Here is a 122,605-nt window from a genome sequence, read left to right on the forward strand (position 1 = left end):
ATCCTTACACTTCACATATTTAACATTTAATCCTCCTATTCTTAATTCTAGAGATTCAATCTCTATAGTTTTGATTTTATAATTGAAATCTAATTGACAACGTCATCAAAAGAATTCCATTAAATTATATTTTATAGACCTCGTATATTCAACACACACATCGAGAGTCAAAATAAGTAAATAAAAATATTAAATTTGGGTTTGTAAGTTTCTGATCATATATATTCTTTTTAGTACAATTCGTCTTTTTTTTACACAATACCTAAAACTACCTACCCATAATCTCTTCTCAACCCAAAAATAGGAGGATAATTCATTTTAACGCACTCAAACTCACGTCCTCTTGCGTTGACAACAATACTCATGCTTGGCTCTTTAATGATATTTTTAAGTAGCCAGAAGGTTTTTCACTCTCTAATTTAACGATTGATTTAATTTTTTTTTTAAAGTATTTTTCCTGTCCGTTCAAATTAACTTCAGAATTAAAAGTAAAATGACTTGAAAACTACATAGACCGAAAACATAATTAGACCTTAAAAATGTATAAATTATGAAGTCATTTTCCATACCCATAAATATACAGAAGAGGTAGGAAATGTCGAAAAGCGATCTTGTCTTCTCACTGATCTTTATCATTATCTTATCTTGTCCTTTGAAATTAATAAAATAACTCTTATCAAAAATAAAAATAAAAATGTGTACCCGAAATTGGTAGAAACAAGGAGCCAAGAATATTCTCATCCAGACAGAAAATTATCCACTGGTTATGACAAAATCAAAGCGTAAAACACAACAATAACAAGGTTATTACAGTAAAAAAGAAACATGTTTTCCTTTTAATTATTACAAAGGCGAGGGTCTGAATTAAATTGCATAGTTTTATAATAATAAATATATAAATTTGTTTGTATATTTAATATTTTTAAAATTAAATTAAATTTTATCGATATCAAAATATAATTTTATTATTGTTAATTTAAAATTTTATAAATTATAAAAAATTTAAATACAAAGTTTTCTCCTATCAAATTTCTAACTTCACCACTTATATAGAAAAATTAAGTCATCCTTTTTTACCAGCGGGACACCAATATGACAGCCAAGGACCTTGGCTTCATTGTTTTGGTAAATTTTGCATTTAATCCTCTAAAAATGACAGGTTGTAAATTAGTTAAATGGTAAAATTTATATTTTAACCTTCAGTAATTTTATAATTCTATCTTAGGTGTAAAATGGAAACAAATCAACAATCTTGATTTTTGTATAAGAGTGAAAACATGGATTAATGCCATGAAATGTGGTTTAATCATTATTGCTTCTACTCGTGTCTCGAATGCCAATCTTATAAAAAAGATTTTATTTACGATTTGGTCCTTAAACTATATTCATTTTCTTAATTTGATACTTAAATTATCTTTTTAGTTCAAAGATTTTAGCGCAATTAGAAAACCTTTGTCCAATAAAATTATGCCACGTGTCTTAATTTTTCATGTCACTAAATTAGTGTGTAAATAGTTATAATTAAATAAAAATGTATTATTATAAATTCTTTTTTGTTAAAGTTGTCCTCTTCTTTCACACTGCTTCATCTCTTCTCCAAAAATTAGGGTTTTTAACCCAGTTCTGAAATTTCAAATCGATCTTGGGTTTAAAGTTTAAACTACAAACTTTATTAACGAAATACATTTCATATCCGTCTCTTGTATTTAACAAGCTTTGACTTCAAACAAATTTCAGTGAAGAAGAATTTGCTTTGAAAAAAAAAACTTTCTTCTTTTTATTTTTGGGTTTTGAAATTTGTGAATTTTAAACTGTAAAAGAAAAGCATAATGGGTGTTCTGGATCGGCGTCAGGCAAAGGAGATGTGAGACTATTTTACTTTGTTTTCTTTTGGTTTTTCTTGTTTGGTTCCTGAGAAAATTGCTGGGAAAGTTGGAAGCAGAAGGAAGCAGAACCATATGAAATCTAATGAAAATTCATTATTTAAGAAAATGAATTAAATAATATGGTTTTCATTTAATTATAAAAAATGTTTTTTTTCTTTTCACGCAAATGACATGGAAAAATTAAAACGAAATGGTATGATTTTATTTGTTTTATTTAACGCTATTAAAAATTTGGAAAGAAAAATTATGGTACAGAGAAAATTTTAAGTACGGAAAATAAAACATGATTTATAGATCAAATCGTGAAAAAGCTTATAAAGATTTATGAAGTGCTTCTAAATTATTTAAGGGTAAAAGTATAATGGAGATTCATATATTATGAGATAGATTATATTTGGTCTCTTTTATTAAAAAAAAGTAAATTACTCTTTGTGTGTAGGTAAAAGAACAAATTAGTCATTTGCTGTAAAAAATTTAGCTCATTTCTACTGTTAAAAACTGACGAAATGTGGCATGCTACTTACACATTATGCTGATGTACAAGGAACAAGGACCAATCTTAAAAGTAGAAATTGATGAAATTTTTAACAAAATAATCAGTTTGCTCTTTGATCTAATGTGCATGGATTAATTTGCCCATTTTTAGTAGAGAAGTAAAATACAATTTGACTCCTAATACAAAGATCTCCATGGCATTTTTCCCTATTTAAATTATACTTTTTTTTTAAGTTGGTACTTAAATAAAAATTATCATAAGTGGTATCTAAGTTATACTCCGTTATCTAAATTACTTCAATTGTTAAAAAATCTCTTAATCAATCGTAAAACTTTTAAATTAAAACTTTACAATTTTTTACACTCCTTGTGATTCTTCATCCTCTTTTAATGCACTTTTTAATTGTTAGATAAATTTTCTTTGCAATACTCTTCCTATTTTATTTCTATTTAGCTTCTTCCTAGTATCTGAGTTTCATTTGTTTCATCGTAGAAGTTCAATCAATATTAACTATTTATGTAATATTTTTTAAAAATAATATAGGAGTTTTCAATATAAAAAAAAGGAATCAAAATGGAACCAAAGTTGCCGAAATCTGGGTTTTACTGTTGAAATTTTGGTTTGGATAAATTTTTAACAAATTTTAAATTTTCCGTGGCCCAAATTTTTTGCATGAAAAATAAAAGAGATGAATATTTTTATTTTTTATTTTTAAAATGTCACGTGTTGGTTGGATCATGAGAAAAAGTAGAGTTGAGCACTGTATATATTTTGGTTAAACATAATGCTAGACCAGAATCCCATCAACACGTCATGTCACATAAATTTTATTTAAATTGAATTATTTTTATAAGCAGAACATGAAAAGTAAAAAGACACAAAAGAATATAATATAATAAAATAATTAAAAGAATTAATATGTGCATTAAACTTCTTATTATTAATAAGTAAAATGTATCAATTTATATAATGCATTATTAAACTCGAATACATCAATATATGCATAAAATAAATAATTATACGGTGTTTATATCAGAGGTAAATCTAAGGGGTTGGCAGGGGCCCGACCTTCTTAAAATGTAAAATTACTATTTATGCTCTTAATTTTTTTAAAATTTCAAATTAGTAAAGGTAAAATTTCACTTTGGCCCTCCCTAAAATTATAAAAATTTGATTTAATCCTTTAAAAATTATAAAGATATAGACTATAAAAATTAAAATTTCATTTGCCTTTAAAAATTGTTCTAGCTTTGCCTCTGGTTTATATTGTATTAAAAAATTTTCCTTATTTTTATCATTTGCAAATGATGTAATTAACCTCAACAATATCAAATTTCCATTGCTTAATATAATGGTAAATATTAAAATAAGGGTAAACTATCAAAATAGTCACTTTTATTTATCTCATGTTACATTTTAGTCATTTATGTTTGAAATGTTACGTTTTAGTCACTTATGTTATCACGTTGTAACATTTTAGTCATTGAGCCATTAATTGCCATTAATGGTGTAATGGTAGTGATGTGGCACATTAAATCATCATTTCAAACAAAAATTTTAGATTAATTTATACAATCGATCATCATATTTTTGTTTTAAGCAATTTAATTTTTTCTTTTATGTTCTTTTAACTTTCCTTTTTTTTCTTTATTTTCTATTCTCTTTTCTTCTCCTCTGTTTTCCTCCCTTCTCCATTTATTTTAACATAAATTTTCTATGTTTTCCATTTGTTAAAACTAATTGCTATACTTTTTTGAACAATTTAATTTTTTTTGAGCAAGCGAGCTTGTGAACTAGTTTTAACAAATAGAAAATATAGAAAACTACATTAAAAGAAATGAAGAAAGGAGGAAAACAGAGGGAGAAGCAGAAAAGAATGAAAAATAAAGAAAAAATAGTTAAAATAACATAAAAGAAAAAAAAATTAAATTACTTAAAATGAAAAAATATAGGGACAAATTATAGAATTTAACCTAAAATTTTCGTTTCAAATGATGATTTAGCGTGCCACGTCAGTTTACCGCTACACCGTTAAAGGCAATTAATGGCTAAGTGACTAAAATGTTACAACACCATAACGTAAGTGACTAAAACGTAACATTTCAAACATAAGTGACTAAAATATAACCTAAGTCAAACAAAAGTAACTATTTTAATAGTTTGCCCTAAAAATAATAATTCAAAAATATCAGTATCTACCTTTTTTTAGAAAAACACTATTCTATCCCATCCTATCAAGGGTGATGGGTCCTGATTCTCAAAAATTAAAAATTATATTTTTATCTTTAAAATATATAAAATTTTAAATTAATTCTTTAAAAATTATAAAATATTAGTTAATGTAATGATAAAATTACATTTAAAATTTATAACTTAAATTTTTTGACTTCATCCTTGCACCCTTCTCCACCTCCACCATTTAAAAAAAACTCTTTATTTAAATCGAATTAATTCAAAATTCATGGAGTTTTGTCATCCTAAACTCACTTTGTATACTTGTTTATATCATGTATAGTTTTCATACCATTCTACAAGACTATCAAGATGAATAAATAGAATTTTATTTTTTTATTTTTTTATTTTGTTGTGAAAAATTAAGATGTTAAAAGTCAAATCTCTCCCAGCTTATAGACATTAAAGTATGCTAAAGGCTTAGTCGCATAAAAAGTTTCTAACCTTTTCCACAAGGCGAATGAGGTATTCTTCATCAATACCTCTTGCAATACTCTATTAGCGAGGCATAACTGGATCGCAGATAGGGCCTCTTCATCAAGCTCTTCTCATTTTGACTGATCTAGATTCTCGAGCTTTTTCCCGATAATGACCTTTTTCAGGCCAGTCTGAATAGGAATTGCCATCATCTGAACTTACCACAAATTGAAATTTGTGATACCACCGAATTTCTCAATGTCAAACCTTGTTGTTTCCATCTCTGAATGGGATGATATGCGAAAATTAAACTAGCTTTGATATCACTTGTTGAGGATCGACCCGATTAAGCAACGAATAGTAAAAATAGTGGAAGAAATTGAAAATTTGAACACACAAATTTAACGTGAAAAAATCCCTCCAAAGAGGATAGAAAACTACGAGCAAAGATAAATTTACTATAATGGAAAAAGAACGAAAAATACAAAGATGGAGATAAAAACTAAACCCCAAAACCCCCAAAAAACCCCTCAAAATATAAACACAAAATTCTTCAAAAGTGTTATGAGTTCTAATCTCTAAGGAGTGTATTTTCTAAGGTTGTAAAAGAGCCTATTTATAGGCTAAATTTGTAGGTCAAATAAATTATGTTAAGAAATGTTAAATATATTATATTAATAAATATTAAATCTTCTAGAAAGAAAATATATTTTGTTTAACTTAACTTGCAAGCAATCTCTTAGAATTTGGGTCACACAACTCTAACAATAACTATTTATATACTTAATATTTTAACGATCCAACCGCTATATTTCATGGTCTATTTATGTAGATTATGCACGTCAAATTTAATGTAAAGTTAAAACTTATAACTATTTGTTTTATGTAAAAAAACTCATTGTTGAATATATATTAATATATAGAGTATTCAATATGATAGAGATATTTGATCAGTTCTAAAATTTATATGTATGACAAATACAATTATATTGATAAATTCAATTAGTTTATACGTTATGTAAGTGGAGCCCTCCTATGGACTTATACATAATTATTTATTACACCAAGTAATTTTTTTCTCAAATATGAAACTTTCATGTTTAGATAGATATAATAGAGATATTTGACCAGTTCAAAAATTTATATACATGACAAATACAATTTTACTAATAAATTCAATTAGTTTTTACATTATGTAAGTGGGCCCCTCTAATGGACTTATACATAATTATTTATTACCCCTTGTATTTTTTTTCTCAAATATGAAACTTTCACATCCCAACTACTAGTATTGAAGTATTTCAATTAGTATTTGCCCCGGGGGTTCACAGAGTGGAAACGCCTCAGATGGTGGAGAGAGTACGTACCTGAATGGTGTGCAAATAATTAATCGAGGAAGATATGCACAATGTGGATTGAACCACCAACCAAGGCATAACTAGCCTTTTCAAGGAAACATGGTACCACTTGGGTAGCTCATGATTAATTATTTGCAAACCAGAAAAACTCACCTCACCCCCACGATTTTTGGTCATCAAAGACCCAAAAACTTCCGACGAACTAGATTGAGTTTGAGAAGAAGACATCACAAACAACAAAGCAAAAACAATAAAGGAAAGACTCTTACCTTGAGAATAAACTTGAGAGAACAATAAAAGAAATTATGTGAAACCAAGAGGACTTTAGCAAAAGAATAGTGAAAGCAAAGCAGCAAAATAACAACACAAGAAATAAACATATGAAGAATAAGAGAAGGGTTTTTATGGACACTACACCAAAATAGGTCTTTAGCGGCGCTTTTTATTGCCACTAAAGCTGTTTGCGGCGCTTGTGGAAGCACCGCAAAAAAGGCCACTAGCGAAAACGTCGCTAACGTTTGCAGCATTTACAAACAAAAACGCCGCTAAAGATCATGTTCTTTAGCAGCGTTTTTTCCTAAGCGCCGCTAAAGATAATGTTCTTTAACAGCGTTTTTTTCTAAGCGCCGCTAAAGAACGCCGCTAAAGAACATGATCTTTAGCGGCGTTTTCTACAAAGCGCCGCTAAAGGACATGATCTTTAGTGGCGTTAGTGAATATGCGTCGCTAAAGAACATGTTCTTTAACGGCGCTTTGTAGAAAACACTGCTAAAGATCATGTTTTTTAGCGCGCTTTTTTTTACAAACGCCGCTAAAGAACATATTCTTTAGCGGCGTTTTTGTACAAAAACGCCACTATTTTTGGGATTTTTTTATATTAAATTTTTCATTTTTTCAGCCCTCTTGTAGCAACAAATCAAAAGCAACCAGATCTAAACCAGCCAAAAGCAATAAATTTATATATTATTTCAAATTAAACGAATAAAATAATATTAATATCAATAAATAAAAGTGAATTCATATTATTTTTCCAAAAATGTTAAATGTTAAAATGATAAAAATATTTATGCAATACACTATGACGGCGGAAGTTGCGACTGAAACATCTTCATCATACTTTGAAGCTGCTGCTGGAGTTCGTCGTACTTTCTGCTCTGCTCTACTTCTATCGATGCAGCATCAGCTTTAAGTTGTAGCTGGAGTTCTTCATATTTCTTTTGAACCTCTGCTTCTCTCGCTGCAGCCTCCGCTTCCCTCGCTGCCACCTCTGCTTTAAGTTGTAGCTAGAGTTCTTCATATTTCCTTTGAACCTCAACTGTGGTCGCTTGCATCTGAGCCATCTGGTCTTTTAACCTCTAAACTCCAGCTTGAGCCTGACTCCCCGAAGCCATGTATTGCTGCGAGCTGGATCCAAAATATTGGGTTAAGCTAACAAAAGATCCTTGAAATCGAACTCGACCATACTTTTCAGGACCCAAAACTTCAGTAATAACCCGGTTATCAATGTCTTCAGGATGAACAGAACTATCACTAGAAGCAATCGCTTCGTACTCCGCCTTTTATCCTTTAGTTTTTCCTAATAAATAAATCACATAGTTAAGAACGCAATATATATTAAAAAACATATGCAACATAACAATAGTCGCATTACAAGCAATGAATTAAACCATTAGAAAATAAACACTATAAATAACTAAAACAAGTCAAATCATATTAAGTAAACGTACTATTATTTCACCGGCTTCAGGAGTCATGGGAGATCCATCTTTCTTCCTATGTGTAATTTCAAAAAGTTGAAGGCATCCAACTTTTTGACCGGATGACAGTTCCTACAATATAGTAGTAAAAATATTATTTAATGGAAAGTTATACATATTTGACAATATTAAAAAATTAAAAATACCTCCGCCTCAGCTACACATGCAAAACTTCTCGACCCGGCTGTGTGAGTGAATTTTGTTTCTGCCTGCTGCTTTTTCCAACTTGTTCACGATCCTACGTTATGAAATTTTTAGTACGTAAATAGTAAATACTATAAACCAAAATAATTACAATAGTTTGGAAGTACGTTATACCTCGCCTTTTTTCGAATGCCAAAATCTAACCGCATCTTCTTATTGGTACCTCAAAATACTCGGCGGGACATTTTGCAATTTCTCATCGAGGGTTGTTTTTGTCTTATAATAAATTTTCTTCAAAGTACTTTTATTGTCTCTCCATCTTTTTTCCCAATGCTTTCTTTACATAAGCATCTGAGACCTCTAAAGCAAACCTCGCCTACAAAAAACACAAGTTAATAAAGTAAATATAAATGAAACTATTTCCCAAGCATTACAGATGACATTAACATTTTGTTACCTTAATATTATCGAGGGCTTGGTTTTTGTTGCTATCGGGCATTTGATGCCACTCGTAGTTGATAGGCAACATATTCGCATTTCGTGCTAAAATGCCCATGTATCCTGCTAAAAGTCGAGCTTCTAATCCAACAGGCTGACCAAAACTATTTCGTCCAACTTTGACACGCTCGACTGGATCTAACTCGTATAACTCTCTAAGTAGCGTACGTCCTCGACCTCTGCGCGTCCCACCATTTTCAGCTACAAATGGTATATTATAATATAAGAATTTGAAAAATGAATCAATTATAAGTCAACACACATGTAAATTAAATGTAAAATTACTTTGAACTTCTGTAGGATCCTCAGGTGTAATCAGAACATTCGAAGATCCAATTACTGTCTGTTGTTCAGTACTATTTGTTTCTGTCGAGTTTGGATCATTTTAAACAATGCTTCCCCTTAGAATTTTTCTTCTAGGCATTTTATCTGCAATACACATAAAATAGTTGAAAACTTAATAACTAATTACAACAATAACAGCACATATAAAATAGTTGAAATATATAATAAGACCAAGATTTAAATTATGATATTACATATAATTAAACAATCGTAAAATCTTACTACATCATTATTCGTAAATATCTTCATCCGTATCCTGACGAACCCATTGAAATTGTGCACTAGTACTAGGGATATTATCATTTAAGTTTTGTTCTGGAAAGGGCAAAGTTTCTGATCTGTCGTCGATGTTATCTCTACTTCCACTGCCCATGTCAAACAAGTCTCTAGGGATGTTACGGAGTACAACGTACCAACCCTCATTAGTTGGATCTTTTGAGTAAAAAACTTGTTTGACTTGAGATGAGAATACATACGGCTCATCTATCAGTTGTTGTCCTGTGTGAATTAATCGGTCAAAGTTCACCATTGTAAAACCAAATTGATCTTGCTTAATTCCACGAGCAGTATTAACATCGGCCCAATCACCTCGAAATAAGACAACTTTCCATTTGCCGTAGTAATCCAACTCAATTATGTCAGTAAGAAGTCTGAAATATTCCACATTTCCCTCGACAGGATTATTGTCCCTAGCACTAGCATAACTTGTAATTGCAGAATTAACAACTATTCCACAATTTTGCATTCTCCTCAACCTCTCGCGATATTTTGTATGAAATCTGAATCCGTTGATGAGGAACGCACTATATCTTTTAACCACTCGATTTGGACCTTGGGAGAGCCATTTAACTTCGTCGTTTACGTTATTTAAGTTATGTAAGTTATTTAATTTATGTAAGTTATGTAAGTTATTTAATTTATGTAAGCTATTTAGAAAAAATTATGTAAGTTATGTACTAAGTTATGTATTATGTAAATAATGTAAGTTAGGAAGGTTATGTATTATATAAGTTATTTAAGTTATGTAAGTTATGCAAGTTAGGAAGGTTATGTATTATGTAAGTTATTTAAGTTATGTAAGTTATTTAAGTTATTTAATTTATGTAAGTTATGTAAGTTATTTAATTTATGTAAGCTATTTAGAAAAAATTATGTAAGTTATGTACTAAGTTATGTATTATGTAAGTTATGTAATTTATATAAGTTATGCAAGTTTATATATAAGTTTATATATTGTATGTTATTTAAGTTATGTATTATGTAAGTTTATATATAAGTTATGATATGATTGATAAATTTTAGTTATGTAAGTTATGCTATGATTTATAAATTTTGAAAAAATATAGATTTTAAAATATATATTAAAATGTATATAAATATTTATAAGTTATGTAAGTTATATAATTTAAAACTTGTTTACTAATAAATTTGAAATATAGGTTATATATCCAATTTACATTTATTCGATAAATTATAAAAATTATTATTAATAAAATTGGAATATAGGTTATATGTCCATATTAATATATGTTATATATTAAAAAGATTTTGTCTTATAATATATGAGTAATATTTGTGTCCCAAATTGATTGCGTTTTTTGCTGCAAAAACAGATGAGAAGGTACAATCTAATTAGCTGCAAAAACCAATTAAAATCCTTTATATCCTAAATCCAAAACCATTTAAATTACAAAACCTAAATTATGTTTTGTAAACTTATGCATTATTTAATCATTTGAAATATATAATTACAACGAACCCAAATCAAATATGAACCTGAAACAAATTTACATGAACTAAAAACTTTAAATCAATTCAGTTCACAATTGCAATTATATTTGATTTCAATTTGGATCTTTACAAACCATGAGAATACTGTATAATATTTGCAATTATATTCCATAACAGAAATTAATTCAAACACTTAGTAGAAAGATGGAGCAAAAAATATCTTGAAGACCAGAACAATAACCAGAAATAAATACAATAAGCAGCAACATTAACCACAACGTGCAGCAAAAAAAGAACTTGCAACAACATTAACCCTTAACATTAACCAGCAACATTAAGTAGAACTTCCAGCAAAAAAGAACTTGCAGCAACATTAACCAAATACCAAATTAAAACAGTCCTAACTACAAATATACCAATTATAAAAACAGTCCAAAATCACATGTAAATTTATAAAACGATAATACAAATAAAATAAAGGATAAACTAACCTTCTGGTTATCTACCATTTCTATGTATTGCTTCAAACCAGTGAGAGGTACCAAATTTGCAGACTAGATTGCCAAAACTAAATTGCTGCAACCAAAGGAAAGAAAAAATTAACTAAGAAAAAACTAAACTTGTTCAACTTCATAAAATAATTACAAATTTACATGAACTTAAGTGAATAATCAACTGTCAAATTATCTAAATCAAAATATTATAATAGCGTATTTTATATATAAAATTTTCTTAAATTTAGTACTGATTAAACCTAAATAGAAAGAAAAAACATACGTCCTGACTCCTTCAAACAAAAACAATTAGAAATACAAAACAAGGTTTAGAATATGCTGCGAAATCGTTTTTAATTTCGAAATTAACTTTAACCACAAACAAATTAAAAATATATATACATACAAAAATTACTTAGGCATTCGAAAGCATACAATTTATTGTCAAAATGTATGATAGTTACTGCTTAAAACCCTAAACAAAATAAATTGGTAAAGCTAGAATTAAGAGAGCCGAATTTCATACCTTTACGAAGACGGAGAGAAAGTAAATCGGGCCGGATGTGATTCCACGATACTAAAAAATGATACTGTTTTATGTGTTCGGCAACCCTAAATCCATGGATGAAATGGAATGTTAACGATATTGAACCCTAAACACGAAAAAAAGAGGGAAATCAAATCGGTTCGTGCTTACCCCAAAAACTATTCCACTGTTCGTCTTCCTCTAAATGCTGTGAAGAATTGAACGCACTCTATCGAAGAAATGAAGAACCGAATAAACTAAATGACTCCGTCAATGTCTGGAATTAGGGGAGTGGAGGAGATTTCGAAAGGAAATTAGGGATTTGGAAGGGAAGGGAAGGAAGGCGAGTTTAGGTCGGATGCGGGTTTTAGGGTTCGAAAAGGAAAAATATGTGGCCAAGCGAGCAGCGATGTTACGAATAATGAGCTGTTCCTCAAACGAAATGGCGACGTTCTGAACATTTTGTAATACACATTTGTGGCGTTTTCATACTAAACGCCGCTAAAGCTTATAGTTTGCGGCGTTTTAAATAAACACGCCACTAAAGAGTTCAAATCATTTAAGAAAATGACGCCATTTTTGTACACATAAACATTTATGGATTTGCAGCGTTTCTATAAAAAAACGCCATGATTGAATACCTTTTGTGGCGTTTTCCAAAAAAACGCCACTAAAATTCAAATTCATGTAACGAAACGGCGACGTTCTGAACATTTTGTAATACACATTTGTGGCGTTTTCGTACTAAACGCCGCTAAAGCTTACAGTTTGCGTCGTTTTAAATAAAAACGCCACTAAAGAGTTCAAATCATTTAAGAAAACGATGCCGTTTTCGTACACACAAACATTTATGGATTTGCGGTGTTTCTATAAAAACGCCACTATTGCATACCTTCTGTGGCGTTTTTCATAAAAACGCCACTAAAATTCAAATTCCTGTGGCCAAACGGCGCCATTTTACATAATTTTAAACACATTTTTGCGGCGTTTCTGGCCCAAACGCCACTACTATAAATAATTTCCAAATATTTAATAATTTAAAAAAATTAAAATATCATACAACAATATGACAATATTATTTTTAATTCTATTAAATGGGAAATTTGATTTTTAGTGATGGTATTTTTATTAAAATTTAAGGTAGGAACTTAATCCATAGATAGTGTTTGTATTTTTCTAAAACATCAATTTAAAAATTTAAATTCGGTGAAGTCAAGTTGTAATTTTCAAAAATACTAAATAACCTAAACCCTAAACCACAACCCCTATCCTGAAAACCATCAACCGTAAACTCTATTCCTTAGACATTAAACCCTAAACCCTTAACCCTTAACACTAAACCATTAACCCTAAATTGACCTAGACCTTCTTATCCCTTCAACCCTAAATCTTAAACCTATAAATCATAAACCATGACCCTTAACCCCTAACACCTACACCCTAAGCCTCAACCTCAAATGATAAACCACAAACCATAATACATAACCCTTAACCATATCCCCTAAACCTTCAATCATAAAACATTAACTATAAACCCCTAAACCCCTAACCCTTAACCCTAAACACTTAAACCTTAGACCCTAACCATTGCACCATAATCCCTAAACCCTTAACTCAGCCATATTCCTTAAACCTTGAATCATAGAACATATATAAACCCTAAATCCTAAACCCTAAATCATAAAACATATATAAACTATAAACCTTAAACCTTAAACCTCAACCCTTAAACAATAAACAATAAACCGTAAGGCCTAAATCCATAATCCCTAAACCGCCAATGCGTTGAAAGCTCAACAAAAAAAATATTGTTTTGCTTAATAATTTGCGGCGCTTTCCTAAAAGCGCCACAAAGTCTCTAAACCTCCACAAGAAAACGACGCCGTTTGCTTAAATCTTTTTGCTTTTAAAGTTGCGCCGCTAATGTACTTAAACCTAAACAACAAAACGATGCCGTTTTGATAAAAATTGTTGAACATTACGGCGTTTTTAGCTAAGCGCCACTAATATCTCTAAAATCTGAAAAAGAAACGTTGTCGTTTGCCTGAAACTATTACCGCTAATGCTTGACATTTGTGGCGTTTTTAGCAAATCGCCACTAATGTTCCTAAGCACAACAGAAAACGACGGCGTATGCTTAAAACTTATTGCGGCGCTTAATGAGAAGCGCCGCTAATGATTGACTTCAGCGGCGATTTCTTTAAAGCGCCACTATAGTGTCTAAAACTCAACAAGAAAATGACGTCGTTTGGTAAAATCTTTATGGCGTTCCAGGAAAGCGCCGCCACTATTGTCCCTAAGACGGCGTATGCTTGAAACATTTTCTGGCGCTTCCTATTTTGCGCCGCTAATGATTGGCTTCAGCGGCGCTTCATTTAAAACGCCGTTATTTGTGTCTAAAATTTAACAAGAAAACGACGTCGTTCGATGAAAAACTTTGTGACGCTTTTCGAAAACGCCACTAATGTCATCAAACGTAAATCAATACAGCATCGTCTGTTAATCAGTTTTGCGGCGCTTTTGTACAAGCGCCGCTAATGTTACACTTTTACGGTGTTTTGTTTAAAGTGCCACTAATGTCTTTGAATCTGACCCTGAAAACGACACCGTTTACCTAACTCGTTTGCGGCGCTTTTGGGGAATCGCCGCTGTTGCTTATAATTGCTGGCGTTTTTTAACACTCGTCACTATTGCTCGGTTTTTTGTGGCGTTTTGTGTTAAAACGCCGCTATAGACGCCGCTAAAGGCCTCTTTTGGTGTAGTGGGACCTCCTCACTCAAATGATGCGTTTCAGTGAAATAAATTATTTAGACTGACTAATGATAATATAAATGTTAAGGTATCGAATTATGTAAGAAATTAAAAAATAAAGATTAAATCTCAAATTTGACTGTAATATAAAGACTAAAATTGAAATTTGACCATTTTTATAAGGAGATAAAGGGATTAGATTTGAAATTTAACCTTTTATGCTAATAATGTAAAAAAAAAAAGCAAGCGAAACTTGAGAGCTTTCTTTTATATAATCTAAAAAGATAAAGTGATTTAGTTATGAAATTCAACCTTTATGTTAATGATGTAAATAATAATAATAATAATAATAATAATAATAATAATAATAATAATAATAATAATAATAATAATAATAATAAAGAAGTCATGTGCATTTGCCTTACACAATTTAAACATTGAGGTACCAAATTATGTTAAAAGTTAAAATATAAATATAAACAGCAAATTTGAGTATAATATAAGGATTGAAATTGTAATTTAACCCTTTTATATAGTGTAGAAAGATAAAGAGATTAAATTTGAACTTTATGTTAATAGTAAAAGAAAAAAAGCCATAGACACTTGAGGCCTTCCTTTTATATAATCTAAAAGAAAGAGGATTAAATTTGAAATTTAACCTTTTATGTCAATAATGTGAAAAAGAAAAGAAAAGAAAAGCCATGGACACTTTCATAAAGGAACTAAGTCCTAAGGCTTTCATATTGATAGTTTTTGGTAGTATATATAAATTTTAATTACATAACTAAATAATTAAAATACATAAAAAATAAGTAAAAATTAAATTTGAAAACCATCCAAACTATTTTACCTGTGTCATTCTTCAAATTTCAATCCTTATGGTAAAAATTGTAACTCAATTATAATAATTATTTAAACACATGACTTACGTATAATTATAAATAATTACACTCAAAATAAATTACATAATAATTTATAATAATAATAATATTTTTTATGATTTTTTTGTGAAAAAGAAAGTACAAATTATATCAATTCAATTGCCTAAAAGCACCACTCATTTTATCTTGTTACAAGACTTCAAGGATTTCAGTCGGGGCCACATCAAAGATTAGTAAGATCGACTTCAAAATCAGGCTAAGTTTGACTAACCGATCTGCAACAATATTATGTTCTTTAGACACGTATCTAATTTACCATTGCACTTCAATTCTCATTATTCGACGAAACCTTCTAAGTAAAGTAATACCTAAATCTTCCAATCCAATATCAGTTAATTTTTTATGATTTTCTTTACATGCTTCTTGAAAACAAAATGCGTCTACTATTGCATCTATTTATGGTTATGAATATTAGTTTTAATTAATATAAACTTGTGTTTACTCTCTACTTTGCTTTCACTCAAATCTCAGGGGAAAGGAAAAATTCTTTGGACTAGGGTTCAGAAAATGAAAGAAATAAAGGAGTAAAAGCTTGTGACTTTTTTTTAAGTAAAAAGCTTGTGACTTTTAGTTTTGTTTGAGATAGAAATCAGTTGGACAAATTGGAACTTCATTTTAAAAAATTAGGTTAAGAATGTCCTTTTTCACATGGTAAAAGTATTATAGAGGTGTTTATATTTTATTTCTTTTACTCAAAAAGATGAAAAACAAAATCAGATTAAAGAGCAAATTGGTCCTTTCTGTTAAAAATTTCATCCATTTGTATCATTAAAAATTGGCATGATTGACGAAAGAACGAGATAGTGACATGTGACGTGCCACATGTACCTCATGTTGTGTACTAAGACCAATTTTTAACAGAAAAAATGGATAAATTTTTTAATAGAATGACCAATTTACTCTTTCATCTAACGTATAGGGACTAACTTCCCCAGTTTTTTAATAGAGGGGTAAAAAACAATCTTACTCTTAATACAGGGGCCTCCATGATAGTTTTCCTTTTTCACATTCAAGCCATAAACATCAGAAATTTCCAAAACAATCAATTGATGGATGTTTGAAATATATTCAATATAAAATAACCAAGGTTGAGAGGTTTATAAATGGATGTTTCATTTACGAACCCATCGTATTCGGTTCTTTCATGCAACTATTCTTAAGAAGTGAATATTCAGTAGGTATGAAGTTGATTCAGTGTTCGAAAAAATTAATGCAGTAACAAAGACTTCTAGTTTCATTAGTGGTTGTTTCCGACATTGCAGGAACTAAGGCAACCAAACTTGAAACTACAAATTTGTAGTACTCCATTTTCCGACAGATGATTTAATTTTTGTTTTAAAAGGCTTTAAATACATTATAAATAACAACGAAACAAAGGGTTTGCACCACTTAATCTTCCATTGTTAAAAAAAAAGAAGAAAGATAGCTTCTTCATTTGCAGCAATGGCGGCTTTCGCCATTGTTATGATGGTGTGCTTAGTTCTCATCCATGGTGGCCAATGCAAGGGTCTTTTTAATGCAGCAGAGGCTTTACATAAAGCTAAAGATGCTGAAAATGGTGATGTCGGTCCAGATGTTAAAGCTTTCAATGTGTTGGATTATGGTGCAAAGCCTGATGGAAAGACAGATACTTCAATCGTATGGCTTAGTTTATACATACATACATATAAACATTATGGGGTTCTTTTTTCTTTTTTGCATTGAAAGCTTGCTTGATTTTCTGCAGAATTTTAGAAGGACTTTCGAAGCTGCTTGTAATTTCCATGGAGATGCAATGATGGTAATCCCTGAAGGCGAGTTCTTAATGGGACCTGTTTTATTTTCAGGTCCATGTTCCAATCCATCTTTGCTGATTATTCAAGTTAATGGAATTGTTAAAGCTCAATCTAATATGGCGTATTATCGAGGTGGTGGAGACGATACGGATTGGATTACATTTCAGGCCATTGATGGTTTAATTGTGTCCGGACGTGGTACTTTCCATGGCCAAGGTTCCCAGGTTTGGGGTTTCAATGACTGTGCCAGGAAGTCGAACTGCGTCCGCTTGCCCGCCGTAAGCTTCGAATCACCTCTCGAAAAAAAAACACTTCGGGGTTTTCTTTTTGGGACGTGCTTCGATGAGATTTGTTGACTTAAGTACCGAAGCATGTCCCCAAGACAAAACCCGAAATCGTTGAGCTTATGGTTGAGGTTGAATTTTGTTGTGTATGATTGTAGACATTGAAGTTCATCAAGGTAACCGATGCGATCATCCGTGGGATAAAATCCATTGACCCCAAAGGGTTCCACATCATGATCAGCATGAGTCGGAATTTTAGGATTTTCAGCGTTGATTTGCAAGCCCCCGGTGATAGTCCCAACACCGACGGTATTCACATGAGCAAATCGGACCTCGTTAAAATATCGAAAACTGTCATCGCTACGGGTGATGATTGTGTCTCGATGATCCATGGATCTACCAACATTAGCATCAAGAAAGTCATTTGCGGCCCTGGTCATGGTTTCAGGTATCTAGTTCCTCATTCCGATTTTCGAATTATATCAAATGAACCGAATCACGAATTGTGTTGAACCTGTCCGTGTACCAGATAACATTGCCATGGACATTCCATATATACTGTCATCATATTGTTAAATCAAGTAGTTCTTGGAAATTTATGCATGTATATGTTTGATAACAGCATCGGTAGCCTTGGCCACTACGACGATGAGGCAGATGTTAGCGGGATCATCGTGAAAAATTGCTCATTAAGAGAAACGGACAACGGTGTTAGAATCAAAACATACAAAACTGACTCCCCAAGTAAAGCTTCGGGCATAATTTTTCAAGATCTGATCATGACTCGAGTTCGGAACCCCATCATCATAGATCAAGAATACGGAAACACGAAATACAGTCAGGTTAACTGTCATAATGTGATGTTACGATTGCTATTTTACAATTTCAGCTCTCTGTGTAAACTTTTAGACAATGATAAAATTAAAGTTGTGTTCTTTCTATTGTTTCATGAAGCCATCGAAAGTCCGAATCAGCGACGTTCACTATATAAACATCCGAGGAACTTCAGCTAGCAAAGTTGCAGTTGATCTACTTTGCAGCGCGTCGAATCCTTGCCAAGGCATTCACTTAGACAACGTCAACTTGCAATATGCCGGTCCTCCAAATGACGACATGCCCTTCAGTTCCAATTGTCGGAACGCCAGGGTCGCTTACCACGGCTTCCAAAGCCCTCCGCCTTGCCGTTAGGCGGTTGACGGTAATTCATAACGAGATTCTCACTGTCCGTGTCGACGAATTCATGGAAATATGGAGAATATTTGTAAAAAAAAAAAAGTAGTAGTGGATTTAGCTAGGTGTACTATAATACCATATTTGATGTCCTATATTTGATGTCAAGAACATCGATTTGATCCATTTTGTAATTCCCAAATTTACTGTATATTAATTCATAATAGAAGACATGACTTTCATCAACAACTGTTTCTTGTGAAAATTGGAAAACTTGTTCAATTTATAGCAGATTTTTGAATTCAACTCGAGATTTGAGAATAAGTGTAGAATACAAATATTTTTAATTTGGAATGAATTAAATTTCTTTAAAGGTGTATCATTATACTTTTCAATGTGTACATCTTTCGTCAATTTTACCTTTATATATATATTTTTTAAAGTTAAATTTGACCCTTAATCTTTCAAAAAGAGTCAAATTATTTTTTTAATAAAAATGTTTACTAAAATATTACTTTTTTTACAATGTTGGCGTGGCTACCCTTGTGGCACTCTACGTGTATTTCATGATAATATATCACTGTTTATCTTATATGTTAAGTCAACAAATAATTACAAAATTATAAAACATTCAAAAATTGGTATATCATGTATTCATACATATGAAATATGCATATGGTTCGGAAAATAAGATTTCACATAATATTGGTATTTGATACATGAATGATAAATGAAATGGTTGAAACTTGTTACATTGATTATATTTTTTTTCATGTTAATGCTTTTGTTTATATTGATTTGAATCATGGAAGTATTGTCGAAACCTTTTTTTTTTTAAAACAAAAATTTTAGTTGTCGACTTTAAAAAACAAAAACTGGAGTCGCCACCGATCCTTTATTAAGGTGTGATCGGCTCACCTTAAAATGATTTTTGTCTACGAAATTTGGAAAATGAGTCTGGGAGTCAGTTACGCACGAGGAAGGATTAGCACCCTCGTAACACCCAAAATCGGTACCAAATTGATTCTTTAATGTCTTGGTGTCAAAAATTTGAAAAGATTTTAAAAGGAAACTTTTTATCTCATGAATGAATCAAAATAATAAAACATTCTTATTTCAAAGAAATAAAACACCACACCCAGTGAGTTAGGGCACAATATTTTTAAATCTTCAAAATACCCTAATATTGCCTTTTGCTTTTGAAAATTCTTATTTCGAGAACTCAAAATACCAGGACCAGTAAGTTAGGACCCAACATTTTTGAATCCCCGAGAATAAGTTTTATTTGAAATCTGTGAATTTATTGCAAAACAAATACTGGGCTCTCTAAATTCATAAAAAAATAATCGCAATCCAGTAAGTTAGGATACGATTATTTTCTCGAGAATCATGAATGCCAAATATTTTGGAAATTTATAAAATATGATGATTTTAATGCTTAGACGAGACCAAAATATATATTTTTAAAAGGTGTGTTAAAGAGTTAATGTACAATTATGAAACAAATACCTCACTTTAAATTAAATATATATATGCGTTTCAAAATATAAGTATAATATATAAATAAATTTTGAAAACATGTATATGCATATATTAAAACGGGTATACAAGTATATAAAAAGAATGAAGTATATAAAACAAAACTTATAGTAATTTCTGAAGGAAAAAAAATATATGTATATATGTATATATGTATATGAAGATTGTGAAAATAAAATAAAAATATAAAAATATGTATATGTGTATATATTTACAAAAAAATGTATAGGCATATATGTATTGGTAAAACATGAAAATATGTATATGTAAATTAAAATACTTATATATATGTATGATATGTACAAAAAAAATGGAACAGAATAGTAAAAAATATTTATAAAATGTATATATATATATTATAAAAAACATGCAAGTATACTAGATAAAAAAACATGTATATATATGTATTAAATAAAAGAACGACGCATGTATGAATAAATAATAATAATAATAATAATAATAATAATAATAATAATAATAATAATAATAATAATAATTGAACTTAAAAAGAAAAAATGGGTAAATTCGAAGCAAATTTAAAGACAGGACCACATTGAATGCGCGCGCAACAGTGGAGGACCAAAAGGGAAATTATTCCCGTCTTACTACATGCCGCGCACCACTGGATTAAATTGAGACAAAAAAACAAAATGTGTGGCTAAATTAAAGAGAAAAAAAAGATTTGATTGAAGCGCGTCGCAAAAAGGAAGGACTAAATGCGCAAATTTCCCGTTCAAGGCCAAAACGCGCGGATCCTCCCCTCCGGGTCGGGTCACCGCGCAGGTCATGGCCACCTAAACGGTGCCGTTTTGCTAATACAATTTAAAACAGTTTTTTTAAAAAAAAATTTCATTTGCAGCATAAAGGAAAGAAAAAAAAAACAAAAAGAGAGCAAAAGCTCTGCTAGGGTTTTCAACCCGTTCTCCGCGCCGCCGTTCAACCGCGCGTCGGGGATCCTATCACGACGGAGGTGGCGCCGATTCGACAACTCCGGCGAAAGAGGTAAGCTTCCCTTCTCTTTTTTTATTTTAAACGAAATAAAAAATAAAAGGAAAAAACAAAAATAAGAAAAAAGAATAATTGTGAATGACGAACACCGATTAAATAAAACGAAAAAAACCTTTGTTAAAAAATCGAATATGTATTTTTCAATCTTCTCCTCGGATCCCCCTCTTTACAGATTACAAATGGCTTTTTATAGCCCGAAAAAGAAAAAGAAAATAATGAAATAATGTTATTTCTTGTTGTTTTTTTCTTTTGGACTCCTTGAGTCCGCGTTTGCAGGCGTTCGTGGAGCAAACGGCACGTGTGGAGAGGTCGGCCCCGAGACGTGCGGCGCCTGAAGAGTCTGTTGGAGGCGGGGGCTGCTGCTAGGGCTTCCCAACCCTTCCCTTTTTGATAACACTCTAGAATAACGTATTTTTATGTATAAATTATGTATTTATTCTGAGTATGATCCTGCTAATTTGAGCTATTTATGATCTTTTATCTCATAGGGACTAAATTTGAGGCAAAAGTGAAATTAAGGGCCAAAAGCGTGAATTTAGAGATAAAATGAGCCAATGTGCGACACAAGGAAAAGTTGGTGCCAAAAGTGCAAGCATGGAGGACACAAGGGTTGAAATGCAAAAAGAAGAGATTTTATTTTATTAAACTCTATTTTAATTATATTAGGATAATTAATATTGAGATAATTATTAAGGATTATTTTTAGGATTTTATTTTATCTTTATTTATCTTCAATTAAATGTATTTATCTTTTAGGAATTTAAGTAGAATTAGAATATCTCCCCTAGCACTATAAATAGGGGGTGAAGTGACTCAAAAGGGGAGCCCATCTTTTTCTTTTTCTGTAAACACTGTCTCCCCAAAAGTCTAGGCTTTTGTTCTTTTCATATTTTCTTTCAATAAAATCTTTATTTTTATTTTATTTATTTTCTTTTCTACCACAACCATGAGCCACTAAATCCATCTAGCCGAAGGTTGTCAAAAATCCCCAAAAAGGTTCTTGAGGCTTAGAATCCGTACTTAGCCTTCTCGCTGAGTATTCATCGTTTCTCACTTTTCTGGGTGGCGCTTCCGTCCAAGTCCCTTAAAGTAAGTTTTCAACATATGCAAAGGCGGCGCTTTGTATGTTTTGGGAAGGTTACCTGGTCGGTTCGTTAGATTCTGCGTCGAGGTTGGCGAGCCCAAGAGACAAAATGGCGTGGGATTCGCCATTGAGAAGCGTTGATCTAGCATAAGCCGATCCTGAAGCGATTGTTAGCTAGAGTCGAGTTCCACCAAATCGTAGTCTAAATCATTGGAGCTGGTGGTCGTAGGCGTCCTCTTCCACTATAACTGGCTTATTTGGTTTGGGAAGGATCATCTAAAAGCCGAGGATTGAACCCAAGGTGGAACGAGACAACTGGAGGCTGGAATTTCCCATAAGAATTTTCTTTCTCTTAACTTTATTTTTAATTTCTCGAATTTTCAATTCAATATTCTTAATTCTGTTTTTATTTTATTTTTCGTTTCTAGATCCAACAATTTAATTCTGCTATTGTTTTTATTTTTTCGAGAACGAGTTGTCTTGGGCAAGACTACGCACCGGGATATCACGGAACAAGATATTTTGCAAGTCCAGTCCCTGAGGATTTGACCCTACTTCCCTTTTACTATTCTTTTCATTATTTATTAGGGATAGGATATTTTTGGTGCTTCCAACGACCGCATCAAATTTTGGCGCCGTTGCCGGGGACTGGCAACGTACTAATCTTGTTTTTTGTTTCTTATGACCAGATCTGCTCCAGGTACTCTTGCGTTCGATTCAGAAATTGAGAAGACTGCTAGAGCCAATCGCAAGGAGACAAAGTTACGAAAAAAGCAGTCAGCGGTGGTTGGAACTCAAAGTAATCCACTGCCAGAAATTGAAGTCGACGACGAAGCTAAGTCTAGGGTTAACGAAAATCCTACTCGAACACTTGAAAGCGAAAAAGTAGAAGTCGACTCACCAGAAGAAGTGCTTAACACTAGGGTTAACGAAAACCCAAATTTAGTACACGAACTAATGGCTCAAACAATTCGGCAACTGGCCGAAGCTCCAACAGAACAACCGCCATTATGCATCGCGTATCCTACTATGGATACTGATTTTGAATTGAAGTCAGGTTTAATCCAGTTATTGCCAACTTTTCGTAGGTTACAAAATGAAAATCCCCACAAGCATCTGAAAGAATTTCATATGGTTTGTCTTAGCATGAAACCTCAGGGGGTAACTGAGGATCAAATTAAATTGCGTGCTTTCCCTTTCTCCCTAACAGATTCCGCTAAAGAATAGTTATTTTATTTACCCCCTGGATCTATTACAACTTGGGCTGATCTATCTCGTTTGTTTCTGAATAGGTTTTTTCCAGCGTCTCGAGCAGCTGAGCTAAGAAGAGAGATCGTTGGAATAAGGCAAAAAGAAGCTGAGTCCCTTTACGATTATTGGGAGCGATTTAAGAAGTTGTGTGCAAGCTGCCCACAACATGGTATAACAGAGCAATCTCTCCTCCAATACTTTTACGAAGGTTTGAAGCCCATGGAGATGAATATGGTAGACGCTGCTAGTGGAGGAGCATTGGTCAACATGACTCCCCAACAAGCGAGAGACTTGATCTCCACGATGGCTGCAAATTCTCAGCAAATCCGAGCCAATACTGAACCCCCTAGAAGGGTTCATCAGCTAAGTAATTCAACCTTAGAGGATAAAGTTGATAGACTTACTAATATGATGAATTCTCTTATTGCAGAAAAAGCGAAGACAGCTCGATTATGCGGAATATGTGCTACACCGATCACACAAGCGATGCATGTCCCGGTTGTATGATGATACCATGGCCCATCTGGATCTTTGTTGGAAATTTCACAGGCCACCACAAAGGCGATCGACCCTACGCTAATACCTACAACCCGGGTGGAGGACCATCCTAACTTAAGTTATGGGGCCAACCTACGAAATAACCAGCCATACCAAAATCGATTTCCGCAACAGCCGCAAGGTTCAGGTAATTTTCTAGAAACCATGGTCAATAAGTTAGCAGCTAATGTTCTTGATTTTCAGCAGCAAAATCTTAATTTCCAAAAGGAGATGAAGGATTTTCAACAGAAAACCGAGGCGTCTATCAGAGAGTTGACCACATCGATCGAGAAATTAAACTCTCAAGGGAAGCTACCGTCACAAACAGAACCAAACCCTAGACAAAATGCAAATGCAGTGACGTTACGAAGCGAAAAGGTACTGGAATCGATTCCTGACAGGAATCTTGCCCAAGAAATTGCCCAGGAAAAACCCAAGAAAGACGAACAGGTCCGACCGAAGCCTCCATTGCCTAAAATTCAACCTCCATTTCCTGAACGATTCAACCAGTGTCGAAGAGGTAAAGAGGACAAGGAAATCCTTGAAACATTTAGGAATGTCGAGATCAATATTCCGCTGTTGGACGCCATCAAGCAAATACCACGGTATGCTAAATTTCTTAAAGAGCTTTGCACCAACAAGCGAAAATTAACAGGTAATGAAAGGGTGAATGTTGGTGAGAATGTATCCGCAGTGTTACAACGAAAAATGCCGGCAAAATGCAAGGATAGGGGCATGTTTGCAATACCATGCAAAATAGGCCATCTAGGAACTAAGAAGGCTATGTGTGATCTAGGGGCTTCTATAAATGTAATGCCATATTCTATTTATGAATCACTTAACGCGGGTTTTTTGACAAAAGCAGTGTTATCATTCAATTGGCGGACAGTGCATTGTGCATCCGGAAGAGTCCTTGAGGATGTTACGGTAAAAGTTAACGAGCTTATTTTCCTGCAGATTTTATGTGATCAAAATGGAGGAGGATAGCACTCGGATCTTGAGATCTCTATTTGGTCGACCGTTCCTTAAATGCAGCTAGTACTAAAATTGATGTTCAAGTGGAACTCTCACGATGGAGTTTGATGGGAGATCGTAAAGTTTAATGTCTCGACGCCATTAGCCATCCAAGCGAAATCTTGGCGTAAATCGTATCGATATAATTGACTCTTTGGTGGAAGAAAATTTTCAGTCAATTTATGGAGATAATTACGAACTTGATGAAATTGAATTTGTTAATGAGTTATTATCTCCAAATACTAAAGCTGTTACCTTACATTGTCAGGAACGAGTTGGAGTTAGAACCCACGGAAAGGCAAGGAAATTAAACATTCAAGAGTTAAAAGAAATTGCAATGATGCCTACGAGAATGCTCGCATTTATAAAGACAAGACAAAGTTGTTTCACGATAAGAGAATAGCTCAGAAGCATTTTTCGGTAGGACAAAAAGTTTTACTTTATAACTCCGTGTTAAAGTTATTCTCGAGTAAGCTTCGATCACGATGGCAAGGACATTTTATTGTTACTAAAGTGTTCACACATGGAGCGATTGAAATAGAGTGAAGAATCTGGAAAGCGGTTCGTAGTCAATGGCCGTGGTTGAAGCCATTTTATGAGAATTTTCAAGCCCCACGGTTAAGAAAATCTATTTGGAACCACCATAGAACCAATAACGGCGTCGAGCTAACGACGTTAAACAAGCGCTTGTTGGGAGGCAACCCAATTTTTATTATTATTATTATTATTATTATTATTATTATTATTATTATTATTTTTCTTTACTTTATTTATTACTTTATTTTATTATTTATTACCTATTTGGATATTAATCAATTTTTCTTATTTTGCTTAGAAAAAAAATGAAGCAAACCGTTAAGCAACACTTAAAGCGCATTAAGGCCTGACTTGAAACCTTTGGCCAGCAACTGACCAAGCTCATTGCCATCATTTGTGATCACATGGGAGTTTTCTAAACTTTTCTACCTATTTATTTCTTTTCGTCCACATTGAGGACAATGTGCTTTCGATGGGGGAGGTACTCTTCGTTATTACTATCATTTTCTGCTTTGTGATTTTGGTTATTGTTCTTTGTTCTTTGTGATTATTTTTGGTGGTGTTTACGCTTGAGGCTTTATTTTGTCCATATTTTTTTTTGGAATCTCCGCCTCTTTTCATGCCCAAGATTTTTACCAAGAATTGCCTCTTGTTTGATCTACAAGCATGATTATTGTTTTACGAGAAAATTACGAATTTTTCATAATTGATGCCATCTCCTTTGTTTTATTTTTATTAGAGTAAAAATAATTGTGATTCATAAAGTTAACTTTATCTTGCTTTTCGTAAAATTGATCAAGTTTAAATACAAAGTGGACACTTAATATGTTTGCATGCTAAAATATGTTGATGACTATTAAGGTAATTACAAAAACTTATTTTTGACACTTGATTATTATTATTTTTTCTCTAAAGTCCTCAAAAAAAAAGTTATTATTAATGTCATTTAATGTTTCCGTGGTTATGAGTGCAGCTTAAAAACGTGACTGACTGAGTAACCGAGGTAGGTTGCTTGGGTTGTCATCATATTTCGCGTCAAAATGTTGTGTGACGTGTTAGATAAAACTCCGCTAACCGGAATTAATTTTTAAGAACATGTTGAAATTTGAAATAACTAGGGAGGGTGCTTGGTGTCATCTTTCTTAGCGTCAAAAGGTTTGATGTGTTCTTAAGAAAAATTATAATAAATTAGGAGTTTTTCAATGAATAAAGGGGTGGGGTGCTTGGCTGTTATCTCTCTTCGCGTCAAAAGGTTCAGTATATTCCTAAAGCATAACAAAAAACAAAAAAAAACAAAAAAAAAAAAAAAAATAATTTGGGGACTAAAGGAGGAAACAAATAGGGTGTCTTCGTAGGTTTGGTAATTTACCTAATTTTCATTAAATAATTCAAGTTGATTCTAATTTTTGCGTGTATTAATTAGAAATCTTTTTCATTTTACTTAAAGCAAGCTTAGGGTTCTCTTTATTTTCATATGCATTTTGGTGATTTTATAAAACTTTGGAGTTGTATTTCTTTTATGGCGAGAATCTAACTTTCACAGTGAGATAGGAACCATACTTGAGGGCAAGCATGGGCAAAGTAGGGGATTTGATAACACTCTAGAATAACGTATTTTATGTATTAATTATGTATTTATTTCGAGTATGATCCTGCTAATTTGAGCTATTTATGATCTTTTATCTCATAGGGACTAAATTTGAGGCAAAAGTGAAATTAAGGGCCAAAAGCGTGAATTTAGAGATAAAATGGGCCAATGTGCGACACAAGGAAAAATTGGTGCCAAAAGTGCAAGCATGGAGGACACAAGGGTTGAAATGCAAAAAGAAGAGATTTTATTTTATTAAACTCTATTTTAATTATATTAGGATAATTAATATTGAGATAATTATTAAGGATTATTTTTAGGATTTTATTTTATCTTTATTTATCTTCAATTAAATGTATTTATCTTTTAGAAATTTAAGTAGAATTAGAATATCTCCCCTAGCACTATAAATAGGGGGTGAAGTGACTCAAAAGGGGAGCCCATCTTTTTCTTTTTCTGTAAACATTGTCTCCCCAAAAGTCTAGGCTTTTGTTCTTTTCATATTTTCTTTCAATAAAATCTTTATTTTTATTTTATTTATTTTCTTTTCTACCACAACCATGAGCCACTAAATCCATCTAGCCGAAGGTTGTCAAAAATCCCCAAAAAGGTTCTTGAGGCTTAGAATCCGTACTTAGCCTTCTCGCTGAGTATTCATCGTTTCTCACTTTTCTGAGGTGGCGCTTCGTCCAAGTCCCTTAAAGTAAGCTTTTCAACATATGCAAAGGCGGCGCTTTGTATGTTTTGGGAAGGTTGCACAGTCGATTCGTTAGCTTACTGCGTCAGAGGTTGGCGAGCCCAAGAGACAAAATGGCGTGGGATTCGCCATTGAGAAGCGTTGATCTAGCATAAGCCGATCCCACAGAAGCGATTGTTAGCTAGAGTCAGGTTCCACCAAATCGTAGTCTAAATCATTGGAGCTGGTGGTCGTAGGCGTCCTCTTCCACTATAACTGGCTTATTTGGTTTGGGAAGGATCATCTAAAAGCCGAGGATTGAACCCAAGGCGAAACGAGTCAACTGGAGGCTGGAATTTCCCATAAGAATTTTCTTTCTCTTAACTTTATTTTTAATTTCTCGAATTTTCAATTCAATATTCTTAATTCTGTTTTTATTTTATTTTTCGTTTCTAGATCCAACAATTTAATTCTGCTATTGTTTTTATTTTTTTCAGGAACGCAGGTTGTCTTGGGCAAGACTCTTTTGGGATATCACGGAACAAGATATTTTGCAAGTCCAGATCCACGAGGATTTGACCCTACTTCCCTTTTACTATTCTTTTCATTATTTATTAGGGATAGGATATTTTTGGTGCTTCCAACGACCGCATCAAATTTTGGCGCCGTTTGATGTGTTCTTAAGAAAAATTATAATAAATTAGGAGTTTCTTGAAATGAAATGTAAGGGGTGGGGTGCTTGGTCGTTATCTCTCTTAGCGTCAAAAGGTTCAAGATATTCCTAAAGCATAACAAAAAAAAAAAAAAAAAAAAAAAAAAAAATAATTTGGGGACTAAAGGAGGAAACAAATAGGGTGTCTTGGTAGGTTTGGTAATTTACCTAATTTTCATTAAATAATTCAAGTTGATTCTAATTTTTGCGTGTATTAATTGGAAATCTTTTCTGCTTTTACTTAAAGCAAGCTTAGGGTTCTCTTTATTATTCATATGCATTTTGGTGATTTTATAAAACTTTGGAGTTGTATTTCTTTTATGGCGAATCTAACTTTCACAAGAGATAGGAACCATACTTGAGGGCAAGCATGGGCTAAGTAGGGGATTTGATAACACTCTAGAATAACGTATTTTATGTATTAATTATGTATTTATTCGAGTATGATCCTGCTAATTTGAGCTATTTATGATCTTTTATCTCATAGGGACTAAATTTGAGGCAAAAGTGAAATTAAGGGCCAAAAGCGTGAATTTAGAGATAAAATGGGCCAATGTGCGACACAAGGAAAAGTTGGTGCCAAAAGTGCAAGCATGGAGGACACAAGGGTTGAAATGCAAAAAGAAGAGATTTTATTTTATTAAACTCTATTTTAATTATATTAGGATAATTAATATTGAGATAATTATTAAGGATTATTTTTAGGATTTTATTTTATATTTATTTATCTTCAATTAAATGTATTTATCTTTTAGGAATTTAAGTAGAATTAGAATATCTCCCCTAGCACTATAAATAGGGGGTGAAGTGACTCAAAAGGGGAGCCCATCTTTTTCTTTTCTGTAAACACTGTCTCCCCAAAAGTCTAGGCTTTTGTTCTTTTCATATTTTCTTTCAATAAAATCTTTATTTTATTTTATTTATTTTCTTTTTACCACAACCATAAGCCACTAAATCCATCTAGCGAAGGTTGTCAAAATCCCCAAAAGGTTCTTGAGGCTTAGAATCAGTACTTAGCCTTCTCATTGAGTATTCATCGTTTCTCACTTTACTGGTGGCGCTTCCGTCCAAGTCCCTTAAGTAAGTTTTCAACATATGCAAAGGCGGGCGCTTTGTATGTTTTAGGAAGGTTGCCAGTCGGTTCGTTAGATTCTGCGTCGAGGTTGGCGAGCCCAAGAGACAAAATGGCGTGGGATTCGCCATTGAGAAGCGTTGATCTAGCATAAGCCGATCCACGAAGCGATTGTTAGCTAGAGTCGAGTTCCACCAAATCGTAGTCTAAATCATTGGAGCTGGTGGTCGTGGCGTCCTCTTCCACTATAAGCGGCTTATTTGGTTTGGGAAGGATCATCTAAAAGCCGAGGATTGAACCCAAGGCGGAACGAGACAACTGGAGGCTGGAATTTCCCATACAAATTTTCTTTCTCTTAACTTTATTTTTAATTTCTCGAATTTTCAATTCAATATTCTTAATTCTGTTTTTATTTTATTTTTCGTTTCTAGATCCAACAATTTAATTCTGCTATTGTTTTTATTTTTTTCAGGAACGCAGGTTGTCTTGGGCAAGACTCTGCCTGGGATATCACGGAACAAGATATTTTGCAAGTCCAGTCCCTGAGGATTTGACCCTACTTCCCTTTTACTATTCTTTTCATTATTTATTAGGGATAGGATATTTTTGGTGCTTCCAACGACCGCATCACTTTTCCATTAGTTTTGGGTCTGGGTTAGGAATTAGCTATTGGGCCCGTTTATTGGGCCTGCTGTTGTATTTATATTTGTTATTGGTAGGGCCGGGCATAAATTGGGCCCTACAGCTGCCCCTGTTTTCTCGTTGTCGTGTAACGGGAACAGAGCAAAGACTACAAGGCCCATTTGTGCCCGGTCTTACTAAGCCTCAACTTCTTCGGTGCTTTTCTTCTTCAAGTAGCCTCGTTCCTTCTTACTGCATCTTTAGAGGTATAGGAACTGATGCTTCGATCTACTCCATTGCAATGTAGGGGAGATAGGATTCATATGTTCTAGCTTCTCGAAAGAACAAAATTTGCTATCTTTAATCTGCTCCACTGCAACTTCAGGGAGATAAGACTTATAGCTTCAACTTGTTCTGGTACAAATTCAAGGAGATAGGATTAGTTTGTTCTGTCTGCTCCACTGTAACTTCAGGGAGATAAGACTAGATGCGATCTGCCCTCTGCAACTTCAGAGAGATAAGATCTGTGGTTTCAATCTGTTCTACTGCAACTTCAGGGAGATAGGATTATTGGCTTTAACCTGCTCCACTGCAACTTCAGGGAGATAAGATTTGCCATCTTCAGTCTGCCCCACTTCAACTTTGATCTACTTCGCTGCCTAGGGAGATAAGATCTGTAATCTTCAATCTATTCCACTGTTGCCCAGGGAGATAGAATTACTGGCTTCAATGTACTCCACTGTAACCTCAGGGAGGTAAAATCGCCATCTTGATCTACTCCACTCATCTCAGGAGATAAGATCTGTAATCTTCAATCTATTCCACTGCTGCCCAGGTAGATAGAATTACTGGCTTCAATGTACTCCACTGTAACCTCAGGGAGGTAAAATCCGCCATCCTTGACCCGCTCCACTACTGCTTAGGGAGATAAGATCTGTAATCTTCGATCTACTTCACGCCAATCCATGAAGACAAGATCTGCTTTCTTCGATCTACTTCGCCACCAGTATGGGAAGACAAGATCTGCTATCTTCGATCTACTTCACGCCAATACATGAAGACAAGATCTGTTTTCTTAGATCTACTTCATGCCAATACATGAAGACAAGATCTGCTTTCTTCGATCTACTTCGCCACCAGTATAGGAAGACAAGATCTGCTATCTTCGATCTACTTCACGCAAATACATAAAGACAAGATCTGCTTTCTTCGATCTACTTCACGCCAATACATGAAGACAAGATCTGCTTTCTTTTTAACCTGCTCCACTATTACTCAGGGAAATAAGACTTATGATTTCACCGATCTGCTCTCTGTGGAACATGACCTGTATGATTCATTTTATGAACCTAATTATGCCTAGTGATTAGGATGTCATGATCAAAATGAATCAAATGCCCCTAACTAGACATGTATGAATGACATTTGAATGAATGCAGAATGTTATTTTTTCGAGAATGATCCCGCTTAGGTTGTCATTATTCGAAGTTTATTAAGGCTTTAACACTGACGTGCTGCAACGCATTCTTGCTTGACCGGCTTTTCTTCAATCCTCTCCTATCGTAATTCAAGGATACAGGATTTAAATCTTTCCGGTCTCTTACATCATTCCCAAGGTGTCGTACCAAAGGCTCATGCGTAAATGAAGGCTCTCTTCTCCGAGGCAACCTCTTCCTATTGCCTGGTGATTATTGCTTGCTTGTTTATTTAAGCTTTGTCATCAACATGACCTTCTTGTCCCTTTGTTCAATCAATGTTTTTGACAACAAAATCTAAAGAGAAAGACCAAATTTAGACACTTCTTCTCAAATTTCCAACCTTTGAATTTGGTGTGTTCTAAACAATATTCCTGTTTCAGGTTCCTATATTATTTAGAAACTTTTCAGAGTAATATGCAAAACTTCTTTTGTAAAAGTTTTATTAGTCCATTCATCATTATTCTAATGCAACATGCTTGCAAGAGATCATAAAAATGGGTAGAAATAGAATTGATTTAAAGCATGGCTCTGAAATGAATAGATTATCAAAGATAATAAAGAAATTGATTTAGGAATGCGTATCTTGGCAATGAATGAAGTGTTCCAAGAATAACCAAAAATGGTATAAGGAGTAGGTGCCCCAAATATCACAGCTTGAACTTCTCTGTATCGACTTTTTGAAGACCATTCTGAGTTTAACATGTGTTTAGGAGATCTATAGTACTTTGTCGATGCCCCAAGATGTCGCCTACCCTTTCCTGTTGATTCAGGTATAGCAAGGCCATTGTATGCCCCACTCTGAACGGTTTTTGAGCTGCTCCGATTACCTCTTGCCCCTTTTTGATCAATATTTGAGCCGCCCTTTTCGGGTTTTCAACTCAAATCCCCTTTGGTCTAAAGCGCCCTTTGCGGGTTTTCACCTTGGCCTCTCATTTTCTTTTCTTTTTCCATTTTTCATTTCTCATTTTCATTTTTTCATTTTTTCATTTCATTATTTTTACGACTCAAAGTGTCCCTTTGCGGGTTTTCTACCTCAGTCATCTCCTTCTTTAAGCGGAGTATTTCCTGACTGAATCTGAGTTTACAGGACTTATCATCCATCTTGCTCAAAATCAAAGCTCCTTTGGAAAAGACTATAACCTAAAGTTCTTCCCAATTTGGCATCCGTTATATTTTTTTGTAGAGTGAGGATCTTCTTCAGCATTAGGTCGCCATCGTGGAATTCTCTGGGACAAACCTTTTACTATAGGCTCGCATCATTTATTTCTTGGTACATTTGACCCTGATGACTAGTTTCTAGCCTTTTTCTTCAACTAGGTTCAACTAGTCATATCGGGATTGGATCTTCATCCTACTTTAGCTCAGCCAAAACTCGAAGAGAAAGAATTTTAACTTTAATAAAAAATGTGATAAACTGGAAAGAGTGGCATTGCCCTGGTAGAGTTTTCATTGCTCCATTCATGATATTCACCTTGAACATACCGCAAATTTCTGATATCGTGCTGTTGTTCAGATTGCAATGACAGCGCTTAAACCGGGCACATCCTGGTATGACTATGCGAAGGCATCTTTGAATGCTTGAAGTAACTCAACAACGTCTTGCTTTACTTTTTTGGTCATGCATGTTCCCTCAAGGTCACAGTCTCTATTGTCTCATTTGTTTCTCTTATTGCATTACCATCCTCAACAAGTCAGGAGATAAGCTACAATTTATGACATCTTCAAAGTCATGAGATCTCTCTAAACACATGTCTCACTCAAAAGGCGATTTTGAGTTTGTAGCAGCGTCACTCATGTCATTGACATTTGGGGACCCATAGTGGGTACCAAAGAATATACAAAAGAATGTATGAATAACATGAATAAATGAATGAATGGTTTGGCAGAAAAAATCCAAAAGAATGAAAAAACGTAAAGAATGAAAGAACATTCGCTCAAAGATGATTGCAATAATGTATTTTATTAAAATAATAATGTTCAGATGTGAGCCTATTTCACAAAGAAATTCTTATTGCTTCTAGGCTAAGCAACAAGTCTGTTCTGAATATTACTCTAACAGACTCTAAATACTCCAGGGGTTTCCTCTGTAGTTCCATTATTTAGAACGCCTTTAAGGCGAATATCTAACCAGGACCCTTTTAGTTGTGTCTGCACATATGGTGTCGATGTGAAAATCTCGCCACTTCTCTATACATTGCATTCCCTCCATTATTAATCATGATTGGGTAGCGGATTTCCTACACTAGATGAGTCACCAAACTTAACAATACCCATATTGATAAGTCTTTCAACTTGCTTTCTGAAGGCAGTGTAATTCTCAATCGAGTGTCCCGTAACCCCAGCATGGTAGTCACATTGCACGTTCGCATCATACCACTTAGGATACGGAGGTTGTGGAGGTTTTAAGTAATGAGGAGCAACAACATGCGCATCGAACAAGCTTTGATACAGCTCCTTATATGACATCAGAATTAGTGTGAACTGGAGCTTCTCGGTACTTGGTTTCATTTTAAATTCTTGTCTTAATGAACCTTGTTGGTTAGTAGCCACCTTTCTTGGCTGACTCACAGTAACTGGTTTAGAGTAACCCATGTTGTTCACCTTATTTTCTCTTTTCCTTGAGATTGACCTCTTGTTACTCTTCTCTGCATTAATTTTCCCACTCCTTATGACGCTTTCAATCATTTCACTATTCATGACTATGTCAGAAAAGCTTTTTGTGGCACTTCCTAATATATGCGTGATGAACGAGGCTTTCAATGTATTTATAAAAAGCATCGTCATTTCTTTCTCTAAGAGCGGTGGTTGAACTTGGACGGCGACTTCCTTCCATCTTTGTGCGTACTGTCTAAAGCTTTCGCTAAACCCGTCTCCATGTTTTAAGGGTAATTCTATCAGAGTCATGTACGTCACATGACTATCTTTGTTTCATGAATGCTTGTGCCAAGTCCTCCATGAACCAATCGTAGTGCAGCTCGGTGGACTGTACCACTTAGATGCTGCCCCTGCTAGGCTATCTTGGAAACAGTGTATTAATAGCTGGTCATTGTTAACGTATCCAGCCATTCGCCTGTAAAACATGGTGATATGAGCCTCTAGGCAAGTCGTCCCATTGTACTTCTCGAATTTCAGCATCTTAAACTTATGAGAGAGTACCAAATCAGGAACTAAGCTCAGCTCTTTAGCGTCAATCCCACGACAGCTTTCAGTGACTTCCATCGCCTTGAATTTCTCCTCGAGCCATTTGCACATTTCCTCTAGCTGCTTTGGTAACTCCTCCTTTATTTTTTCCTTTTTAGCCACTTCATCGAAGTCAGGAATGGCAGAATTAACAGGGTAGTTTTCGGGGTTAGAGCCCAATCTAGCTTGAAAGTTCGAAGCACTAGCCTGGGACTGCTGAGGCCTGATTGTGACAGTGGGTTTGTGCGGATATTCAGCTTGAGTTCGAACATGTGGAGGAGTAAAGTCTGGAGGATAGAGTGGTTCATCGACATCAGCCATATGACCCATTTCCCTTATCACCTCCTCCAGTCAACAGTTTGGTTAGCTTCGCCATCATATCTTCTTGGGATTCTCGCATCTTCTCAGACATATCATGTTGCATCTTATCTAACCGCTCCTGCACCTGTAGCTGAAGTCGGTCTTGCATCTCCTTCGACCTTTGTTGAATTTTTCCAATCTCGATCCATGTCCTTAATCTTTGCTCGAATCTTTATGCGGTGTTTGGTTGGTTGGTTGGTTTCGAGTTAAGCGAGCAATGATTTTAGTTAATTAGGATCATTTAATAATCTTTGATGCATATGATGTAAAGTAATGCAAATGCATGAAATGAAATGCGAAAAGAGACGTTGATTCATGTTTAATTTTTTACTAGAAAACTTTACTAGAAAACAAATCTCTTTACATAAAGCGGACATATATATACGGTTTTACCTTCATACTCCAAGTAAAGACATCGACCCTTCAGATATTAAGATACATCTCATGAATTTGATCTCTTTTTTGTTTGATCTAGGTCATAAATCCTTGCTCATTCACGTTCATTAGCTTCTTTATGAGATTGGGACCTTTGATGACTTTTGAATAAACTTTGACAATTTGGATCCTCAGGTCATGCAGCAAAGTCGTATACTCCTCTTGTTAGGCTTTTCGTGCCATGTTTTCTTTGGACCACCGTATTATCTTCCACCTTATCAAGAAACCCGTATTCCATAACAAGCTTTCTAATCTAGTAATCGAACTCAAATCAACATCTCTTTTCTAAGATGAAAATGCAATGCAGTCATGATGTCATGTAATCAAAACAAAATAAACCCAAGTCAGTATCATACCAAAAAGATATAATCCAATACAAACATGAAATAGCAAGAACATTTATTCAGGAATCCACTAGGGTTTGGTATAGCTCTACCTAGGGCAAGTTCCTAAAGCTCACTATATAAGGCTTAGTTTCTAGAGTAAGGGTACCCGAACCAGCAAATTCCTTGATCTTTACCTATTATAGGCTCATGTGGATCGAGTTCAGTTCAGGGGGATATATTTCCCTATGGCTGCACGGAGATGAAAATCTCACGAAGACATAGGTACGGATGTATCCCGGAAGCGATCCACTACCCTGCACGGAGGGGAAAACCTCACGAAGGACTAGTTTCTCGCTCCCACTTAAAGGGGTAAAACGGACCATGCAAGGCAAAATGCAAATACAGATTAATCGGCTTGGTCCAATCATGCAAACATATCATGATAAAAAAATCAATGAATGCGAAGGGAAATCATGATTTTAAAACAAAACTTGATTTTTCGATCACAAGACAAAAATAATCAATTTATGGCTAGACTCTCTAAGGTCCCCAGTGGAGTCGCCAAACTGTCGAAACCTTTTTTTTTGAAAACAAAAATTTTAGTTGTCGACTTTAAAAAACAAAAACTGGAGTCGCCACCGATCCTTTATTAAGGTGTGATCGGCTCACCTTAAAATGATTTTGGTCTACGAAATTTGAGAAAATGAGTCCGGGAGTTAGTTACGCATGAGGAAGGATTAGCACCCTCGTAACGCCCAAAATCGATACCAAATTGATTCTTTAATGTCTTGGTGTCGAAAATTTGAAAAGATTTTAAAAGGAAACTTTTTATCTCATGAATGAATCAAAATAATAAGACATTCTTATTTCAAAGAAATAAAACACCACACCTAGTGAGTTAGGGTACAATATTTTTAAATCTTCAAAATACCCGAATATTGCCTTTTGCTTTTGAAAATTCTTATTTCGAGAACTCAAAATACCAGGACCAGTAAGTTAGGACCCAGCATTTTTGAATCCCCGAGAATAAGCTTTATTTGAAATTTGTGAATTTATTGCAAAACAAATATTGGGCTCTCTAAATTCATAAAAAAATAATCGCAATCCAGTAAGTTAGGATACGATTATTTTCTCGAGAATCATGAATGCCAAATATTTTGGAAATTTATAAAATATGATGATTTTAATGCTTAGACGAGACCAAAATATATATTTTTAAAAGGTGTGTTAAAGAGTTAATGTACAATTATGAAACAAATACCTCACTTTAAATTAAATATATATATATAGATGCGTTTCAAAATATAAGTATAATATATAAATAAATTTTGAAAACATGTATATGCATATATTAAAAGCAGGTATACAAGTATATAAAAAGAATGAAGTATATAAAACAAAACTTATATTAATTTACGAAGGAAAAAAAATCAGTATGTATATATGTATATGAAGATTGTGAAAATAAAATAAAATATAAAAATATGTTTATGTGTATATATTTACAAAAAATGTATAGGCATATATGTATTGGTAAAACATGAAAATATGTATATGTAAATTAAAATACTTATATATATGTATGATATGTACATAAAAAAATGGAACAGAATAGTAAAAAATATTTATAAAAATGTATATATATATATTATAAAAAACATGCAAGTATACTAGATAAAAAAACATGTATATATATGTATTAAATAAAAGAACGACGCATGTATGAATAAATAATAATAATAATAATAATAATAATAATAATAATAATAATAATAATAATAATAATAGTAGTAGTATAACATATTTATAATAAAAAAATTGAACTTAAAAAGAAAAAATGGGTAAATTCGAAGCAAATTTAAAGACAGGACCACATTGAATGCGCGCGCAACAGTGGAGGACCAAAAGGGAATTATTCCCGTCTTACTACATGCCGCGCACCACTGTATTAAATTGAGACAAAAAAAACAAAATTTGTGGCTAAATTAAAGGAAAAAAAAGATTTGATTGAAGCGAGTCGCAAAAAGGAAGGACTAAATCATAAATTTCCGTTCAAGGCGAGCAGCGGATCCTCCCCTCCGGGTCGGGTCACCTGGCTGGTCATGGCCACCTAAGCAACATTGTTTTGCTAATACAATTTAAAACAGTTTTTTAAAAAATTTCATTTGCAGCATAAAGGAAAGAAAAAAAACAAAAAGAGAGCAAAAGCTCTGCTAGGGTTTTCAACCCGTTCTTCGCGCCGCCGTTCAACCGCGCGCCGGGGCTCCGATCACGACGGAGGTGGCGCCGATTCGACGACTCTGGCGAAGAGGTAAGCTTCCTTCTCTTTTATATTTTAAAAGAAATAAAAATAAAAGGAAAAAACAAAATAAGAAAAAGAATAATTGTGAATAGCGAACACCGATTAAATAAAGCGGAAAAAACCTTTGTTAAAAATCGAATCTGTATTTTTCAATCTTCTCCTCGGATCCCCTCTTTCTGATTACAAATGGCTTTTATAGCGAAAAAGAAAAAATAATGAAATAATGTTATTTCTTGTTGTTTTTTTCTTTCGGACTCTTTGAGTCCGCGTTTGCAGGCGTTCGTGGAGCAAACGGCGCGTGTGGAGAGGTCGGCCCCTAGACGTGCGGCGCTTGGAGAGTCTGTTGGAGGCGGGGGCTGCTGCTAGGGCTTCCCAACCCTTCCCTTTTCCATTAGTTTCGGGCCTGGGTTAGGAATTAGCTATTGGGCCCGTTTATTGGGCCTGCTGTTGTATTTATATTTGTTATTGGTAGGGCCGGGCATAAATTGGGCCCTACAAGTATCATTAAGATTTATCGCTCAACATACAGTTTATTTATTCCCTGCGTAGGTATTAGTAGATCTTGAAGACTCGAGGAGTGATTCAGCATTCAAACCGCAACTCTGATTCAACAATGCTTGTATAGCTCTTTCTATTTTTATATATGATATGTACTTAAGATTGAGTCGGTTTATAGTGTGAATGATCGTTTTGGAACTTTGGATTGGTAAATGTCACTTTGAATTCAAACATATGAATCATTTAAGTAATAATGTAAAGGTATACAATTTAAATTGAGGAATTATGCAAATGGACATTTGAATTGATTTGGTTTGAATTGTGTAAGGTATATATATATATGATGTTAAATGGTTAAATTAGGCCAATGAATATGTATGTATATATGTTGAAATGTGGTATTACTTAAAAGCATATGTGTTTAATTGTGCCTAAACGTTATTTCGTATGTTTGATGATCATAGGTATTGGTTTGGTTGGCAATTAGGTTAATATATAATTACTTTTTTGGAAATTGTAGGTGATGTCATGACCTTAAACCCCTAATGTCGCAAAAACATTCAAATTTTGGACAGCCATTCTATATTAACCTAATTGCCAACCAACCCCATAAACCCTTATTAGTGAAAAGTGAAACCCATCCGAGATAAAATTAGAAACTAGAGAGAAAATGAGAGTTAAGGCCCATTGGAACCTAGCTCTCAGTTGAAACCCAAAGGCAGAGAGAAGCGAGAGCCTATAGGAGGGGCACGCCGTGCCAATTCCTGGAGAAACAGACCAGCAAAAGGGAGAAAAGAAGAAACACTTAGAGATTTCAACTTAAAAACTCGAAAGCGCAGTTGAAAATCTTAAAACAAAAAATGGATAAACGTCGACAATGACCACAAGTCACTACAACTTCGAGGAGAGTTCTACCACACTAGGAGAGAACGACTAAATCCAAACAGCTAAAATTAAATTCTAAGTTAAAAATACTTTTTTTAAAAAAATAAAACAATAAAACCTTAAGCTAGGATTACAACAATACTAATCGCCATCAAACAAATACTAATCGCCATCAAACAATGTATATGTAGAACAATGGATATCATCATTTAATAAATTCTTCACATTCCCTGATGATTCCTCATGATTAATTAAGTGATCCATTTCATCTCGGACCTCTTTCGTGATATAATCTGCCACTTTATTACTCTTTCTCAATATCTATCGGAATTTCACTTCCTTATAAGTTAAAAATACTCTTATAACAATATAAGTTAAGTTGATTTATTAAGTAAATGACTTTTTAATCCTTTTTCAATTGAGAAGATATCTAAATTAACTCGTGACAATGTATTTATCTAAAGGATTGCGGATTTTTGGGCTAAATTTAGGCCCATGCAAGCATTGGGCAGAAACAAAATTAAGCCCAGTTACAAACAGGCTGGGCCACCCTTTCCCTTTCAATTATTTTTCAAGATCCACAACAAAAACCCTAACCCTAACAAAAGAATTTTCTTTAGGGTTATAAAGGCCGCCTCCGCCTTCTTCTTTGCAAAAACACTAGAGTTTTCTACTCACACGGACGGGAGGGAGACGAGAAAAGGAAGACAACGATGGTGTCTCTGAAGTTACAGAAGCGGCTCGCCGCTAGCGTCCTGAAGTGTGGCCGTGGCAAGGTTTGGCTTGATCCTAATGAAATCAATGAAATCTCCATGGCCAACTCCAGTAAGTTGTTCCCCACTCTCTACTTGTTCAATTCATTTCTATCTGTAATCCAATATGCTGTAGTGTATATATGTGTATCCTTGCTGTTATATTTTTTTTCTTTGATTGTGTAGGGCTTTTTTGGGTCCTTCGAAAAATGATAGATTTAGATCTGAATTTCTACTTATGCCTAGTTAAAATGCTTTAGAAGTGTTATTTCTTGAAAACTAGTTCGTAAAATGAAAAAAAAAGAACTAGCTCTGTAACACTTTTTTTGGCCTAAGAACGATCGTTTTTGTTCTAATGTATTTTAAACTGAACCGGAACATAATTTTTGGCGGTTCGCCTTGTGTGGTTACGATACCTGTTTGTGAAGCTGCTTTCGGTATTTGTTTCAGTATGTTGAAGATTTTGATCACTGAATGCAGGGCAGAATGTTAGGAAACTTGTTAAGGATGGTTTTATCATCCGGAAGCCTACCAAGATTCACTCCCGATCTCGTGCACGCAGAATGAAAGAGGCCAAGAGAAAGGGTCGTCATTCTGGCTATGGTATGATTAATCCATTATTTGGTGGCCTATATTTTATTGTGTTTGATTGATGGTTGGGTTCTTTTGTTCCTCAAAGTTCATTGTAACCAAGACATGATCCTGATCAAATAATTTCAGGTAAGAGGAAGGGTACCAGGGAGGCAAGATTGCCTACAAAGATCCTTTGGATGAGGAGAATGCGAGTACTAAGGCGTTTGCTTCGTAAGTACAGGGAATCCAAGAAGATTGACAAGCACATGTACCATGACATGTACATGAAGGTGAAGGGTAATGTATTTAAGAACAAGCGTGTCTTGATGGAAAGCATCCACAAGTCCAAGGCTGAGAAGGCAAGAGAGAAGACACTCTCAGATCAGTTTGAGGCCAAGCGAGCTAAGAACAAGGCGAGCAGGGAGAGAAAGATGGCCAGAAGGGAAGAACGCCTTGCACAGGTAATTTAAACATCTGTCTTGATTCCCATATTGATTCTGTGATGAGTAAATCAATCATGGGTTCTGAATAGAATCGATGTCAAACCAAAATTGTATTTAGAAGAAAGCTAGAAGTGTATTGCTTTTACTCAGTTACTTTGATGTCACTTAACTGCTTCACCCATGCGGCTTGTGTGCACTTGTGTCTGATACATTCTAGCATGATCTTACAATCTACAGAAAAACGTTAAATATTGAGCAGCGCATACACCCATATTTAAAAAGTCACTTCCGAGTTTGGGTAACATAACATTTACATACTAAGCTATATTTTGATGTCTAGAAGATTGGCATGCCCTTTTATGGATTTTGATTTGGATGATGCTTCTAGTTGGGTTATTTTGCGACTGAATGTTGGTTTTCTTTATCATTTCAGGGACCTGGTGTGAAAGCAGCACCTGCAGCTGCACCGCAACAGGCCGAGTAAGATGCACGACAATGATGCTGTATTATTATTTTTTCTTTTATTTCAGCAGCTCTAATTTGGATCACTTTTGGCATATGCAGGGGAGTTAAGAAGTCAAAGAAGTGAATGAAGTAATGTTTTGTTTTTCTCTGTATGAGTTTGAATGCAAAACTCGGTTTTCATTTTGTGTTTTAGATCTTCAGTTTTATATAATTATAGAATTTTGATGAAACCACTGAGCTGTTATAAGAAATGGAAGATGTTTGTGGTATTGTTTATTAGTATAATGTACTATTATGTTGAATGTGCTATGAAATATTTCTGATCTTAAACTTTTGTTTACTATAATCTCATTCTCATGTTCTAAAAATCTAATTAGTTTAATTTAAGTTATAAAATATAAGATTCTCATATGGTTATGCTTTTCTTTTTGGGTCATTGTTTTTGACTTTATAATATTTAGCAAGATTTCATGTTTTTCAATTTTTTAGAATAATATCATAATGTGTGATATGAACACGTTGCTTGCTGTTAACTTTTCTTTTATTGAACAATAGATTTGTTAATTTATTAATTTTATCAACTGAACTTGGCTTTAAAGGAGATAATTTTGCCTCACAAATGAAAATTTGAGCAATCCTTTTATCTTTATGACACCAATGGCAGCACAAGAAAATGGAGAAAATGATGATGAGTTTGTAGAATGTTTTAGTACTTAACAAAAGAAAAAGTGTAGGTTTTAGTTATAGATGTGGGTATTAAACAAAATAAAAAGTGTAGGTTTAAGTGTATTTAAATATTAATTCTAAATATGTTTTATTTATTTTCGTATTAAAATAAAAAGTCACATGAGTGTAAAAAAAAAATCAAATTTACCAAATTACTTGTAGTTTCGAAGTTAGATGACACTGATATTAATTAATATAAAACGTTAATATTATCTATACCAAAAATATCTTAGTTCCACATTGTTTTCAATTTAATCATTTCTAATTTTTTATATATTTTTCATATTTTAAAATTTGTGTTAAACATATTAATTAAATAATTTAATTTTTTAAAAATTAATAGTTATTGTTTGACTTTAAAAAAATATCAAATTAAAGTAAAGTATAATATTTTTCTTTTGAATAATCTCATAATTATAAGTTTTAATTATATCTCTGTTTTTATATGATATCTAAAACTACATAATTCCTTCTCCATCCGTAAATTAAAGGGTAATGCGTTTTAGCACACTCAAACTTACTTTTTTGCATTGACAACAATATCTATACAAATTAAGTTAAGACTCAATCTACTAAATAAAATATAATAATTAAATTCACAATTTTTAAATATTTTGATATCAAATAATCTTAAAATTTATTATCAATTAAAATTAAACCTTTAAACAATCAGCAAATAAACAGGCAGCAAAGCTCTACCAACTATGTTTACTCTTGTTTCGAATCTAATCAACAATTATTAGACTAAAAACTAAATTTAAGTGATTAAATAAGCTAGCCAGTCTTCCCTCAAAACAAGGGTTGAATATAACCAACCAGTAAATTTACTAATACTTATAAAAGTAAATAAAAATTAATTATTTTAAATTTTTTTTAGATATAGCTAAATTCATGTCATTTTATTAAAAAAAATACTTCTCTGAATAAATTTTAATGAAATTTTAAAAAAATTGAAATTAAAAAAAAAATTCATGCCTTCAGGTTCGTACCAACCAGAACACAATCATTGGTTTCCAGATTTGACGTCGTTTTCGTATTATGGGTTAATTATACCGAAGTTCTCAAACTATCACTTAAACTTTAAATTGGCCCCTAAATTTCAAAATATTCTAATTGAATTGTCAAAGTATCTATATTATACAATTAGGCCCTTTTGCCAACCTAATATGTTTGTAATTGATACACACATATTTACATTTTGGTCCATATGTTTTAATTATATTTTATGTCAAATTTGAGTTGGTATTTAATGGTTAAACTAATGTATAAGCCAAAGAAAGGACTAGATTGGAACAATTTGATATTTTAAGAACTTAATTAAATTATTTTCAAATTTAGGGATGAATTTAAAATTTAAGTGATAGTTTGAACACATTTAGTGTAATTTACACTTATTTTATTTGTTTATTTATATTCCAAAGAGAAAATACGAAAAGAGGAAAAAAAAAAAAAAAAAAAGGCATTCAAAAGGCAAGCTAAAGCTGAGCGAAGCTATTTCTATCTGTGGATCAGCAAACATTTTCTCATATTCGATTTTTCAATTTATCAAATCAAATCCAAATTCCAAAAGGAAAAAGTAAAACAATAAGAAAGAAATTATCGGATCTTTAATTAACCGATAAAAAAAATCAATGGCGTCGGATCAAGGTGGTTCACAGTACTACCAGGTGCAATCGGAGCCGTTAACGCCGTCGATGATGTCATCATTCTTCTCGTTCGCTCCAGGTGTTGCTCCTGAGTCAACTCGCATTTTCGACGAGTTACCTAAAGCGACCATCGTATCCGTGTCTAGACCCGACGCTGGCGATATCAGTCCCATGCTTTTATCTTACACCATCGAATTTCGATACAAACATGCAAGTCTTCGATCAAATCCTTTTTGAATAGTTTAAAATAAGTGTAGATTCGAAATGCATCTTTCGATCTAAACTTTTTATATTTTTATTTATTTTATTTCTTGCTTCGGTTGTTCAGTTTAAGTGGCGGTTATTGAAGAATGCTTCACACGTTTTTTACTTACACTTCGCTTTGAAGAAACGGCTGTTTATCGAAGAAATTCACGAGAAGCAAGAACAGGTTTGTGTTGATATAACGGCAATGTTTATATGCATTTGCTGTACTATGAAAATTTGAATTTTTTTTTGTTTATTAATAAGCTGTTTGCTTCTGAAAGGTTTAGGATTTTGATGTGATTTTCACTATGAATATTATTATATTAAAGGTTAAAGAATGGCTTCAAAATCTAGGAATAGGAGACCATGCGCCGATTCTGCACGATGACGATGAACCGGATGATGATGCTAATTTATTACATCACGATGAAAGTGCGAAAAACAGGTAACTTCTAATATACGTCACTGAACCAGATAATGACGATCATTAAAACAAGTACAGTTTGAAGAATTTAGTTTTAAATTTCTTTTTGATTATTTTTTATCGTTAACTCACGGCACATAAAATTATATGTACTCAGTACATCAAATGTTAATTTTGAAAAAGAAGAAAAGAAAAAAAAAAAACTCCTTTGCTTATGAGTGGGTTTTATTTTTTAATCTACTCAGAGATGTTCCGTCTAGTGCTGCTCTTCCGGTTATTAGACCAGCCTTGGGAAGGCAGTCTTCTATGTCTGAGAGAGCAAAGGTTGCAATGCACAAATATTTGAATAACTTTCTTGGAAATATGGACATTGTTAACTCTCGAGAGGTATGCATTTGTCCATTTATATTTATCTTCATAGGGTATTAGACCTTCCTTTAATAGACTCTACTATGCCTAGAAAATAATCATATAATCCACTAATGTATTTGTGTTGATAAATAGATGACCAAATTCAACTTAGCTTTTTCCTTATGCAACAATCTCGAAGTAGATGAGGCCCTCCTAAATGCCGGTTCAATAAACTGTCAGTTGATAAATTGAAAGAGTTATTTAGTTGTAATCAGATTTTCTAGCTGAAGTGCCAAAACTTAGAGATCAATGTGGGTACTACTGTTATGTGCTCAATGTTTTGAGATTTGTTGCTCTATTTCCCTCTTTTATCATTTGCATTGAAGTTCCTGTCAGTTTTCTTGTAGGTTTGCAAGTTTTTGGAGGTTTCAAAGTTGTCATTTTCACAAGAGTATGGCCCTAAGCTAAAGGAAGAGTATGTAATGGTGAAGCATCTACCAAAAATTGCCAGGAATGACGACTCTGATAGATGTTGTGCTTGTCGTTGGTTCGATTGCTGTAATGACAATTGGCAAAAGGTAATGTGATCTAATTTCTGAAGTCTCGGTCTATATTCAGATTAATATGCACTTGTTGCAGAACCTATTTTGCGCATGCTTGTGTTGTAGAAAGTACTAGTTTCCTCTCTTCACTATCTAAATATTCTTGGGTAGGAGGGAAACTGGCATAGCCGTTTGCATTTTTTGTGCTTTTGCAAGACATATCACTTGGTCAACTGTGCTTAGTGAGGCAGACTATGTATAGTAGTCTCCTACTGTTGCTTAATTGGCGAGTTGGGTTAAAGTGAAACTAAAATAAGATTAATGATTTAGGGAGAGAGTTCTGAAGATGGGTTAATGGTTGTCATACTTTGATTCTTCTGCTTGAGAGTGTTGGCATTGTAGTATCTTAGCTCGCTAAAATGTTTAGATTCTTTGTTCCATAATTTTTACATATGGACAGTGACTCTCAGGTTGGACCATATATATAGTGGTACTCCTTTGCTATCGTTTTGGGTTTCACATTTTACTCTATTTTATTGACCCATATGTTTCTGTCTCGTGTCTAATGATTATTACAGGTGTGGGCTGTACTGAAACCTGGATTCTTGGCCTTGCTGGGAGATCCTTTTGATACCAAACTTTTAGATATAATTGTTTTTGATGTACTACCTGCCTCAGATGGTAATGGTGAGGGCCGGGTATCATTAGCATCAGAAGTGAAGGAACGTAATCCTTTACGCCATGCTTTTAAGGTCAGCAGAATACTTGCTGTCCTTTCTGTGGAAATTCTTTCCCTCTGATGGGCGTACCTTTCAATTTAACATTTAAGTAGGCATGTTAATGTTTAAGATGCTGTTGTTCATAATCAATGACCTTTATTGCTACTCTTTTTCTTTTTTGTGATTTGGATAAGATCCTTGGCAAAAAAAAAAAAAAAATCCTATGGTTATAGATCCTTCCACCATCCAAAAATATATTTAATCCTAAAAATCCTGATCATTAGTCTTTATCAACATCACATTAAGCATATATAGGATCTAGAATTCTAGATAAATTTATGGGTTTTTTGCATGAATATTTATTTGAAGGTGTATGTTTTCTACACATTAAAATAACTATTTACCTGTATAAAGGTGGGTTAAGTAGTATGTCTGATGAATATATCTAGAGAAATTCACTTTCTAACAGATAATTGGGAAATTCAAAAGGTCGCATGTGGAGTCCGGAGCATAAGGTTAAGAGCGAAGAGTAGTTCTAGAGTTAAAGACTGGGTTGCTGCAATTAATGATGCCGGGCTTAGGCCTCCTGAGGGCTGGTGTTATCCTCATCGTTTTGGCTCTTTTGCTCCTCCAAGGGGTTTGACAGAAGATGGTAGTGAGGCTCAATGGTTTGTAGATGGTGGGGCAGCTTTTAATGCTATAGCTTCGGCAATTGAGGATGCTAAATCAGAGGTCTGTCCTTTCTACTCTTGCAGGTTGACATGAGCTTGTATTTAAACCAATTTTCCTTTTCTTTAGCATGAAAACCTATTTTATGATTCTAAAATTTATGCAGATATTCATGTGTGGATGGTGGCTTTGCCCGGAATTGTATCTACGCCGTCCTTTTCGTGAGCATGCAGCCTCCAGGCTCGATGCTTTGCTGGAAGCCAAAGCAAAGGAAGGAGTTCAGGTGCTTTGATTTTCATTTATTTATTTTTAAGTTCATATGAACCTTTTTTATTTTTTTGTAAATTAAAATGAATGTTGGTTATTTACTTCATTTGACACATCCCCTTGGATGTATGCAAATGTACATGAATTTGAGCTCATATATCGAGGTGTATATGCCTTAAACCATGTATTACCTTTTTTTTTTCCTTCCATTCCAATACGTCTCTCTTGGTAGGCTCTTTTGCTTAGACTTTTGATTTGATATGGAGCACCTTAAACTTACAAACCTTATTTAGCCGTCACATACATGTTTTTATTTTATCTTTTAAAACAAATTAAGTATCTGCTTCTATACATAGATTTATGACCTATCCTCACGTAAAAATATTGAAAATGTTTTAGCTAACTAGTTTTTAAATTATTTACTTTACAGTGGTCTGAATGTGTTTATGACTGCAGATATACATCCTTCTTTACAAAGAAGTTGCTCTTGCCTTGAAAATCAACAGCGTCTATAGCAAGCAAAAGCTTCTTAGCATTCACGAAAATGTAAGGGTATTGCGTTATCCTGACCACTTCTCTGCTGGTGTCTATCTCTGGTATGCATTACTTGGAGAATTGAATGTGCAGATGCATTGTGACCTTTATCCTTGTATAGTATATTCGATATTTTTAGACTCTGAATATGTATTTCTTTTACATATATAGGTCCCACCATGAAAAACTTGTAATTGTTGACAACCAAATTTGTTTTCTTGGTGGACTTGATTTATGCTTTGGACGCTATGACACATTTGAACACAAGGTGAGCGATAATCCTCCAGTAATATGGCCTGGAAAAGACTATTATAATCCAAGGTAAGCTTTTGGCTTAATTAAAAATTCTTCTTTGAACAGTTGATAAGGTTTTTGAGGAATCTGTTTCAAATTTGACTCATCCATTCATTCCGGCCTTTCATGATCTTGCCGCATGTCAGTGGTCATCATTAAGTATTATATGCTTATTTACACACCATTATGTTGTAGCGTGGTACTACCATGACATCATTACTAGTAGATTGATGGATTCTTTGGCTGATTTTCACAATCTATTATAAATTTGACATGGCTAGTTGCTTCTGCTTAATGTATCTACCACTTGCAAGGTTTTGGGTTTGTTCCTCAATAGATGTTCCCCAACAGTTTGCTGAAATCTATTCGGTGGGGTTAACTCCAAAGTTTGTTTAAAAAGATAATGAGTTTCAAAACCTCTAAGATTTTGTGACCTTTCATTCTGCCCCTTCCTCTCCGCACCCTTTTCTGATAATGTTCTTGAAATAAAGGTTTAATATTTGTGGTTATGATTATGGTTGGTTTGAAACTGTTTTAGTTCTAACAAAATTTCCGTTTCATCTTCCAGGGAATCTGAACCAAATTCATGGGAAGACACAATGAAAGATGAGTTGGATCGAGGAAAATATCCTCGAATGCCTTGGCATGATGTGCATTGTGCACTCCGGGGACCACCTTGTCGTGATATAGCGCGACATTTTGTTCAGCGATGGAACTATGCCAAGGTCATACTTATTCAGAATTAAAATAGTGAACATAAAAAGTTTTATAACTTTGTCATTTAATAAGAGTTTTCTGCTTTTTTTTTTCTACCATATATAGAGAAATAAAGCTCCAAATGAGATAGCAATTCCACTACTTATGCCTCAGCAGCATATGGTGATTCCACATTATATGGGAAGAAGCAATGAGATTGATCAGGAAGGCTACAAAGGCCATAGACAGGATTCCTTTTCTTCTATATCATCTTTACAAGATATTCCTCTACTTTTGCCTCAAGAGGCTGATTGTACTGAAGTCCCAAAATCAAACAGTCCGGACCCTACTCCCAGTAAAAGTGGTTATTTTGCTTTCCGTAAGTCCAAAATAGAACCAGCAGTTGCAGACACACCCATGAAAGGCTTTGTTGATGACTCCCTGGATTTTAATATGGAAAAACCTCTGGATATAAAAAGGCAGCCTGGAAGCAAACTTACAGACCCTGAGTGGTGGGAAATACAGGAACGGAGTGATCAAGTTGGCTTTCTGGATGAAACCGGACAGGTTGGTCCACGGACTTCAATTCGTTGTCAGGTGTGTTGCATTCTGGTCAAGATTTATAAACCTTTGTATCTGCCTCATAATATTTTTTTATTTTATATGTCTGCCACAGAAATTCTTGTCATACATTTTGTTAAACAGCGTATCGCCGTGATAAGATAAGAGAGAGAGTTAGAGAGCTTGTAAGGATAAGGACAATCAAATAATGCCCATGGTCAATTTAGGTTCCCGTATTCAGTTCTGCTGCGGATTTGTAGCCCATGGAGTTCTTTTGTAACTAATGAACTTCTACTTTCACTAATGAAATAAAGGCTGTTATTCATCTTCTACCATTTGTTTGGGCTGGGCACAATGATGATATTAATGTGACCTGCTACTATATCTACTGTTCTATTTTACTTTAGTTCTCATTTAAAATGAGATTTTTAGCTTATCAATAAGTGATGATCTATGATTTTCAGGTTATAAGGAGTGTCAGTCAGTGGTCTGCTGGAACCAGCCAAATAGAAGAGAGCATTCACTGTGCCTATTGCTCCCTCATTCAGAAAGCAGAACACTTTGTTTATATAGAGGTATACGCTGATTTTTTATTTTATTTTTAATCTTTTATTGTAGTTCGTATGAATCCTTACTATTGGTTTCATTCTTTCACAACCTTTGCCAGAACCAATTTTTCATATCAGGCCTCTCAGGAGATGAAAATATTCGGAATCGTGTCTTGGAAGCATTATACCGGCGTATTTTACGAGCATACAGTGAAAACAAGTGTTTCAGGGTTATCATTATCATACCCCTACTTCCTGGTTTCCAGGTTCTGGCCATCAAACTTTTTAACTTGTATTTCAAATCATCGCATTATGATTGAACTCATATTTAAATTTAACAGGGAGGCCTTGATGATGCTGGTGCGGCATCTGTGAGAGCCATAATGCATTGGCAGTATCGAACCATTCGCAGAGGACATAATTCAATATTGCATAATCTTCATGATCGACTTGGTCCTAAAACTCATGATTACATATCTTTCTATGGTCTTAGATCATATGGTGAACTTTTCGATGGCGGCCCTGTGGCAACCAGTCAAGTATGTTCCTGTACTAGCATTCTCTTCCTCTTATCATTTGTAATTTATGCTGGATTCTCTTTACAGTGGCATTAAGGTGTCAATGAAAGTTTAGCATGTAGCATACCATGTTTGACAAGCTATTTGCCCCCTACTATTTCTACAGGTATATGTTCATAGTAAAATCATGATAATTGATGACTCTGCAGCCATAATCGGATCCGCTAATATCAACGATAGAAGTTTACTTGGCTGTAGAGATTCAGAGGTATCACTGCATTCTGGATTGCCTTCAAATTCAAAATTTTCTGTGAAATTTGGCTATTATAGGGACTGACAAGATAAAGATAGTTCAGGGCTGAAATGTTAAATTTGTTGGTGTACAGAATTAAGCTTTTGGAAACTGTTCTTTGGAAACCGTTCTGTATCATCTGTTTGTATGCGTACTGCGGTTGGATAGTTTGCAAGCTGTTATTTTCGAGTTTTTTTCTCTTTCGCCTAAGAATTCTGTATTGCTGGATGGTATGTTGCTGTATGTCTTCAGATATTTTTAATGAATTGAACTCTGGATATTTGATCAAATGGAGAACTTGACTGTGCATGTGCTGGATGAGCATGAAAGTTTAAAGGTGAATATGTTGCAGATGAGTTTTATTAGAATGTCCTTTGGTTGATGTTACCCAAGGTGGTTTTCGGGTTGTTTTGATTGGTTTATTTTGAAATGATTGATTGCTTGGTGGGCGATGCCTGCAATGGTTACGAGTTATGTGTTTTTGGTACTGTCTTGGTCTTAATGAGGGTGATATGTTTTTGGATATTTTATTAGGTTTGTAAGTGTTTTTAATTGTTGGGTTAATATATACGGAGGTACCTGAACTTGACAACTTATAACTTCTAAATGAAGTTTGATGTCACAATTCATATTTCAGATCGGTTTGCTTATTGAAGATAAAGAACTAGTCGATTCAAGGATGGGAGGAAATCCATGGAAGGCTGGAAAATTTAGTTTGAGCCTTCGCCTCTCGTTGTGGTCTGAACATCTTGGTCTTCGAAAAGGAGAGGTTAGTCATCCAACATTCATTCTTAATCAGTATGCTTATTGTATTGAACATGGATATAGCCTGATAAATGTGTTCTTCCTTTTCCTTTTCTTCTCGACTCAGGTAAATCAAATAGTCGACCCCATTAGTGATTCGAGTTATAAAGATATATGGGTTGCAACTGCAATGGTAAGCACTGGAATTGTATGTTTATAAATGAATTTCGGGTGGTTTCGAAATTAGTCAGATATAACTAGTGTTATGAAATTTAGACTTCTTGATCACATGGTTTAAGAACTATCAACTATTCGACAAATTGATGCATGAATAGTATTTTGATGACAGATGAATACAACAATCTACCAGGAAATCTTTTCATGTCTCCCGACCGATCTTATACATTCCCGGTACACGATTACATCTCTTTTGTACTTTCGTACTCCTTTTTTGTTGTTCTTTGGTTGCCCTTTCCGGTTCTAACTCATGATCCAAATCATGCAGGGGTGCACTTCGTCAAATCATCAAAGAAAGACTTACTCACAATACAATTGATTTAGGAATAGCCCCTGAGACATTGGAATCATATCAGATTGGTGAAATAGAAATCGAAAAAAACGTTCCGTTGGATCGACTAAAAGCGATTCGAGGACATCTTGTTTGTTTCCCCATGGATTTCATGTGCAAAGAAGACTTAAGACCTGTGTTTAATGAGAGTGAGTATTATGCATCTCCTCAGGTTTTTCATTGAATGCAATTCCTCATCTTTTTTGCCCTAACAAATTTGCCTAGGAATCATGTAGGCTGATTATATTTTTGTAAGCCTTAAGGAAAAAAAATTGTATTTCTAATCAGTTTTGGCTTAGAATTTATTAATATATATTTTTAACATCTTTGATTTTATTTTTTTTTTGTGTCGAAAGAGGAAACTAGATATCATTAAAGCAAAATTAAGATATTGTACCATACATACTGCATCCAAAAGCTAATAAAGAATTTAAACAATTAGGAATATCATCTTTACACAAGGTGATTTGGAGATTATTATCAAGTTGTGTGACATGCTTAAGTGCTTTAGAAGTCATGCTGTGGAGGAGTGTCCATTTCAATTTCAAAATTTGCAATGTCAAGATGTCTAGTCAATGATAGTTCATCTTTTAAAGCTTAAGCATGTATCTTATCCCATACTCTCTTAGTAACTTCACAATACATCCTCTATCGGTAAAAAAGATTTTCAAATTTGGTAATAGTTTAGAGAGAATTTTTGCTTAGGCATTGAAAGATGCTTTTCTAATGCCAACGAGTAAATATTCACAAGCGTGAAACAATGAGTAAACACTCATATCATTGGTATCATTGTTCTAATTATTTAAGCTAAAGTCAATGCTCTAATACCAATGATATAAGCTAATCCAAAACTAGGAAAAAAAAGAGATTTTTTTAAAGAAGAAATTAGAGAGGGCAAGAAGAAGAATAGAGGGAGAGACAGAGAAAATTTACCTCAAATTCCCATACAACTAAAGGGGAACAACTATAACTTGTAGAAGCAAGCTTAGCCTATAATGAATTCTTACCGAGCAAATATATAAAATGGCCTGCAACATAATGATACAAGCCTTAGCTTTTTTTTTTTTTAATATAATAGTAAAATTACAGTTTTGTTTTCTCTATTATGCTCAAATTATAGGTGTGTGGATAAAAATGAACTTATGAGAAATTAACGAAGGTTTCAAGACGTGTATCAATGCCACTTTCTTTGAGGTTTTATTTGCCCCCACTTATATTTTAGTGTGCAAAAGAGTTACTGGCAACTAAACCTCAAGGATATAATGAAACCCAATGATTGCCTACGTTTTGCATCTACAAAAACATTCTATTGAGCACTGAGTGGAGCATAGCAAGGATATCAATTTCTATAAAGAATTTATGCAGTAATTCCTTATAGAATAATATAGAAATACAAAAGATGGTGGGAGAATAGAAGAAACATTGTTTCTATGTTTTTGGGTGTGTCAGACAAATGAAATTTGACTCTTATTTATAAAAGTTTTCATATTTTTTCATAGTAACACAACTATCTAAATGGATAGTCACATCTTTTAATAATACACGTAATTATTCAATAGATGTATCATTGAACAATCATGATTCATTGTTAATAATAAAGTGATATAATTTTTGAATTTAAGAGACATAATTCATCACTATAAAATGTGATAAATCTTGATTAATAACCAAATAATATAACTTTTGGTTACTTATAACTTTTCATTGTAACTATTGAAACACTAAATATATGTTGAAAATGTTCCAACACAAATATGAAATTTAGTTTTTATATTTTAGTTTGATATAATTTGGTCTTCTAATTTTACAATCACATTAGTTAGATCAAAGAATTAACATCTTTAACTATCTATTTCGAGTAAAATAGTTATGTTCTTTTTAAAACACTTTTCTAATTCACAAAAAGAGAGAATATTTTGACATGAGACATTTCTAACATTTTGATCGGAATAATTAAGGGTATTAACTATTTGGACTAACTAATGATATTACAAAAGTACAATAACCTAATTATTGCAAATTAAAGTATTAACATGAAATCTTACATTTAAACATAGTGGAGGGACAGTAACTACAATTTGACCTAAAACAATCATTATAACTTGCCATAATAAAAAGTTCTATATTGTTTTGAAAAATATTTTAGTAAACTACTGATTAATATAAAAAAGTTAATATTCGATATTTTAATAATATAAGCAAATAAGACTCGAAAACCGAATTTAGATATAAATTCAATATTTAAAATTGGACATAAAGATAAATAATTTCAAAAGATTTCAAAATAATCAATTAAATCCAATTCCGGAGAAAGAAAATCAATTTCTACCCCAAAAAAAAGTATTAGGACGTTTCTTTAACAATTGTGATTTATCTGGATAAAGGTGTTATAGGGGTGGAAATATTTTTGAGATATCCATAAAATGTGAAATTTATGTGATCCACAAATATTGGAAGAGCTCCAATTATTTGATTGAAACATTTCACCTTTCTGAACATGCTCAAATGTTGGCAAAACCCAAGGCACATCCTTTCCTTTCTAATTATGCAATCAAAGTATATCAAATACCCCACTAGATGAATTTCTATCCAAGATGCCCACAAATTTTTTGCACACAGATTTGCAAATCTAGTTGAAATTGTTGATAAATTTCTCATTTTCTTAGAAGAATTAACGAAATCTCACATAAGTTACTTAAATTCACTATTTAAATACTAGTTTTTATTAATTGTGAGTTTATTTTTATTTATATTTTATAATAAATAAAAGTTAAATATTATCCCGAATCAAATCTGAAATAAATACCAACTAAAAATTTATAAACAAATGATGATCGAATCTTAACTCGATTGGCATGAGCATTGTTGTAATATAGGAGGACATGAGTTTGAGTGTGCTGAAGCGTATTGTCTTCCTATTTATAGATTAGAGAAGGACTATGAGTAGTTCTAAACATAATGACAAAAAAACAGATACAACCAAAACCTACAATAGAATTATTAAAACCTACAATAGAATTATTCAAAACAAAAATTTATAAATAAATTCTTTACTCCAACAACCTGATTTTTAATTTTCTCAATCTGGAATATTCAATTCTACTATTTTGACATTCCCTCTGTTGTTGAGCCAATATTTAGTAACCATGGAATTTTGGTCCCAATACCATGACCCAAGCTCATGGATCATTGTCCATCTTGTCTAACCCCACCACCCCTAATTATTATTATTATATTTAAAAGTAGTTTTCTTTGATATAAATATCGAGTTTTGATATTGTTAGCACAATTTACAATTATAAGGTGTATGTATATATTATATAAATATATTTAAATTTTCATCTATGTTGTATTGTATAGATTAAATTTTACATTATAATCGATGGTCCATTATTCCGACTGGCAAACTGGTAGCCATGTGTTTGGTCTTTTGTTATAACTAGAATTCTTATTAATTTTGTTCTTCTTATAGCTACCCATTAATAATCTATTCATAGTGGCTTAAGATATGATTAAATTAATTAAAATGATAATACTAGTTTTATCCCAACAATTCTCATCCATGAAATATATCTTATTTAATTACCCATTCCTTTAATTTATTTCATAAAATATTTTACTAACTTCTGACCGACTTCAATTCATAAAATCAAAATCTTAAGGTTAAGGTTAACTATGATGATGAAGATGATGAGGTATACCCATATTTTTTTTTATTATAATTTTAAAATGTCCGAAATACCCTTTTTTTCGTATAACTCAACTGCCAAATCCAAGGTATTTTAGTCCTTTTCTCCAGCCCTGTTTATCGTTTGCTGTGAAAGATATAGGTTACGTACTTGTACAAAGCCAGCCATTGTTTTACAGAAAAAACAAATATATTGAAAAATGGAGTATAAGCTACATGAGACTTCTTCATATTCAAGAATCCGTCGGATTCCATCAAGCAATTCGAGAATCGAGATTCCGGCGATTGGTGGCCGTGTGTAGTGGTCGTTTCTCGGATTCAAATTCGAGCAAGAACAAAGGTATATGCCATATATATACACGCACATACATAGAGTCCATACTAATTTGTACGTAGTTAAAGACTTTGTTCTTGATTTTATTCAATTTTCTAAGTTCTTTGAATATAACTTGTACCCGTATTTGAATATGTGTCGATTTATGGATCGAGATTTTAAGATTGTGCTTTGTGTTTTAAGAAGTAAATAGTGCAGTATAAGAAGAAGAAGAAGAAGAAGCAGAAATGGTGCTTTTGCCATCACTTTTTGATGGATTGGCAAGAGGTGTTTCAATGAAGAAAGGGAAGAATCAAAACAATGAGACGGATGGTGGAAGGGAAGCAGCTGAAAGCATGGCCAAAGATGCAAAGAAGAATGAAATGATGCTGTGTTCCTCAGGTACTGTCAATTCCAACAAGTCCAATGATTTTGCTTCCATCTGCTCCAAGAGAGGCCAAAAAGGAACCAACCAGGATTCTGCAATTGTTTGGGAGGTAATTTATCACCTCATTTCACATCATCCTATGTTAAGCTAAATCCAGATGGTTCATGCAACCACCTGCATCTCCTTTCTTAACTCGAGCTTTGGCCTTTTTTTTTTTTTTTTGTATAATCTAGCTGTATAACTCAAGAATTAATCGAGATTGGTTCATGTTACCACCGAAGATTTAAGATTCGAATCACAACATCTATGACCCTTTTAACCTTCTTTGTATAACCCAAGATTTAATCAAGATGGTTCATGTTACCGCCTTTTAAGTGGTATCATTTAATAGGTCTAAAATTCGAATCACAGCATCTGCAACTCCTTTATTTATTCTCAAACTACTATGACTTTGCATGATCTAACTTTATAACCCAAGATTTAATACAAATGTTTGATCCAACAAGTATGGGTTAATTTGATATGTGTTGTTTTTTCAATATAGAAATTTGGGTGCCAAGAAGATATGATATTCTGTGGTATTTTTGATGGGCATGGACCATGGGGTCATATTGTAGCCAAAAGGGTGAAAAATTCTGTGCCTGCTTCTTTGCTTTGCAACTGGCAAAAGGCTCTTTCCTTAACCTCACTTCCCCATCAACTGGATACTGAATTCAACTCAACTTCTCATCACTTTGATATCTGGAAACAATCTTATTTGAAAGCTTATGCTGATGTTGACCTTGAGCTTAAGCACCATCCTGGCATTGATGCTTTCCGTAGCGGCACTACAGCTTTGACGATCATCAAACAGGTACACTTTCATTACTTGGACTCTTCACTTTTCTTAAACTATTTGTGTCAAACACTTGTATTCAAGCATGGTTATATGGAGGTACGTTTAAGATAGTTCGGCTAACCGGTATTCGACCTTAAGATGGTCTGGTCAACTGAATTTTTTCAACTTTGATGGATTAGGGTGAACATCTGGTTATAGCAAATGTTGGTGATTCTAGGGCAGTCCTAGCAACTACTTCAGATGATGGCAAATTGGCACCTCTTCAGCTTACTGTTGACTTCAAGCCTAACATTCCAGGTTTGTAATGGCTTTATTACCACCTTATTTTGCCTAGTTTTTGTACTAACACGGTTCCAGGACATTTCACCCGCATCGCCTTTGTGGCCCAAAGAGGACAATACCTTTATGGTCTAATCTTGGTGCATACGGCGATGGGGAGGAGTCATCCTGGGACTGATCATTATAATCTTTATTATGCTGATATATATATGTATGTGTATATTATGTAACAGAGGAGGCTGAGAGAATACTACAGTGCAATGGGAGAGTGTTTTGCTTAAGAGATGAACCAGGGGTGTACAGGGTGTGGACACCTAATGGGGATACACCAGGACTAGCTTTATCAAGAGCCATTGGTGACCACTGTGTCAAAGAGTTTGGCCTCATTTCAGTGCCTGATGTCACCCAAAGAAACATCACAAACAATGACCAATTTGTCATTTTAGCAACAGATGGGGTATGTATATTATATTCAGTGCCTTGTACTCCAAGAAAACAAGGAATACATGAAAGGGTCAGTCCAATTGATCATAAACAGAAACGCTATTTAACATTAACATATTTTTTTTATTAAATTAGGTTTGGGATGTTATTTCAAATGAAGCAGCAGTGGAGATAGTTTCTTCAACAGAAGATAGGGAAAAATCAGCAAAAAAATTGGTTCAATGTGCCATGAGAGCATGGAAGTATAAGAAAAGAGGGATTGCAATGGATGATATCTCGGCCATCTGCCTCTTCTTCCACCCCAAGCTGTCTCAACAAGTTAACTTCGTCAAAGCCTCCGCCCCCGCCAAGATGGCAAAACTCGGGTAACTGATTGTTGCCGTCGGCCATCGGCGGTTCATTGCCTTTGGGTTACTGTGTTATGTATGGATGTAGTAATGTTAAACCTATATTGAAATTGTTTCATAAGATGCATCTGCATGAACAGATCTTTTGAACTTTCATATTCGGTATTTCTAATATTATGGATGACGTGTTTAATGTATTATATATTCGTATAAATTCTAATGTATAAATAATTTGGATTATATAATATTTAACACGTTTATGTATTTTATACACATTAACTTAAGTGTTTATTAGAATACAAGTTAGTTATTAAGTGCTTATTTTAAAGGAAAATGAGGGCTTATTTAAATAAAATGATAAAGTTGAAGGGCATTTTTATAGTTTAGCCAAAGCCAAAAGAAAAAATTGTTGAATCAATTCAACTCTGTTAACTTATTATTATTCAAGAATGGCAAACCTTACAAAAACCCGAAAAACTTGAAGGCTAAGAACAATAACTTATATTTGCACTACAATGCTTATTTTACTTATGACAAATGGCGAAATTTTAAGTCTTTAATGATTTTTTTAATTTAGGAATTTAACTAAAATTTTTAAAAATTTTCAAAAATATCTTAAATAAGTTTAATGAGAATTTTCAAAATTTGAGTGTAACTAATTTATTTTTTAAATGTTTAAAAATAAAATCATAATTTCCCATTTAAACGACTTGCCTCTAGCTCAAACCTATGTATTTATTGTTGTTGCGATAGTAATTATGCCAACTAAGCCATGGTCCCTTTGGATCACATATGGGTAGCATGGGGCAAGACAAAGCAATGATCCTTTAGTTAAATGATACAACACCAATTTTAATCTCATCCAAATATTATTAAGGTAAAATGATAAATTTGGTTCTTCAACTTCAAAAAAAAAAATAAAAAAAATCTCTTATTTAATTTTTATTTTTTTAAATTTTTCATTGTTTGTCAAATCACTCGAAAATGGATGGAAACAATTAACGTATATTAACTTTGCTGATATTGCATCCATGCGATAATCCATATGTATGCCACCTTAACAATTAATTAATTTGTTGAAAATTTAAAATATTAAATATAAATCTTTATATTTTTAAATATTTTATATTTTTTGAATTTTAAACTTTTATGTCAGTAAAGTTAACAAATATTAATTTTTCATTTATTTTGGGTTAATTTGACAAACAACGCCAAGTTTAAAAATAAAAAACCAGAAAATTAAATAAATAATTAAAATGTTTTTTTTTAAAGTTGAAAGAGGAATTAAGTATAATGTTTTCAACCTCTTTGTTAATCATCCAATGAATGATTCACTTTCAGTTTTAGAAATTGAAAACCATAATTTTCTTTCACTTTTAGTCCTCAAATCTTGACTACAATTACTTTAGACTGTTACTTATCAAGATAGCATCATTCTTTTTTGTTTTCTTTTATGGATCTTAACATCCTTGATTTTTGCTGGTTATTTTCTCATTGAATTATATAGCAGTATGAGAAATTAAGAATGGGAGTCAACTAGTTTTCTAATTTATAAAAGTGAAACCATTTTAAACTAACTAGAATTAATTTGTAGTCTAAATGAATTATGTAGAAGATTCTTTTTTTTTACAAAGTAAGGTTTGAGGTCTATTAATATTATTATTACGAGTAGTTATATGAATCAATTGAGATAAATTTCGAACTTAATATTTTTCTAGATTAGTAAGACTTTTGCCAGTAAAATATTAGAGTTAGTTTCATCAAAATTATAAATTTATATACAATAATAAAATTACGTTTTAGCTCTTTAAAATTATAATTCAATTCTAATCTAAAATAGTGAAATATTAGTTTAGTCCCTTAAAATTATAAAATTACAAGTTAATATAATAATGAAATTACATTTTAACTCCATAGATGATGCCAAGGCCGTAAAATGGAAATTTTAAGCTTTTAGCCCTTTAATTACAATTTATAAAATTTTAAATTAGTATATAGTAAAATTACATTTTGATACTTCAAAATTTTTTTGATTTAGTCCTTAAAAGATTTAAAAACTTTTAAAATAATGGAATTACATTTTAACCCTTATAAAAATATACAGCTTAATTCTGGTCCAGAACAATTTTCTAACTTCCCAAGTGCATTTCTAAAAAATGCTATTTAAAAAAAAAAAACCAGATTAGGCAATATTTTCAAAAAATTACGAGACTAGGCTGATTTTACAAAAATGTTTCCAACTAAAAGCACTTTTTGCTCCAATATCTTTTATTTATTTATTTATTGTGCAACCTCTTGTGAAAATAAAATTTACAAAGCATGTTTTATATAAACTCCGAGCTCATTTCTTTTGTTTTCTTAAGTGATATGGGATATGAGTCTATATAAACTCATACTCCATTTGCAGTTTGTTCTAAACATTAATCTTATGTTGTTAATTAAAAATAAGCATTTTCGTAAAATTGACCTAATCCCATAATTAAAAAAAAGACCTAATCTGATAAATTTTCTTAAAATAAAATTAGACATTTTAAGAAATTCAGTCCAACTTCCCACCTATTTAACTCCTAAAATTTATAATTTATTTCCTAAATCCATATGAATTCTGATAGTTGAATTTCGATAATAGAGAAAAGTTACAACGTGGCCTTTATTTCTGTTTTACACGGCAAAGTTAGCATTGGATGAAAACCTTCGTCAAAAGAATATTTTTATGAAGAATCTTGAAGATCAAATCTTTTCTTCCTCCTTTTTAAGCCATGGAAATTTGGTCTTAAAAATTTGAATTTCGTCAACTTTTATCGTATGTATTTAAAGGTAAATAGATTTCTTTGAAAAAAATGAAGAGTGGAACCCACATATAATATATAATCTAAAAGAATTATCTTTGGCACATTCATTTTCACACGGAAATAATCCTTTGATGGCAAATAATCCCTCTCTCAGAAGTGGATTGCAGAATCTATTCTTCCAGCACTTACAAGCATGGAATCTATACCTCTCCTTCATCATTTCCAATTCTTTTCTCTATCTTTTTTGACACATGCTCTTAGGGGAAAAACATTGCCGCCCTATTCTTTATTTTTCTACATTATTGCACAGGCATTGGGATTTTCATCACTAAATATTGATGTAATATTTCCATTGCCATTGCCATTGCTGTTGTTGTAATTGCTACCGCTGCTGCCGTTGCTGTAATTACCGTAATAGTCTTCGTTGTGATGATCGATCCTACTGAAATGCGAGTAATGTGAGTATCGTGGTGGGGAAGGAACGTATTCATATTCCGTCACGTACGGTGACGGCTTGTACGTGTTGTAACTGTGGGTTACGAAGGCCGGTTGTGGTGGTAATTCATGGTGGAAAGGTTGGCTATTAGGATAGAAATTGCATTGGCTATTAGGGAATTGCCTGTTGCAGGGTCCTCCATAACTGTGAACATATCCGAATCTATGTCCGTAATCAGGCGGATGGTGACATATTACATGGACTTCGCCCACATCTTTCGGTCCCGAATGTGGCGGTTGTTGCTGGCCAGCATTAGCATTTGCATCCGGTGCGGGTGCGGGTGCTGGCTCTGGTTGTGGATTCTCTGGGGGTGGTACTGGTTGGTCTCTCTGTTGGTCCGCAGTTGGGGCTGCTGCTTCAGGTTGTGAAGCAGCAGCTTCAGCTGACGGTGGAGCTTCTGGTGGGGTTGGATTTTCCGTCTCTGGAGCTGCCGAACCATCGTCAGGCGGTTGTTCCGGTGGCTGCTCAGCCGTTTCTGTTGGTTCCGAATAGGAACAGATTGTTACGCTCTTCCTAGTTTTCCGAATTGCCTTGATGATTCTTTCCGGATCTGCCCATCCTATAACTGTCAACTTCTGTTGAGCAATATCGGGATAAACTTCATATATACCTATAAATTAAAACAATGAAACGAAAAATTCAACAATCAAGCAATGACTAGAAACTGAATAAAAATAATTAATAGGCAAAAATGTTAATAGCTTGTTATACCATGAATGCCATGAAGAGCTTTTTTAATCTTCTGAACGCAACCGTTGCAGTCCATTCGGACTTGAAACTCTGTAACTCGAGGTTTCTGCAATAAAAAAAGAAAGAGTGATTAGCTGAAATTGTAGTTTGCAATGTAATAATGGAAGTTCCATTGATGAAAATAGAGAAGCTTTAACTACCTCCATGAATGAGGAGACCAAGGAAGGAAAAGAAGAGAAAGCAGGAGGGAAAATAAGTATAGTTTTGTAAGATGAAAATGGAGATCGGTGAAGAATATAAACCAAGAATCAATAGGTGCATTTTATTTGTACACGAATAATAAGGAATATTTGAAAGGCAAAAGATGTGGGGTATGCAACGAATCTCTTTTTTTCTTTTCCCTTTCGGGTGAGAAGGAGAGGCAGTTTTTTGCTTCAGCTCCATTAGGTTTCAAAAGGAAAATCAAATTTTATTTATTGATTCACACAATCAACTCTAGTGGTTTTTTTAGTTGATTTAATCGAGTTTTAACCTCCTCTTGAAGTAGTATTGGTTTAAGGGTTAAAAGAATTTTGTAATTAAAAATAACTGATGGATCGAGGTTGATGTATTTATAAGGGACCAAAGGGAATTTGCTTTATTTTGGGTGGCTGATTGAGGATTTTATAAATGCATGGCAGGTTACCGACCACTGAAAAGAATTAAAGTGTGTGAAACAGATGATAGATGGAGCTGTATCGTTTCATTATATATATAGAAATTACATTTATATACGAGTCAAAACGATGAAAGTAGCTTTTCTTAATGGTGTATGGATATCCATTGGTCTCAAAGGAATCCTTCTGTTACAAGTAAAATACCACTCACTATACGTATATCAGATAAAATGATGGGAAATTGTTGTTTACTACTTTGCCTTTCCTTTTTTTTTTTTTTTCATAAAGGTTGATGGAGATGGAAGCCTAGATTCCTTCAGAAATTGCTTTGCTTAGAGTTGATTAGTGGATGGTAAATATAAAGAAATAACACTTCACAACTATGAGTTATATTATAATGGATCTTCATAATTCTTCAACGTGGCGAAGGGTGGTTTTTTTCCTCCTATTTTATCATTGTTCATTGATGAAGCCCCACATATGAAATGAGTGAACATGAAAGTGTATTAGATTTTTGTTTTGCGGAGAATATTTTTATACAGGCTGGCTAAATGTCAGCCTTGCTTGCTAATTTTAGTTAAGCTGTTCGAATACGTAAAAATGAAATCAAAACAAAGGACCAAATCCAATAAAAATTAAATTACAGAGAGCAGTTTGCAATAAAAAGTTATTTTTCTATATTTAGAATATATGAATAGTGTTTGAGAGGCTTGAAAACAATATATGCACTAAATCCCACCTGCGTGTTAAAGTTTTTGTTTAGTTCATGAGAGTAACTCAACTAGAACCAGAATTATGTTTTTTAATAAGAAAATCTTATTAAATCACATGACAAACAACTAGTTCTCATAATGCACAAACAAACAGTATAATTGTGTTTTCTTTTCTTACAAATAGAATCAGTTCTCAACCTCAGGCAAAAAAAAACAACATTTGAATTTTTTTTCAAGGTAACAAACTGGAACTGCCCAAAACCATCTTAGAAGACCTTGTTTCTGGAAGTTTTAATCTAATGGTTTTCTTCATGTAACACTATCATCCATATTATGGATAGACTATTCATCAGACAACTAAATTTCTCCAAGAATTGGAAGAAGAAAAAAAGGGAAAAATTAAAAAAGAGAAGAGCCGCCAGATCCGCATATATATGGTTGTTGCGGTAACCCCAGGATCCGTAATGCAAACACTTGAAGGTGGGTGGCATTTGCCCAAAAATGAATCACATAAAGTCGTAATCATCAATGTCATCATAAGCAGTAACCACCAAATCATCATCTGGTTTATCAACATGGAGCTGCTTTTTCTTTCCAACTAAAAGAAAAATGTTGCAGTCAGAGAATTGTAGTTCAATTTGACTACAAGCATAATATGATATGTAAAACATAACAGTTGTTAAGAAGATGAATCATCGGGGCTCCAACACCTGAGGTGTTGGAAGTTCTTTCTTACAAAAGACCTTTGCAAAAGCAAATAGGTTTCATACAACATTGAGGGTCTCATGAACTTTAGGTTTATTTTAAATATTTAATGGTTAATTTGGTGCAGGTTTGGCCAAAGCATGGGTAAATAACCATTCAGAGTATGAAAGATAGGTTGACCAGTAAGTTGCATATCTGAAAAAGATAAAGATCTATGTGCCTCTTAATCTTCTTAAGGTTCAGAACAGCTTCAGATCTAAAGCTCACAGTAAACTGAGATTATTGAGGAACCATTCAACCCCAACTTCTCCGGTTGTCTAAAGAATGCCTAAACTGCCTAAGGATTCCGATAAAAAAGAATTTGTAGGTCTTACCCTATAATATCCTAGAACATCTTTTTCGGGTGAAGGGGTAATCACCATACAATGAAATTATGCAAAGTAGTGGCATCTACCTATGGCTGAAGCGATAATCACCAGACCATGAAATTATGGAAGGGCATTTATCTAGTCTTGCTATACGAATAATGCTCAATTATATATGCAAGTAGTTATGCTTAATCATAGTTGACATGCTTTTCTTTAGGATTAGAGGATTTATTTTTCTTCCATAATTGATTTAAAATTTCTCAATTAAGTGAAAAATTGAACCATCCGTGTTTCTGTTTTCTTGTTTGACAAATGTAACATTAACGTGGACCACAAGAATGAAAGGGTTGCAGAACGTTTACCTGTCTTCTTTTTAGTTGTGGCTTCTTTTTCTGCTTTTAGCTTCTCATTTGCAATTGCGGTGACCGAAGATGCAATATCTTTGACATCAGCTGCTTTCAAAGAAGTCAATGACAGTCTCATCACAGCCTTGAGTAGAGCAATATAATGATAACTTTTCTGTATCAAAGGATGTATTTAGGCAACATGAGAACTTCCTCAATACAGTGACAATGCAAGGAAAGAAAGATTGTTAAACTCACCTCATATGGGCGAAGCTTGTGAGAAATAAGCTCAGCATACTCCACAAAGTCACTTTCAGATTTGGGAATAAAATTATCAAGAGTCTTATCATCACCTTTCTTGGAAAACAGTTCAGTAGTTGATTTATAATCGGCTTCTTCCACAAGCCTATAGTAGAAAGCAAAATGTCAGATCATGGCACCTTACAGACAAAAAGCAATGAAGAAAAAAATCACCTTTAGATATACACACATATATACACACACAAAAGTAAAAAATGGGTGGAGTATAACAGTAAGACTTCAGCTAATCTAGAAACAAACTACAACGAAATAGTTCTAAATAGAAGTCAGCAAATTTAAGTTCTAGCAGTCATATTATGCTGTAACACCCACAACGACGACAAAGGAAAGCCCTCCATGTCTTCAATGTGGAAGCTAAAAATATTAAATTTCTACCTTTGTTGGCGAAGTTTCTCAGCCACTGGATCAAGGGGCTCTTCTTTAGCTACTTCAACAGCTTTTCCTTTCTTTTCAGTAGCTTTTGATGCAGCCTTTTTTGGGGCCTTTTCTTCTGGAGCTTTTGCAACAGGTTGCTGATACCAATTAAGGAAAAATGAATGAATACATGCAAATAATCTTACTCCATCAGATATACGACACAAATACCTTGTGTATGGCACAGAATGTCAACATCAAACAGCTAAGTACAACTTAGACGTGTAATAAGATATTCATGCCAATGAGTTTATAACAAAAGATCTACGAAAACACTATGATTCTGTCAATATTCACAAAATTGTTATAAGTGACACTGTAATTAGCCTCAAAGCAAATCTTATGCCACCATCAAAAAAGATACAGGGAGAGGCTCTATATACTTGATTCTAGATCCAAATGCTAAGAATAGAAGGCAGGAATCACTATTAATCATCAATCAAATTTCTTAACTGATGCAGTAGGATGGTAATGGATCACACGAAGATATTCTTATCACATCAGGAATGAAGCGCATCTTAATAGAGTTTGAATTATCAAATGTAAGTCATATTCTTATCACATCAGGAATGAGGCGCATCTTAATAGAGTTTGAATTACCAAATTAAAGTTATATTCTTATCACATCAGGAATGGGGCACATCTTAATAGAGTTTGAATTACGAAATTTAAGTTATAAATCAGGTTGCTAAATCAAGATTAGATATGATTTATCCATCTGACAATGCCATGAGATACATGTATCAAAAATCAAATCAGGACCAATCCAGAAAGAACTAATAACTGTAAAAGGTTTTTCTTGTAACCAGGTTTTTCTTGCCTATGTTTAGGTGGTTTAAAAGGTTGCAATTTTGAACATATTTTCTAGTACTAGATTTTTAAGAAGCATAGAGAGATTCATAGGACCGAAGAGCCCCGACAGTAAAATACTAGTAAACTTAACGAATACAAGTTACAATGAAGCCCATCATACCGGAGGCGGAGCAGGTTCATCTTCATCCTCCCATGATTCCTTGATATCAGAGTCATCAATATCTTCATCATCCCATTTGCTTTTAAGTTGTTCCTTTGCAGGGAGAGGTGGAATCTCATCCTCTGCAACAATAGCATACAACTTCTTGAGCCAAAAATAAAAGGGGTGTTCAAGACAAGGAAACCAAGAATAAAAAGAAAGACATAATGCAATAGGTTCTCCAACTAAGATTGGAAACAGACCATAGTCTTTAGCACTTATTAACAACTTAAAAACATATGAAACATAAAATAGAAATGAATCTGCTTTAAGGTCTCTTTACACTTTAAAACTCCTATACAGAACTAGGAGGCTACCGTCAGGTAATGTTGCAAGAAAAGAACTAGTGAATCCCAGCAATTGAAGCCAAGACTAGATTCCCAAGATGTTGCCACAATTACTGATCTTCCACTACATGCAGTTTTTCTTTTTAATAGAAAGAAAAAACCCCTAAATTTCTCTGTTTGGTCTGGCAACACCATAGCCGATTTCCCAAGAAACTCAAAGCTAACACCTTTAAAACATCTCAACTCAACCTCATAAAAACCAAAACCAAAAACAAGTAAAAGCCCTAAATTTCAATAAACCCAATAAACCTTTAGCTCTACAAAAAGTAATTTTCCACATTCAAGTTCACACATAATAAAACATGCAAAAGAAAATAGGATCACTTATCAGTCAAAGCGCCAGTAATTAACAACAAATTCGGGCCAAATTAAAACTTACCCCAGTCTTCCATCTTCACTTAACGAAATTCAACGAATCGAAGAACAATCCTGAATACCGCAAAATAAACAATATATAGTTCTTTAGATTAAAAAAAAAAAAGAGTCTAAAAAGAGCAAGAATTTTAACAAGAAGCCGAAGAAGAAATTACTTACTTGCGTTTAAAATAATTATAACTGTTTATAGTTGGGGAGGGGGGTTATGAGTAAATCTGATTTGGGTTTTTCTTCTTGGTTCAGATCAGATGCAAAGAATCAATGCAAGGAAGATGAAATGTTTTAGGGTTTTTATATTATTTTTTTAATAAATATTACCTTTTTCTTTTCTTTATTAATTTTAAAATTTTAATTTAACGTTTTCATTTTATAATATAGAAAAATCCCTACTCGAAGTCCTACAAAATATTGGGCCGTTATTTAGCCCATTGAGTTAATAAGGTGAATTTACGTAAATACCCTGACAATAAATTCAATGATTTTTTATTATATTTAAAATTTTAAAATATTTCATGTATAATTAAATTTACAAATAATTTACTAATTATTAAAATTATTTAAAACATATATTTGATTTTGATTAGTTGTACATAATTCAAAAATATATTAAAATTATGCTAATACAATAACAGTGTTAATAATTTTTAAAATTGAATTAAATTAAAATTATATATATAATCATACAAAATCATTTGATAAAATTAATGTATAGTATATTATTTTATTAATAATCAAGTAAATTCTGCGGTTACCCTTCCATTTTTAATTCATCGTTTTATTATTCTAGATGTAAATAAAATTTAATATTATTTAATAAAATCTAATTTTATTAATTTTGAGTTATTATATAGAATTCGAATAGCTTTATATATAATATCTACATTTTTGAAATTTTCTCAACAAGGACCTCTGTCAGTGTCACTCTATTTGCTTTCTAGATAGTCCAAGTCTTCTCAAGGATTTCACTGTATTTTTCTTGATGATATTCTTCCTTTTGAATTTTCATTTCTCAAGTGCTTGAGTGGATGCTAGATGAGCTAAGAAATCCGCCTCCTGATTGGCCTCCCGAAATATGTGTTCAGCCTTCACCGTCCATGCACGATTCAACAAGCGTATTGGCTATTGCTGCTCTGCCGATTGCACTAGCAATGACCTTTCTTGGCTTCTCCTTTGACATCTTGACAGCAGGTAAGCAGTCTGACTCCACGAGAACGAAGAGATTGAAGATGTTTCTGAAGAAGGAAAAAAAGGCCGCCAATTGGAGACTCCAAGCAATGATAGAAGACATAGAACGGCTGGGGAATATTTGTGCCATCAAGGAGCCGTATCCAGCTTAGTAATTATTGAAATGGTGACCGGTGAGAGCATCAGGGGATTAATAGAAACCTTTATGTTTTATACATTCTACTTTATGTTTTAATTAAATTGTTTGACATTAAGTTAATTAATAGAAAATATCCATATTATTAATAAAGAAAATATTTGGCATATTATCAGTGAAATTTTTAGACTGAACAAGTAAGATTAGAGAATTGACAAGTGTCGTATAGTAAAATATTAAAAGAAACACATGATAATCTTTTAAGATTATTTGTGTAATAAAAAATACATTGTCAAGATATCAAATACTAACATTTATTAATATGTATTTTGTTTTAAAATATATATTTTAATAAATTTTTACACTTTGTTTAGAAAATAGTTTAAATAAACATATGTTTTAAAAATTTTAAGATAATGACTAAAATTTTGTTTAGTGTAAAAACAAATTTATTGAGAAATATTAGTATTAAAATTATATTTTAAACAAATTTAGTTTAAAGTTAATATTTGAGAATAAATCATTTCAAGGAAATAAGAAATGATACACAGAATGAATAAAATGTATTAAAATCAATTCATTATTATTCAACAATTTCTTTTTGAGTTAATAAATTCTTTTTGATTTTTTTCAAGAATTTTTCTTTAGTTTTCTTTTAGTAGAGTTTTAACAATCTTTTCAGATTGTGAGAATAATTTTCAAACTTTTTCTTACCAATTTTTCTTTCTTGGAGGAAAAATTAGAGTAGTTGTGGATTCTTATTGTTTTCAAGACTCCTTAGAAGTTTTACACGCCATGTTCCATTTTTTCTATCTATTTTTTTATTGTTCTAATATTTGATTTGTTATTCTATTTTATTTATCTTAGTTATTTATTTTAATTGTTTTTTAAATTTTTTTATTTGACCTGGATTTGTTTGCATTTCAGGTTATGTCAAAATTCAAGTTTATTTCTGAACGTCTAGAGCCCTAGTCAAATCTGCGACTTGGACAAATTTACGATCATGTTTCCGCACTTCGTCATACCACGTGTTGTAATATTTTGGTCACTGAGTCGTTAATTATCGTTAACGGTGTAACGGAAAGCTGACGTGGTACGTTAAATCATAATAAATTTATCTATATATCCGTGGTTCAAAGTAGGAGTGTAGGCAAAAGGGTAAATAGCAATATTGGTCCCTTAAAATTATCTTTAATTCTTTCTGAATTTATGAAGTTACAAATTAATATCATAATAAAATTGCATTTTTGATTTTTTTTTTAAAGTTACCATTTATCTTTAGCACTCAAAAACACAATTCTAACTTCGTCTCTAGTTTAGAATGTTATTTAGTGGATAACAAATGCAGGCTAGGGATTCAATTACGTGAAGCACAAGATGAGGAATCAGAAAAAAATACACTAACAGTGTGATTGAAGGTGAAAGATCGAAGAAATTCAACATTTATACAGTATGAATTATTAATGTATTGAAATTTGTATAAATATAAAATATTTTAAATATGATTATGAGATAAGAAAATACATCAATAATTTAGATAGTATAATTATAATTTGTCGAAACCATTTTTATAAAATTTGAAAAACGGGGATCGACTTTGAAAATAAAATGAGAGTCGCCACCGATCTTTTATTAAGGTGTGACCGGTTCACCGTTAAAATGATTTTGGTCTGCGAAATTTTGAGAAAATAAGTTCAGGAGTCGGTTACGTACGAGGAAGGGTTAGCACCCTCGTAACGCCCAAAATTGGTACCAAATTGATTGTTTAATGTCTTAATGTCGAAATTTTGAAAAGATTTTGAAATACAATCCTTTGAAGTTTAAATTTGAATAAACCAAATTGCATAATAAGACGCACTTATTTCGAAGAAATAAATTGCCATACTCAGTGAGTTAGGGTGCAACAGTTCAATCTTTAAAGTTAGATTTGTCCTTTTAGATTTTAAAAATTCACGTGTTTTGAAAAGGATATTTGGTTAGTTGGGTCAATCGAGAAATTGTAATCCAATAAGTTAGGGTTCAATTTCTTGAGATTCCTAAACACAAAATATTGCCTTTATTTTAAAATCGATATGCCGTTATTATATTAAATTACGCAACATATATTTATAAATAAATTAATTAATTAATAATTTTTTTATTGAAATAGTGAAGTTTAAACTTTAAAAATTATGATGTTTTAGGGCTAAATTTTATAATCTAAGTGTAATTTTTAGATTGTATATAAAATATAAAAAAACAAAATATTTTGTTTTGAACTTAAACAGAAGCCAATTTTAGGGGGAAAGTTTAGGGGTTTCGGGGGGAATTTTGGGATAAAAACGCCACAAAAAATTATTTTATTTTGAACAAAATGACGCCGTTTTCCCAAACGGTGTCGTTTTGGGAAATTTGAATATATAGTAACGGCGTTTTTTTGTTAAAAACACCGCTAAATCTCATATATTTTATTTATTTATTTTTTGTATCTTTCATTTAAATTTTACGTAAATAATTATTAAAATTTTAAGTAATATTTAAAAGTATTTGATACATGTATAAATTTTAGTTTTTTATTTCATTTATATTTTTTATTTTATTTTTTCTTATATTTTGGTCCTATCCAATTTAAATAATTAATTACCTATATATATATATATCCATATAAAAATATCAAATGGTTAGGTTTAAATGTTTTAAATATACAAGTATTAATTAATTGTATCATTTAACAAGTCTCAATTTATAAACCTTAAGGTTTAAGCTTAAACCCTAAATTAACCAATCAATCTACATGCATAAAGTAATCATCTATCCATTATATATCTCTTAAATAATATAAATTATATACTCATAATTTCAATATATTAAATTTATTATTATCTATTTTAGAAATATATAAGAACATATTTAATATAAAAATTAATAAAACTAATTAATCTAAAATTAAACTCTAACCTAACTGTTAAAACCCTAAACACCAAATCCCTAACCCCTAACCCTAAATCCCCTAACCCATAAATCCCCCTAACCCCTAAAGCATAACACTTAACCCCTAAACCTTAAATCACAAACCCTAAATCGATACCCCAACCTACTCCTTAAACTCTAAACCATATACTATAGTGATAATTATTCAATATTTTAAAATTAATACTATCTCTTTTACGATTATATAAGAAATTGTTTAATATATAAGCTAAAAAAATCAGTAATGTATCCAAAAAAACTTTAAAATTATTTTAAATAATAGTATTTTAATTTTTCCATTTTTAACAAATATTTTAAATTATTTTAAATCCCTAAGCATTAGCGGCGCTTCTTAAAAACGCCGCTAAATCCCCGAAAGCTCAGAAAACGGCGCCGTTGGGCTTAGTTTTTTATGCGGCGCTTTCCCAAAAACGACGCTAAAGCCTTGAGCATTAGCGGCGCTTTCTTAAAAACGCTGCTAAATCCCTGAAAGCTCAGAAAATGGCGCCGTTGGGCTTAGTTTTTTTTTTTTGCGACGTTTTCCCAAAAACGCCGCTAAAGCCCTGAGCATTAGCGGCGCTTTCTTAAAAACGCCTCTAAATCCCCGATAGCTTAGAAAACGACGCCGTTGGGCTTAGTTTTTTTTGTGGCGCTTCCCCAAAAACGCCGCTAAATCCCGAAAGCTCAGAAAACGGCGTCGTTGGGCTTAGGTTTTTTGCGGCGCTTTCTCAAAAACGCCTCTAAATCCCCGAAAGCTTAGAAAACGGTGTCGTTTGGCTTAGGTTTTTTTGCGGCGCTTACCCAAAAACACCGCTAAGGCCCTGAACATTAGCGGCGCTTTCTAAAAAACGCCGCTAAATCCCCGAAAGCTCAGAAAACGGCGTCGTTTGGCTTAGGTTTTTTTGCGGCGCTTTCTCAAAAACGCCGCTAAATCCCCAAAAGCTCAAAAACGGCGTCGTTTGGCTTAGGTTTTTTTGCGACGCTTTATCAAAAACGCCACTAAATCCCCGAAAGCTCAAAAAACGGCGTCGTTTGGCTTAGATTTTTTTGCGGCGCTTTCTTAAAAACGCCGCTAACTCTCCGAAAGCTCGGTAAATGGCGTCGGTGGGCTTAGGTTTTTTGCGGCGCTTTCTGGAAAACGCCGCTAATGATCGATCTTTAGCGCCATTTTTTATCCAAACGCCGCTAAAAACGCCGCTAAAAGTCTGTTTTGGTGTAGTGCGAGACAACAAGATGTCATATACAGTAAGTTAGGACCCAACATCTTGAAATCTCACATGCTTCATTTTGAAATTGTATGGTTTTAACAAAATAAGCACTTGGCTATCTAAATTCATCGAGAAGAATTGAAGCCCAGTAAGTTAGGGCACAACTCACTCGAGAACCATGAACACCATGCCTTTTCTGAAAATTATGAAATAAAATGATTGTAGTGCTTTGATAAAATACAATTTTTACAAATGAGACATGATTGAATAGTAATACATAATATAAAAGATAAATAGCAACACAAACCTACACTAAGACATAACAAGTAGGTGATAGATAAATACAAATAGCAATAATGATTTTAATCATATTATACTAATACTAACATCAATGTCCAAAGCTAAACAAATCTATCATCAATTTTAAGAATGCACCAAGATAATAAAAAATGAAAAAAGTCCTACGCATAAAAGTTTTAAAATAAATTGCACGCATGAACTCAAAATAAACTTGAAATAAAATAATAACAACCTTGAAAAATAGTATATAAAAAATTATATAAACATTTAGCATATAGATATACAAAATGAATTTTAAGATATAACCTAAACAAAACATTAAAATGTATACAAATTATACCAAAATCTTATAAAATATACATATTAATAAATAATGAATCAAATAATAACATGTCAAGTTTGAAGATAAAAATATATAATAGATATTAAAAAATAATATATGATAAATTTAAAACATATCAATAATAATTTAAAATAATAGTATATTACATTTTAAAACTATACTAATAATAAGTTTAAAAGTAATGTCAAACTAAATATTAAAATATGCTATAAATAAATATATTAAAATAAGTACTAAATTGATTTAAAATTATACTATTAAAATCAAGTTAAAGTTAAGACATAATTTAAATATAAAGAAATAATAATAATAATAATAATAATAATAATAATAATAATAATAATAGGATTAAAAATGATATTGGAATTCAAATAAAAATAAAAATAAAAATAAAACACTACAAATAGAAATAAAAAAAGAAAAAATAAAGATAAACTAAATTGGTAATCGACTTAAAAAATGAGGGACTAAAATTGTAATTAAACGCATGACCTGGGCATTCAATCCTAATAATGAAAACGACACCGCATAACTGTGGATCAAATTGAAAACAAAATAAAATACGCGATTCAAATTAAAAAAAATAAAAAAAATCAAATCGAAACATCACAAAACAAGAGGGACTCGTCGTGCAAATAGACTAATGAACAGAGATGCGTGGATCCTGCCCCGAGTCGGGTCACCATGCTGGTCTGAGCCTCTAAACGGCGTCGTATCATGGCCACTGCACAGGCTCTGAACGACGTCGTTTCTTTCACTACTTATAAGTAGAACCCCAGAGCAATCAACAATTTATTTTATTTAAAATAAAACCTAAAAGATTTGCTTGCTGTTTTCGGCGCCGTTCTGTGAAGCAGTCGTTCGAAAAGGAACTTCGAATCCTTGCTCAAACTCCGATTGCGACGGAGAGAACCAGGATCCGGCGGCCAGGTAAGTTCTCTTCTAACTCCTCCTTTTTAAAAAGAAAAGAAAAAAAACTAACATAGATGGATCCCCTCGCCGCATCTGTGGACCGACTGCTCAGGGGATCCTCAGCCTCGTCCGACCCCGATCGCAACGGAGACCAGGTAAGCCTCTCCTTTCCTTTTTCTCTTCTATTTTAGTACTTATCAATGAACAAAGGAGCAGAGAAAAAAAAGAAAAAGCAAAAAGATTAACAATCACCTTTCGAACTTTTCGATTTCTTCGAATGAATTTTTTTTGTATACAATATGCGTGTGTGATTTTTTTTTGTCTCTGTGTCCTTTACAAAGGCCTTGCCTTTTTGTTTTATAGGCCGAAAGAAAAAATAAATAAAAAGAATCCATTTTTCCGTTTTCGCTGCTGCGTTTTCTTCCCATTTACAGGTACGGCGTGCGGGGTTGGGGACGTGGCATGTATGGAGGCACGCGTGAGAGCAAAGGCTCAGAACGTATAGAGGCTGGTCACGGCGCTGGGGTTTGCCCTAGGGTTGCTCTGTATTTTTCTTATTGGGCCGCTTCGTCATTGGGCTAGGGTTTTAGAAATTTAGGTTGGGTCTGGGTTGAATTTGGGTTGTGATATTAGGCTTAGTGGGTCTGATGTATTTTGGGTTTGTAATATGGACGGATGGACTTTTAATAATTTTTGTTTTTATTTATATTTTTGTTTATTTATTTATTTCTGATTTGGGCCGGGCAAATTTGGGTTATTACATAATTCATAATGAATTTGTGGATATTAATCTTTAGATAATTATTATTAAATTCATTTCATTTCGCTTTATGTTTTTGGCATAACGAAGATTTAAATTTAAGTATTTTTAAGGAAAATGAACACTCGATCAATAGATCACAACTTGAGGTTGTAAAGTTTTCTTAACTCATAAGTGGAGTTAAGAAACGGCATGGAGAATTCTTAACCCAGCTTGTGGACAAGGGGTGAAGGCAAATTTTTTTTTTTGGATAAGTAAATTGTATTATCCAATAAGCAGAAAAAAAACCCTGCCACATCCAACAATCCACAACAACGACACTGTAGCTGTACAGTAAGAACTTAGACAAAACCAAAAACACAACATATTACAACAATCAAAACCAAAAGCCTATCTTATACATTTCTCAAACTCCATTGCAAACATTATCTGTTATTGACAAAGTTTGAATCAGTGGGACATTTACCACTAAGACGAAGATGCATAACATCTTTAACTTTCTTCAACAAATAGCCTACTATTCTTTTCACACCAAATAAAGTATAAAACTACATTCCATGCCAGCTTAGCAAGCAGACAAGGAATGACTTACCTTTCAAACAAGAAGTTGTCTAGCTAAATTTTGGAAGGCATGTACCAACTGACTTCCTGATGCCACACAAACCCAGAATAAGTTGTTACAAACCTCAAGATCAGTAGGCACACTCAAAGAAAATATGATTTCAAGATTCAGAAGTATCAAAACACAACAGACAACAACGATCAGAAAATCATACTATAACTAAACAATCTGTCGTGAGTGGTAGCAATGGAATTTCACCATTTTAGTAGCTTATATCTTTATAATTTTTAAAGGATTGAATCAAATTTTTATCATTTTAAGAAGTTAAAATACAATTTTACCATTACTAATTTAAAATTTTATAAATTATAAAGAGAACCAAATAAAAATATTACTAAAAACTATATTTTAAAATTTTTAATAGACTATATATTTAAACAGTTTAATTATTACTAAAACTATATCTTAACAGTAAAATTATTATTCAAAATTGTCCGTGAATTCTTGTAAGAATCACGGACTGTTCTTCAATAGTTTTCCTGTTCCTAATAGTCCAAGCACTTGAATTTAAAGTCTTATATATGTGTTTAAAATATTAGAGTTCTTTCTTTTTAATCTTCTTCTGATATTGGCTGCTTCCATGATCCATAATTTTGTTCTTTATGGTAAACTTATCTCTGTTTCACATCAAAATTTTCAACCAAAAACAATCCAATAAAATATACCTAGCTACGATTTCAAAACTTCATAAATACTACATCTTCCCAGCTCAAAAACACCTCTGATCATTTCTCAATATCAACAGAAAATAATGGGTGTTTTCACTTATGAATCCGAGATTGTTACAGCAATCCCACCAGCTAAAATGTTTAAGGCTTGTATCCTTGATGGTGACACACTCATTCCCCAGATTCTTCCTCAGGCTTTTAAGAGTGTTGAGTACATTGAAGGCAATGGTGCGGCCGGTAGCATCAAGAAGGTCACTTTTGGAGAAGGTTAGCTCATTTATACAATTTTATACTTGGAAGGAAAAAGGGTAAAATTGTGTGTTTTTGAATGTGCAGGAAGCCAATTCAAATACATGAAGCAGAAGGTTGAAGCATTAGACAAAGACAAATTTGTGTATATTTACAGTGTGATCGAAGGTGATGCATTGATGGATAAGCTTGAGAAGATCACTTACGAGACGAAGTTAGAGACCTCTCCAGATGGGGGATCAGTATGCAAGACTACTAGTAAGTATTACACCATCGGTGAGTTTGAGCTCAAGGAAGAGGGAATCAAGGCAGGCAAAGAAAAGGCATTGGGAATGTTCAAGGCCATTGAAGCGTACCTGCTGGCAAATCCTAACACCTATTGAAATGATCCCAATATGGAGATTGCATGCAATGAATATCGAATAATTCGCCTTTTTTTTCTTCTAGTTTTTTCAGTTTTGCAGCTATGAACTTCAGATTGCTAATAAGAAGTTCATAGTTTGCCCAGATAACCAGAAGCTTGAACTGAAATGTCAAACATGAAATGAATAAAAGAGGATCCGATTTGTTTACTTAATTAATTAAGCTTCATTTTTGCTCTGTGATTGAGAGAAAGAAGTGAGTAGAGTTTATGGGAATGTTTTAGAAGAAGCTCAGAACAATCTTTCAAACATTGATTGGTTCAGGAAGGAGAAAGAGATGAAATTAGAACTTAAGACTCTTTTGGAGCAACAACATATAAACCATGTGGCTACAAAAAAAAAAAAAGAATAAAATGGATTGTAAAATGAGTTAAAAACACAACAATTTTTTCCAGCATTTGATGGTGAAAATTGAATCAAAACTGTCATCTTGGAAGGCCAAACTGTTAGGAAAATGTGGCAGATTAACACTTATTAAATCAAGTTTTTCAAGCACACCTATCTATCAACTCTCTTGTTTCAAAGCTCCCAAAGTCGTGTGTGACATAATGATCTAAGTAACCATCAGTACCCATGTTGGAACATTTTCAAAATATATATAGTATTTCAATAGTCGTAAATGAAAAGTTATAAGTAATCAAAAGTTATGTCACTTGGTTATTAACAAATATTCATAATTATTCAAGTAGATATCTATTGAATAATTGTTTTTATTGCTAAGATATGACTAACCATTTGGATAATTATGCATTCTATTAAGACACATGAGACCTCTAAGTAGGAGTGAAGTTTCATTTATATGACAACTCAAAAAAATATAGAAAAAGTTTATTTTTGATCCCTCACCATTTTTTATATTTCTAAATTATTCTATAAAAATTAATGTAGAAATTCTTTATAGAAATTGATATCCTTATTCTCCGCTTAGTACTCAGTAGATTGTTTCCGTCAATTCAAAACGTAGACAATCATTAGACTTTATTGTATCTTTGAGGTTTATTTATTAGTAAGTCTTTTGCACACCATAATATAGGCGGGGGCGAATATAACCTTAAAAAAAGTGGCATTGATACACACATTGAAGCCTTATCCTATTTCTTCATTTTCTGTTCGATGAGTTGTTTGTGTATTCGAATTTTTCTGACAGAAGATTTATACTAACAAGCCAGGCCAAAGAAATGTGAGATTAATGGCCTCAAGTGGTGGTGCCCTCACTTAAGTTATTAGAGTTTTTCCAATTTAATCTTCTTCTGATTTTAACAGCTTTCAAGATCCATACTTTTGTTCTTTATAGCAAGGTCAGTACGCAAAGCAGAATCAATATCGCAAGTCTCCTTTGGTGATTTCCAGACTATATTTCAAAATATCAATAAAGAACAATCCAATAAATTATGAAGAAACGAATCACCTGGCTAGGATTTGAAAGAGGCTATTCTTCATTGTTCCCAGTCTATAAATACTTCATCTTCTGTTTCACATCTCCACAGCTCAAATACCTCTTTCATTATTCCTAAAATCAGTTGAAAGTAATGGGTGGTTTCACTTATGAATCTGAGGTTATTACATCAATCCCACCACCCAAGATGTTCAAAGCTTGCATCCTTGATGGGGACAATCTCATTCCCAAGATTGTTCCTCAGGTTTTTAAGAGTGTTGAGTACATTGAAGGCAATGGTGAGCCTGGGAGCATCAGAAAGGTCACCTTTGCACAAGGTTAATTACCTCATTTATACCACTTGTTGACACCATTTTTTTGGATTGAAAAACAGGGTCGACTTGGGTTTTGAAAGCGAAAAAGGGAGTCGCCACCAATCCTTTTTAATGAGGTGTGATTGGATCACCTCGAAAACATGGTTGTTTTTAATAAATGATTTAATGTTATTAAAACAACGATTTTGGTCCACGAAATTAAAAAAAAACGGGTTCGGGAGTCGGTTACGTACGAGGAAGGATTAGCACCCTCGATACGCCCAAAATTGGTACCTAGTTGATTACTTAATGTCTTAATGTCAAAAATTGAAAACTTTAAAGAATTTTAAAAATACGATCCTTGTATTAAAACGTTGAAAATTTTCAGGAAAAAGGCATGTTTCACGTTATTCGAGAAAGAGAATCATATCCATAAGTTAGGACACAATGTCTCGAATTCCGATCGCGAATGAAAATGTTTATTTAAAAGATATTTAACTATCTTGGATTAGAAAAGGAATCACGACCAGAGTAAGTTAGGACACGATCCTTTTTTAATTCCCGATATCGTTTAAAACTTGAGTTTGAAAAGATTCGTGTATTTAGATTTATTGTGAAAATCGAGACCCAGTAAGTTAGGGTACGACATTCTCAAATCTAAACACGAGATTTTGCTTATTCAAAAATCATAGTTTATGCATTGAAATAAATTAATCCAACATGAAATAATAAAACACGATGTTAATACTGTAACAAAACGATATTGAATACAATAGTGCAAAAATAATCTGACGATTGTAACAAAAATAAGATAAATACAAAGTACAAATCAATAACGTTCAAATAGCAATGTATACGAGCAAATAAAATTAAAGCATTCATTCAAATCAATAATGAAAATGAAACAAATAAATAAATGAGTAAGATTATAAAAAGGTAAAAAGATATATGTGTGTGTATAAAATTATAAAAATGTGAAAAATCTATATACGTAAAAATATATGTAAATATGTATATATACGTTTATGTATATACATAAAGTTATGAAATATATAAAATATAAAGGTAAGTATATGTATATGTTTTATGAAAATAAAACGTACATATATATTATGTGCATGTATGCATTATAAAGTATATAAAAGTATATGTATACAAGGATATATATATATAAATGAGATATAAAGTATATAAGTATATATTTATGAAAATTGAAAATATATATGTATATAGACATGCAGCTATATACATAAAATAATAAAAGGTAAATATGTATAAATGTTCATAAAAATAAAATATGTGTATTCGTATATTAAAGTATAAAGTATAAATAATAGATATCTAAGTAGCTATACATATGTAAGTAAACTTGGAAAGTTATATGCGTACACATACTATAAAAATATGAATGTATATATAAATTATAAAATGTATTAAAGTGTAAGTATGTATATATAGGTATGTACACATATAACATAATCTAAGAAACGGTACAAATGGGTAAACAATAAGGCAAATAAGAGAAATAAAAGCAATAATGATAATAATAATAATGATAATAAAACTAATTAATTTTTAAAAACAATAAATAAATAAAAAGACAAATAATAAAAAAAACAAAATAAAATAAAACGGGACTAAATTAAAAAACAAAGCAAAATCCCAAGGGGGAAAAGCTGAAAAGGAAAAAAACTAAAACAGGAACCAGATTGGAGGGAAACCCAGAAGCGAAAGACTGAAAGGGTAAATAGACCCTCAGTCCAAAACACGCGAATCCTTGGGGCCCAACGGGTCAACATGCGGGTCAAGCTCAATATGGCGCCGTTTTGGAGCCACTGATCAGACTCCAAACGACGTCGTTTCACACATCACATAAGGGCCAAAAAGAACCTAATCTGGCAACCACCCTTTCATTTTTAACGAAAAGAAAGAAAAGGAAAAAAATGAAACATAAAAAAGAGAACAGAGAGCCCGAATGCTCTCCTCTCTGCGCCTCTCTCGGCCCTTAAGCTCATGCCACCATGCCGCCCCCAGGGCCAGTGGCCGGGGTTGCAAGAGAACGGCCCCTAGGCCTCCCCCTTTTGTGGCGTCCCTGAAGGCTAAGCCTTCTCAACCGCGAGACCAAAAGGAAAAGGGATGAAACGCCCCTTTTTGCTCGACTCCGACGACGGCAAAGGCGGAGTTCCGACACCAGCCCACCGAAGCGGTAAGGTATCTTCTCCTTTCCCTTTTAGTCCCGTTTTCTTTGTTGAACGATTGCAGAAAAAAATAAAAAATAAAAGAAATAAAGTAAATAAGAACACGAGAACAGAGAAGAAATAACTGGAGTCCACCTTTTTTGATCTGTTTTTCCTATTTGAATTCAAAACGCTGTAAAAAAAATTGTACAGAGATATTGTTTGGCTTTTATAGCCTTTTACATTGTATTTTGATTGTATTTTGCTGTCTTGCACTATCTGTTGCGTGCTCCTGCCTTTTTTTCTATCATTTTTTCGCAGGCGTTGATGAAGCTAGTAGCGGTGGGTGGCGATGGGACAAAACGAATGATGATGGCAGAGGGATGGGCGCGGCGCTAGGCTTGGCTAGGGTTTCCGTTCTCTGAAACCCTTGATTGGGTTCTGGGCCTGTTGGGCTTATTGGGCCGTTTGGGCTCTGTTAATTGGGCCCGGGCAATAATTGGGCCACTTTGTATCATTTTTGTATATTATTAAGTTTGAAGGAAAGAAGGATGAAAATGATGTGTTTTTGGGCATGTATGATGCAGGAAACCAATTCAATTACATGAAACAGAAGGTAGAAGCATTAGACAGAGAAAAATTTGAGTACATTTACAGTGTGATTGAAGGCGGCTGATGAACATGCTCGACAAAATAACTTACGAAATAAAGTTAGAAGCCTCTCCAGGTGGGGGATCCATGTGTAAGACTAGTAGTAAGTATTACACCATCGGTGACATTGAGCTCAAGGAAGAGGCAATCAAAGCAGGAAAAGAAAAGGCTTCGGGTGTATTGTTCAAGGCCATTGAAGCCTACCTCCTTGCAAATCCCGATGCCTTCTAAAAGTCGCAGTATTATGGTAGCATCCACTTCAAGGAATATCAAGCAATTGCCCGTTTTTCTCTTCTAGTTTTTAGTTCTGCAGCAAATGAACTTCAGATTTCTAATAAAGACTTCATAGTTTGCCTTAATTACCAGGGAGTTTGAACTGAAATGTGAAGCCTGTAATAAACAAAAGAGAATCCAATGTATTTACTGAATCTAGTTGTGTGAGATATTGATTGAGAATAGAGAGTCCATCAACTTTCATCGTTCAAGATTTATTATATTAAACTTGAACATTAACAAACTCAAGTTTAAGAAGAAATTTGAAACTAATTCAGACATATATTCCTTAAAGATCAACCTGGAAGGCAGGAAAATTGTTGGGGAAATTCAAATCCATAAAATTAGTCTTCACTGTCTGCCTATCTCCCTACGTTTTTTGGGTCATTGATATAATGAATTCCACTAGCTTTGGTAAATAATCTTGGTCTTATAGAACCCTATTATCCAAACTCTTCCTTTTGTATATTGTGTCTACATCCGACACTCTAACGGACTGCAGTAACCTAATAACACTAGCAAAATGGAAGTGCTCAAGATGGTCTAATTACAGAACCTTTTTTGTTTTATCTTACAATAACATCCATGTAAAATTTGGCACATAAATCATTGATCACACTGAATTTCTGGAACTACGGTGGTGGTAATAACATGTTCCTCAAGTATTTCAGATTTCCACCATCTTTCTACAGTCATTCTATGTTAATACTTATTACTAACAAACAATCATGTCTTACATACAACCAGACAATAGTATGGGAATATGACCTCAAAATACTTGAAAAACAAAATAAAATTTGAACATAACTGTATTGTATGTATACCCGTATCCGACAAATCTGACTTCAGAGTAATCTATATATTAGAATGTCAAAATAAAAGGTGCAAGAATAATCTAATAGTTGAAGCACTTGCATCCAAGTTTTTGATTGCTTAAAATATTAGTGAATTAGAGTTCTTTTCCTTTCAATCTTCTTCCGAGTTCCAATAAAACTGTTCTCATGATTCAATGATTTGTTGGTTTATGGTCAGCTTAATGTTGTATATCGAAGAGATAAGTACACAAACCAGAATCATTTGAGAATTTTTAGGTGTTTTTCTCATACTAAAGTACAAAATTTCACTAAATCTCGAGAGCAACATGGTTGGAACAGGGAAGAACAACTTTAATAGAACAATAGTTTTATGTAGTGACGACAATATATCAAATATCTGCAATTTTTTCTTTTTAATTTTTAATTTTAATTCAAATTTACATAATTACTAATTGTTACTATCTAAATCTAAATTATTTTAAAAATAGAAGTATAAAAATAAAAAAAAATAAATTCAAAATATAAAACACAAAATTTAGTAACATAATTAATTAACTTCTATAATGAACTGTATTATGTATGTATTCATGTATGGGTATTTGTTCAAGTAGGATATTTGTCATAAAGCAATAATGAGGCTAATTTATATGTACAAAGCCAACCTATTATGTCAAAATACTCAACACTAAAACTAAACAAGGAGCAAGCATGGACCAAAGGGGGCCAATTGTATTATCCTTTCATGTGCTTTCTCTACAACATCATATTCTTTGCTTTATTTATTACAATAACTTACTTGGCTTATTAAAATTATAGGAGAATAAAAATGATTATGAATAACCCTTAAATAATTATAAAAATAAAAAATTTATAAAAATTATATAAGATTATAATAAATTATTAAAAGTTATAAATAATTGTCATCTAAGCCTGTGGTGTAAAGGCTCATTCAAATGAATATTGATTGACATTAAATCTTTGGGTTTAACCTATGGACACCTATAGGTAAAACCATAAATTCTTTTAGAAGGAGGTGAGATTTCATTATATATTTTTATGAGAGTTGAAATATAATTTCATCATTATATTAACATATATCTTTATAGTTTTTAAAAATTTAAATTTTATTATTTATTAAAAGCCTAAACTATAATTTTACCATTTATTTATAACTTAAAATTTTATAAATTTTCAAGGCACCCACTTCGTTCCTATTGAATCCAACCATTTTGTTTTATAAAAATTATAAAATTATAGAAAATATGAAAAATTATAATTTTGTAAAAACAATATTAAAAGTTATCAGATTTATCACACCTTAATGTAGAAGAATAAAAATATTTTATATCAAAATTATTTATAAAAACATATTAATAAATGATTATTAGTGGAGTGATAAATTTTTTATATGAATTGTTAATTTTGTGTTCGATTCTCAAATAATATTTTTAAGTTGTTTTATTTGAAAAGATAAAAGTATCCTTATAATGATATCTTTTACCCTTTAAAATAAATATATTTTAATAATTTCACAATTGGATTGGCGTGACACCGACTCTGTTAGCCACTTTATATATAATATAAATATAAAAAACTATAAAATATAAACAAAATAAAAAAAACCATACAAAATTTATAAAAATACAAAAAAAATTTATAAACTAGCTCTATATTCCAGTCTCAATTAAGGGCGAGCAAAATTCATTTTGACTCGAAAAAATAAAAAAAAAGTTTGAATTTTGAATTATTTGAATCGAGTTAATCGAGTCAATTCAATTTTTTTTCAAATTTTGAGTTCGAATTAAGTTAAATTTTCGAATTCGAATAATTCGAATAAATTAAATATCAAACCCTTTTACTTTTTCCCAAAAATTTTACCTTCCCCAATACCTCCAAAACTTTTTTCCTTTTACTTCCCAAAATTTTTACTTCCCCAAATTCCCAAACTTTTCTCCTTTTGCTTCCCCAAACTTTTACTTCCTCCTAAACCCCAATTTTTTTTTCAAATTTATGTCTACTATTTATATTATTGAATTAAATTTCACATTTTGTACTATTTATATTATTGAATTGTTTAATCATCTTGAATCTTTATCAATTTCTATTAAAATTGAATTATTGATGATGCCATAAAATATTCGTGTTAAAATTTTATGTTGGTATCAATTTCACATTTTATTTTTAAAATAAATTTTTATTTAAAAATCACATTTGTTACATTTAATATATTTTTAATTTCAAAATACATTATAAGAATCGAAGATAATTGAAGCAATTAAGCAAGCAAATAAGCTAACCCATAGATAAAAGATTAATAAATAAAATATTAGCGGATGAAAGCTAATAATAAATTTGATTACGGTAGGTGACAATAATGACAAGGTCTTAAAGTTATTTTTTTAATTTAACTTGAACAAATATATTCGATCCAATTCGATTCGAATTCCATCTCACTTGACTCGGTTCGAGAAAATTTCAAATCGAATTAAGATAATAAAATAAAATTCGTCAATTCAATTAACTCGAAAAATTTTCATTCGATTCGACTCGACCAAATGTTGAACCCTAATCTCAATCACTCTACTGAAATCCCAGAATTCTGTTCAAAGTCATCCCGGCAGCAATAGTTAAAATAAAGTCAAAGGTAGCTCCTATTAGAGCTAGAGTTGAAAGTGATTGCAAGGGTGTGAGAAAACGATCCCAAGGAGTTGAAATTTTGCAAGCAATTTTCAAGAAATAAATTATGAATCCAGCACAGAATTTGTGCAACATTTTTATGCATTATATATCAAACAAATAACTTGACAGCAATGTCTTACCCTTTATGACAGTAACACTACCTTTATTTATTTGTTAGAAATAGAGGAGATTATCTCATGCTACCTTTTAAAAGTCATACCAACTTGTTCAACTTCTGATATATAAAACCATATCCTCGTGTTATATGACATATATGTGTTCAACGCGGAGATTTTAAAAAATTAGAAAAATTTGTATTTGATTTTCATGAGTATGGTTGTGGTTAGATCTAATTATGGATCGAGATCTATTCGAAATTTGGGAGAGTTTGGACTTGAACATTCACGGTCCAAGCCCGACCCGACCCGTTTTAAGTTTATAATATTTTATATTATGTTATTTTTATATATTATGTAATTTAAACACATTAAAAAATAAACCTATACTAAATATATAATATTACTCTGATGTAAATATTAAAATAATGTTAAGATTGACTGTATAAAAAATTTTAATAAACAAAAATGTATAAAATTATTAAATATTAAAATATAATAATATAAATATTTTTAAATTTAAATTTAAAAAATAATATGGACGGGCCTAAAATAGGCTTGAATTAGTCTGTTGCAAATGTGGGCGAGTTTAGATAAAATTTTAAGCCCAGATTTCAGGCTGGACCGGACTTGAACAAGCATAAAATATGTCAATATCATGCTTAGGCCCGGTTCGACCCGACCCATGAGCATATCCAGTACTTGTGCATACAAGATAATATATATATTGGAAAAAGACTTTTACCGTTAGAAAATGAATCACTTTTCAAAGAATTTATTTGTAGGATAGTGATTCTTAAAATTTCCTTTTATTGGAATACATTCGTTTTATGGTTTATAGAGTTTCTTTCGGGATTTGTAACTGTCTCTTTCAACAATATTATCTCTAATATTTGAACTTGAGTTCTTTCTTACAAATGTAATGTAGTTATACTTGTTAGTGAGTGGTTCCTAGATTTGATGTATTGACAAGCATCAATTTTTGTGAGATAACGTTCCGTTGGGGATTAATTTCTCACATGGGAGTGTAATTCCTTTGGATACAGGTGAGAAAGTAGTGTGAACAAAATGTGACTCGATTAGGAAAAAAATTATAATTTCAAATTAAATAGTTTGACTTAGATTTCGAGCTAACTTAAATAAATAGCTTGAATTTGTTGAGGCTGTAATGAGAAGTACCACGAGTAATGTTTGCTGTTGTCTGGCATTGTTCAGCCTCATAACTTATTTACAAATTAACAATTTTTATAAACAAAACCTTTGGGCTATGATCTTTGTTGATATTTTGAACGGTGTGAGCTCATATATGATGTCCAAATTGTTTATAGAAACATATTTGGAGATTGGTTTGGATTGGATAAAGAAAATCGAATTCCTTATTTTAAGGAGATTAGATTGGACCAGGTAACTTGGTAATAAATCCTAAAGACTTTAAAACTTATCTTGGACTTATTGAAGATATTCTCTATATTGATTAACTGGCTACTTTAAAGGGAAGATTGATTGTAATTGATCTTGATAAGCCTGAAACTCTTATATATTGAAAGGCTTGCAAAGGTAAAAGAATGTGGAGAATTGTTTAAAACTTGTCTTTTAGAGTGCATTTTAGAAGTAAACGGGTGATTCACTTGGTTTACAAATTAAGTTTTCAGAAAGAAACTTAGAAAAGATTGAATTTTAAATACTATCTTAGACGTTGTAAAATTAAATTTAAATATTTTAAAGGACCACGACATCAGTTGGTGTTGAAATATTTACCTTGATTCTAAGGGGGTATGAAAAACTTGACACATGATAAACATCATTAAACTCAATACTCGTAAGTGTTGAGATATCTCCTAAAATACTCATATCTTGGGCACTTTCGAACACACTTATTTTAGTAAATAATATTCTTTTCATGTAAAAAGAAAATCGAAAATGTATAGAATTAAGTTATTAAAAATTAATGTGGTTTTAAGAAAAAAGTGTTATCCAATTTATTATATTAGACTATAAAATTTTCAAGGATCAAAATAAAAAATTAGAGGGGCCGAATTCAAATTTACCCTATTCTGAAAAATATGGTATTTAAAGAAATATAAAAGAATTTAGGGAGACCAAACATAAATATTCCATTTTTGAATAGATCGCAGAAGATAGAACTTGAAATTCTTTAGAGGGCCGAACACAAAATTTCCTTTTTTCGATAGGATAATAAAAGCTTAAGAAGAGTGAAAATTTTATGCCTACGCCCCTGATGTGGCTTTCATTTGTTAATACCTAGCATCAATGTACCCTTAAAAATATGGCATAATGATTTTTTGGCCCTCCAACTTTATAAAAAGTCATTTTAGCCATCCGTTTAATTTTTCGTCTCTTTTAGCTCTTGAACTTGCATTATTTGTCAAATCACCCAAAATTGATGGAAAAGTTAGTTTTTGTTAACTTTGCTGACATGGCATACATGTGGATTGCCACGGGTATGCCACACTAGCAAGTAATTATATTTTTAAAAATTAAAAATATTAAAAAATATATATTTTTGAATTTTTGAATTTTAAATAAAATTAAGTAATTACTGATATAACATCCACATGGCAATCCATTTCGGGGTAATTTGAGAAACAACTCAAGTTGAAGGTTAAACAATATATTATTTAATTAAAGGAAAAAAGATTTAAAATGTAATATAGAAATTATAGTTGCTTCATTTCTCACGGCTTGTTCCAAATTAATATATATGTTTTGTAGAATGAGAAAAATAAAGGATTTGAAAAAGCTTTTGAATCCATGAATACATCTTTTATTATTCTTTATGATCAAATTGGTCCATCGTAAACAAAATTACAAAAAAATATACATTTTTTAAAATTTCTCAACCGTGACCCCGTTCACCTAGATATTTAGCTTTCTAGATGGTCAAGTCTTCCCAAGCATTTGACTCTATTTTTTAAAATTGTTTCTCCTTCGACTTTTCATAGTTCTTCTTATAATAATAAACTAATAAAACAAAATTAATCGCCTTCTTATCTAACCAAATTTCAATAAATACATTTTTTTAATGAAATTCTTTATGCGGGGTGGTATTATTTTGGACTATTTCTTTGTCAATGAATCATATCCAATGATGAAATTGCTAAGCTTCAAAATGCAGTATATAAATGGCATGCTAGTTTCTCATTTCTTCCCACACCTCAACCTCAAACACTATCCACTTCATAAATTCTGTTTGTGTGTTCAATCCAATTGTTTGTATAATTAGAAGAGAAAAATGGGTGTTTTCACAAAAGAAGCAGAGGTGAGTACCCCACTCCCACCAGCCAAGGCTTTCAAGGCCTTTGCTGTAGATATCGAAAACCTAATGCCCAAAGTTGCCCCACAAACAGTCAAGAGCGTCGAGGTCCTTGAAGGAAATGGTGGCCCTGGTACTATCAGGAAGATCACCTTTGCTGAAGGTAATTTTTTCATTTTCTGTTCTTAAAAGGTGAACTACAAAATTTAGATGCAATTACATTAGTTAGGTGCCCATGATTCAAAATCTTGATTTGGTTGATAACAAATGCAGGGCATGGATTAAGTCATGCGAAACACAAGGTTGATGTATTAGACAAAGACAACTTGGTGTACGCTTACACTGTGATGGAAAGCGATTTTTTTAACAACAAGATCGAGAAAATCAGTTACGACATCAAGTTTGTTGCAGCAGCTGATGGAGGGTCAACTGTTAAGGTAGCTGCCACGTTTTACACCGCCGGTGACACTGAGGTCACTCCCGACTTAATGGCCCAGATCAAGGAAGCTTCCGAGAAGCGAGCCCTTGTTATGAAGGCTATTGAAAGTTACGTCTTGGCAAATCCCGATGCCTAAAACTGTGCTTTCATGGCGTTAATGGTGTGTGGTTTGGATATTTCATATGTTGTGTTACTCAAAAGCAGTGTTTGATTGGGTAATAAGTGATTTGTCTCTCTAGATTTGATCATCTCTATTTCTATTGTAATAAAAGTCTTTGGAGTTGTTATTATGTTTGATATATGAGAGTGAAGAATATACTTGCAGGTTTTCTTTAGGTGCCTCGTATACTGCTTTTTACAAATTTCTTAATTTTAAAAAAGAAAAACAAAATTACAAATAGCTACATTATAAGCACATTAATTCAGAGTCGAATGTTCAGATTCAAATAATTCTTAATATTAACTTAGCAAAGATAATTATTATCAACGATTGCTGATTGCATGAACTAGTGAAAATTATTTAACTAAAATTGGGTGCGGTACGCCGGGCCCACGCAATAGTGCAAAACCAGGGCAACGATCGAGAGCCCAAGTAGCAAGCTACGGTGATGGACTCTCCCACTTAAAAAATAAATTTAATATCTTGTGATCCAATGGATCACGTATCAGATATTAAACTGATAAGAACAGATACTACACTTGATCTTAGCCAAAATGCCGAGAAAGGTATGCTTTCAATCATCAAGCATCAGGCAATTTAAAGCCTGCTTCTCGCCTGTTCTTTCGTACTCTTCCTGATGTGGGATTTTATGCAAATCAGCTATAAAAGAGCCGCCTACTGGTGCTCCTATAAAGACTGAATCCTTCCTGAATAGACTGGTTCTGGGCCACTTAGGATTTGAATCAACAACCAAGGCACCTTTCAACAAGAAAACCACTGCATTTGCAATTTGTAAAACACACCACGAATAGGATTATGACTCTGCTCAACGAAAGGCTAAAATGACTCATTTTATAAAGTTAGTGGACTAAATAAGTTATTATGTAAAAAAAAAAATTAATATTTGAATTAGGGGTGACCGTTCGAATGAATCGAGTTAAAAGTTCGGTGACGAGTCTTATTTTATCATCTTAACTTGATTTGAATTTTTTTCCGAATTGAATCGAGTAAAATGAAATTCGAGTGAGTTGAATCGAATAAAATTGTTCGAGTTAAATTTAAAAAATTAAACATGTCAAATTAAAATTTTATTACAATATTCAAATTTCATGTTACAACACATAAATTTGAAACCATATATTTTGAAAACTCATTCAAAGCAACATAAGAGGGAAAAGAAAGATACTTTAGTATGATAAACTTGAATCATTAATTTATAAGGTTATTTTAGATTCTTTTTATATTCTTTAGATTTTTTTATTTTTGTAATATTTTAAAATTTTATAAATATAATATTTAGAATTTTAAAATTTATTTTGAATTATTTTGTAATTATTGTTGAGAGAGACCAATTTGTTCATTTCCAAAATTGAAAAAGATCAAATGTGTATTGCACCAATTAGCTATTTGAGTTATTCGAATTGTAAAATTTAACTCAACTCGAACTTGAAACTCTAATTACTTATTTGAGTTGACTCAAAAAAAAACTGAATGACTCAATTCAATTAACTTAGAATTCAAATTTTTTTAGTTGAATGCTAAACCCTACTTTGGCTTACCAAAACTTTGAAAAACAAACACTGCATTTGCAATCTCTAAATCACACCAGGAATAGGATTATGGCTCTGCTCAAAGAAGAAATAATGGCAAAAGCATTAGTTTTATCTATGTTGAACTGGAAGTCCTTGTACAACATTGTTTCCAGGATAGAAGTCTTCCGCTTTGGATCATCGCAGACGAACCTTCCCATAAACAAACAGTACACAGTTCTGTATCAGACACCTTTTCTTTCATTGTAAAAAGCAAGTTTAGATTGAATCCCAATCAAATACGTGAACATGCTGCTTCGGTTCGCATGTGACACTCTGCCAGGCAATAGGCAAGCCATCCACAAGTTGTAATTTCAATGGTTTACTTTCTTTCTTGTTTCCGTCTCCTATATCTTTTGTTTTATTATTCTTTTTCTATTCTACAGCTTTGGACTCTACAATTTTTGTCATTTTCATGGAGAATAGGAGAATATAAGCTGACTTAGCCGATATCTGTTTTCAAGATTTATTATTACAGAGTTCTTTCTTAACCTTCTTTTGATATTGACTGCTTTCAAGATCCATATATTTTGTTCTCCATGATAAGCTTACATCTGTTTCATGTCCAACGATATGTAAGGTCAGTACGCAAACCAGAATCAATTTTGCAAGTTATCTTCGGTGATTTCCAGACTACATTTAAAAGTTTCAATAAAATATGAAGAAATTGATCACCTACCTAGGCTTTGAAAGAGCCTAATATTCTTCATTACTCTCACTCTATAAATACTACATCATCCGGTTTACATCTTCACAGCTCAAAATCCTGTTCGATCATTTCGTAAAATCAGTAGAAAATAATGGGTGTTTTCACATACGAATCTGAGATTGTTACTGCAATCCCACCAGCCAAGATGTTTAAGGCTTGCATCCTTGACGGCGACACTCTCATTCCCAAGATTGTTCCTCAGGTTTTTAATAGTGTTGAGTACTTGGAAGGTAATGGTGAGCCTGGGAGCATCAGGAAGGTCACCTTTGCACAAGGTTATTTTCATTCAACTTCATATTTTGAGCCAAATCTAATATATGATTAAGTTTGAAGGAAAGAAGGATGAAAGTGATGTGGCTTTTGGACATGTATGTTTCAGGAAATCAATTCAATTACATGAAACAGAAGGTAGAAGCATTAAACACAGAAAAATTTGAGTACATTTACAGTGTGATTGAAGGCGATCCGCTGATGAACATGCTCGACAAAATAACTTAGGAAATAAAGTTAGAAGACTCTCCAGGTGGGGGATCCATATGTAAGACTAGTAGTAAGTATTACACCATTGGTGACATTGAGCTCAAGGAAGAGGCAATCAAGGCAGGCAAAGAAAAGGCTTCGGGTGTATTGTTCAAGTCCATCGAAGCCTACCTCGTCGCAAATCCTAACGCCTATTGAGATTGCATTCACTACAATGAATATCAAGAAATTGGCCTTCTCCTCTTCTAGCTTTTACTTCTGCAGCAAATGAGCTTCAAATTTCTAATAAAGACTTCATAGTTTGCCTGAAATAAACAAAAGAGCAGACAATGTATTTACTGAATCTTGTTGTGTGAGATATTCATTGAGAATAAAGAGTTGGTCATCTTTCATCTGAATAATCCTTGTCCTATTAACCACCTTTAATCATTAGTTGCATGAGTTAAATGTTATAGAGCTGGCTCATTGATTAAACATGTGTAGTTCATAATCCATTTACTCAAGACATTTACCTGAAAATTTAACAATTTCAGTTATGATTCTATGATCTGAAAAATTTTCCTCTCATAGTATTTACTACTGCCAGAGGATTCTGGATTAGTCTTGCCAATAATTTCAACTAGACTCTTCAGTTTGTATATCTGTACTGAAAAAAATCAGTATGCAACACTCAACATTAAGTCGGTATTACATAATGCTAGAATTGATGAATTAAAGGTACTCATTGACTGCAGGAACCTGATAACACGATAGAAAATGCAAGTGCTGAAGATGGTTTTAAGTACCCAACACTGAAAGCTCTAGGCTATAAAAACTGAAATGGGGTTAAAGTGGGTTTTTAGGAAAATCCTAGGGACAATTAAAGTATAAGATATTCACCTTTTGTTCTATCTTACAAGAACATAACCATGTTAAATTTGGCACATAAATCACTGATCAACTGAATTTCTGGAACCACGTACGGTGGCTGTAGTAACATAATATTCAGGATTTCATGTTAATACTTTTGCTGCAACATGTTTATTTCTAGAAAACTAACAAACTATCACCGAAAGTACCATGTTGCTCCGACGATTCATTATTCTTCAAGTACCCATACAGCCATACATGGTACTTATGTTATCCGGACATTAGTATGGGGATATGATCCTCATAAGACTCTAGATACATGAAACACATAATAAAATTGAAGATAACTGTGTTAGATACATACGGCTGTCCGGAAATCTGACTAATTTAGAGTAATCTACTGATTACAATGTCAAAATTGAAGATAACTGTTGTTAGATCCAAGGTTTTGATTGCTTAAAATATTAGTGAATTAGAGTCTTTTCTTTTCAATCTTCTTCAGAGTTCCAATAATATTGGTCTCATGATTCACTGATTTGTCGGTTTATGGTAAGCTTGATGTTGTATATTGAAGAGATAAGTAAGATATGTACACAAACCAGAATCATTTGAAAATTTTTAGGTGCTTTTCTCGTACTTAAGTACAAAATTTCACTAAATGGAAAAAAATCGCATAAAATATAAAGAAATCACCAAAGATTCCAGAGGGCCTAAAACTCACAAACAATTATATATCAGATATGTACATCATCAGCAAACATAAGTAATAATTGAGGTTTTAATTAGAAAGAAATTTTAATTAATTAATCTAGAGTCATTGCTCTTATTCTTGAAATAGATATTAATATAATTTAAGAATTTTTACGGATCAATATACTAAATAAAAAATTGTGTAATTTCGATTGATAGTGATAAATGAAATCTAGTTGAATTTTTCCTGAATATCCGTGTCTATTACTTAATTAAATTAATTAATTCTAATTTTAAATCAATCACTTGAATTATTCAACTAAATAATAGAAAGATAATAATTATTAGTACTTTTAATTGATTCACAACTAATCATTAGGATAATATAACCATGTTAAGTTTGGCACTTGAAACATTGATCAAACCGAGTTTCTATCACTATGGTGGTGGTTATAAAATGTTTCTGTAAGGATATCAGATTTCTAACACCTTTCTAAAGTCATGTTATTTTGTGACTTTTGCTGCAACATGTCAACCAACAACAATGCGGAGCCAGAATACTAATAATAACATTGGGACAAACTAAAACTAGAAATGTTATATAAGAATTAATTTAAACATATAAATAATTAATTCAAAATAAACAATATTCCAACAATAAATTCATCAACCAATTATCTTTCAACGATAAATTCATCCTTCATCCCTTGCGTTAATAAATCAAACTTCTAGAACTGGAATTGGGTGTGGTGCGCCAGGCCCAAGCAATAGTGCAAAACCTGGGCGACGCTCGAGAACCCCAGTAGCAAGCTACTGTGATGGACTCTCCCACTCGAAAAATAAATTTAATATCGTGTGATCCAATGGATCACGTATCAGATATTAAACTGATAAGAACAGATACTACACTTGATCTTAGCCAAAAGGCCGAGAAAGGTATGCTTTCAATCATCAAGCATCGGGCAATTTAAAGCCTGCTTCTCGCCTGTTCTTTCGTACTCTTCCTGATGTGGGATATTTTGCAAATCAGCTAGAAAAGAGCCGCCTACAGGTGCTCCTATAAAGACTGAACCCTTCCTGAATAGACTGATTCTGGGCCATTTAGGATTTGATTCAACAATCAGGTTCTACAACTGAAGTCAAAAGATTGACAAGCATCTTACAAGGTATGATAAAATGTTACAAAAATAAAAAAAGAAACATGTGACAATTTTTTAAAATTATTTGTAAAATAAAAAAATACATTTAGTATATCAAATATTAACCTTTTATATAATAAATTAAAACTAAATTTTATATTGAATTACTTTATTATTACAATGTATTTTCATTAACTAAGAAAAAGGAAATTGGCACTGCTGACAAAGGCTGATGTCGTAGGTCTTGAGCACTCAAGTTCAAATCTCATGGTAACTCTTAAATGGGAGAAATATGTTTAAGGATAATGATATTTTGATAGTCTTTCTTTATGTTGATGATCTCTTGCTAATGGGAAATGATGCATGGTTGCTTGAGGAATTCAAGGAGGAGATGACGAAGGTTTTTGAGATGACAGATCTTGGATTGATGTCCTTTTTTCTTGAAATGAAAATTAAACAGGCTAAGCATGAAGTATTCATCCACCAGAAGAAGTACGCCAAGGAAATCTTGAAGAAATTCAAACTTGAAGAATGCAAGGAAGTAAGTACTCTTATGAATCAAAAGGAGAAGCTATATAAAGAAGATGGAGCTGATAAAGTTGATGACAAACGCCAGTTGGATAACAAACGCCGCTAAAGATCGATCATTAGCGGCGCTTCATGGAAAACGCCGCTGAAAATAAGCATTAGCGGCGTTTTCCAGAAAGTGCCGCAAAATACCTAAGCCTAACGACGCCGTTTTCCAAGCTTTCAGAAATTTAGCGACGTTTTTGAGAATGCACCACAAAAAAACCTAAGCCCAACGACGTCGTTTTCTGAGCTTTCGGAGATTTAGTGGCGTTTTTAAGTAATCGTCTCTAATGTTCAGGGCTTTAGCGGCGTTTACCAGAAAGCGCCGCAAAAAACCTAAGCCCAACGACGCCGTTTACCGAGATTTCGGGGATTTAGCGGTGTTTTCGGGAAAGCGCCGCTAGTGCTCAGGGACTTCGTGGCGTTTTTAAGCCCAACACCGTTTTCTGAGCTTTCGGGGATTTAGCGGCATTTCGGAGAAAGCGCCGCAAATGCTCAGGGATTTAGCGGCGTTTCGGAGAAAGCGCCGCAAAAAAACCTAAGCCCAACGATGCCGTTTTCTGAGCTTTTCCGGGATTTAGCGGCGTTTCTAAAAAACGCTGCTAATGAACCTAAGCCCAACGATGCCGTTTTCTGAGCTTTCGGGGATTTAGCGGCATTTTTCGAAAAGCGCCGCTAATGCTCAAGGATTTAAAATAATTTAAAATATTTGCTAAAAATGGAAAAATTAAAATACTATTATTTAAAATATTTTTAAAGTTTTTTGGATACATTACTGATTTTTTTAGTTTATATATTAAATAATTTCTTATATAATCGTAAAGGAGATAGTATTAATTTTAAAATATTGAATTAATTATCACTATAGTATATGGTTTAGAGTTTAAGGAGTAGGCCGATGTATGGGTTTAGGGTTTGGGATTTAAGGTTTAGGGGTTAGGTGTTATGTTTTAAGGGTTAGGGGGATTTAGGGGTTAGGAGTTATACTTTAGGGGTTAATGGATTTAGGGGTAAGGGGTTAGGGTTTATGGATTTGGGGTTTAAGGTTTAGGGCTTCAACGGTTAGGTTAGAGTTTAAGTTTAGATTAATTAGTTTTATTAATTTTTATATTAAATATGTTCTTATATATTTCTAAAATAGATATATAATAATAAATTTAATATATTGAAATTATGAGTATATAATTTAAATTTATTTATTTATCAATAAAATAAAATATTATAAATTTCAAACTTTATACAAAAAAATAAATATTATAAAGATAATATTACAAAAAGTTTTTACTATTAATTATTTTTTAATCAATTATAACTATTTTATGATTATTAAAGATTTAGGGATTATTTTGGATGGCCGTGCTATTTTAAGGATTAGGGGGTTATGGATTTAGGGTTTCAGATACAAAGGTTAAGGGTTTAGGGGTTACGAGTTACGAGTTAAGGGTTAGTTGTTAAAGATTTAGGGTTTAGGGTTTCAGGGGTCGAATAAGGGTTTTAGGTTAGTTTAGATTAATTTCTTTAAATAATATTTAAAAAAATCAATCTAAAGTACCAATTGATATATTTAAATATTATTTTAAATAGAATTCATAAATAAGTTAAAAAATATATTGATATATATTATATGGATGGATATATATTTAGGTATAATTATTTATTTTGGAAATATATATATATAGGACCAAATACATAAGAAATGAAATAAAAAAAACAAAAAATGACAAAAAAAACTAAAATTTACAAAACGGCACCGTTTTCGAATGAATAGTTAAACTTTTAGTGGCGTTTTAGCTGTTAAACGCCGCAAATGTGGGAAGCAGTAGTGGCGTTTGTTCAAGAAACGCGCATAAAAGTGTCTTTAAAATTTGAGTAAACGGCGCAATCTGTCTACGATTTTAACTTATAAAAAGTTTAGAATTATTTACTTGAAACGTCACCGTTTGGCTTGTTGTACGTTAAGTAGTAGTGGCGTTTTTACATAAAACGCCACAAATAGTGCAATTTGAGAAAAAAACGGTGCCGTTTCTGCTTACAAGTTTAAATTTTTATGGCGTTTTCGTGATAATGCCGGAAATTTTGGAAGCAATAGCGGCGTTTTTTCAGTAAACGCCGCAAAAGGGTATTAAAATAATGTCTAAACGGCGCTGTTTCTGTATTCGAATTTTAACTTAGCATTTTCTCTATATTAATTCAACGGCGCCGTTTTCGTTAATTTCTAGTGGCGTTTGTGCGCGAAACGCCGCAAAAGTGACTTAAAATATTGGCTAAACGACGCCGTTTAGCTTAAGCAAATTAATTTTTAGTGGCGTTTAGCTTAAAATATTCTCTATATTTATTAAACGGCACCGTTTCAGATTAGAACTTTAATTTTTAGTGGTGTTTTTTGGAAACGCCGCAAATATACAAGCAATAGCGGCGTTTTTCCAAGAAACGCCGCAAAGGTGTCTTAAAATTTTGGCTAAACGACACCGTTTCTGTACATCATGTTTTAACTTATCATTTTCTCTATAAGGCAGAACACAAACAGAAACAGAAGCAGAGGACAAAACGAAAGGGATAAAAACGAAAGAGAAAATACAAAGGAAAAAAGGGAGAGGAGAACTCAGAAATCATCAGAAACGAAGCAACAGTTGAGTCAATCTTGACAGGATACTATCAAAGCTGCGGAATTTGTGGTTAAAAGGTAAACTTTTTTTCTTTCGAAACACTGTATCTTGATTTAGGGTTTTGGTTTAGTGTAATTTGGGAATTTGGGGTTTAGAGTCCAAGTTCAATCACCAAGCTTGTACCAGTTTGTTTGGGAATTTGGGGAATTTGGGAATTTTTGCGTGTCTAGGGTTTGGGAAGAAGTACCAATCTTCTGTGTTTGCTTTCTAGTTTGTTCTTCTCATTGTTGAAGGGCCCCCAAAAATAACACTTGTTCTTATGTTCAAGTTTTGTTCCCCAGAAGTAACACTGCATTTGCCCAACTGTTAAAGAAATGAGAACTCAAAATTGTGGATTAACCATTTGTTACTGCCTTATTGATCAGCTCGTATTTATGTAAGTTTGCTGATATTATTTTTATCAAAATGTCCTTACTTTTATTCCTTCTGATTTCAGAGTTGAATTTATTTAGTTATTAGTAAAAAGGGGTAAACAACTGAACTAAAACTACAAAAGTTTACTCTTCTACAATCTTTAATTTTAGTTGACTTCACTGTGAATTTCCTCAAATAAGCATCACAGTTTTTGCTTTAAGTGTTATTTAAACTTTTAACTTGGTAAAAACATTTGAATGGCTTGGAAATTTTTGTGCATTTTAAAATCTGTTTTAAGAAAAACTTATTGGGTGGGGATGGACCAAGCCTAATTTATTCATATACTGTTGAGGCTTTGGAGTAATTTAGTATAAAAGCGCATCTCTGTGTAAATGCTTTATTGCTCTTCCTTCTTTATATATTTTTAAATTTTTCTCCATGTTGCAGTAAAAATTGTTGAAAGTAATTTTCTTAGAACGTAATCGATTTTCCAGCACTCTGTAATTAGCTCTGTAGTTGGTAAACAATGTTAAACTATGTTACACGATTTCTTCATTCTCTGATTGTTGCTAAAGTATCCATCGGCAATTTGTATCTGGATTCCGACACATATTCAAACATTGATATAGAACACATGGAGAACAAAAGTTCCTTTCACACCGAGTTCCTACATGTACATTACGCTTTGTTCAATGAGTTTGTTATTTCTCTGTTGTTTGTTTCTTACACGAGATTTGGATATTGTATATACATTGTAAAATGGGCTGCCCGATTTAATGAATGTTAAATACATGACTTACTAAAATTTAAGTATATATTACATTACTTACATTACTTACTAAAATATATTACATTACTTAAATATATTACTTACTAAAATGTATAACTTACATTACTTAAATATATTACATTACTTAAAATTTATATATATATATATATATATATATATATATATATTACATTACTTAAATAAAATTAGCTTTTATTGTTTTATTTAATTATAAATATATTATTAATTTATTTAACGTAAGGCACAAAAATAAATTTATTATTAATATTTACTTATTCGTCATTTCAGTCTTAATTTTATTTTTATCATTTCTTTCTATATTCAAACTTAATTAAATTTTTTTTGCAAAAATACTTATAAACTATTAAAATTTTAATGATATTGATAACATTTCATATAATGTATACTTTATTACCGAAGTAGATATTTGTTTTTATGAATAATTTTTAAATTTGTTGAAATTTTAAAATATTTTTGTTATTTTTCTGATTTTTATGCAATAAATGTGAATTATTACGTGAGTTGTCACTTTAATGTCATTAAATTTTAAGAGTTTATCTAACGTTTCATCTAAAAATTATAATTTAATTAAATATTAAAAGTTGAAAGTGAAAATGATCGAAAAATAAAATTAGTGTTGAAATGATAAAAGTAGTAAATATTAAAGGGAGTGATCCACTTACATCCTCGATTAATATTTTAACTATTTTGCCATTAGTCGATTGTAATAAATAAAACTTGCATAACTTACATAATAACATAATAACTTACATAATACACAACTTACATAACTTAAATAACTTACATAGTACATAACTTTGATAACTAACATTATACACAACTTACATAACTTACATAACTTAAATAACTTACATAATACATAACCCGATAACTAACATTATACACAACTTACATAATACATTTCTTGCATAACTTACATTATACACAACTTAATTAATATTATACATAACATACATAATACATAATACATAATACACAACAATTAATATTATACATAACTTACATAGTACATAACTAACATAGTACATAACATACATAATACATAATACACAACTTAATTAAAATTATACATAACATACAAAATACATAATACATAACTTACATAAATTACATAATACACAACTTAATTAATATTATACATAACTTAATTAATATTATACATAACATACATAATACATAACTTACATAGTACACAACTAACATAATACACAACTTACATAGCTTACAGAATACATAACACATAACTTATATAATACAAAACTTACATAATTTACCTAATACATAAATATATATCATATCATAACTTGCATAACTCATTTATAGTTACAACTGAATAACTTACCCGTACAATTTATTGTCAACGTTAGACTTCAAGAATTAAGAAATGGACCGGTCTTGGATGAATTTGTCAAGGGTTAGCAACGGTTATCGAAATGGAGTACAGAATTTTCTAAATTTTGCATTTCAATATGCAAGCCAAGAGAACATGATTCTTTGCCCGTGTAAGAAGTGTGTCAACATAAACTAGCATTATTGTGAGGTTGCATACAAGCATCTAATTGTTGATGGGTTTGTTCGGGGTTATAAACAATGGTTATTTCATGGAGAATGCCCGCCTAGTACTTCCTCTTCAAGGATAGATGTATCTTATGATAGTACTGCTTACCATCGATCGTTAGAGGGATGACATGGAAGGATGTTGCGGGAAGCATTTAATATTCACAATCATGGTTTCTGATCGTTCCCGGTGACTTTGTGGCATCTGATGATTGTAATCTCGGTGGAAATGCTTTTACCGAACCTGGAACAAGTGTACATCATGAAGAGCCAAATGGAGAAGCAGCGAAGTTCTACGCGCTACTTAATGACATGAACGAAGAACTATATGAGGGATCAAAATTTTCAAAATTTTTTTTCTGTATTCGTCTTTTTCAGTTAAAATGTTTGGGAGGGTGGACCGGGAACTCTTTGACAATGCTGTTAGAGTTTTTGAGAGAGATGTTTCCGTTTGCAAAAATCCCTCAATCATGCAAGGATATGAAGAAAATGATAAAAGATTTAGGTCTTGGGTGCACCAAAATCCATAGTTACCCGAATGACTGCATGTTGTATTAGGGTGATCGGAGAAACCAACAGTGCTGTCATATGTGCGGACGTTGGATAAATAGAAACACAGAAGATGGGAACGACGATGAAAATGATGCACAGCCAAGAAAGAAGCCGGTCAAGATTTTGCGGTATTTTTCGCTGATACCAAGGCTTCAAAGGCTTTTCATATCGTCGAAGACAGCGAAGTTTATGACGTGGCACCATGATGGATGAACCGATGATGGATTATTAAGGCATCCGACAGATTCTTTAGCTTGGAAATCATTTGACAATAAATTTCTAAGCTTTGCAAGCAATCCTAGGAGTGTGAGGCTTGGCTTAGCATCTGATGGGTTTAATCCTTACAAGATCATGAGTACTGCGTACAGTACTTGGCCAGTAGTGTTTGTTCCTTACAATCTGCCTCCGTAGATTTGCATGAAGCAATCTTCCCTTATCTTATCTATGATTATCCCTGGAGAGAAAGGGCCCGGGAATGATATCGACATTTATTTACAACCACTTATTGAAGAGTTAAAACAATTATGGGCTAGTGTCGAGACATACGATGTGCTGAGAAAGGAGAACTTTAATTTACGTGCAACTTTGATGTGGACCATTAATGCCTTCCCCGCTTATGCCAATTTATCCAGTTGGAGTACCAAGGGTCGTTATGCGTGTCCTTGTTGTGCTGCACAAACATGTTCACAATGATTATACAATGGGAAGAAGTTCTCTTACATGGGGCACCGTCGGTGGTTACCGGAAAATCATAGATTTAGATTTCAGAGTTCAGCATTTGACGGTATTTAAGAGTTCAGAAAAGCTCCTTCGCAGACAAGTGGATCTGAAATCTTGTTAATGTTGGAAGATATGAATTTCAGTTGTGGGAAGATGAACCAACCGGCAAACACGCAAAGAAATAAAAGATCAAATGATGAAGCTGATGATGACTCCGATGAAGAGGATGATCCTAATGAGGCGGACTTGTGGAAAAAAAAGAAGTATTTTTTTTGAGTTGCCTTATTGGGAGCACCACCTATTACGATACAATCTTGATGTTATGCATATTGAGAAAAATGTCTGCGAGAACATTGTCGGTACAGTTTTGAATGTAGACGGAAAATCAAAAGACAATCTTCAGAGTCGACTTGATTTAGTTCAGATGATAGTTCGACCTGATCTTCATCCGAATCCACTTCCGAATGGGAAATATCGGTTGCCACCTTCAATTTTCTCAATGTCCAAGACGGAGAAAGAACTGTTTTGCATGGTGTTTAAGGATATAAAGGTTCCAGATGCGTATGCATCAAATATATCTCGATGTGTTAGTGTTAAAGATCGAAGATTATATTCGCTAAAATCACATGACTATCACATCTTGATGCAATATTTACTGCCAGTTACTCTACGATGTTGTATGTCTAAGAAGGTGACGTCTTTTATAATTGAACTATCCAATATAATGGAAGCCATTTGTGGCAAAGTTTTGGATGCTCAAGAACTTCAGAAGGTACAGGATCGAGCCACTTTGACTTTATGCAACATGGAGAAAATCTTCCCACCTTCCTTCTTCACCATTATGGTTCACTTGATAATCCATCTCCCGCACGAAGCAATTCTTGGCGGACCCGTTTTCTATCGATGGATGTATCCCATAGAAAGGTGTTAATTAAAATTTTTAAAATTTTCCTTCATTCACCTATATGCCTTTAGTAATACACTTTTGATAATGTTGTATATCATGGTTAGGTTCCTATCCAAATTAAAGTCTTACTGCCGCAACAAGCGATATCTAGAAGGATCAATTGCCGAAGGCTACTTGGCAGAGGAATGTATGACCTTTTGCTCAAGATATTTGGAAGATGTTGAAACAAGGTTGAACAGACCAAATAGGAATGCTGGACTCACGGACCATAACTTCGCCGATACTTATTTGTTTCAAAGTTTTGGAGAACCAATCGGTAAAGTTGAAATTGTAGAATTAGATCATTTATCGTGGGTACAAGCACATCGATATGTTCTATTTCACTACGAATCAACAGAACCTTTACGGAAGTAAGTTCTACAAATTTGATAAATATTTATCAAATTTAAAATTGTTTATCTTCTAACAAAGTGAACATTTTTTAACATAGTCAGTACAAACAAATATTGAGATCTCGTTCGCGCTCCCGAAGAACACAACATCGAGATATCAATAAGTTGTTTACAGAATCTTTTCATGAATGGTTAAGCCAAATGGTATGCAGTTGGAGCTTAAACACAAATAATAATGTTTTCTCATAACATTTTTAATTACTCAGTTTACTTTCCATTCAATAGGTTTGGAGTGGGAAGAACGTAAACGATGAAGTTAAATGGCTCTCCCAAGGTCCAAATCGAGTGGTTAAAAGATATAGTGCGTTCATCATCAACGGATTCAGATTTCATACAAAATATCGCTAGAGGTTGAGGAGAACGCAAAATTGTGGAATAGTTGTTAATTCTGCAATTACAAGTTATGCTAGTGCTAGGGATAATAATCCTGTCGAGGGAAATGTGGAATATTTCAGACTTCTTACTGACATAATTGAGTTGGATTACTACGGCAAATGGAAAGTTGTCTTATTTCGAGGTTATTGGGCCGATGTTAATACTACTCATGGAATTAAGCAAGATCAATTTGGTTTTACAATGGTGAACTTCGCCCGATTGATCCACAGAGTACAACAACTGATAGATGAGCCGTATGTATTCTCATCTCAAGTCAAACAAATTTTTTACTCAAAAGATCCAACTGATGAGGGTTGGTACGTTGTACTCCGTAACATTCCTAGAGACTTATTTGACATGGGCAGTGGAAGTAGAGATAACATCGACGACAGATCAGAAACTTTGCCCTTGCCAGAACAAAACTTAAACGATAATATCTCTAGTACTAGTGAACAATTTCAATGGGTTCGTCAGGATACAGATGAAGATATTTACGAATAATGATGTAGTAAGATTTTACGATTGTTTAATATCATAATTTAAATATTGGTCTTATTATATATTTCAACTATTTTATATGTGCTGTTATTGTTGTAATTAGTTATTAAGTTTTCAACTATTTTATGTTTATTGCAAATAAAATGCCTAGAAGAAAATTTCCAAGGGGAAGCATTGTTCAAAATGATCCAAACTCGACAGAAACAAATAGTATTGAACAACAGACAGCAATTGGATCTTCAAATGTTCCGATTACACCTGAGGATGTTGACTTATAATTGATTTATTCTTCAAATTCTTATATTATAATATACCATTTGCAGCTGAAAATGGTGGGACGTGCAGAGGTCGAGGACGTACGCTACTTACAGATTTATACGAGTTAGATCCAGTTGAGCGTGTCAAGGTATGCAGAAACAGTTTTGGTCAGTCTGTTGGATCAAAAGCTCGACTTTTAGCAGGATACATGGGCATTTTAGCACGAAATGCGAATATGTTGCCTATCAACTACAAGTCATGGCATCAAATACCCGATAGCAACAAAAACCAAGCCCTCGATAATATTAAGGTAACAAAATGTTAATGCCATCTGTAATGCTTGGGAAATGGTTTCATTTATAATTACTTTATTAACTTGTGTTTTTTGTAGGCGAAGTTTGCTTTAGAGGTCTCGGATTCTTATGTAAAGAAGGCATTGGGAAAAAGATGGAGAGACCATAAAAGTACTTTGAAGAAATATTATTATAAGACAAAAACAACCCTCGATGAGAAATTGCAAAATGTCCCCCGGGTATCGTTGAGGTACCAATGGGAAGATGCGGTTAGATTTTGGCATTGAAGAAAGGCGAGGTATGACGTACTTCAAACTATTGTAATTATTTTGGTTTATAGTATTTACTATTTACGTACTAAAAATTTCATAATGTAGGATCGTAAGCGAGTTGGAAAAAGCGTGACGAAACAAAATTCACTCACAGTAGGGTCGATTAGAAGTTTTGCATGTGTGTGAGGCGGAGGTATTTTAATTTTTAATATTGTCAAATATGTATAAATTTCCATTAAATAATATTTTACTACTATATTGTAGGAACGGTCGTTCGGTCAAAAATTTGGACGCCTTCAACTTTTTGAAATTACACATAGGAAGAAAGATGGATCTGCTATGACTCCTGAAGCTGGTGAAATTATGGTACGTTTACTTAATACGATTTGACTTGTTTTAGTTATTTATAGTGTTTATTTTCTAATGGTTTAATTCATTGCTTGTAATGCGACTATTTTTATGTTACATTTGTTTTTTTAATATATATTGCGTTCCTAACTATGTGATTTATTTATTAGGAAAAACTAAAGGATAAAAAGGCAGAGTATGAAGCGATTGCTTCTAGTGATAGTTCTGTTCATCCTGAAGACATTGATAATCGGATTATTACTGAAGTTTTGGGTCCTGAAAGGTATGACCGGGTTCAATTTCAAGGATCTTTTGTTAGTCCAACCCAATATTTTGGATCCAGCTTGCAGTAATACATGGCTTCAAAGAGTCAAGCTCAAGCTGAAGTTCAGAGGTTAAAAGACCAGATGGCTCAGATGCAAGCGACCACATTTGAGGTTCAAAGGAAATATGAAGAACTCCAGCTACAACTTAAAGCAAAGGCGGCAACGAGGGAAGCAGAGGCTATAGCAAGAGAAGCAGAGGCTGCAGCGAGAGAAGTAGAGGTTCAAAAGAAATATGAAGAACTCTAGCTACAACTTAAAGCAGATGCGGCATCGAGAGAAGTAGAGCAGAGAAAAAAGTACGACGAACTTCAACAGCAGCTTCAGATTATGATGAAGATGTTTCAGCAGTCGCAACTTCCGCCGTCATAGTGTATTGCATAAATATTTTTGTAAAGAAAAGTATGAATTCACTTTTATTTATTGATATTAATATTATTTTATTCGTTTATTTGAAATATTATATAAATTTATTGTTTTTGGCTGGTTTAGATCTGGTTGCTTTTGATTTGCTGTTATAGGAGGGCTGAAAAAATGGAAAATTTTATTTTACAAAAATCCCAAAATTAGTGGCGTTTTTTATAAAAGCGCCGCTAAAGAACATCACTTTTAGTGGCTATTTTTACAAAGAGCCGCTAAAGAACATGATCTTTAGAGGTGTCTTTTTTTTAAGCGCCGCTAAAGAACATGATCTTTAGTGGCGTTTTTTACTAAGCGCCGCTAAAGAACATGATCTTTAGCGGCGTCTTTTTTTAAGCGCTGCTAAAGAACACGATCTTTAGTGGCATTTTTTTCTAAGCGCCGCTAAAGAACATGATCTTTAGCGGCGTTTTTTATTAAGCGCCGCTAAAGAACATGACCTTTAGCGGCGTTTTTTCTGTAAATGCTGCAAACGTTAGCAATGTTGTCGTTAGCAGCATTTTTTGCGGCGCTCAAAGACCTTTAGTGGCGCTAAAAAGCGCCGCTAAAGGCCTAAAAAAACGCCGCTAAAAACCTGTTCTGGTGTAGTGATGAGGGATATTTTAGAAGTTTGATTGGTTGCTTAATGTATCTTACAGCAACACGTCTTGATATTTTAAATGTTGTAAGTATTTAGTCACGATTTATGCATTGTGCCAGTGAATTGCATCTCAGGGCTGCTAAGAGAGTATTCGTTATATCAAAGGCACAAGTAATTTTGGTGTTAAATTCACAAGAAGTAATGAGTTCAAGCTTGTTGGCTTCTTTGATAGTGATTAGGGAGGTTCCATTGATGACATGAGGAGTACATCAGACTATTGTTTTACTTGTGTATCTAGTGTCTTCTAATGGAGCTTGAAGAAGCAAGAAACTGTGGCTCAATCCACTGTCGAAGTAGAATTTGTTGCTACAGCAGCCGCTGTTAATCAAGCTTTGTGGTTGAGAAAATTATTAAGTGAGCTTAACCTTGAACAGAAGGAAAGCACAAAGATTTTCGTTGATAATCAAACTACCATTGCAATTTCTCATAATCCAGTATTTCATGAGAAGACTAAGCATTTCAATATTAAGCTTTTCTTTTTGAGGGAAGTGCAAAAAGAAGGTAATGTTATAATGGTTCATTGCAAAACAGAGGAGCAATTTGTAGATATCTTCACCAAGCCGCTTCCAGTAAGCAAATTTGAAGTTTTGAGAACAACACTTGGTGTTTGCAGCAACTGAAGCAAGGAGGAGTGTTGAAGATTTGCTTCAGTTACCATAATCTAGCTAATTTGAGCTATAATCATAACTCTTTGATTTGTTTCAGATTGTTTAGAGATATTTTTTAGAGATTATGGTTATGTTAGTAGCCTATTTTTAGTTAGTAGTTGTTAACTTGTTTACTATATAAACACTAGTTTCAGTTCAATAAAATATACCTTTTTCATTTCAATTACTTGACTTATTATTTTCTCTTTTAAATAAGTTCTTCTCAGTTCAGTTTTTTCATCATTTTAGTTTTCTTTTCTGATAAAACATCAACAATATCAAATGCAGAGTATGAATTCACATATGCGAAACACAAAGTCGATATATTAGACAAAAACAACTAGTTATACACTTACGTTGTGATCGAAAGCAATTTTTTTAACGTGGTGGAGAAAATCAGCTACGAGACCAAGTTTGTAGCAGCAGCAGATGGAGGAACAAGTATTAAGGTAACTACCACCTTTTACACCATTGGTGACATTCAGATCTCTCCAGACCTAATGCTCCAAATCAAGGAAGCATCCGAGAATCGAGCCCTTGTTTTGAAAGCTATTGAAAATTATGTGTTGGCAAATCCCGATTTCTGAAACTAGACTTTCATGGCGTTCAACATTTAATGGTGTGGTTTGGATGATGTTTCATGTTTTGTCTTAACCAAAAACCGTGTTTGATTGCGTAATAAGTGATTTGTCTCTCTAGATTTCATCATTTCTATTTCCACTGTAATAAGTGTCTTTTGAGTCGTTTCAAAATATATACTTGAAAGCAATGTTTTATGGTTCAGGACAGTAACACTGTTATTATTTTCAATAGAAACAGGCAATGATTGGTTGAATTAACAATTAAGTTAATTATGTTTTCTTGACACTACCCTGCAAAGTCAAATGGAAATACCAAAACAAGAAAAAAGAATTACAATTTGCCACGTTCCAAGCACATTAATTCAGGGTATTATATTGATCATTATCCAAGGTGCCTATATCCAGATCATTCTCAATGCTCGTTCATGAACCAGATTAGGCCGTTACTTGTAAACATCGTTGCCACAACTAATTATCTTCTGAAGCATCAGTTTTTCCAAATATACTCTCAGAAATCCTTTACCATCTCTTATTTTTAAAAGGCTACTTTGAGTTCCTTTTTTCTTTTGTGCGGCTGTCCTCTTCAACATTCTTTGGTATCAGCGCTAGGTTCGATTGTTATTAGGTGTATTTCTCATGGCGACAAACAACAATACCGTAAGTGTTTCTCAACCGGTAATTCCCGTTTTCAATGGCGACAACTATGAGTTTTGGAGCATCAAAATGAAGACACTGTTTAAATCTCAAGAATTGTGGGACTTAGTTGAGAATGGGTATCTTGATGACAATGGGGAAGCTAAGTTGAGAGAAAACCAGAAAAGAGACAATAAAGCATTATTCTTCATTCAGCAAGCTATTCACGAGTCGATTTTTTCAAAAATTGCAGGAGCAGAAACTGCAAAAGAAGCTTAGACAACATTGCACATGGCGTATCAATGCACTTCGAAAGTTGTTATAGTGAAGCTTCAGACTCTTCGTCGTGACTTTGAGACATTGCAAATGAAAAGTGGAGAATCAGTGCAAGATTATCTTACAAGGGCAGTAGCGGTTGTCAATCAAATGAAGTCCTATGGAGAGCAAGTTACGGATCAAACTACTATCGAAAAAGTGTTGTGGAGTTTGACTCCAAAGCTTGATCATGTCGTTGCAGCTATGGAAGAGTCTAAAGACTTAGCTACTTACTCATTTGATGAATTACAGGGATCTTTGCAGTCTCACGAAGCAAGATTGAACCGCACAAATGAAAAGTCAGACGAAAAGGCATTCCAAGTGATAGGGGAGCCTTCCAAGCAGCAAGACGATTCAAGAAAGGCCACATACAGAAGAGGTTATCGTGGCAGAGGTGGTTATCGTGGTAGAGGAGGTCGTGGCAGAGGTAGAAGTGCTGGACATGATGAACAAAGGCAGATGACAGAAAAACAGAAGCAATATAGGAGCAATGTTCAATGCTATTATTGCAAGAAATATGGGCATGTGATGGCAGATTGCTGGAAAAGGGAAAGACAAGCCAACTATGCAGAAGGTGACGAAGAGATTAAGCTATTCATGGCTTCTCAAGATGATGTTATAGCTTCGAAAGACATATGGTTTTTAGACAGCGGCTGTTCAAATCATATGACGGGGATAAAATCTTTGTTCAAGGAGCTGGATGAGTCATACAAGGTGAAGGTGAGACTTGGTGATGACAAGCAGATGCAAGTTGAGGGCAAAGGCACTGTGGCGATAAGCAATAATCATGGTAACATAAAGCTCCTTTATAATGTCTATTTTGTTCCTACTTTATCCCAAAATTTATTGAGCATTGGGCAGCTTATGGGTAGTGGATATTCTGTCATGTTTGATGACATGTCTTGTGTGATTAAAGACAAAAAAACAGGAAAAATTATTGTTGATGTTCAGATGGCACCAAACAAGCTCTTTCCTCTTGAAGTCTCTAATGTAGAAAATCAGGCTCTTGTTGTTAAAGAGAATAATGAGTCTAAGTTGTGGCATTTACGGTATGGGCACTTGAATGTAAATGGTCTAAAATTGTTGAGTCAGAAGGAAATGGTGTTCGGGCTGCCAAAAATTGAGTCTTTAGATTTGTGCGAAGGGTGTATATTTGGGAAACAATGTAAAAAACCATTTCCTGTAGGAAACTCTAGAAGGGCGTCTGAGTGTCTTGGGCTTGTGCATGCTGACATTTGTGGACATATGAAAACAGAATCCTTGGGTGGAAGTCGCTATTTTTTGTTATTTACAGATGATTGCAGCCGCATGAGTTGGGTGTATTTTCTTTACTCCAAATCAGAAGCATATGAGATTTTTAAGAAGTTCATGGCGCTCGTTGAAAAGCAAAGTGGAAGAAGTATCAAGGCTTTGTGCACTGATCGAGGAAGAGAATTTTTGTCAAATGACTCTAACCAGTTTTGTGAAGAGCAGGGCATACATAGAGAGTTGACAGCACCTTATACACCGCAACAAAACGGTGTGGCTGAACGTAAGAACCGAAAGGTTGTTGAAATGGCAAGAAGTTTGCTAAGATCTAAGGGGCTACCAGATAAGTTTTGGGCTGAAAGTGTTGCTGTTGCTGTTTATTTACTGAATTTGTCTCCAACAAGGGCGGTTCTCAACCGAACACCTTATGAAGCATGGAGTGCTAGGAGACCTTCGGTAAGCCACTTGAAAATATTTGGTTGTATTGCCTATTCTTTGATAGATTCACACAATTGAAGCAAGCTTGATGAAAAGCCTATGAAATGCATCTTTGTTGGTTTTTGCTCTCAATCCAAAGCATATAGGCTTTACAATCCTTTGAGTGGCAAGGTGATTATTAGCAGGAATGTTGTTTTTGACGAAAATGCAAGCTGGGATTGGAATGAAGAGCAGGTACATCAACAAATCTCTATGCCTATTGAGGTTTCACAAGATGAAAGACAAGAGTTAAATTCAGCAAGTTCACCTCTTAACTCACCAAGAGCTACAATTCCTGAAGAGCCTTTAGCTGAGCAACTCCCGCTTAGAAGATCGGCAAGGGCCAGAAAGCCGAATCCAAAATATGCTAATGACACTTATGAATCTTGTCAGTTTGCTCTTGCTGTTTCAGATCCTATATACTATGAAGAGGCTACTGAAAGGGAAGAGTGGCAGAAGGCAATGGAGGAAGAGATGAAAGCTATTGAGAAGAATGGAACATGGGAAATGGTAGACTTACCGAAAGACAAAAGTGCAATTGGCTTGAAGTGGGTGTTCAAAACAAAGTTTGTTGCTGATGGAAGCTTACAGAAACACAAAGCTCGTCTTGTAGCAAAAGGTTATGCACAACAATATGGTGTTGATTTCGAAGAAACTTTCTCTCCGGTAGCTCGGTTTGAAACAGTGAGGCTTGTTCTAGCATTGGCTGCACAATTGCAATGGCCTGTCTATCAATTTGATGTCAAGTCAGCATTCCTTAATGGAGATCTACAAGAAGAGGTTTATGTAGCACAGCCGAAAGGTTTCATAAAGAAATGCAATGAAACAAAGGTGTACAAGCTGAAAAAAACATTATACGGACTGAAGCAAGCCCCTCGAGCATGGTACAGCAAGATTGATGGGTATTTTCAGGAAAAAGGATACGTGAGAAGTGAGAACGAGCCTACCTTATATGTGAAAAAGGAAGGTAATGATTTCATCATTGTCTGTCTTTATGTTGATGATATCATTTATACTAGTTCTTCTACTTTTCTTGTGGATGAGTTTAAATCTCAAATGATGAATGAATTTGAGATGTCGGATATGGGTCTACTGCATTATTTCCTTGGTCTTGAAGTTTATCAGGCTGAAGATGGTATTTTTATCTCACAAAGAAAATATGCCAATGATCTTCTCAGTAAGTTTGGCATGCTTAATTGCAAACCTGCAATTACACCCATGAACATCAATGAGAAATTGCAGCAAGAAGATGGAGGAGAAGTGGCAGATGCAAAAAGGTTCAGAAGCTTGGTAGGTGGTTTAATTTACTTGACGCACACCAGGCCCGATATTGCATTTCCTATTGGTGTTATTTCCAGGTTTATGCAACAACCTTCAACAGTTCATTATGGAGCGGCAAAAAGAGTCTTGCGTTATATTGCAGGAACTTTGGGGTATGGTGTTTGGTACTCCAAAAATTCAAATTTCAGACTGTGTGGGTTCACAGACAGTGATTGGGCAAGTTCATTGGATGATAGACGAAGTGTTTCAGCAAATGTTTTCACTCTAGGTTCGGGAGTGATCACTTGGAGTTCGAAAAAGCAAGCTACTGACCTTCATCAACTTTGGTCGAGTATATAAGCAACCTCGTGACTTGTCAAGCCATTTGGCTAAGAAGGGTGTTAGCAGATCTTCAACATGAGCAAAAGGAAGCAACGGAAATATTTTGTGATAACCAAGCAACTATTACCATGACAAAAAATCCAACATTCCATGGCAGAACGAAACATATAGACATTCGCTATCATTTTATACGCAATCTGGTTGCAAAGAAGGAGATAACATTGGAATATTGCAGCACTCAAGATCAGCTGGCAGATGTGCTGACCAAGTCATTGTCGAAAGAGAAGTTTTGTTATCTTAGAGCCTTACTTGGTGTGTGCAAGTTTGAATCAAGGGGGAGTGTTGGAGAATGATTCAAAGTTTATTTTTTGTTTTTTCTAAATTTAGATTTGGTTGAGTTGTGTTAGTTTGTTTCCTTTATTTTTTCTGTTTTTGTTATGATTTTCTGTTGAGATATGATTTCTTGTTGAGATATGATTTTCTATTAAGATTTGTTGCTCTGTAAAGCCTATATAAGAGGCTGATCTTTAGTTGAATAATGAAGCATCAGTTTTTCCAAATATACACTCTCAGAAATCCTTTACCATCTCTTATTTTTAAAAGGCTACTTTGAGTTCCTTTTTTCTTTTGTGCGGCTGTCCTCTTCAACATCTTCAACGATAAATTCATCAACCAATTATCTTTCAACGATAAATTCATCCCTTGCGTTAATAAATCAAACTTCTAGAACTGGAATTGGGTGTGGTGCGCCAGGCCCAAGCAATAGTGCAAAACCTGGGCGACGCTCGAGAACCCCAGTAGCAAGCTACTGTGATGGATACTACCACTCGAAAAATAAATTTAATATCGTGTGATCTAATGGATCACGTATCAGATATTAAACTGATAAGAACAGATACTACACTTGATCTTAGCCAAAAGGCCGAGAAAGGTATGCCTCTTTCTGTCGAGGGTCGGGCTATTTAAAACCTGCTTCTCGCCTGTTCTTTCGTACTCTTCCTGATGTGGGATATTTTACAAATCAGCTAGAAAAGAGCTGCCTACCGGTGCTCCTATAAAGACTGAACCCTTCCTGAATAGACTGATTCTGGGCCATTTAGGATTTGATTCAACAATCAGGCACCATTTAAGATTTGGAACACTGCTGTTAAATTTTACGACTAAAGTTAAAAGATTAACAAGTATCTTACAATGGTATGGTAAAATATTACAAAAAAAAAAACATGTAATAATTTTTTAAGATTATTTGTGAAATAAAAAAAATACACTCAATATACCAAATATTAACCTTTTATATAATAAATTAAAATTAAATTTTATATTGAATTACTTTATTATTGCGGTGTATTTTCATTAACTAAGAAAAAGGAAATTGGCACTGCTGACAAAGGCTGATGTTGTAAGTCTTAAGCACTCAAGTTCAAATCTCATGGTAACTCTTAAATGGGAGAAATATATTTAAGTACACTTGAACTCATGTCCTCCTTATTTTAACAATTGGACTTACATTTTTAAATTTAAAAAAATATAAGAACTAAATTTCTTGAATAAAAGTGGATGGACGAAATTCTAAATATACGAAAAATATAATTATATTATACTTGTACATACATTGTATTTGTATTTGTAAAATTCTCTCTTTCAAAAGAAAATATTACTTTAATTTTAAATGTCAAGTTCTAATTATTTAATTATGTAGTAAATAATTTTATGTCATACATGAATAATACATTTATGTAATACAATACAATTAAGTAATTAATATATAACTAAAGAAATAGTATATTCAATTTATTGATCAATTATTAGGAAAGCAAAGAAAATTGAAAATTAAAGGATGTGGAGTAGTATGAATTTACAATATATCAATTCTTTTTAGTATTGTACAAATGTTTACAATGTATCAATTAACATTAGCTTGGAAGAAGTGCCAAAATCAACTTTTCTCCGAGACTATTTTACTTGAATATCTTCCTGACCGAATAGAATTAGATTTAAACCGTAATTTTTAAAATTTTTACCTCAATTATTTTTAAAATAAAATTTTATAAAAATATGATTTTAAAATATTTTAGAAATAAGAGATCAATTGAAAAAAATTATCACTAAAAGTCAAAATATAACAAGTTTAGTGAGACGGATAGAGTATTATAATATTGGAGTTATTAAAAATAAGTTGTATATTTTATTATGCTTCCTAGTTATTATTTTTTAATAATATTATTTTACATTAATTACATAAATAAAAAAATTAAATGTATAAAATCATGCACAACGCATGTAGTATTAGAAATTAATATAGGTTCGTCATATACTGATAGATAAGCAACCCGTCAGTATATTCCTACTTATGTTAACAGAATTTGATCATTGGTAAAAACAAACATCAATATATGACAAATTATTTTGTAATGGTGGCATGTAAACATGTTGTGGACTCCCCCACTCTTTTTTTTTTTTTTAATTTCTCGATGTAAACATGCCACTATTTTTAAGGTTTTATTCACCTCAGTATAAATATTGGTGTGTAAAAAAGTTACCAACAAATAAATCTTGAGAATACAATGAAGCTTAATGATTGACTGTGTTTTCAACTGATATGAAAACAATCCACTAAATACTATATAGCAAGAATATTAATTTCTATAATAAAAACTTACGTAATATTTTTTATAAAATAATCTATGAATATTACAAAAGGGTAGTACAAAATGAAACTTTCTTTACAAATTCTTAGTGTGTCTTCCAAATGAAATTTGACTTTCATTTATAAGAATTCTTATGTCTTCAAACATAACTATCTAAATAAATGTCCATATCGATATTTGCATATCTTTGCAATAGTCATTACTATTCTAATAGGTATCTATTTAAATGATCATAACTTAAATAATTAAGTAGAGGTGAACAAAATTTGATTTGACTCGAAAAAATGAATTCTTTTTCAAATTTGAGTAACTCGAATTTGGTTATTTGGTTTTTCAAATAAACTTGAATAAGTGATTCAGTTTCTCAAGATTGATACGAGTTGAATTTTACAACTTAAATAACTAGAATAATTCGAATAACTCAAATTAAAAATTGGTGTAAATACCTCCTAGGTCCCTATCAATTTCAAAATTGAGCAAATTGGTCCATTGTAAACAAATTTACAAAAAACTTCAAAATAATCTTCAAATTTTTCCTTGTGTTGGTTGTTGACTACGAAGCATGAAGCAATGAATGCAAGCTCCTCCTGAGCTTGATTTTCTTCAGCAGCTTGAGCCTGATTAGGCTATTGCTGCTGCACTTTGTTTTTACAAATTCTAAAATCATGGCTAAATTGCTTACAATTTTTACACTGCACCCCAAGTCTTGTCCAACAAAACTTTTTTGAATAACCCATCTTCCTGCAATTCGAGCATGGTGGATATTTTTTCTTTTCACAATCTCTTTTTGGCCTATCTTTTTCTTGATTCCATTTCTTCTTGCCTTTGTTGCTTGAAGAACATGGAGTTCCCTTGTTTCTTGCTTGGTAAGCACCTTCTGCATGCCCCTCTTCTCTACTTGCTTTTCTTTGCTCTTGTGCATATAGAGCATTTATGAGCTTTAACAGAGAGATTGTTGTCAAGTTCCTCAAGTCCTCCAAGGATGAGATCTTGGACTCATACTTCTCAGGCAACGTTGTGATGACTTTTTCAACGACCCTTTGATCACTGAACTGATCTCCAAGCAGCCTTATATTGTTGACAATGGTCATGATCCTCTCTACATATTGCTTGATAGTTTCAATTTCTTTCATCTTCAGGTTCTCAAAGTCTCTTCGCAGATTCAAAAATTATTGTCGTATTGTCTTCTTCGTCCCTTGGAACTCCTCATTCAATTTATCTCAGGCTTGTTTGTGTGTTTCACAAGCCATAATTCTTGTGAAAATAACATCAGACACACCATTCTGAAGGCAAGACAAAGCCTTATACTTTTTAACAACCTCATCACTGTGTTGTCTAATTTGAGCTATCGTTGGATTAGCTCGCAACAATGGTGGTTCTCTGTCTGAATCAACAACTTCCGACAAATCATATGTCTGAAGATACATCTTCATCTTCATTACCCAAATATGGTAGTTTTCTCTAGCAAAAATAGAAGGTGGAGGTGGTGTAAAACTTCTAAACGACATTGCAATACAAACAAGATACAATCGACACTCTTTTCAATAAGAAAAAAATACACACAAGGCCCTTAAAGACTTTGGCTCTTGACACCAATTGTTGGAGTTTAGAGAAGTTGAGAGAATAAAACAAGGAAAAATACTTAGCAAAATTTTTACTACTATAAATTTTTTACTCATCATCATTTCCTTTACACATGAAATACAATATATATGGGTGTAGTGGTTATAAAGAATTCAACAAACCCCACTAAAACAATTTGTAAATACAAAGATGAAACTTATACATAAACTGATTAGGTAAAAGTCAGTACCTAAAAATGTCTCTGCTTACTTTAACAAGTAATCTCAACAAGCAGACTAATTACAAAATATCACCAACAAAATATGCCAACCCTTCTTGTAATACATTTGGGATTCGGCAACAACTCATAATAGCTCGCATTTGACTTAGCAAGCAACTTGAGTTGAGCTTGCACTTTTAGTTGAGCTTGCAGCTTTAGGTGAGCTCGCAAATGTAGAGCTTACAGCTTCGCGGGAAGAGTTCGCCATTGCATGAATGGCCACTTCGCAACAAGCTTGATTCCCAATCAAATACGTGAACATGCTGCTTCGGTTCATATGACACTCTGCCAGGCAATAGGCAAGCCGTCCACAAATTGTAATTTCAATGGTTTGTTATAAAATTTGGACATCACATATATAATAAGGGTAATTACATGTTATTATTTACTATCATAATAGGATAGCCCAAATTAAAAGTGATCTAATTTTGTTAAGGTTTATTGGGCTTTAGTTATTAAATAAAGTATGTGTCAAATATGTGTAGATATTCTAGTAACTAACTTCTAATTAAAGATGGGTTGATTAGAAATTAGGGTTAATATGCAAAAGTGATGTATTAGGGTTATGGTCCTCAAATTACACATAAGATAACTTTTCTAATATTACATCTTTAGAAAAGAAAGAGCACATTCTCTAGATTACATATGTGCTAATTTGGAAGGTTAAAACAGCAAGAACCGTAGATTTCAAGAAATTGATGAATTCAGGTACGTTTTCGCATCTAGTTTTGTTCTTGATTTATTTTTGATGATTTGACATAATATATCCTGATTTATGGTTTGTTAAGTTTTATATCAGATATTATTTTACAGTTCTAGTAAGTGGCATCCGAGCCTCGTCATGTTAAATCATTAAGAACGAATTGATTCTTTATTATTATTGGATTGGTTCTTTTTGAAATTTTATAGATTTGATATCTTAATTTTTGATTATAATATTGATGTTTGAGATTTGAAGTTTTTTAGGTTTTGATTATTATATTGAAACTTTGGGGTTTATGAATAGTGATTGAAATATTTGAATGTTATTGGTTTGGTATGAATTGCTTTAGTGCAATCCACATGAATTATTTTGGCTAAATTGAAGTTTATCTATGGGAATTATTAATCAATATATATATTTTGGATGTATTAATTGATTTGGTGATTAGCCCTCATACAATACTCTGATATAGTTGAGTAGAATAATTTGGTGCAAGTAAAATTATGGCTTAAGTTATGAGCTTTTAATATTTATTATGCTTTTACATTTGGTTTTGGACTCAGAAGCATAATGCGATTAGCAATTCTGATTCAAATATGAGTGAAGAATATACTTACAGGTTACTGCTTTTATTTGCTTTATATAAATTTTAAAACAAAATTACAAATTGCCACATTCCAAGCACACGAATTCAGGGTCCTATATTGAACATTTTAAAAGGCATTCAGATTCAAATAATTTGCGGTGCTTGTTCGTTAGCTAAAATAAGCCTTTACTTACTACAAAGATATATTCTTTACAACGATTGCATGAACTCACTACACTAAAACAGGCTTTTAGCGGCGTTTTTAGCGGCGTTTGGATAAAAAACGCCGCTAATGATCGATCATTAGCGGCGCATTACGGAAAACGCCACTAAAAAAAAGCATTAGCGGCGTTTTTGAGAAAGCGCCGCAAAAAACCTAAGCCTAATGACGCCGTTTTCTGAGCTTTCAGAGATTTAGCGGCGTTTTGGTAGCGCGCTAATGCCTGAGGCTTTAGCGGCGTTTTTAAACGCCATAAAAAACCTAAGCCTAACGCGTTTTCGAACTTTCGAGGATTTAGTGGCGTTTTGGTAAAGCCGCTAATGCGAGGCTTTAGCGGCGTTTTGGAAAAGCGCCAAAAAACCTAAGCCCAACGACGCCGTTTTCTGAGCTTTCGGGGATTTAGCGGCGTTTTTTTAAAAGCGCCGCTAAAAATATTTTATCTTAATTGGTTTATTCATATTAAATAATTTCAATTTATTTCTAATTGAATATTTAAAATCTTGAGAAAAAATTATGACACGTGAAATAATTTGAAATAAAACACATGGAAAATTTAAAATATTATTATTTAAAATAATTGTAAAAGAGATAATAATAAAATTGTTTAGGGTTTTTGGTTTAGGGTATATGATTTATTTAAGATTTAAGACCGGTTTAAGAGTTCATATATTAAGGTTTAGGGAGTATGGGTTTAGGGATTATGGATTAGGGGTCGTGATTTAAGGTTTAGGGGTTAGAGGGTTAGGGGTTTAGGGATTAAAAGTTAGGGATTCTTGGGTCGAGTTAGAGTTTTGGGTTTAGATTAATTATTTTTTAATTTTTATTTTAAATATGTTCTTATATAATTGTAGAAGAGATAATAATAAATTTGTTTAGGGTTTTTAGTTTAGGGTATATGATTAATTTAAAATTTCAAGCCGAATTAGGAGTTCATATTTTAAGGTTTAGGGAGTATGGATTTAGGGGTTATGAATTAGGGATTATGGTTTAAGGGTTGGGATTTAAGGTTTAGGGGTTAGGGGTTAGATGTTAGGGGTTAAGAGTTAGGGATTTAAGGTTTAGGGATTCAGGGGTCGAGTTAAGGTTTTGAGTTTAGATTAATTATTTTTTAATTTATATTTTAAATATGTTCTTATATAATTGTAAAATAGATAATAATAATAATAATAAATCAAATATATTGAAATTATGAGTATGGTTTAAATTATTTAAGAGATATATAATAGATAGATTTTATATGTATTGAATGGTTAATTTAGAGGTTTAAGGTTAAGGTTTACTTGAGATTTGTTAAATGATAAAATTTTATACAATTAATTAATGCTTTTATATTTAAAAAATGTAATCTAAACCATTTGATATATTTAAATTAGTTTAAATAGAATTAATAAATAAGTTAAAAAAGTAATAGATTGATATGGATATTTATGTATAATTATTTATTTTGGAGAGGAACAAATTATAAGAAAAAATACAAAATAAAATGATATGGATATATAGGTAATTATTTAATTTAGATAATTCTAACTTAATAATTAATTACAACCATTTTATCATTTGTTTTCTTATTAAAATATACAATATTTATTTTGAGAGTACTTTTTATTTTATTTTATAAAAATCAATTTATAAAAAAATTAGCATAGCAAAAGCGGTGTCATTTTGTTCAAAATGAAAGCAAAAAATAAATCAATTTATATAAAAAATTTAGAATAGCAAAGCGCGTGTTTTGTTCAAAATGAAAAAATTTTGCGGCGCTTTATAAGAAGCGCCGCTAAAATAACAATAGCGGCATTTCCTATAAAAACGCATAAAAAATAAATCAACTTATAAAAAAATTGTTAGAATAGCAAAAGCAGTCGTTTTGTTCAAAATGAAAAATTTTATGACGCTTTATAAGAAGCGCCGCTAAAGGTAACAATAGCGGCGTTTTCTATAAAAGCGCAAAAAATAAATCAACTTATAAAAAATAAAAAATTGTTAGAATAGCAAAAGCGCGTTTTGTTCAAAATGAAAAATTTTGCAGCGCTTTATAAGAAGCGCCGCTAAAGGTAACAATAGCGTTTTCTATAAAAACGCGCAAAAAATAAATCAACTTATAAAAAATAAAAATTGTTAGAATAGCAAAAGCGGCGTCGTTTTGTTCAAAATGAAAAAATTTTGCGGGCGCTTTATAGGAAGCGCCGCTAAAGATAACAATAGCGGCGTTTTCTATAAAAGCGCAAAAAATAAATCAACTTATAAAAAAATAAAAATTGTTAGAATAGCAAAAGCAGCGTTTTGTTCAAAATGAAAAAAATTTTATGGCGCTTTATAGGAAGCGCGCTAAAAATAACAATAGCGGCGTTTTCTATAAAAGCATAAAAAATAAATCAATTTATAAAAATTTCCCAAATTTTTATGCGTTTTATCCCAAAATTCCCTGAAACCCTAAATTTTCCCCTAAAATTGGTATCCTCAAAACACTGAGTGTTTCTCTCTTCCACCACCGTCTTCATCATGAATTAATTACTATTTAATCGTAAAAGAGATAGTATTAATTTTAAAATATTGAATTAATTACTATTTAATTTGTTTATTTATATTAATTAAAATTCAATTTAATTTTAAATGAATATTTGTTATAAATGGATTAATTTGAAATAATGACACGTAGAAATAATTTGAAATAAAAACATAGAAAAATATTTGTTAAAAATAGAAAAATTAAAATACTATTATTAAGCCATAATTTTAAAATTTTTGGGTTCATGACTGATTGATTTTAATTTATATACTAAATAATTTCAAATATAATTGTAAGAGATAAGATAGTATTAATTTTAAAATATTTAATTTAATTATCATTATAGTTTAAGGTTTAATAAATATGGTTTAGGGTATATATATATGGTTAATTTAGGATTTAAGATTGGTTTAGGAGTTACAATTTTAAGTTTTATAGATTATGGAATTAGGGATTATGGATTAGGGATTCTGGTTTAAGGGTTAATGTGATTTAAGGTTTATGGGTTAAGGGTTAGGGGTTAAGGGTTAGGTTAGGGGTTAGATGTTAAGAGTTAGGGATTTAGGGTTTAGAAATTCGGTGTTAAGTTAGAGTTTAGGATTTAGATTAATTAGTGTATTTTAATTATATATTAAATAAGGTTTAGGGGTTAGGGGTTAAGGGTTAGGGATTTAGGATCGGGTTATGGTTTAGGGTTTAGATTAATTATTATTTTTTAATTTATATATTAAATAAAGTTTAGGGTTAGGGTTAGGATTAGTGGTGGGTTTCAGGTTTAGGGTTTAGATTAATTAGTACTTTTTAATTATATATTAAATAAAGTTTAGGGGTTAGGGATTTGGGGTCGGGTTAGGGTTTAGATTTGGATTAATTAGTACTTTTAATTTATATATTAAATAAGTTCTTTATATAATTGTAAAAGAGATAATAATAAATTGTAAAGATTATTAATTTAAAATTGATATGCAATATATAATAATTTGAATATAATAATTTAAAATTGAAAAATTGTAAAATTGTAAAAATTGTAAAATTATAAAAAATAAAAATAAAATTAAAAAATTAAAAGAAATAAAAACAC

General features: G+C 32.7%; 7 protein-coding genes, 4 non-coding genes and 2 pseudogenes across 12 annotated transcripts; 7 read left to right on the top strand and 6 right to left on the bottom strand.

The window, feature by feature from the left end:
• Positions 1 to 23,753: 23,753 nt before the first annotated feature.
• Positions 23,754 to 23,860, bottom strand: LOC128040279 (small nucleolar RNA R71). The gene has a single exon (XR_008194935.1). It is a non-coding gene; the product is annotated as a small nucleolar RNA R71 (small nucleolar RNA).
• Positions 23,861 to 40,550: 16,690 nt separating this feature from the next.
• On the top strand, positions 40,551 to 42,481 carry LOC105796855 (60S ribosomal protein L19-1). The gene is made up of 5 exons (XM_012626685.2): positions 40,551 to 40,733; positions 41,141 to 41,263; positions 41,381 to 41,694; positions 42,110 to 42,156; positions 42,241 to 42,481. Exons 1-5 carry the CDS (start codon positions 40,622 to 40,624, stop codon positions 42,263 to 42,265), a joined length of 621 nt encoding a protein of 206 aa, XP_012482139.1. The 5' UTR covers positions 40,551 to 40,621; the 3' UTR covers positions 42,266 to 42,481.
• A 2,017-nt stretch (positions 42,482 to 44,498) lies between these two features.
• On the top strand, positions 44,499 to 52,822 carry LOC105796852 (phospholipase D zeta 1). The gene is made up of 20 exons (XM_052628815.1): positions 44,499 to 44,645; positions 44,842 to 44,943; positions 45,089 to 45,204; positions 45,429 to 45,570; positions 45,942 to 46,112; positions 46,655 to 46,828; positions 47,285 to 47,527; positions 47,631 to 47,747; positions 48,188 to 48,327; positions 48,437 to 48,586; positions 49,128 to 49,284; positions 49,382 to 49,852; positions 50,281 to 50,391; positions 50,484 to 50,630; positions 50,706 to 50,903; positions 51,049 to 51,150; positions 51,812 to 51,943; positions 52,046 to 52,111; positions 52,268 to 52,329; positions 52,424 to 52,822. The coding sequence occupies exons 1-20, from the start codon at positions 44,499 to 44,501 to the stop codon at positions 52,668 to 52,670; spliced, it is 3,195 nt and encodes a 1,064-aa protein (XP_052484775.1). The 3' UTR covers positions 52,671 to 52,822.
• A 3,509-nt stretch (positions 52,823 to 56,331) lies between these two features.
• LOC105796853 (probable protein phosphatase 2C 34) lies at positions 56,332 to 58,983 on the top strand. 2 transcript variants are annotated; one of them, XM_012626683.2, is made up of 6 exons: positions 56,332 to 56,514; positions 56,692 to 56,984; positions 57,420 to 57,728; positions 57,893 to 58,010; positions 58,226 to 58,449; positions 58,572 to 58,983. In XM_012626683.2, exons 2-6 carry the CDS (start codon positions 56,736 to 56,738, stop codon positions 58,803 to 58,805), a joined length of 1,134 nt encoding a protein of 377 aa, XP_012482137.1. In that variant the 5' UTR covers positions 56,332 to 56,514; positions 56,692 to 56,735; the 3' UTR covers positions 58,806 to 58,983. The 2 variants fall into 2 exon arrangements, with proteins under 2 accessions (XP_012482137.1, XP_012482138.1); XM_012626684.2 differs by having other exon boundaries at positions 56,695 to 56,984.
• A 2,666-nt stretch (positions 58,984 to 61,649) lies between these two features.
• Positions 61,650 to 63,107, bottom strand: LOC105795642 (leucine-rich repeat extensin-like protein 5). The gene is made up of 3 exons (XM_052628048.1): positions 62,962 to 63,107; positions 62,783 to 62,867; positions 61,650 to 62,681 (listed from the first exon to the last, which is right to left on the bottom strand). Exons 1-3 carry the CDS (start codon positions 62,965 to 62,967, stop codon positions 61,870 to 61,872), a joined length of 903 nt encoding a protein of 300 aa, XP_052484008.1. The 5' UTR covers positions 62,968 to 63,107; the 3' UTR covers positions 61,650 to 61,869.
• Positions 63,108 to 64,233: 1,126 nt separating this feature from the next.
• LOC105796857 (uncharacterized) lies at positions 64,234 to 68,337 on the bottom strand. Its single transcript, XM_012626686.2, has 7 exons — positions 68,176 to 68,337; positions 68,021 to 68,070; positions 67,256 to 67,377; positions 66,244 to 66,380; positions 65,806 to 65,953; positions 65,566 to 65,722; positions 64,234 to 64,728 (listed from the first exon to the last, which is right to left on the bottom strand). The coding sequence occupies exons 2-7, from the start codon at positions 68,031 to 68,033 to the stop codon at positions 64,637 to 64,639; spliced, it is 669 nt and encodes a 222-aa protein (XP_012482140.2). The 5' UTR covers positions 68,034 to 68,070; positions 68,176 to 68,337; the 3' UTR covers positions 64,234 to 64,636.
• Positions 68,338 to 77,008: 8,671 nt separating this feature from the next.
• Positions 77,009 to 77,929, top strand: LOC105796092 (major strawberry allergen Fra a 1.05). The gene is made up of 2 exons (XM_012625722.2): positions 77,009 to 77,366; positions 77,436 to 77,929. The coding sequence occupies exons 1-2, from the start codon at positions 77,183 to 77,185 to the stop codon at positions 77,729 to 77,731; spliced, it is 480 nt and encodes a 159-aa protein (XP_012481176.2). The 5' UTR covers positions 77,009 to 77,182; the 3' UTR covers positions 77,732 to 77,929.
• Positions 77,930 to 79,299: 1,370 nt separating this feature from the next.
• On the top strand, positions 79,300 to 82,518 carry LOC105796093 (major allergen Pru av 1-like; annotated as a pseudogene).
• Positions 82,519 to 89,324: 6,806 nt separating this feature from the next.
• On the top strand, positions 89,325 to 90,218 carry LOC105796859 (major allergen Pru ar 1). The gene is made up of 2 exons (XM_012626691.2): positions 89,325 to 89,607; positions 89,718 to 90,218. The coding sequence occupies exons 1-2, from the start codon at positions 89,424 to 89,426 to the stop codon at positions 90,017 to 90,019; spliced, it is 486 nt and encodes a 161-aa protein (XP_012482145.1). The 5' UTR covers positions 89,325 to 89,423; the 3' UTR covers positions 90,020 to 90,218.
• A 199-nt stretch (positions 90,219 to 90,417) lies between these two features.
• On the bottom strand, positions 90,418 to 90,613 carry LOC128040076 (U2 spliceosomal RNA). Its single transcript, XR_008194736.1, has one exon. It is a non-coding gene; the product is annotated as a U2 spliceosomal RNA (small nuclear RNA).
• A 1,819-nt stretch (positions 90,614 to 92,432) lies between these two features.
• On the top strand, positions 92,433 to 93,019 carry LOC105796860 (major allergen Pru ar 1-like; annotated as a pseudogene).
• Positions 93,020 to 95,104: 2,085 nt separating this feature from the next.
• LOC128040054 (U2 spliceosomal RNA) lies at positions 95,105 to 95,300 on the bottom strand. The gene has a single exon (XR_008194714.1). It is a non-coding gene; the product is annotated as a U2 spliceosomal RNA (small nuclear RNA).
• Positions 95,301 to 113,757: 18,457 nt separating this feature from the next.
• On the bottom strand, positions 113,758 to 113,953 carry LOC128040088 (U2 spliceosomal RNA). Its single transcript, XR_008194748.1, has one exon. It is a non-coding gene; the product is annotated as a U2 spliceosomal RNA (small nuclear RNA).
• Between the last annotated feature and the right edge of the window lie 8,652 nt (positions 113,954 to 122,605).

This window comes from Gossypium raimondii, chromosome 3, assembly GCF_025698545.1.
Source record: "Gossypium raimondii isolate GPD5lz chromosome 3, ASM2569854v1, whole genome shotgun sequence".
Taxonomy (NCBI): Eukaryota; Viridiplantae; Streptophyta; class Magnoliopsida; order Malvales; family Malvaceae; genus Gossypium; species Gossypium raimondii.

Bases quoted from the DNA above. Each gene is read 5' to 3' on its own strand.
- LOC105796855 (XM_012626685.2), top strand. From the start codon at position 40,622: ATGGTGTCTCTGAAGTTACAGAAGCGGCTCGCCGCTAGCGTCCTGAAG. The intron at 40,734-41,140 runs GTAAGTTGTTCC...CACTGAATGCAG, and splicing joins AATCTCCATGGCCAACTCCA to GGCAGAATGTTAGGAAACTT. The intron at 41,264-41,380 runs GTATGATTAATC...AAATAATTTCAG, and splicing joins GGGTCGTCATTCTGGCTATG to GTAAGAGGAAGGGTACCAGG.
- LOC105796852 (XM_052628815.1), top strand. From the start codon at position 44,499: ATGGCGTCGGATCAAGGTGGTTCACAGTACTACCAGGTGCAATCGGAG. The intron at 48,587-49,127 runs GTAAGCTTTTGG...TTCATCTTCCAG, and splicing joins AAAGACTATTATAATCCAAG to GGAATCTGAACCAAATTCAT. The intron at 50,904-51,048 runs GTATGTTCCTGT...CTATTTCTACAG, and splicing joins GCCCTGTGGCAACCAGTCAA to GTATATGTTCATAGTAAAAT.
- LOC105796853 (XM_012626683.2), top strand. From the start codon at position 56,736: ATGGTGCTTTTGCCATCACTTTTTGATGGATTGGCAAGAGGTGTTTCA. The intron at 56,985-57,419 runs GTAATTTATCAC...TTTTCAATATAG, and splicing joins ATTCTGCAATTGTTTGGGAG to AAATTTGGGTGCCAAGAAGA. The intron at 57,729-57,892 runs GTACACTTTCAT...TTGATGGATTAG, and splicing joins CTTTGACGATCATCAAACAG to GGTGAACATCTGGTTATAGC.
- LOC105795642 (XM_052628048.1), bottom strand. The intron at 62,682-62,782 runs GTATAACAAGCT...TTTAATTTATAG, and splicing joins AGCTCTTCATGGCATTCATG to GTATATATGAAGTTTATCCC.
- LOC105796857 (XM_012626686.2), bottom strand. The intron at 65,954-66,243 runs GTAGAAATTTAA...TTTCTACTATAG, and splicing joins GAGAAACTTCGCCAACAAAG to GCTTGTGGAAGAAGCCGATT. The intron at 64,729-65,565 runs GTAAACGTTCTG...TTTTTCTTTTAG, and splicing joins CACAACTAAAAAGAAGACAG to TTGGAAAGAAAAAGCAGCTC.
- LOC105796092 (XM_012625722.2), top strand. From the start codon at position 77,183: ATGGGTGTTTTCACTTATGAATCCGAGATTGTTACAGCAATCCCACCA. The intron at 77,367-77,435 runs GTTAGCTCATTT...TTGAATGTGCAG, and splicing joins GAAGGTCACTTTTGGAGAAG to GAAGCCAATTCAAATACATG.
- LOC105796859 (XM_012626691.2), top strand. From the start codon at position 89,424: ATGGGTGTTTTCACAAAAGAAGCAGAGGTGAGTACCCCACTCCCACCA. The intron at 89,608-89,717 runs GTAATTTTTTCA...TAACAAATGCAG, and splicing joins GAAGATCACCTTTGCTGAAG to GGCATGGATTAAGTCATGCG.